The sequence below is a fragment of the Lathyrus oleraceus genome, chromosome 3 (genome assembly GCF_024323335.1).
Source record: "Lathyrus oleraceus cultivar Zhongwan6 chromosome 3, CAAS_Psat_ZW6_1.0, whole genome shotgun sequence".
NCBI classification, from domain to species: Eukaryota; Viridiplantae; Streptophyta; class Magnoliopsida; order Fabales; family Fabaceae; genus Lathyrus; species Lathyrus oleraceus.
Genome location: NC_066581.1, coordinates 104,497,348 through 104,641,526, shown reverse-complemented (window position 1 = coordinate 104,641,526; position 144,179 = coordinate 104,497,348). Strand labels below are relative to the sequence as shown.

At 36.7% G+C, this 144,179-nt stretch overlaps 2 pseudogenes; both read left to right on the top strand.

Moving 5' to 3' along the window:
• The first annotated feature begins 40,878 nt into the window (after positions 1-40,878).
• LOC127129921 (8-amino-7-oxononanoate synthase-like) lies at positions 40,879-86,786 on the top strand (annotated as a pseudogene).
• Positions 86,787-97,528: 10,742 nt separating this feature from the next.
• LOC127129920 (8-amino-7-oxononanoate synthase-like) lies at positions 97,529-98,296 on the top strand (annotated as a pseudogene).
• The last annotated feature ends 45,883 nt before the right edge of the window (positions 98,297-144,179 follow it).

Genomic DNA, 144,179 nt, shown 5'->3' with positions numbered 1-144,179 from the left:
TTTGCATGTCAAGACTGCAACTCCTTAGTACAAAATTTGAAAACTTGAGTTTGAAAAAGGATGAAACCATTGTTAATTTTAATGTTTGTCTCTATGACATAACTAATATATCTTTAGCTCTTGGTTAAAAATATCAGAAGGGAAGTTGGCTAGAAAAATTCTCAGATCTCTTCCAAAGAGGTTTGATAAAAAAAGTTATATCCATTAAAGAAGCACGAGATATTAGCACTATCAAAGTGGATGAGCTAATCAGATCATTACTCACTTTTGAAATGACAATCAATGACAAATCACAGAATAGTAACAAAAGTGTCACATTCAAAGCTGACATTGAAGATGATGGTGAATAATTAAATTATGATAGTAATGGTAACCTAACTAAATCTATTGTACTACTGGAAGAAAGATTTGGTAAGGTCATGAGAAGACTTAAAAAGAGATCAGGGAATAATGTCACAACCAATGTCAAAGATAATCTACCTCTCAATAGCAAATGTTTCAATCCTCAACACAAATGTAGAGATGGAGATAAACCTAACAAAGGAAATGGAATCTAATGTCATGAATGCGAGGTTTTTGGCTCACATTTAGGCGGAATGTACCAACTTTCTTAGGAAACAAAAGAAGGGATACATAACCACATTATTCGATGTGAAATCAAAAGATGACAGTGAAAGAGAAAAGGACAACAATGTGGTTTCCTTCACAGTTCATGTATGATCCAATTCAACTATGCATGATGATTGGGAGTTAAGTGGTGAAGATCTCTCTAATGATGATATTGATTAAGCCTATAAATTATCGTATCTTAAGTGGAAATAAGAATGCATATCTGGTGAGAAACAAAGAGTAAATATTAATGTCCTGCTTCTAGACAAAGAAAATCTTGATACCACTATCTCCGAGTTAAAGGAAGAAGTTAACCACTTGAACTTCAAACTTAAGGGCATGACCAAATCTGTTTGTATGTTGAAGTCTAGTTCTAAAACCCTTGATGAAATTCTATAGGTCAACAAGACCGCTAGAGATATGAAAGGAATTGGGTTCGACTATAGCTTCGTGAATGCAAAATCTAAGTTCGTTCCACATATAAAAAATCAAAGTACATTATGTAAAACTGTATGTCACAACATTCTATTCGACATTGTCAGCAACACACTAATGCCTACAACAGAGCTCCATGAGTCTGTCAGTATTATGGCCAACAAGACCAGACTATCATTATTAGCAATGTCCCATCAGGAACACTTTAAAATATGATCCTAATCAACAAGTATGGAAAGCAAAAGAAGAAACTACAACTCACATTACCCACACTTCCTTAAGAGCTTCTTCTCATGAAGAATGATATTTTAATAATGGTTGCTCCATACACATGATTGGAGAAAATAGTTACTTAAAAGAGCTACAACCTTACTCCAATAGCTATGTAAATTTCGACGACGGAGCTAAAGGAAAAATCACTGGAAATGGAAAGTTAGATTACCCAGGCCTTTCTAGTCTGGATGGTGTCCTCCTTGTTCAAGGTCTCACTACAAATCTCATCAATGCCAGCCACAGTGTGATCAAGAATTATTTGTCAATTTCAAACATTATGAATGTACATTCACATAACAAAGTTATAGAGAAAATAATGAAAGGTACCAAATCATCAAAAAAATTGCTATATGTGGTGTTACAATTAAAGGATTAACCTCAAGCTTGTATTATCTATAAGGTAGATGAAACCAAACGGTGGCACAAGAAACTTTGCCATTTAAATCTTAGAATTATGTCGTAGATTATCTCTGAAGAGGCCATCCTTGGTGTTCCTAATCTCAAGATTGAAATTTATGGTGACTGTCAGATAGGTAAACAAGCCAAGATGTTACAAAAGAAGCTACAACATCTTACTACCTCCAGATTTCTCCAGCTACTACACATGGATCTCACGGGACCCATGTAAGTAAAAAGCGTAAGTGGAAGAAGATATGTCTTTATGTGTGTTGATGGCATATCAAGGTACACTTGGGTTGACTTCCTTCGAGAAAAATCTGATACTTTTATAACCTTTGAGATCCTATTTCAATGGTTACAACGTGAGAAAGGGAAAGAAATTGGCAATATTAGTCGAATTAGTAATGATCATGGAAGAGAATTTGAGAACTATAGTTTCTTTGAATTTGGTTCTTCTAAAGATATATGTCATGAGTTTTCATCCCCATCACGCCTCATCAAAATAGGTTTGTTGAATGTAAGAATTAAACACTTCAAGAAATGGCTAGAGATATGCTTCATGCCTAAAATCTTCCCTATTACTTTTGGGAAGAAGCCATGAACACTGCATGCAACATTCACAACCTTGTGACTATTCAACTAGGAACCAAAGCTACTCACTATAACTATTGAAAGGAAGAAATCCAAGTGTCAAGTACTTTCATGTTTTTGGAAGCAAATGTTACATACAGTTTGATCAAGAGAAAAGATGCAAGCTGGATCTAAAAAGTGATGAATGAATCTTCTTAGGATAATCTACAAATAGTAGGGTATAACGAGTATTCAATAATAGGACAAGGTCCATGATGGATTGTATTAATGTTATTATTGATAACATTCAACACGGTGATGTATGCGAAGACGAAGAGGAGGAATCTATTGCTCCTTAGCAGAATGCCACTCCAAATGTCCCTGACAAAGGTACCGACCTCATTCTGAGGCCTAAAGATGAAAACTGAAAAGATGTAGAGGATAATGTTCCTGTAAAAAAAGGATTATCCACAAGAATTCAGAAGTATTATCCAATAGAAAATGTGATTGATGATCTAAACGAAGGAGTCATCACCATATCTAAGGAAGTGATTTCTAACATGTGTTTTATCTCTAAAATTGAACCCAATAATTAAAGGAAGCCCTCAAGGATGAATATTGGGTAAATGCCATGCAAGAAGAACTTGGTTAATATGAAAGAAACAAAGTTTAGGAGTTGGTACCTAGACTCAGCTCTACCAACATCGTTAGAACCTAGTGGATCTACAAAAACAAGTCAGACGGAAATGGTAATGTCACAAGAAACAAGGATTGTTTAATGGCTCAAGGGTACACTCAAATAGAGGGGATATATTTTGATGAATCCTTTTCTCCTGTTGCTGGTTTGGAAGCTATAAGATTTTACTTGGAATACCTTATCTTCTTAAATTTAAGTTGTATCAAATAAATGTTAAAACCAACTTGTTGAATGGATTTCTGAATGAAGAAGTTTATGTTGAAAAACCTAAAAGGATTGTTCATCCTAGTTCACCGGATCATGTTTATAAGCTAAATAAGGCATCCTATGGATTTAAACAAGCTCTAAGAACTTGGTATGAATGTATCACCAAATTTCTCACTAATAATGGCTATGTGAGGGAAGGAATTGACAAAACTCTGTTTGTTAAGAAAGAAGAAGGAAAACTCATGATAGATCAAACTTATGTGGATGATATTGTGTTTGGAGGGAAGTCAAGAAAGATGGAAGAACATTTTGTACAACAAATGCAATATGAGTTCGAAATGAATTTTGTGGTAAGGTTACATACTTTCTTGGTTTCCAAGGAAGATAAATTGGTAATCAATATACATGGTGTGAAAATGAAAGATGTTGTTATTAGGGGGAAGGAATGTGGTCATGCAGAAGGTCCTCCCTCCATTGAACAATTAAAGGAGGTACAAAATAAGAAATTGTAGAAGATTAGTGGTCGCGCTCCATTAAACACGACTAACCTAATAGTAAAAGGAGGAGAAAATGTCACAACGACTCTGAAAGACACCAAGGATGTTAGTGATAATGACTTTGACAATATAAATAAAACCCTAGAAACCATGAATGTGTGTGATAACCCTTATAGTGAGAATAATACTGATAAGATTGTGAGTGAAAAACTTGTTCAAGGAAAACATGTTCAAGAGAATTATGGTCTAGAGAAATTTGTCGATGTTCCTATTCTTGATATTAATACTGAAAACATCCTAAATGATAATGTGTCTGAAGATGATAAATCTATTTAAAAGGAACATGAGGCTAGTATGGATGATGGAAATAAGGATGTCACCAACAATGTTAATGACATTCCCCAAACAAAAGAGGATAAGTTAGAAGATATCGACTCTGAAGAAATTAATGATGAAGAAGTCAGTGTTGATACAAGTCTAGAGGAAGGTGAAAAGGGTACATAAGAGATTGAATGAGATACCTAAATGGATGAAATTAAGGCTATCAAAGAAGGTTTTCGTCAATATGTATGGAAATAAGATAAATACAGTGTTGGTGTAGACAAGTAAGTTGAGGTTACCTTTCGAGATGTTCCTACAAATATCATTGACAATCTGAAGGACATGTAGGAGCCTGAACCTCTAACCCAAAATGATGTTGAGCAAAATACTTCTAAAATCAATGAAAATCACTCATTTGATGAAGTCCATAATAATGTCAATGACAAGAGCATTGGCAATATTGATGATGATGTTCCTACTATTAATGATAGTGAAACCATAACTAAATCTACCGAGAAACCCAAGAAGAACCCAACCAAAAAGTCAACCACATAAATCAAGAAGATAAAAAATCCTAAGAAGAAGGAGGATGTTACAAAGAAGAAGTTTAAAGGAAAGAAAGTTGTTGTTGAAAAGTCTGCTATTAAAAAGAAGTTTATACTAAAAAGGAAGAAGGTTTCAAAGGTAGAAGTTGTAGAGGATGATGTTAATAACAACTCGGATGACATGTTGGTTCCTCTGAACAAGAAAAGTAAGAAGGTTATGGGAGGTAAAAAATTGTTTGATAATGTTCTTGTTGTACCCTTTGACAATGTTTCATTACACTATGAAGAAATTGTGTTGACATGGAAATATGTATACCATAGAAGAATTTCCCCTAAGAGAGAGCTATCAAAGGAATCATTTAAGTGTTATGATATCATGGAGATGTTAGAAGATGCACAGGTCAAGAAGATTGTGTTTGACATTGGTCCTTTTTATCCTAACCTAGTTAAAGAATTCATAGTGAATCTGCTAATAGGATTCAACGATGCAGGGAGTAGCAAGTTCATGAAGGCTCATGTGAGAGGTCACTATTTTGGGTTCTCCCCATGCATTATAAATGACTATCTGGGAAAAGGTAAAATCATAATTGTTGATTGCATATATTCCATATTTGAAGACTATAGCGTAAATGATAACTAGGAGTGTTCGTGAGGAATAGTGATGCCCCTAATTTATTTAATTGTTTTTATTTAATTATAGAATTTTATGAATTATTTGATAATTTACTTATGTGATATTGTTGTGTTTTTGGATGTTTTATGATGTTTTAGAGTATTCGAGTGTATTTTATAATTTAATAATTATTAAAATATTTGGTTGAACAGTAGATTTTATTTAATTATTTAAAATAACGATAATAATTATTTGAGTTTTATAGTAATAATTATTTAATTATTTAAATATAGGGTCACACTTTATGTTAAAAATATATTTTCCTTTTAAAATTAAGTAAATATATTTTTTTAAATATTAAAGGTGTGACGCTTAAATAATTATTTAATTTAAGATTTATTTTATTTTATTTATCAATTAAATAAATATTTCATTTGGGTTTAAATATTTGGGAATTAAACTTAACGTTGGATTAAACATAATATATATATCGTAATAAGAGTGTGAGAGTTTGGTCAAAATTGAGGTTTGAGGCATATCGCTAAATGATGCATCTAAGGCTAGGGAAACCACACTTTGGGAGCGATCCTAAGGCAGCGATTTGGTGAAGGAGGAACATCAAAACATTGAAAGCTCGATCGATAAGGTAGGGGGATATTGCTTATTATATGGTGAGTTTTAGGTAATAGAATTATGAGGGTTACCTTACCCTCTCATCAGCACCATGTTATTATTATTTTTATCCTTGTGAATGTATCAAATCAAAATACAAGTATTTTATTACGCTGATTTGCTCTGACCATATGGGGTTTGACCTAACCCCTTTGGTCACATATTATATGATTTTGTATGAATAATATGTTTTATATTGAAATTTTGGTTTTGCGAGTCGATCGTTGTTACGATTTGTGCCCGAATGGGATAATCCCATTTGGTTACTTTGGTGATCGATATGATTTTTGATTATCGATCCAAAAATCATATCGATCACTAAAAGTGACCAAATGGAATTATCCCATTTGGGCACAGATTGTAACAACGATCGACTCCCAAAACCAAAATTTCAATATAAAACATATTATTCATATAAAATCATACAATATGTGACCAAAGGGGTTGGACCAAACCCCATATGGTCAGAGCAAATCAGCTCAATTTGTATTTTGATTCGATACATTCACAAAGATAAAAATAACAATAACATGGCGTTGATGAGAGGGTAAGGGAACCCTCGTCATCTTGTTACCTAAAATCCACCTATAGTAAGCAATCTCCCCCTACCTTATGGATTTAGCTTTCAAGATCTTGATGTACATCCCTCACCAAATCGCTGCATCAGGATCGCTCCCAAAATGGTCTCCCTAGCCTCAGATGCGTCGTTTAGCGATATGCCTCAAACCTTAATTTTGATCCAACTCTCACACTCTCATTACGATATATATTATGATGTTTAATCAAACGTTAAGTTTAATTCCCAAATATTTAATCTCAAACGAAATATTTATTTAACTGATAAATAAAATAAAATAAATCTTAAATTAAATAATTATTCAATTAAGCTTCACACCTTTAATATTTAAAAAAATAATTATTTGATTTTATAAGGAAAATATATTTTTAACATAAGGTATCACCCTATATTTAAATAATTATTACTATAAAACTCAAATAGTTATTAACATTATTTTAAATAATTAAATAATATCTACCGCTCAACCAAATATTTTAATAATTATTAAATTATTAAATTATTAAAATACAATCGAATACTCAAAAACATCATAAAACATCCAAAAACACACCAATATTACATAAATAAATTACCAAATAATTCAAAAAATACTATAATTAAATAAAAACAATTAAATAAATTAGGGGCGTTACATGAATGGCCTCCTAAGGGTCTTCTTTTTGCATCAAATTTAAATCAGAAAGTAAGATATCCTCAGCAAAATAGGAGTGGCCAACTGGGAGCCTACCAACCATGGTTTATGTATCACCTCATCTCTTTCTAGTTTACTATATCATATATGTATAAGAGTTGCGTTTGATTTTGAAGAATATGTTTTTGAGAAAATTTTAAAACAAGTTAAATTGTTTGCTATAAAGTTGCCTATTTCCTTTCCATCTTTGATCACTAGTATTCTTGTAAAACAAAAACTAGATATTTTGAGTATCGAAGACATTGTTGGAGTTCCTTATAGCCCCTTAGGTTTTAGTTACAAATTATTTGTTGGGTAACTTGTCCCGGACATTATGCCCCTTCAAGTAGAATCAGTTCTGGAAACCATAATTGATTCTATTCGAGAGCAATCAAACATGTCAAAATCAATTGTACATACTTATAATCAATTATAAGTGCTCCAACTGTGAAGCCAAAAACACACTTAAATGTTTAGCTATTAGTGTGTAATCGATTAAAAATTGATGTTATCCCAACATAAGTGAGGAAAAAGTACTTTAGACAATTGGCTTATGTTGTTAGATATGGTTGACAACATTTTATAGGCAACATGTGAAGCATGATGTTCTACCAAGATGTGCGACATTATGTCTGTATGTGAGCTAGACACTTCAGTAAGAGAAAAACATGTTAAGCATAATGTCCTTCATTTTGTGAGACATCATGTCTCACCCTAGGTTATTTTGCACACAAGATAACTTGAGTAATTCTTGCACCTTTAAGGATTTGTTTACTTTTATATTTAATCAGGGTTTTATCTTTTGTGCACTTTTTGGAACAAAGAAGTTTTGCTCATAATAGCTTTTAGTAATGTTAAATTTGAAATATTCCGATTTGTTCAAGATTTAATCAATCAAAGATTTTCAATCAACATAATTGAAGATTGGTTGTTTGCGCCTTTGGGAAGTTCAACCACGTGTAAGACCAAAAGTCTAACAAGCTTTTGAAGTTGAACCTTTATGGCTATTTAAGAAAGCATTCTCAATTGTTAAAACTCAGACCTGACATAACTAAGTTATCATGTTTATTTGTTTTAAGTCTTGTGTTTTGTTTTGTGTAATACTCTATTCTTACATCTTACTTCTAAGTTAGGCATTGCACTTACACATTGCTACAACATTATGTTTGACACCGTGTTATCCAAAGAACCAAATTTCAATTAGCATCAGAGCATACAACCTGTTCTGGTAGCTTGAGCTCTAGGGTTTCTATATATTCTGTTCAAAATGGACAATCCTAAAGAAGGAGAATCTGTAAATAAGCCACCTATTATAGATCGCACAAACTATGATTAATAGAAAGTTCGCATGGTTGATTTTCTCAAGTCTATGGATAATAAAACTTGAAAAGTAGCCATAAAAGGATGGACACCTCCAAAACTTTTAACTTAAGATGGCACAAAATCCTTGAAGCCTGAGAGTGACTGATCAAAAGTAGAAGATGAAAAATCTAATGGAAACTATGGTGCTCTCAAGCCCTTCGTAATGGAGTTAAAAAATTTGTTCAGGCTTATTAATACTTACTTGAGCACGAAAGATGCTTGGGAAACTCTCCAACTTACACATGAAATCACCTCAAAAGTTCGCATGTCAAGACTGCATCTCCTTAGTACAAAATTTGAAAATTTGATGTTGAAAAAGGATGAAACCATTGTTGATTTTAATGTTTGTCTCCATGACATAACTAATATCTCTTTATCTCTTAGTGAAAATATCATATGGAAAGTTGGCTAGAAAAATTCTCAGATCTCTTCCAAAGAGGTTTGATAAAAAAGTTATAGCCGTTAAATAAGCACAATATATTAGCACTATCAAAGATGAGATAACCAAAATATTACTCACTTTTGAAATGGCAATCAATGACTAATCAGAGAATAGTAACAAAAGTGTCACATTCAAAGCTGACATTGAAGACGATGGTGAACAACTAAAATAAGATACTAATGGTAACCTAACTAAATCTATTGTACTAATGGAAAAAAGATTTAGTAAGGTCATGAGAAGACTTTAAAAAGAGATTAATATATAATGTCACAACAATGTCAAAGACAATCTACCTCTCAAGAGCAAAGGTTTCAATCCTCAACACAAATGTAGATAATGAGATAAACCGAACAAAGGCAAGGGAATCTAATGTCATGAATGTGAGAGCTTTGGCACATATTTAGGCGGAGTGTACCAACTTCCTTAGGAAATAAAAGAAGGAATACATAACCACATTATCCAATGAGGAATCAAAATATGATAGTGAAAGCGAAAAGGCCAACAATGTGGTTGCCTTCACAGTTCATGTAAGATCCAAGTCAACTATGCATGATGATTGGGAGTCAAGTGATGAAGATCTATCTGATGATGATATTGATTAAGCCTACAAGTTATTGTATCTTAAGTGGAAATAAGAATATATATATATGGTGAGAAACAAAGAGTAAATATTAATGTCCTTCTTCAAGACAAAGAAAATCTTGATACCACTATATCCGAGTTAAAGGAAGAAGTTAACCACTTAAACTTCAAGCTTAAAGGCATGACCGAATCTACTTGTATGCTGAATTTTGGTTCTAAAACCCTTGATGAAATTCTAAGGTTCAACAAGACCGCTAGAGATATGAAAGGAATTGGGTTTGCCTATAGCTTCGTGAATGCAAAATATAAGTTCGTTCCACCTGTCGAAAATCTGAGTTCATTATGTCAAACTGTATGTCACAACATTCTATTCGACATTGTCACACACACACTAATTCCTACAACAGAGCTCCATGAGTGTGTCAGTATTATGGCTAACAAGGCCATGTAAGACATTTTTGTACACAAATTATATGGTAGACCATACTATAATTATTAGCAATGTCCCATCAGGAACACTTTAAGATATGGTCGTAATCAACAAGTATGGAAAGCAAAAGAAGTAACTGCAACTCACATTTCCCACACTTCCTTAATAGCTTCTTCTCATGAATGGTATTTTGATAATAGTTGCTCCATACACATGATTGGAGAAAATAACTACTTAAAAAAGCTACAACCTTACTCCAATAGCTATGTAAATTCCAATGACGGAGCTAAAGGAAAAATCAATGGAAATGGAATGTTGGATTACCCATGCCTTTCTAGTCTGAATGGTGTCCTCCTTGTTAAAGATCTCATTGTAAATCTCATCAACATCAGCCAACAGTGTAATCAAGAATTATTTGTCAATTTCAAACATTCTGAGTGTAAAGTCATTAACAAAGTTATAGAGAAACTAATGAAAGGTATCAGATCATCAGAAAATTGCTATATGTGGTGTTACAATTATAGGATTAACCTCAAGCTTGTATTATCTCTAAGGTAGATGAAACCAAACTGTGGCACAATAAACTTCACCATTTAAATCTCATAAGTATGACGAAGATTGTCTCTGAAAAGGCCATCCTTGGTGTTCCTAATCTCAAGATTGAAAAATGGAAGATTTGTGGAGACTGTCAGATAGGTAAACAGGCCAAGATGTTACACAAGAAGCTACAACATCTTACTACAACTACTACACATGGATCTCATGGGACCCATGCAAGTAAAAAGTGTAGGTGGAAAAAGGTATGTCTTTATGCATGTTGATGACATCTCAAGGTACACTTGGGTTGACTTCCTTCGGGAAAAATATGATACTTTCATAACTTTTGAAATCCTATTTCAACGGTTACAATGTGAGAAAGGGAAATAAATTGGCAAGATTATTCGAATTTCTAATGATCATGGAATAAAATTTGAGAACTCTAGTTTCTTTAAATTTGGTTCTTCTAAAGGTATATCTCATGAGTTTTCATCCCCAACACGCCTCAGAAAAATAGGGTTGTTAAATGTAAGAACCAAAAACTTCAACAAATGGCTAGAGACATGCTTTATGCCCAAAATCTTTCCTATTACTTTTGGGAAGAACCCATGAACACTACATGCAACATTCACAACCTTGTGACTATTCAACTAGGAACCAAAACTACTCACTATGAACTATCGAAAGGAAGAAATCCAAGTTTCAAGTGCTTTCATGTTTTTGGAAGAAAATGTTACATCCTGTTTGATCGAGAGCAAAGACGCAAGTTGGATCCGAAAAGTGTTGAATGAATCTTCTTCAGATAATCTACAAATAGTAGGGAATAACAAGTATCCAATAATAGGACAAGGTCCATGATAAAGTGTATAAATGTTATTGTTTATGACATTCAACACGACGATGTCTACAAAGACGGATAAAAGGAATATATTGCTCCTGAGCAGAATGCCACACCAAATGTCCCTGACAAAGGTACCAACCTCATTATGACACCTAAATATGAAAACTCAAAAGATGTAGAGGATAATGTTACTGTAAACAAAGGATCATCCTCAAGAAATCATAAGTATTATCCAATAGAAAATGTGATTGAGGATCTAAATAAAGGATTCATCACCATATCTAAGGGACCGATTGCTAACATGTGTTTTATCTCCAAAATTGAACCCAATAATGTCAACGAAGCCCTCAAGGATGAATACTGAAAAAATGCCATGCAAGAAAAACTTGGTCAATATGAAAGAAACAAATTTTGGGAGTTGGTCCCTAGACTAAGCTCTACCAACATTGTTAGAACCAAGTGGATCTATAAAAATAAGTCAGATGGAAATGGTAATGTCATAAGAAACAAGGATTGTTTAGTGGCACAAGGGTACTTCAAATAGAGGGGATATATTTTGATTAATCCTTTGCTCATGTTGCTGTCTTGGAAGCTATAAGATTATTACTTGGAATAACATGTCTTATTAAATTCAAGTTGTATCAAATGAATGTTAAAGTCAACTTGTTGAATGTCTAAATGAAGAGGTTTATGTTGAACAACCTAAAGGGATAATTCATCCTAGTTCATCATATCATGTTCACAAGCTAAATAAGGCACCCTGTGGGTTTAAACAAGCTCCAAGAACTTGGTATGAACGTATCACCCAATTTCTCACTAGTAATGGCTATATGAGAGAAGGAATTGAAAAAACCCTATTTGTCAAGAAAGAAGAAGGAAAACTCATGATAGCTCAAACCTATGTGGATGATATTGTGTTTGGAGGTATATCAAGCAAGATGGAAGAACATTTTGTCCAACAAATGCAATCTGAGTTTGAAACGAGTTTTGTGGTAAGGTTACATACTTTCTTGGTTTCCAAAGAAGATAAATCAGTAGTCAATATGCATGGTGTGAAAATGAAAAGTATTGTTATTAGGGGGAAGTAAGATGGTCATGTTGGAGGTCCTCCTTCCATTGAACAACTAAAGGAGGTACAAAAGAAGAAATTGTAGAAGATTAGTGATCACACTTCATTAAACACGACTGACCTAATAGTAAAAGGAGGAAAAAATGCCACAACTACTCTAAAAGACACCAAAGATGTTAGAGATAATGACTTTGACAATAATATAAAAGCCCTATAAACCATGAATGAGTGTGATAACCTTTCTAGCGAGAATAATATTGATAAGATTGTGATTGAAAACCTGTTCAAGGGAAACCTTGTCTAGAGAAATTTGTCGATGTTCCTGTTCTTGATATTGATACTGAAAACATCCTAAATGATAATGTGTTTGAAGATGATAAATCTAGTGAAGAGGAACGTGAGTCTAGTATGTATGATGGAAATAAGGGTGTCACCAACAATGTTAATGACATTCCCAAAAAAAGAGAGGATAAGTTAGAAGATATCGATTATGAAGAAATTAATGATGAAGAAGTCAGTGCCGATGCAAGTCAAGAGGATGGTGAAAAAGGTACATAAGAGATTGAAGAAGATACCTAAATGGATGAAATAGAGGCTATCAAAGAAGGTCTTAGTCAATACGGAAATAAGATAAACACAATGTTTATGTAGACAAGTAAGCTGGGATTACCTCTGGATATGTTTCTACAAATATCATTGACAATCTGAAGGACATGTTGGAGCCTGAACCTCCAACCCAAAATGATGTTGAGCAAGATACTTATAAAATCAATGAAAATAACGCATTTGATGAAGTCCATAATGATGTCAATGACAAGAAGAACTCACACAACTAAATCTGATGAGAAACCCAAGAAGAACCCAACTAAAAAGTCAACCACACAAATCAAGAAGAGAAAAATCCTAAGAAGAAAGAGGATGTTACAAAAAAGAAGTTTAAATGAAAGAAATTGTTGTTATACTAAAAAGGAAGAAAGTTTCAGAGGTAGAAGTTGTAGAGGAAGATGTTAATAACAACTCAGATGACATGTTGGTTCCTCTGAACAAGAAAAGTAAGAAGGTCATGGGAGGTAAAAAATTGTCTGATAATGTTTTTGTTGTACCCTTTGACAATGTTCCATTACACTATGAAGAAACTCTGTTGACATGGAAATATGTGTACCATAAGATAATTTCCCCTAAGAGAGAGCTATCAAAGGATGTGTTTAAGTGTTATTAGATCATGGAGTTGTTAGAAGATGCATAGGTCAAGAAGATTATGTCTAACATTGGTCATTTTTATCCTAACCTGGTTAAAGAATTCATAGTGAATCTGCCAATAGGATTCAATGATGCAAGGAGTAGCAATTTCAGGAAGGTTCATGTGAGAGGTCACTACTTTGGTTTCTCCCCGTGCATCATCAATGACTATTTGGGAAGAGGTAAAATCATAACCGTTGATTGCATTCCATATTTGAAGATTATAGCATAGAAGATAACTATGAATGTCCATGATGAATAGCCTGCTAAGGGTCTTCTTTTTGCACCAAAATTAATTCTGAAGTATGATATCCTTAGCAAAATAGGAGTGTCCAACTGGGCGCCTAGCAACCATGGTTGATGTATCACCCAATCTCTTTCTAGTTTAGTCTATCAGATAGGTATAAGAGTTGCATTTGATTTTGGTGAGTATGTTTTTGAGAAAATTTTAAAACAAGTTAAATCATTTTCTGTAAAGTTTTCTATTTCCTTTCCATCTTTGATCGCTAGTATTCTTGTAAAACAAAAACTATATATTTTGATTGCTGAAGACATTATTGGAGTTCCTTATAGCCCCCTAGGTTTTAGTTACAGATTTTTTGTTGGGTAACTTGTCCCAGACATTATGCTCCTCAGCCATCCAAAATTTGGTGAAGAAGATTTTACAACTGGTATCAACCTGCCTGAGGTCCCTCGCGTATCAAGAGCTGTAATAGGACATGTGTTGAATGAGCTTATGCAGGTCTCAAAGATTGTTCAAGAAATAATTGCTACTTTAATAATAAGGAAGAGTAAGGTTGATAGCCTGATTCAAATAATGAAACCCAATTTTTTTATGGCTCCCACCTCTTAAGTTGTAGGTCAAAATGCTAAAAAGGTTGTTGGGACATCAGGTGAAGATGAAGAATAAGTTAATGGTGAAGATGGTGAACGCATTGGTGAAGAGGTGAAGCTTGAATCAGTCTCTGATGGTGACTCACAATAATAACTTGTTGAATGATTAAGTTTTTACTGATTGTTGATTAATTGTTGTGTAAGGTAACTGTTTAGAAGTATTCCAAGTTTTCTTTTTCTATCCATGTGTAGGTCTTTTGTTTCTGATGATATGATTTTCCTTAATGGGCTGGATAATAGTTCCTTTACCCTCTGTTGGGTTGGTTCTTTTGTTTTTTTTCTTGGTACTTTTTCCCTTTCTGGGCTAGATTTTTCTTTAACATCCCTTGTCCATTTTATGGAAAATAGGGGAAGAGGAAATGCAAGTTCTATTTCTCTTAAGTTGCACTTATATGATGTTTTGAGATCTTCTATTTTCTATCAAGCATATGAAGATGATGTGGTCTTTTGAAAATGTTGTCTTAGTTAACATGTTGCTTGGTTAGTTTATTTGCTCCCTAATAGTTTGATAATCATGTCCTAAAGAATGTCTGTAAGATTGTGTCTGGCATCTTGCATGTTGTATTTACCTAAAGATTGGCCAAAGAGAGAGTTTGTTATTACAAATGGTTGGAAACATTTTATAGGCAAGATGTCATAGAAAGATGTTAAATTTGAAATATTTTGATTTGTTCAAGATTTAATAAATTAAAGATTTTTAATCAACATAACTGAAGTTTGGTTGCTTGCACATTTGGGAAGTTCAACCACGATCAAGACCGAAACCCTAACGGGCTTTTGAAGTTGGACCTTTGTTGCTATTTAAGGAAGCATTCTCCATTGTGAATACTCAAACCTGTCATAACTAAGTTGGTGTGTTTATTTAATTTGAGTCTTGTGTTTTGTTTTGTGTAATACTTTATTCATGCATTGTAACACCCACATATAATATATGTCTAGAATACATATTATACATAGTGTAATACTGGTACTGGAATACATAAGCGCCTAGCGGCAATAATGTACATATTACATGCCCAAAAGAAAACACTACATGGAACAAAATATACACAAAGGTGCCCAAACTAAAACGAGGAACTAGATCATTGTAGAATGGTCTCAAAAATATCTACACAGCGGAGAAGCCATCTAAAATATCAGGTAAGCAAGACATCATTTTATCTTGTCCTTACCCTTCGCCTGATCGGAACTACCTGAAAAATAATCAATAACATGGGGTGAGATGATAATCCTAATGGGTTCCCTATCTTATGGGTCCACTCTGTAACACCCCGATGAAATTAAGATAATTGTTTAAATTAAGTTAATATTTTATTTATTAATTTAATTAAATAATTAGAAAAATTATTGGATTATTAATATTATTATTGGGATAATATTATTGGGTTTTATTATTTGAGTATATAAGTTGGAATAATAAAAAGTCCTAATTTTTGGAAAAGGGTTTTCACGTGAAAAAGGAACAGAGAAGCGGCTGAAAGTGGAAAAAGGCAAAGAGGCAGAGCAAGAGAAGAGGAAAAGCTTGAAGCTAACGGAAGTGCCGGATTAACTCAGGTAAGGGGGGTTTATCATCGATTAACGGGTATTATGGGATAGTATGTGATGGGTAGTGAGAAACCATTGAAATTGCCTCTGATTGAATGATATATGTGATGAACTTGTGACTTATCGATGAACGAATTTGGGTGATGATTGATGAGAAATTCGTAGGAATTAGAGGTAGAAAGGTTAATAATTTGCGAAATCGAAAATGTATGATTCGTGTTAGATGTTATGCGTAGTATTATGTGAAATTTGGACTGTGGAAGGGTAAATTGGATAGATCCCGTAGCAGAGAAAGCCATTGCAGATCTGAGAGTTCTGGTTTCTGGTCATACGCGTATGGCACTAGGCAATACGCGTATGAGATGGCTGGTACGCGTATGGCACTAGGCAATACGCGTATGGATGAGGAAGATGATGTTTTGAACGTGTTTTGGTCTCTGTTGGTACGCGTATGGGAATGTGATACGCGTAGCATACGCGTATGGGCGTGGGCATTACGCGTATGGATTTGGTCAGGCGTGGGCAATACGCGTATGGGCATAGGCAATACGCGTATGGGCAGAATTGTGATTTTTCTGTGCCGTTGTTGTGCAGTTTTTGGTTGTTTAGGCTGAGCGATGTACTTAGCTGATGTATGATGTAGCAGGGATCATTTCCCATTGTTTTGAGTGGTATAGGTATTAGTAGAGTGTGCTAATACTGTATTTGCTTATGTGGCAGGATGTGATATGCTTTCGTGATAAAATGTATTAATGATGTGTGATGATAAGCATGACGCCGTGAATGTATCAGTTATGTATGCATTGTGAATAGACTGTTTTATGGCTTAGAATGTGGGCTTATGTCTATTCTTGAATTGTTGCTGTTGTTGTTGCATTGCTAGGTGATTAGCATGCATATTCTAGCCTTTGGGGCTGTAGCTAATTCCCATGGTGAGGAATTAGTGAGTGAATCATTATAGATTTGTTGTTGATGTTTGCATGCTAGATGATTAGTGTGCATAGTCTAGCCTTCGGGGCTGTAGCTAATTCCCATGGTGAGGAATTAGTGAGTGAGTCATTAGATCTCAAATGAGTGGGACTAGTGAGCTTAGTAGCCGTATCTGGATTTGATCGGTGAGCTTGAACTGTATGTTCAAGAATAGTCGGTACCGCATGTGTGGAGTCTCATTTCATAATGAATGTATGGCATATAATATGAATGGATGTATTCCAGTATTATATGTGTGTTATGTGTTGTGTTGTTGATGTTGAGTATGGTTGAGATTATACATATGCTATATGTTACTGTTGAATATGATGTTTGAACGGATATTGCCGTTGCTGAGTGCGTAGTCTGATTAGGGTGAATTGATGTGTTATTTACTTAGCATTACATGTTGTTCTATAATGCTTATTATATTGATTGAGGAACTCACCCTTACATCTATTTTTCAGGTAACGAGCAGTGAGTTGAGTAGAAGCTAGTGCTATGGAGTCTAGTGTCGTCCTTAGTGGGTCATGCTCTGGTAGATGTAACATCGGGAGGGAATGTTTGATTATGTTTTAATTTAGTTGTTGATTCAACTTTACATGTAATGTAGTACATGATTTGAATGTCGATTTTTTGTACCCGCTGCGAATTATGCAAAAGAGTCTTATTTTGATTTAATAAATGAGCATGACAGGATATTTTGATAATTGTTGTGAAATGATTGTGTGACACCCTTCGGGGCATAATTACTCTGATTGATATGTTATTATTTTAATTAAATATTTTGGGGTATTTAGAAGGGTGTTACATTAGTGGTATCAGAGCATAGTCGGTCGAGTCGAGTCGTAATTATTCTGTTTCCCCTGTACGGTATAGGTGTTGTGTAACCTATCAGTACTCATTGTTTTAGTTTGTTTGGGTTTTCAGAATAGAGATGGCTGGAAGAGGTAGAGATGATGCTGCAATTGCTGAGGCTCTGGGTATGCTAGCTGGAGTACTTGGAGGAAATCCGAATGTTGTGGGAATGGGAGCTGCTCGTCAACTGAGTGAGTTCCAGAAGAACAATCCTCCAATGTTTAAGGGAGCATACGATCCAGATGGCGCTCAAAAGTGGTTGAAGGAGATCGAGAGAATCTTCCGAGTAACTGAGTGTGCCGATAACCAGAAGGTCAGGTTCGGTACGCATATGCTGTCAGAAGAAGCAGATGATTGGTGGGTTGCTACCCGCACTGAGTTGGAATCTGCTGGAAATGCTGAGATCACTTGGGCTGTGTTCAGAGAGAGATTTCTGAGGAAGTACTTTCCAGAGGATGTCAGAGGAAAGAAAGAAATAGAATTCTTGGAATTGAAGCAGGGTAACCGGTCTGTTACTGAGTATGCTGCTAAGTTCACAGAGCTGTCAAAGTATTATACTCCCTATAGTGAGGCTACTGGGGAATTTTCCAAATGTGTGAAGTTTGAGAACGGGTTGCGTCCCGAGATCAAGCAGGCGATTGGATATCAGCGGATCAGGGTGTTTTCTGATTTGGTTGACTGTTGCAGGATTTTCGAACAGGATTCCAAGGCTAGAGCAGAGAGCTATCAGCAAAGGGTTGATAGGAAAGGTAAGAATCAGATTGATCGTGGAAAACCGTATGCAGCTGGCAAAGGTTTCCAGCGGCAGAGTGGGATGAAGAGGCCTAGTGGGGGAGACTCTAGTGCCCCTGTTAAGTGTTATAGATGTGGTCGGGCTGGACATCGTGTTCATGAGTGTACCAGTGCTGAGATGAAGTGTTTCAAGCGTGGAAGAGGTGGTCATTTGGCTGCAGAGTGTCGGTTGAAGACGGTGACTTGTTTCAACTGTGGAGAAGTGGGTCATATCAGTCCACAGTGTCCTAAGCCGAAGAAAGAGAATCAGTCAGGAGGCAAAGTCTTTGCTTTATCGGGTTCTGAGACTTCTGCAGATGATCGTTTGATCCGAGGTACGTGTTATATTAATGGCTTTCCTCTTGTAGCTATTATTGACACAGGTGCTACTCATTCCTTTATATCTTTGGATTGTGCTGTGAAACTTAAGTTAGAGACATCTAAGATGCTTGGAAGTATGGTGATTGATACTCCTGCGAAGGGTTCAGTGACTACTACTTCAGTTTGTTTGAGTTGTCCTTTAAGTATTTTTGGTAGAGACTTTGGGATAGACCTTGTGTGTCTTCCACTAGTGCAGATTGATGTTATCCTGGGTATGAATTGGTTGGTGTTTAACCGAGTTTCTATCAACTGTTTTGATAAGACTGTGATATTCCCTGAGATTGAAGAAGGAAAGGATTTGTTTCTATCAGCGAGGCAGGTGAATGAGGAAGTAGCAGATGGGGCAGAGTTGTTTATGCTGTTAGCGACTTTGGAAGCTAAAGATAAACTGGTGATTTGTGATCTAGCTGTGGTGTGTGATTTTCCTGATGTGTTTCCTGAAGAAGTGAATGAATTGCCGCCAGAGCGTGAAGTTGAGTTCTCGATTGATTTGGTACCTGGTACTAGACCGATATCGATGGCTCCGTACCGTATGTCTGCTGTTGAGTTAGCTGAATTGAAGAGTCAGCTGGAAGATCTGTTGGATAAGAAATTTATTCGTCCGAGTGTGTCACCGTGGGGTGCACCAGTGTTGTTGGTTAAGAAGAAAGAAGGTACTATGAGGTTGTGTGTGGACTACAGGCAACTGAACAAGGCAACTGAACAAAGTGACGATCAAGAATCGGTATCCTTTGCCGAGGATTGATGACTTGATGGATCAATTGGTTGGTGCGAGTGTGTTCAGCAAAATAGATTTGAGATCTGGGTATCATCAGATACGTGTGAAAACTGAAGATATTCAGAAGACTGCTTTCAGAACAAGGTATGGACATTATGAGTATTCTGTAATGCCTTTTGGTGTGACTAATGCGCCTGGAGTATTTATGGAGTATATGAATAGGATTTTCCATCCGTACCTAGACAAGTTTGTGGTAGTGTTTATTGATGACATTTTGGTGTATTCGAAATCTGAAGAAGAGCATGCTGAGCATTTGAGAGTGGTTTTGGGAATTCTACGAGAAAAGAAGTTATTTGCTAAACTGTCTAAATGTGAATTTTGGTTAGAAGAGGTTAGTTTTCTTGGTCATGTGATCTCAAGAGGTGGTGTTGCTGTTGATCCTTCTAAGATAGAAGCGGTGTCTAAGTGGGAAGCTCCGAAGTCAGTTTCTGAGATAAGAAGTTTTCTTGGACTTGCAGGTTATTATAGGAAGTTCATTGAGGGATTTTCTAAGTTGGCGTTACCGTTGACAATGTCTAGAAAGGGGCAAGCGTTTGTTTGGGATTCAAAATGTGAAGAAGGTTTCCAAGAGTTAAAGAAAAGGTTGACTACTGCTCCTATTCTGATATTACCGAGTTCGTCGGAATCATTTGAGGTTTACTGTGATGCTTCATTGTTGGGTTTGGGTGGTGTGTTGATGCAGAATAAGCAGGTTATAGCTTATGCTTCGAGACAGCTAAGGGTTCATGAGAGGAACTATCCGACGCACGATTTAGAGTTGGCAGCTGTGGTGTTTGTTCTGAAGTTGTGGAGGCACTATTTGTATGGGTCAAGATTTGAGGTTTTCAGTGACCATAAGAGTTTAAAGTATTTGTTTGATCAGAAAGAGCTGAATATGAGACAGAGGAGATGGTTAGAATTTCTGAAGGATTATGACTTTGGTTTGAATTACCATCCGGGTAAAGCAAATGTAGTGGTTGATGCATTGAGTAGGAAATCATTGCATATGTCTATGTTAATGGTTAAAGAATTGGATTTAATTGAGCAGTTTAGAGATTTGAGTTTGGTGTGTGAAAGTACTCACAATAGTGTTAAATTGGGAATGTTGAAGTTAACGAGTAATATTTTGGAAGAGATCAGAGAGGGTCAAAAATCCGATATGCTTTTGGTTGATAAGTTGACTCTAGTGAATCAAGGTCAAGGTGGTGAATTCAGAGTTGATGAGAATGGTGTTTATATTTGGTAATCGGGTGTGTATTCCGGATGTTACTGAGCTTAAGAAGAGTATTGTTGAAGAAGGACATCGTAGTGGTTTGAGTATTCATCCTGGAGATACGAAGATGTATCATGATTTGAAAAAGTTATTTTGGTGGCCGGGAATGAAGAAAGAAATTGCGAGTTTTGTTTATTCCTGTTTGACTTGTCAGAAGTCAAAGATTGAGCATCAGAAGCCGTCTGGGCTAATGCAACCGTTGGCTATTCCAGAGTGGAAGTGGGATAGTATCAGTATGGATTTTGTTTCTGGTTTGCCGAGGACAAGTAAGAATTTTGAGGCTATATGGGTAATTGTTGATAGATTGACGAAGTCGGCTCATTTCATTCCGATCAGAATGGATTATCCGTTAGAGAGATTAGCCGAGTTGTATATTGAAAAGATTGTAAGTTTGCATGGTATTCCGTCTAGTATTGTTTCGGATAGAGATCCTAGATATACATCGAAGTTCTGGGAAGGTTTGCAGAGGGCTTTGGGAACTAAGCTGAGATTGAGTTCTGCATATCATCCGCAGACTGATGGTCAGACTGAGAGGACGATTCAGTCATTAGAGGATCTTCTGAGAGCTTGTGTTCTGGAGAAGGGAGGTGCTTGGGATTGTTATTTGCCTTTGATTGAGTTCACCTACAACAATAGTTTTCATTCGAGCATTGGTATGGCACCGTTTGAAGCTTTGTATGGTAGGAGATGTCGGACACCGTTATGTTGGTATGAGTCCGGTGAGAGTGCTGTGGTTGGACCGGAGATTGTTCAACAAACTACAGAAAAGATTAAGATGATTCAGGAGAAAATGAGAATTGCTCAGAGTCGTCAGAAGAGTTATCATGATAAGAGGAGGAAGTCACTTGAGTTCCAAGAGGGAGATCATGTGTTTCTTCGTGTTACTCCGATCACTGGTGTTGGTCGAGCTTTGAAGTCGAAGAAGTTGACACCTCGATTTATTGGTCCTTATCAGATTTTGGAGAGGATAGGAGAGGTAGCCTATCGTATCGCTTTACCGCCATCGCTTGCGAATTTGCATGAGGTTTTTCATGTGTCTCAGTTGAGGAGGTACATTCATGATCCGTCGCATGTAGTCCAAATAGATGATGTACAGGTGAGAGATAACCTGACTGTGGAAACATCACCTATGAGGATCGAGGATCGAGAATTGAAGCAGTTGCGGGGTAAAGAGATTGCCTTGGTGAAGGTAGCTTGGGGAGGACCAGCAGGTGGCAATGTGACTTGGGAACTTGAGAGCCAGATGAAGGAGTCTTATCCTGAGTTGTTCGCTTAAGGTATGTTTTCGAGGACGAAAACTCTTTTAGTGGGGGAGAGTTGTAACACCCCGATGAAATTAAGATAATTGTTTAAATTAAGTTAATATTTTATTTATTAATTTAATTAAATAATTAGAAAAATTATTGGATTATTAATATTATTATTGGGATAATATTATTGGGTTTTATTATTTGAGTATATAAGTTGGAATAATAAAAAGTCCTAATTTTTGGAAAAGGGTTTTCACGTGAAAAAGGAACAGAGAAGCGGCTGAAAGTGGAAAAAGGCAAAGAGGCAGAGCAAGAGAAGAGGAAAAGCTTGAAGCTAACGGAAGTGCCGGATTAACTCAGGTAAGGGGGGTTTATCATCGATTAACGGGTATTATGGGATAGTATGTGATGGGTAGTGAGAAACCATTGAAATTGCCTCTGATTGAATGATATATGTGATGAACTTGTGACTTATCGATGAACGAATTTGGGTGATGATTGATGAGAAATTCGTAGGAATTAGAGGTAGAAAGGTTAATAATTTGCGAAATCGAAAATGTATGATTCGTGTTAGATGTTATGCGTAGTATTATGTGAAATTTGGACTGTGGAAGGGTAAATTGGATAGATCCCGTAGCAGAGAAAGCCATTGCAGATCTGAGAGTTCTGGTTTCTGGTCATACGCGTATGGCACTAGGCAATACGCGTATGAGATGGCTGGTACGCGTATGGCACTAGGCAATACGCGTATGGATGAGGAAGATGATGTTTTGAACGTGTTTTGGTCTCTGTTGGTACGCGTATGGGAATGTGATACGCGTAGCATACGCGTATGGGCGTGGGCATTACGCGTATGGATTTGGTCAGGCGTGGGCAATACGCGTATGGGCATAGGCAATACGCGTATGGGCAGAATTGTGATTTTTCTGTGCCGTTGTTGTGCAGTTTTTGGTTGTTTAGGCTGAGCGATGTACTTAGCTGATGTATGATGTAGCAGGGATCATTTCCCGTTGTTTTGAGTGGTATAGGTATTAGTAGAGTGTGCTAATACTGTATTTGCTTATGTGGCAGGATGTGATATGCTTTCGTGATAAAATGTATTAATGATGTGTGATGATAAGCATGACGCCGTGAATGTATCAGTTATGTATGCATTGTGAATAGACTGTTTTATGGCTTAGAATGTGGGCTTATGTCTATTCTTGAATTGTTGCTGTTGTTGTTGCATTGCTAGGTGATTAGCATGCATATTCTAGCCTTTGGGGCTGTAGCTAATTCCCATGGTGAGGAATTAGTGAGTGAATCATTATAGATTTGTTGTTGATGTTTGCATGCTAGATGATTAGTGTGCATAGTCTAGCCTTCGGGGCTGTAGCTAATTCCCATGGTGAGGAATTAGTGAGTGAGTCATTAGATCTCAAATGAGTGGGACTAGTGAGCTTAGTAGCCGTATCTGGATTTGATCGGTGAGCTTGAACTGTATGTTCAAGAATAGTCGGTACCGCATGTGTGGAGTCTCATTTCATAATGAATGTATGGCATATAATATGAATGGATGTATTCCAGTATTATATGTGTGTTATGTGTTGTGTTGTTGATGTTGAGTATGGTTGAGATTATACATATGCTATATGTTACTGTTGAATATGATGTTTGAACGGATATTGCCGTTGCTGAGTGCGTAGTCTGATTAGGGTGAATTGATGTGTTATTTACTTAGCATTACATGTTGTTCTATAATGCTTATTATATTGATTGAGGAACTCACCCTTACATCTATTTTTCAGGTAACGAGCAGTGAGTTGAGTAGAAGCTAGTGCTATGGAGTCTAGTGTCGTCCTTAGTGGGTCATGCTCTGGTAGATGTAACATCGGGAGGGAATGTTTGATTATGTTTTAATTTAGTTGTTGATTCAACTTTACATGTAATGTAGTACATGATTTGAATGTCGATTTTTGTACCCGCTGCGAATTATGCAAAAGAGTCTTATTTTGATTTAATAAATGAGCATGACAGGATATTTTGATAATTGTTGTGAAATGATTGTGTGACACCCTTCGGGGCATAATTACTCTGATTGATATGTTATTATTTTAATTAAATATTTTGGGGTATTTAGAAGGGTGTTACATTAGTGGTATCAGAGCATAGTCGGTCGAGTCGAGTCGTAATTATTCTGTTTCCCCTGTACGGTATAGGTGTTGTGTAACCTATCAGTACTCATTGTTTTAGTTTGTTTGGGTTTTCAGAATAGAGATGGCTGGAAGAGGTAGAGATGATGCTGCAATTGCTGAGGCTCTGGGTATGCTAGCTGGAGTACTTGGAGGAAATCCGAATGTTGTGGGAATGGGAGCTGCTCGTCAACTGAGTGAGTTCCAGAAGAACAATCCTCCAATGTTTAAGGGAGCATACGATCCAGATGGCGCTCAAAAGTGGTTGAAGGAGATCGAGAGAATCTTCCGAGTAACTGAGTGTGCCGATAACCAGAAGGTCAGGTTCGGTACGCATATGCTGTCAGAAGAAGCAGATGATTGGTGGGTTGCTACCCGCACTGAGTTGGAATCTGCTGGAAATGCTGAGATCACTTGGGCTGTGTTCAGAGAGAGATTTCTGAGGAAGTACTTTCCAGAGGATGTCAGAGGAAAGAAAGAAATAGAATTCTTGGAATTGAAGCAGGGTAACCGGTCTGTTACTGAGTATGCTGCTAAGTTCACAGAGCTGTCAAAGTATTATACTCCCTATAGTGAGGCTACTGGGGAATTTTCCAAATGTGTGAAGTTTGAGAACGGGTTGCGTCCCGAGATCAAGCAGGCGATTGGATATCAGCGGATCAGGGTGTTTTCTGATTTGGTTGACTGTTGCAGGATTTTCGAACAGGATTCCAAGGCTAGAGCAGAGAGCTATCAGCAAAGGGTTGATAGGAAAGGTAAGAATCAGATTGATCGTGGAAAACCGTATGCAGCTGGCAAAGGTTTCCAACGGCAGAGTGGGATGAAGAGGCCTAGTGGGGGAGACTCTAGTGCCCCTGTTAAGTGTTATAGATGTGGTCGGGCTGGACATCGTGTTCATGAGTGTACCAGTGCTGAGATGAAGTGTTTCAAGTGTGGAAGAGGTGGTCATTTGGCTGCAGAGTGTCGGTTGAAGACGGTGACTTGTTTCAACTGTGGAGAAGTGGGTCATATCAGTCCACAGTGTCCTAAGCCGAAGAAAGAGAATCAGTCAGGAGGCAAAGTCTTTGCTTTATCGGGTTCTGAGACTTCTGCAGATGATCGTTTGATCCGAGGTACGTGTTATATTAATGGCTTTCCTCTTGTAGCTATTATTGACACAGGTGCTACTCATTCCTTTATATCTTTGGATTGTGCTGTGAAACTTAAGTTAGAGACATCTAAGATGCTTGGAAGTATGGTGATTGATACTCCTGCGAAGGGTTCAGTGACTACTACTTCAGTTTGTTTGAGTTGTCCTTTAAGTATTTTTGGTAGAGACTTTGGGATAGACCTTGTGTGTCTTCCACTAGTGCAGATTGATGTTATCCTGGGTATGAATTGGTTGGTGTTTAACCGAGTTTCTATCAACTGTTTTGATAAGACTGTGATATTCCCTGAGATTGAAGAAGGAAAGGATTTGTTTCTATCAGCGAGGCAGGTGAATGAGGAAGTAGCAGATGGGGCAGAGTTGTTTATGCTGTTAGCGACTTTGGAAGCTAAAGATAAACTGGTGATTTGTGATCTAGCTGTGGTGTGTGATTTTCCTGATGTGTTTCCTGAAGAAGTGAATGAATTGCCGCCAGAGCGTGAAGTTGAGTTCTCGATTGATTTGGTACCTGGTACTAGACCGATATCGATGGCTCCGTACCGTATGTCTGCTGTTGAGTTAGCTGAATTGAAGAGTCAGCTGGAAGATCTGTTGGATAAGAAATTTATTCGTCCGAGTGTGTCACCGTGGGGTGCACCAGTGTTGTTGGTTAAGAAGAAAGAAGGTACTATGAGGTTGTGTGTGGACTACAGGCAACTGAACAAGGCAACTGAACAAAGTGACGATCAAGAATCGGTATCCTTTGCCGAGGATTGATGACTTGATGGATCAATTGGTTGGTGCGAGTGTGTTCAGCAAAATAGATTTGAGATCTGGGTATCATCAGATACGTGTGAAAACTGAAGATATTCAGAAGACTGCTTTCAGAACAAGGTATGGACATTATGAGTATTCTGTAATGCCTTTTGGTGTGACTAATGCGCCTGGAGTATTTATGGAGTATATGAATAGGATTTTCCATCCGTACCTAGACAAGTTTGTGGTAGTGTTTATTGATGACATTTTGGTGTATTCGAAATCTGAAGAAGAGCATGCTGAGCATTTGAGAGTGGTTTTGGGAATTCTACGAGAAAAGAAGTTATTTGCTAAACTGTCTAAATGTGAATTTTGGTTAGAAGAGGTTAGTTTTCTTGGTCATGTGATCTCAAGAGGTGGTGTTGCTGTTGATCCTTCTAAGATAGAAGCGGTGTCTAAGTGGGAAGCTCCGAAGTCAGTTTCTGAGATAAGAAGTTTTCTTGGACTTGCAGGTTATTATAGGAAGTTCATTGAGGGATTTTCTAAGTTGGCGTTACCGTTGACAATGTCTAGAAAGGGGCAAGCGTTTGTTTGGGATTCAAAATGTGAAGAAGGTTTCCAAGAGTTAAAGAAAAGGTTGACTACTGCTCCTATTCTGATATTACCGAGTTCGTCGGAATCATTTGAGGTTTACTGTGATGCTTCATTGTTGGGTTTGGGTGGTGTGTTGATGCAGAATAAGCAGGTTATAGCTTATGCTTCGAGACAGCTAAGGGTTCATGAGAGGAACTATCCGACGCACGATTTAGAGTTGGCAGCTGTGGTGTTTGTTCTGAAGTTGTGGAGGCACTATTTGTATGGGTCAAGATTTGAGGTTTTCAGTGACCATAAGAGTTTAAAGTATTTGTTTGATCAGAAAGAGCTGAATATGAGACAGAGGAGATGGTTAGAATTTCTGAAGGATTATGACTTTGGTTTGAATTACCATCCGGGTAAAGCAAATGTAGTGGCTGATGCATTGAGTAGGAAATCATTGCATATGTCTATGTTAATGGTTAAAGAATTGGATTTAATTGAGCAGTTTAGAGATTTGAGTTTGGTGTGTGAAAGTACTCACAATAGTGTTAAATTGGGAATGTTGAAGTTAACGAGTAATATTTTGGAAGAGATCAGAGAGGGTCAAAAATCCGATATGCTTTTGGTTGATAAGTTGACTCTAGTGAATCAAGGTCAAGGTGGTGAATTCAGAGTTGATGAGAATGGTGTTTTGAGATTTGGTAATCGGGTGTGTATTCCGGATGTTACTGAGCTTAAGAAGAGCATTCTTGAAGAAGGACATCGTAGTGGTTTGAGTATTCATCCTGGAGCTACGAAGATGTATCATGATTTGAAAAAGTTATTTTGGTGGCCGGGAATGAAGAAAGAAATTGCGAGTTTTGTTTATTCCTGTTTGACTTGTCAGAAGTCAAAGATTGAGCATCAGAAGCCGTCTGGGCTAATGCAACCGTTGGCTATTCCAGAGTGGAAGTGGGATAGTATCAGTATGGATTTTGTTTCTGGTTTGCCGAGGACAAGTAAGAATTTTGAGGCTATATGGGTAATTGTTGATAGATTGACGAAGTCGGCTCATTTCATTCCGATCAGAATGGATTATCCGTTAGAGAGATTAGCCGAGTTGTATATTGAAAAGATTGTAAGTTTGCATGGTATTCCGTCTAGTATTGTTTCGGACAGAGATCCTAGATTTACATCGAAGTTCTGGGAAGGTTTGCAGAGGGCTTTGGGAACTAAGCTGAGATTGAGTTCTGCATATCATCCGCAGACTGATGGTCAGACTGAGAGGACGATTCAGTCATTAGAGGATCTTCTGAGAGCTTGTGTTCTGGAGAAGGGAGGTGCTTGGGATTGTTATTTGCCTTTGATTGAGTTCACCTACAACAATAGTTTTCATTCGAGCATTGGTATGGCACCGTTTGAAGCTTTGTATGGTAGGAGATGTCGGACACCGTTATGTTGGTATGAGTCCGGTGAGAGTGCTGTGGTTGGACCGGAGATTGTTCAACAAACTACAGAAAAGATTAAGATGATTCAGGAGAAAATGAGAATTGCTCAGAGTCGTCAGAAGAGTTATCATGATAAGAGGAGGAAGTCACTTGAGTTCCAAGAGGGAGATCATGTGTTTCTTCGTGTTACTCCGATCACTGGTGTTGGTCGAGCTTTGAAGTCGAAGAAGTTGACACCTCGATTTATTGGTCCTTATCAGATTTTGGAGAGGATAGGAGAGGTAGCCTATCGTATCGCTTTACCGCCATCGCTTGCGAATTTGCATGAGGTTTTTCATGTGTCTCAGTTGAGGAGGTACATTCATGATCCGTCGCATGTAGTCCAAATAGATGATGTACAGGTGAGAGATAACCTGACTGTGGAAACATCACCTATGAGGATCGAGGATCGAGAATTGAAGCAGTTGCGGGGTAAAGAGATTGCCTTGGTGAAGGTAGCTTGGGGAGGACCAGCAGGTGGCAATGTGACTTGGGAACTTGAGAGCCAGATGAAGGAGTCTTATCCTGAGTTGTTCGCTTAAGGTATGTTTTCAAGGACGAAAACTCTTTTAGTGGGGGAGAGTTGTAACACCCCGATGAAATTAAGATAATTGTTTAAATTAAGTTAATATTTTATTTATTAATTTAATTAAATAATTAGAAAAATTATTGGATTATTAATATTATTATTGGGATAATATTATTGGGTTTTATTATTTGAGTATATAAGTTGGAATAATAAAAAGTCCTAATTTTTGGAAAAGGGTTTTCACGTGAAAAAGGAACAGAGAAGCGGCTGAAAGTGGAAAAAGGCAAAGAGGCAGAGCAAGAGAAGAGGAAAAGCTTGAAGCTAACGAAAGTGCCGGATTAACTCAGGTAAGGGGGGTTTATCATCGATTAACGGGTATTATGGGATAGTATGTGATGGGTAGTGAGAAACCATTGAAATTGCCTCTGATTGAATGATATATGTGATGAACTTGTGACTTATCGATGAACGAATTTGGGTGATGATTGATGAGAAATTCGTAGGAATTAGAGGTAGAAAGGTTAATAATTTGCGAAATCGAAAATGTATGATTCGTGTTAGATGTTATGCGTAGTATTATGTGAAATTTGGACTGTGGAAGGGTAAATTGGATAGATCCCGTAGCAGAGAAAGCCATTGCAGATCTGAGAGTTCTGGTTTCTGGTCATACGCGTATGGCACTAGGCAATACGCGTATGAGATGGCTGGTACGCGTATGGCACTAGGCAATACGCGTATGGATGAGGAAGATGATGTTTTGAACGTGTTTTGGTCTCTGTTGGTACGCGTATGGGAATGTGATACGCGTAGCATACGCGTATGGGCGTGGGCATTACGCGTATGGATTTGGTCAGGCGTGGGCAATACGCGTATGGGCATAGGCAATACGCGTATGGGCAGAATTGTGATTTTTCTGTGCCGTTGTTGTGCAGTTTTTGGTTGTTTAGGCTGAGCGATGTACTTAGCTGATGTATGATGTAGCAGGGATCATTTCCCGTTGTTTTGAGTGGTATAGGTATTAGTAGAGTGTGCTAATACTGTATTTGCTTATGTGGCAGGATGTGATATGCTTTCGTGATAAAATGTATTAATGATGTGTGATGATAAGCATGACGCCGTGAATGTATCAGTTATGTATGCATTGTGAATAGACTGTTTTATGGCTTAGAATGTGGGCTTATGTCTATTCTTGAATTGTTGCTGTTGTTGTTGCATTGCTAGGTGATTAGCATGCATATTCTAGCCTTTGGGGCTGTAGCTAATTCCCATGGTGAGGAATTAGTGAGTGAATCATTATAGATTTGTTGTTGATGTTTGCATGCTAGATGATTAGTGTGCATAGTCTAGCCTTCGGGGCTGTAGCTAATTCCCATGGTGAGGAATTAGTGAGTGAGTCATTAGATCTCAAATGAGTGGGACTAGTGAGCTTAGTAGCCGTATCTGGATTTGATCGGTGAGCTTGAACTGTATGTTCAAGAATAGTCGGTACCGCATGTGTGGAGTCTCATTTCATAATGAATGTATGGCATATAATATGAATGGATGTATTCCAGTATTATATGTGTGTTATGTGTTGTGTTGTTGATGTTGAGTATGGTTGAGATTATACATATGCTATATGTTACTGTTGAATATGATGTTTGAACGGATATTGCCGTTGCTGAGTGCGTAGTCTGATTAGGGTGAATTGATGTGTTATTTACTTAGCATTACATGTTGTTCTATAATGCTTATTATATTGATTGAGGAACTCACCCTTACATCTATTTTTCAGGTAACGAGCAGTGAGTTGAGTAGAAGCTAGTGCTATGGAGTCTAGTGTCGTCCTTAGTGGGTCATGCTCTGGTAGATGTAACATCGGGAGGGAATGTTTGATTATGTTTTAATTTAGTTGTTGATTCAACTTTACATGTAATGTAGTACATGATTTGAATGTCGATTTTTTGTACCCGCTGCGAATTATGCAAAAGAGTCTTATTTTGATTTAATAAATGAGCATGACAGGATATTTTGATAATTGTTGTGAAATGATTGTGTGACACCCTTCGGGGCATAATTACTCTGATTGATATGTTATTATTTTAATTAAATATTTTGGGGTATTTAGAAGGGTGTTACACACTCGGCTCTATAGGGGTTTCTAATCAATATCCAACTTAAGTCAACAAGGGAAAGAAGACTTAATTGATGGGGGAAAAGTCTCGAATGTATGGCAACATGCTCATGAGTTCTCACAACTCAAAATAAATCACTATTCAGATTCACGAAATATCAATCCCTAAATGGACCTACGTCTAGGGAAAGCTCAGTTCATCCATGCTCGTATGATTCGACTTTCGCAGTGGATATCGGGTCCTCTATGAGTTCCAAACTCAATCCAAGCGACCGTCACCCATATGGGACTCTAACCCACTTAGGGTATCTTTCACCGTATGGGCCTCTAACCCACTTTGGTGTCCACCTATCCCCCATGTCCGCCATGGTTGGGGCTCAAACCCAATTGAGACACGAATCATTGGAGTCACATCCCATTACTTACTCATCTAAGCATCTCAAATAGGGATGTACACCATCAAGGGTAAAACATTCTGAATACGTGATCAATTCCATAAGACATAACTAGATTCGTCAATCACTGGTGACTTCATTCACCGATATACAAGCAATAACCATGCATGTTCCATATAAAGCGTCTCACTCTCAACTATGGAAACCATTCATTTGCGACCTTCACATAAGCATCGTACAAATAAATGTCGCTTTCTAATATTATCTAAGTTATAAGTCTAATTTATGGCCTAAGAATGATCACTAGGTTAACTCACTAGATTCAACATGCAATTCTCACATTCAACATTGATCCAATACAAGTATAACATAACAAGTGATTAATAGTTGATGAAATGCATTTAGAAACATTATAGAAATGAAATTTGAAGTTTTAGGCATGAGCCAATCGATTGGTTGGGGAAGCCCAATCGATTGATTTACCTCACATTTATGTTTTTCAAAGAATGCAGAGGATCAATCGATTGATCCTGAGTGTCAATCGATTGGCAGTTGAATAATTTCCAGTTTTCAAAGTCAGTAAGTTTGTGCAATCGATTGGAGCCCACTGTCAATCGATTGGCCCTGCAAAAATTTCATTTTCTTCAAAATAGAAAGATAATACAATCGATTGTTATTAAGGACCAATCGATTGGTCCCAAACATTTTCCACTTTTCCATACTCAGAAACTCCATTCAATCGATTGGTCTGGAAAGGACTCCAGAACCAATCGATTGGTCCCTGCATAAAACACAGTTTCTTCTGCATAACAACATAGTTTTCAACCTGCATAATATTGTTTCATCTCTAACAACCAATCTCTTGACATAATCATAAAAACACATCAACAACACTTTCAAAGCAATAACCACGTCATTATATCACAAGAATCCAACAAATACAGGAACACACATAGAAGCATCATCAATGAAGATTCACATGATTCATGGAGAAACTCATTACAATATCATTTATATTACTATCAATTCCATGATTTATCAACCCTAACTTCTAAATCTAGAGTTCTACCTAGAACCCACCTTAGAAAGTGGAAGAGGAGGTTGAAGAAGATGGTGAGATGAGATGGTGGTGAAGTGACGATGATGGATTCCAAGCTTTTCCTCCTCCTTCTTCTCTCAACTACCTTGCTTCCTCTTCTCTCCACTAGCCTTTCTGATACATTAAGAAAATGGAGTGGTACAAGGTTGGTAGGTATTGGATAGAAACATGTGGCCATCATTTGCCACTAGAAATGTGTGGTAAGAAAAGATTACTAGTAGTAACAAATATCCCAAGTGATACTACACTTTTAATATTTGTTCTACTAGAACAATTGACCCATTATTAGTGTTACCAAAATGTATCAATTAATAAAAATATCATTCTCAATCAATATTAATTAAGTCAATCTGAATTCACTATTTACTCTATTTATCTCCACTGATAACTTTTAGAGCACATATGAACTCAATTGATCTCAATTAATAGGAATTTTGAGTGTTTAAGGAAATACAGGATATTACACGCGTCTTACTTATAAGTTATGAGAATAGAGTATTTGAGTTGTAATATTGTTCCACCATTCATAATCTTTTGTAATTGTCTAAACACTTGGGAGATTCTTTGAGTGAAAGTGAGAGAGGTCTCAGATTCAGGGGGGAGTACGTCCTGAATCAAAGTTTAGGGGTAGTATTAGGAAAATAGGCATTGAACTAGGAGAGTTCAAATCAGACCAATCTTTACTTCTCACTACAAAGAATGAATTTAATTTCATTGGGCTAATACCCGATAGACGCATGTGAATTTGTAGCGAACTGCGTTATCGATTCATGTGTTATTTTACTCTTTACATTTATTATGTTTGTTGCACATTACACTTGTCATACACATTATTACAATATTGTGTATGAAATCGTGTTGTCCAGAGAACAATTCAGCTTAGAAGCATGACACCCAACCGTGGTGTGATCGGGTGATCAATTATTGATCCAAAATGACATTGAAATAATCTAAACTATTAATATGTGTCATGGCTCGAGTCTCGTAGAATATAAGATTTTAATATTATCTCTTTTTAATAAAATCGTAAAATACAAATATTTATTACAGCGAAATGTTATACATTTAAACATATGAGAGTGTAATTAATTATTTATTTTAAAATATTTATTTAATTTTTTTCAAGTTATTCATAAACATCAACAAACTATTTATATTAATATATAAAAAACTTTTTTTATCATGACAATATTTTCAAACGCTGACTTGAAGTAATTTTTGACATTGCAATATATAGTTGCCCATAAGAAAAAACATACCGTAGAAGGTTTACTCAAACATAATACCAAAATACTTTATTTTATATAGCTGAAGTATGATAATCACATGTTGGGATGACTCATGACTATTCAAAAATTGTTGCATTTTAATGACAAAATCATCTCATAAAATACAATGGATTCTATTTCCCCTAATAACATATAAATGAGGTCATTTAATAATTATGTTGTAAAGATTAATCAACATCTCTTTAACAAATATTATCAAATAAATAAACTTAATGTTAACCTTCAAGTGTGACATCCATAACTTAGCATATTTTCTCATTTTCCGGTTTCCTTCGTAATGTCTTTTTCGAAAATATGACCTATGACAAATGAGTTTTAGTTAAAACAAAAATTTCTAAAATAAACTATAATTGTAATAAACTATAACTGTAATCATCTAATTTTAATAAGATCTAAAATCTTACCAAGTAACTGAACCTCCCAAGTGCATAACAAAATATCATGAAGAAAAAACATTTTGTTCACACTTGCATGCATTTTTCCACACTAAATAGAGAAAAAAACATTGAGATTAGTTTAAATCAATTTGACAATCTCATGAAATTAATAGAATCAGAAAATGCTATCCTGAAATTAATAAAATAGGTTACATTTTTTAATTGCTCATATTTTTGTGTGGTTTCATTGCTCAAATAATCTTTTTGTCAAGCAAAATCATATGAAGATTTAGTTTAAATATTTATTTTTAAAATGTTATTTTAGCTATTTTAGCATTTTACTAATTTTCTTTTGGATATCAATATTTTAAAAAATTACTTAGTTTGAAATATATTTCAAGTAGCTTTTTATAAAAATAATTTTTGAGATACAACTTTTTTGAAAAATTACGATTTTCGAGTAGGTTTTGATCTTCAATAATGTATGTTTATGTTATAAGATGTCAAAATTAATCTTGAAAAAAATGAATTTAAAAAAATTTGTAATATTTTAAAAAACAATTTTATAAACATCATTCTTAAAAATGTAAAGAAAAAATCTATTTTTTTAAAGTTAAAACAAATAGACCCTATGTTGTGTTCAATGTTCTTTATTTAAATGATTTTGGATTGAAACTAAATAGCAAAATATTAAATTTACGTCGCCACTTCAACATAGACATAATATTCACTACGCTGTAGGCTCTATTTATTAGGTCAGTAACAGCTCTGTCATGATATGTATAGCGACATTAAATTCACATCGCAACCTCAACGATTAAAACATTAACGACAAGATATTCATGACGTTGTAGGCTCTATATATTAGTTAACACATTACTTATTTGTTTCTAAAAAAAATAAACCTCACTTCTTTTTACCCTTACATTCCTCCACCATTTTCTTCTTCCTCCTAGTTTTTTCTCCCCACAACCATTTTTCCTTCATAAAAAACCAAAGCATCCATTCTCAATTGGATCTCCAACAATAATGTATTTCCCCACAGTTGGATCTCTCAACCGTGGGCGTTATCCAAATTTCTACCCGGGGCATTAGCTTAAGGGGAAAAGGAAAGCGCTTTTATGACACCTTTCATTATCATGTACAATCAACCATGGTGAATCCCTTTTATCAAACAAGGTGATAGATACTTTTTCTAAGATACATGATATCTTGCTACAAAGCCCTCGTCAATTCTTTTGGACTAAATCTTAGTTATATCTCTCTCTCACACACACACATATGACTCACCTTTAAAGGATCCTTTCTCGAATAAAATGCTCTTTGGAAAGCTCATCTATCTAACTAACATTAGGCCCGATACCTCATATGTTGTACATCATTTGTGTTCGTTTGTGTTAAAGTCTCTTCTTCCACATTATCAAATTGTTAATAGAGTTTTAAGATATCTCAAAATTTTCCTTGCAAACAATATTTTGTCTCTCTAGTTTTAATGACTTAAAATTGTATGGACTTGTTGATTCTGATTGGACCAAATGCCTTGATCCAAGAAAAACTTTTAAGTATTGTGTCATACTTGGTTTCTCCCTCATTTGTTGGAATTCAAAGAAAATAATAATGTATCTAAGTCATCTAGTGAAGTAAAATACTAAGGATTGTCTTCCTCTATTTGTTGGGGAGATCGAGGAGACTGAAAAAACAACGAGAATAATTCTCCAAGATTACAAGAGAGGAACCATCTGCATTTCCATCCAAAACTTCAAGGATTATCTCTCTATAAATCTAATATTTCACTCATTCATAGGATATGTGAGTCTTAATCACTCACACTTACACCCAACCAACTTTTTCACAAGTATGAGTTTTCACATCTTATAATCGGATCCAACGCCCTCTCCCCCACCAAGCTGAACCCGGACTCTAATACCACTTTTTTGGGAGATTGGAGGCAAGAGAAACAACATGATCAATTCTCTAGGACCACAAGAGAGGTAGACACCACATCCCCATCAAAAACTGTAAAACATTCTTTATACAAGTAATCTCTCTTTTAAATTCAACATTTCATTCATTCATAAATAATGTAGAACTTAATCACTCATACTTACATATAACACTATGATGGTTGAAATACCTTCTCTAAAATCTCAAGATTCCTTTTGTTCAATCAACTTCAGTTTATTGTGATGGAAAATGTGTAATCTACCTTGCTCATAATCACATTTCATGAAAGAAGCAAGGACATTGAGTTGGATTTGGATGTGATAAAAGAGATGATCCGATCATACTCATTCATCTACTTCCAGTTTCTACAAGTTATCAATTATAGCTGATGTGTGTAATAAGCCTTTTCATTCTCTTGAACTTTCATCTATATTTTCTAAGTTGAGACTCACACTATCCACTATCGATCTATTCAATTCAATTCATTTTTAATTTATTCTGTACATATAACCAAAGGCCACTATCGATCTATTCAATTCATTCTTAAGACAAGAGTAAACTACTTATTTTAGAGTGTCAGTGCATATCTATTAAACCCTTTTGACATATTTAAACATATAGAAGGATGATTCAGAAACACGAAATTTTAATTATATATGTTTTTTAGACCACTTTATAATTATATCTTGGTCCCGGCTTAAGACAAGAGTAGGTGGTGGTAAGGTGTATTTCGTTTGTTGATGATGCACTTGTGCTATTGATTTGAATACATTTCAGAAATGTTACTTTCTGATTTTTCAAAAGATGATTTGGCTCTGTGAGGTTTTATAGTCCAGTGGTCTAGTTGAAAAAATATAAAACGAGTTAATTTAGTCGTCATCGAGATTTTAAAAAGATGCAATTGGATATAGAGTGCAAATTGTGTTTAAACACTTAAAGTTTGATGGCAAAACATCAATTTTAGTAACAATGATTGAAGCTTCATTACTGGTAGCTCTTTTGTGAGCTAAAAAAATTAAAATATATTTAATGAAATGCAAACAAGATAAATTAATTATTGGAGGAGTACATGGAGAAAAGAAAGGGTTTTGTGGTATAGCTTATGTTATCAACATGCATGTTTTGTCTAGCTTTGGAATATAATTAAAGAAACTTCTTGCAGGGTTAGTTTTAGTGGAGGTAACACGATTAAGCAATGGAATAATCGATAGCACAGAACAGAGAAAAAATCATTTTTTTTGTTATATCGTTAATATTGTTGTTACATCATTATAAGGAAATTTGTCATCCATTAATTAACTGTTTTCATAGACAAAACCCTCTTTAGTAAGAATGTAGCGTGAAAGAAAATATTTTTGAGACTAATGAGCTCAGATTGACTTAATTAATATTATTTGAGATTGAAGTTTCATCAATTGATATAAAAAGGGACATTTTGGTAACATTAATAATGAGTCAGTTACTCTAGTAGAACAAATATTAAGTATAATATCACTTTAGATATTTGTTACTACCATTGTTATTTTTCTAACCACACAATTCTATTATCCAATTGTGACCACATGTTTCCAACCACACAACTTATACCAACTTTCCATATCAAAATTTCAAGGTATCAGTAAAATAGAAAAAGAGGAAAGGAAGCATAGTGGAGAAAGAAGGAAACTTGCGGAGAGAAGAAGAAGAAACTTGAAGCAACATTCTAAGTTTGAAATCATCATCTATCTTCATCATCTCATGTCAACATCTTTCATCAAACTCTTCATCTCATTAATAAGGTAGGTTATAGTTAGAAACTTGTGATTTTAGGAATTAGGGTTTGTTGAATCATAGGATAGTTAGAGAAATCCATGATAGTATGATAAATTCTTTCTCTCGATCATGAAAATTGCCATTAAGAATTATTCTTCCGTGTTCTTTATGTGTTATGGTGTTCTTGTGATTTAACGTTGTTGATTATTGTTATAATAATGAATATTTGTGTTATACCATGTGAAATTTATAGCCATTTGATGGTTGCGGTTAGATAAGATTAGGCTTGGTTAGGAATGGAAAGAAACATATTAAAACATGTATTTTTCACAAAACTCACTGTGACAATCAATTGCCACTGTCTTACAAACGATCGCACCTTCACAAACTGCTGGAAAAAACCCAGAAAATCAGACAATGCAACCGATTGCACTTTTATGACATTCAATTATTTCCCTCAAAATAGGAAATAGGGGATTCTGGACATTGATGCAATCGATTATGGTCTTTGTGCAATCGATTTTATCCTTTGGTTTTTGCAAAAGTCATGTTTTCTAATGTTCCTAAGCCATCCTAAGGATCATGTAACTTATCATATGATGTGTGGGCATGAAATTATTATTGAATCAACTATATTTCATATATGATAGCATGATGAATATGTTATGACTTAATTATTGTATGAATGTGATAATATGATTGGAAATTAATAATGATTGGTGTGGAAACCCTAAATGCAAACTAATTGAATGAATTAGGAAGATAATTAAGATATGACGAATAACATTAGACAATGACATTTATTCGATATGATACCTAGATGAGTATCATGGATGAATGATTGCCATAATTGAGAGTGAGATAACTTGTATGGAACATGTGTTGTTGTCTGATTAAGGAGAATGTGATCACTTGGTGATTGTCGAATACAATCATGTTGTGTTTTTATCTAGTCATGTAGTCTGAAGTAACCCTTGATTATCTCATCCCAAGTCATGATAGTTATATAGAGTAATATTGGGATGAATGCACCGATACTTCGCATCAACCAAATGGGTTAGAGTCCTACATGTTCAACCAAATGGGTTAGAGTCCCATATGTTCAACCAAATGGGCTAGAGTCCCATAGAAGAATTTGAAATACTCAAGAAAGTCGAAGTATATTACAAGGATCCGTGATCTGAGTCGATAACCCTAGACGTAAGGCATGTCGGGGAGAGATAGCTTGGTATGGTTTCCTATTAGTGATTATTTGAGTAGATGAACTCAAGAGGCAAATTTCCATACATTGCGAGTTTTATGTACTCAAGTCTTTTCCCTCCTGGGACTTGAGTTAGGTTTTTGATTAGAACCTTTGAGAGCCAAGTGGACCCATAAGATAGGGAATCCACTGGGATTATTAACTCACCCCGTATTTATTGATTATTTTTCAGGTAGTTCCGAGTAGGTGAAGGGTAATGACAAGATAACTTGATGTCCTTGCTTGCTTGATGTTTTAGATAGATTTTCTACTGTGTAGATATGTCTTTTGAGATTATTCTATAATGATCTAGTTTCTAGTTTTATTTTGGGCAAACTTGTATATATTGTGTCATAGTTGTAGTTTCATTTTGGGCATGTAATATGTAGAATGTTTCCACTAGGAACTTATGTATTTCACTACGAATATTACAATGATGTATAATATGTATTTCTAGACATGTATTATATATGGGTGTTACAATTGGTATTAGAGCAGGTTGAATCCTCGACCTAGCCATGAAACATTATGAGTTAATCTTTTTGCTTGTATTCTCATCATTGTTCTTAATGTCATATTTATAGCATTGATCATGATCAACTTAATTCTATTTTTATGAAGTTTAGGATCATGGATGACAAACACAGAGGTCGTGGTAGGCCCAAAACCTAGAATTCAGATTCATAACTAGCAAGTGGTAGTGAAGGTGTTCAGTGGCCTCAATTTGTGCAACAAATGCGGCAACAACAAAACCAATTCATGCAGCAGATGATGTAACAATTGAAAGGTGGTATTCACGCTCAATTGGTTCCACAAGAAGATGCAGGTGGTAGTTTCCTGGATTTATTTCGTATGAACCCTCATGAGTTTCATGGAGAATTAGATCATGTGAAGGCTCATGAGTGGGTGACCAGCATAGAAAATATTTTTCAGATTGTGCATTGTAGTGAGGAGAATAAGATTGTGTTTGCTTCTCACATGATGAGGGGTCATGCTATTAGATGGTGGGAGAGTGTTTCGACTCTTATGACTAATCAAGGAGTACCAAGGTATTAAGAGCATTTTAAGACTACTTTTTTTGGACAAGTATTTTCCTAGCACTTTGAGGACTCAGAAAGTGTTTGAATTTCACAACTTAGACATGGTACTATGTCAGTGGTTGTGTATGCTGACAAGTTTGAAGACATGTATGCTTACTCTAGACAAACTGCTTATGCACCAGATGAGAAGTGGATGATTGATTAGTTTCTTTTTGGTTTAAGGGGTGAAATCTCTCATAGTGTGTCTCAGAGGGAATTCACTACTTATGCTGAATTACTAAGGAAATGTTATGTAGCTGAGAATAGTTTGAAGAAAGTTCAAGAGAAAAGGGATCAAAATAGCATTGGTCAGAAGGACCGGGGAAGACCAAGTCATCAGTTTAGGCATAGACCTCAATCTTTCAAGGGAAACAAGTGCAGAATGTAAGACCTCCTTCTCCTCCTGTTTGCTATAGGTGTAATAAGAATCATTATGGAAGTTGTGCCGTCGGAGGAATGATATGTTATCAGTGTCAACGAGTGGGTCATATGACTAGGGGTTATCCTTAGAATAAAACTCAAATGCAAGGAAAGTGTACCAGTTGGGTTTATACTTTGGATGCAAAGAATGCTAAGGGTAACAATGTGTTGATTGTTGGTACGTGTCACGTAAATGATCATCCTTATTTTTTATTGTTTTATTATGGAACACCTCACTATTTTGTATCGATTCAACGTATGGAGCGTCTTGGTTTGAAAGAAATTCATTTGTCTCATCCTATGGTGGAGACTACCTCCATGGATACTGTTGTAGAGACACCGTTGATTTGTGAAGATTATTCTCTACCGGTGAATGGTAGAGTTTTCTAGATTGATCTTATATGTTTACCACTTAAGAAGATTGATGTGGTTTTGGGGATGGATTGGATTTCTTCCAATTCAGTATTTGTTGGGTGTGACGAGAAATTAATTATCATTCCATCTTGTGAAGCTACTCCAAAGGATATATTGACTACTATTTTAAAAGGTACGGTTGGCATGGTTAATCTCTTATTTGAAAAGGAAAAGTATGTTCTCTTGGTTTTCACCAAGGAACCAAGTGACTATTTGAAGGTTGCACAAATTCCTATAGTTTGTGAATTTCCAGAAGTTTTCCCCGAGGATGTCACTTCTCTCCCTCCAGAAATGGAAATGGAATTCTCTATTGATCTGGTATCTGGGATGGCCCCAGTATCCATTTCTCTGTATCGTATGGCACCACTCGACTTGAGATAATTAAAGAATCAATTGGAAGAGTTGTTAACCAAGCATTTCATTCGACCTAGTGTTTCTCCATGGGGAGCTCTAGTGTTACTAGTAAAGAAAAAGGAGGGTCATATGCGTTTTGGTATTGATTATTGTCAGTTGAACAAAGTCACCATTAAGAACAAGTATCCTCTACCAAGGATAGAAGATTTGTTAGATCAATTGAAAGGAGTCTGTGTGTTCTCGAAGATTGATTTGCAGTCGGGCTATCATCAGATCATAGTGAAAAGTTCAGATGTACCCAAGACCGCATTTAGAACCTGATATGGCCATTATAAATTTCTTGTGATTCCATTTGGTGTGGCGAATGCTCTTGCTATTTTCATGGATTATATAAATCGGAAATTCCAACCTTACTTGGACCAGATTGTGGTGTTCTTTATTGACGACATTCTTATTTATTCTCGTACTCCACAAGAGCACGATGATCATCTAAGGATTGTTATATCTGTACTGCAAGAGAAACGATTTTTTCCAAGTTGAGTAAGTGTGAATTTTGGATGACTGAAGTCGGGTTTCTTGGTCATGTCATATCACAAGGAGTAGAAGCAGTGGATCCATCTAAAGTTGAAGTAGTTATTAATTGGGAAAGACTGAAGAATGCTTCCGAAGTCAGAAGTTTCTTAGGATTGGCAAGTCATTACCAAAGATTCATTAAGGGATTTTCTCAATTGACTTTACCAATGACTAGACTTACCCGAAAGGATATTTATTTTAGTTAGGATTCAAAGTGTGAACATAGTTTCATGATTTTGAAGGAATGATTGACAATTGCTCCTGTTTTAATTATTCATGATCCCAGTAAACCTTATGAAGTATTTTGTGATGCCTCTAAGAAGGGATTAGGAGGAGTGTTAATGCAAGGTGGTCAGGTAGTAGCATATGCCTCTCGTCAGTTGAAAACTCATGAAGAGAATTATCCAACTAATGATCTTGAATTAACAACTATTGTTTTTACCTTGAAGGTGTGGCATCACTACTTGTACGAAGTGAATTTTGAAATGTTTAGTGATCATAAGAGTGAAATATTTATTTGATCAGAAGGAGTTGAACATGTGACAAATGAGATGGATGGAATACTTGAATGATTTTGATTTTGAATGAAAGCATCATCCCGATAAAGTGAATAAAGTTTTAGATGCATTGAGTTAGAAAAAGATGCATAAAGCTGAGTTGATGATGTTAGAGTATGCATTGCTGGAAAGGTTTTGAGATCTTAACCTTTAATTTGATTGGACTCATAATGGTGTGATAATGGAAAATTTGAATGTTACTTCCAATCTAAGAGTAGAAATCCAACAAGGGAAAATGGTAAATGAGAAGTTGCAAGAAATGTTAATTCAATTGGGTTCACTCAAGCTACCGATGGAGTGGTTCTTTTTAACCAAAGAATTTGTGTTCCGAATGATACCGAGTTGAAAAGAAATGTTTTGGAAGAGGCTCATAAAGGTGCATTTACCATACATCCAAGTTCATCAAAGATGTAAAAAGACTTGAAGAAGGACTATTGGTGGTCTGGAATGAAAAATGATATTGTAGAGTATAAGTCTGGATGTGTAGTGTGCCAATAAATAAAGATTGAACATCAAAAGACAGGTGGTTTATTGTGACCCTTAGAGATTCCAGTATGGAAATGGGATAGTATTTTAAAGGATTTTGTAGTTGGGTTACCTCTTACGCAAGGTGGTTATGATTCTATATGGGTAATTATAGATCGGTTAACTAAGTCTGCACATTTCCTAGCTCTGAAAACTCTTACAAGGCAAGTCACCTAACCCAGTTGTTTATTTAAGAGATTGTGAGATTACATCGTGTCCCCACTAGTATTGTATCAGATAGAGATCCAAAATTTACTTCAATATTTTGGATAGCTTTTTAGCAGGCCATGGGATCAAAGTTGTGTTTGAGTACTGTCGCATCTCGAAAAATACGATTCCTCGCGATGGTCGCAGAAAAATTTATGTTCGAACAGAGTCGCCACTGAACTTTATTTATCCCAATGAAGGGATAGGGAAATGTCGATAAAACCTTTAGAAAATGGAATAGTGGTCGTCGCAACCATATTCGGGTTCGGGAGTGGATTACGTAAGGGGAAGGTATTAGCGCCCCTTACGTCCGTTGTACTCAACGGGAACCTTTTAGTTCTAATTTGTATTTCGTGTGTTAATTTATGTTTGTTTGTTATCTTCGGGTAATTAGAGTATTGAAAAGAGATGGATGGGAACCTCAGAAAGGGAAAGAGGAGGTTTTTTATTAGTGTGCTCGCGAAGATACAGTAATCTCCTGCCTACGTATCCTTAAATAAGGAAATCAGAGCATTCGTAGTTCGGGGAACTACGGTTGGTTGGTGTCTTTTAATGAACGACTGCTTAGATCGCATCCTAAAGGCTAAACGTTGGCTTGTCTACTCTCGGCGGAGGCTTAAGCATTGGTTTGTTATGCGCATTAGAAAGGATTAAATAGTGTTCTTTTTGAAAAGAGTTTCAGTCGCACGGGGGTGAAAAATTGAGTTGATATGGTGGATGTTTTGATTGGTTGAGATGTTTTTGGTTGGATGACGATTACTTGAATAGTCGAGTAAGACAACTCGTATCCTAACAGTCGGGAAAGGGAGTAGAAGACTCTAGACCACTTTCTTTTTCATCCTTAATTATAGAAAGGATTTGATAATAATTAAAGTATTTTGAACGGATGACGAATACTCGGATAATCGAGTAAGACAACTCGTATCCTAATAATCGGAAAAGGGAATAGAAGACTCTAGACCACTTTCTGTTTCATCTGAATATTTATGAAAATAAGGTTGTATATGGTTGATGTTTTTAGAATAAACGACAAGTACTTGAATGACTGAGTAAGACAACTCATATCCAAGTATTTGAGAGGAGGAATTGAAAACTCAAGACCATCTCCCTTTTCGTACAGTTTGTTATGAAAATGATTTGATTAAGTTGCATGTTTGTAAAAAATGACAATTGTTCGACTGACCGAGTAAGAGAACTCGTATTCAAACAATTGAAGAATGAAATTGAAAACTCAAAGTCAACTCCCTTTTCATTTAGCTTATTGTGAAAACATTTCGATTTAATCGGGTTTGGAAGTTTGTAGAGGAACGATAATTATTTGACTGACCAAGTAAGAGAACTTGTATTCAAATAGTCGAGGAGAAAAATTGAAGACTCAAAGTTATCTCTCTTTTGGTTTCTTGTTATAAAAGGATTTGATTTATTTGTACTTAAATGAATTAGAAATGACGACCATTTGACTAACCGAGTAAGAAAACTCGTATTCAAATAATCGAGGAAAGGAGTTGAAAACTCAAAACCATCCCCCTTTTCATTTTCAAATGAAGTGTCGTTTAGATGTGATTAAGTATTTTAATTTAACTTTCGATGTCGGATCGAGGTTTTAAAAATTGCATTCTTGTGAATGAATTGAATTTATTTAGTGAACGGTCCATTTAATCGATTAATTAAAACCGAGTAGGTCTCATTGTAAGAAAGCCCAAGAGTAAGCCATGTGAGGTTGATGACGATGCTTTTACAAGCGATCGACTTACATAGGTGTTTTGAAAAACGGGCTCGACTTTGAATCGAGAAGTTCTATTTGTTTTAAAAATTGGTTTGAATTGATGGCATGGGAATTATAATCTTTTTGTATTTTTAAGTCTTTATTATTTTTAGATTCATTTTAAGATGAGATGAAGAATGTACAATGATATAGCATAAAGCGAAGTAAAGTAAATACACAAAAATAAATAAATATTAGAAGCGGGATTTAAAAGAGTTAGATGTTAATTGCAGTAATTAAAAATTAGAGTTAATCGTTAAATGTTAGGTGTTAATAGAAATCAACATGGAATAATCAAGAGAATTGCAATAAAATATTAAATCTAAAACAAATAACTAAAGTTTAAACAGTTAATAAAAGTATCATTAAATTAAAACTCAAAACAATATTAAACTATCAAAAATCTCAATTCTAAACTATTATCCAAAATATTAATTTTAAAATATTAATAAAAATTAAATTCTAAAATCATTCTAAATTAAACTAAAATTCTAAAACAATTCTAAATCACCTTATAATTCTAATTAATTTACAATCATTTCTAAAAAAGAAAACTAATTAAATTCTAAAATATTAACAAAGATTAAATTTTAAAATCATTCTAAATTAAATTAAAAATTCTAAAATAATTCTAAATCAACTTATAATTCTAATTAATCTACAATTATTTCTAAAGAAAAGGATATAATTAAATTCTAAAATATTTTCAAAGATTAAATTCTAAAACCATTCTAAATTATATTAAAAAATCTAAAATAATTCCAAATCACCTTATAATTATAATTAATCTACAGTTATTTCTAAATAAAAAATTATCTAATTAAATTCTAAAATATTAACAAAGATTAAATTCTAAAATCATTCTAAATTAAACTAAAATTCTAAAATAAATCTAAATCACAATAGAATTCTAATTAATCTACAATTATTTCTAAACTAAATTATCTAATTAAATTCTAAAATATTAACAAAGATTAAATTCTAAAATCATTCTAAATTAAACTAAAATTCTAAAATAAATCTAAATCACAATAAAATTCAAATTAATCTACAATTATTTCTAAACTAAATTTAATATTTCCAATATTTCTAAATCCAACTCTTCAAAAAAATTATAACCTAAATCTAAAAAAATTCTAATGAACCTAAATTCCTAATTATTTCTAATATTTCTAATACTATTTCTAATCCTAAAATTGTTTCTAACTAATCCTAATCATAACTAATTTAATCTAATTAATACCTAATCATCTAATTAAGCTAAGTAACCTATATTAACTAAATTTAATCAACTAGTAACCAAAAACAAAGGAATAAGCCCAAAGAAATTGAGAATGAGCTCAACAAAGGATATCAGAGTCCATTCGGATGGGGTGCAGTAACATAGAGGGAGTGTACACGCAGGCCAAAATTGCTTGGGCCAAAGGCCCAAGTCTCACCAACATAATTAGGTTTTTACAACAGAAACTTCAGATCGTACCTTCAAAAATTTCTCAGAATGAGCGATTGTAATTGTGAGACCTCACAGACCAACTGAAGCCGCCATGGAGGTTGCGCCGGTGAGGAGCGATTGAAGGTCGATTGTGGCCGGCGAAGAAACTGTGGTTTTGTGAGGGTGCTCGTTGGAGGTAGAAAATGAGGGTGTGAAGCGTGTGGGTTCACGGTCGAAGGAGGAGAAGAGGTGCGCGTTTGGAAGGATTCGTTGGAAGGAGAAGAAGATGAAGCTGAGTTTGATGCGTCCCGTCTCCAGATAAGCCTCTTTCTTCTGTTTCGTTTTTTTTTAGGGTTTTGAAAAAAACTTTGATGCGTTTATGTTATGTTTGCTGTTGTGTTTTTAGTTTCTTTTGAAAAATCTCTTACTGTGATATGTATCTCTTGCTGTGTTTTCTATTGTTGTTTTGGTTTCTGTTTTTCGAGAAGGTCTCTTACTGTGTTGTGTCTCTTTGGAGTTAACAGAGAAAAAACTTTGAAAATTTCTTCTGGATTTTATAAAACGTGTTACTGTTAATTAGTTTTGTGGTTTATATACATGAATGTTGGTTTCTGTGAGATAACTTGTTGGATCCTATTTCCAGATTTTGTGGGATGATTAATCTATGGATTTAAAGTTGTTTATTTGGATAATGCAGTGTGTTTCTGAGCGCTTCCTTTGATTCATTGTGTAACATATTAATCTGCTCTTTCTATTAATTATTTTCCAGATTTTTAAGTGCTTATTTGATAAGCTGTTTTTTAATTTTGAATTGGTTTTGCAGGTGAAGTGATGTTGATGCTGATTGATTGAAAAAGGGTGGCTGTTATTCAACAGGTTTTGGAAAAGTTCTGAAGAGTTGGTTTTGAATTGGGAACTTCCAAAAGAGCTTTTGGAAGAGTCTGTGAAATTTGCTTCAAACTACTGTGTTTACAGCTTATTCTAATTTTTTTAATAAAATTATTTCTGATGTAACATGGACTTTTGGATTATGAACTTAGGGATTGCTTGCAACATGTACAAACTTAATTTGGAATTTCTTTTTTTGGACAGTTATGTAATTGTTTTGGATTATTAGAAATTTTTGGATTAGTTAGGATATATTAACCGTAAGAAAAATTGGGTTAGCCGTGTAACACTTTGGATCATTTGCAAAATTTACATAATTTTAATTTAAGTTTTTTTTGTTATTTATGTGGATACTTTTGAGTTATTATGTAACATTTGGATTAAATTTTAATTATGTAATTATCTTTTAAGCTTTTCAAAATTTAACTCAATATTTATTTATACTAATCAATTTCAACTTTTAAAAAACAACAAATTTCCAACTTAAGTATAATGACTTAATTTTAAAAAATAACAAATTTCTAACTTAAGTAAAAGAGATTAATTACTATACACTGTCAGTGTAAAAAGTTTTACACCGTCGATTCATCACCATCATTCGTTTGTATTATTTTATAGATTTTTAAAATAAAAGTCAAACTTCTTTTAATGACTTAATTTTCAAAAACAAATTTCTAATTTAAGTATAATGACTTAATTTAAAAAATAAATTTCTAATTTAAGTATAATGACTTAATTTAAAAAACAAATTTCTAATTTAAGTATAATGACTTAATTAAAAAAACAAATTTCTAATTTAAGTATAATGACTTAATTTAAAAAAAAAACAAATTTTTAATTTAAGTATAATGACTTAATTTAAAAAATAAATTTCTAATTTAAGTATAATGACTTAATTTAAAAAAAAAACAAATTTCTAATTTAAGTATAATGACTTAATTTAAAAAACAAATTTCTAATTTAAGTATAATGACTTAATTAAAAAAAAACCAAATTTCTAATTTAAGTATAATGACTTAATTTTAAAAACAACACAATTCTATTTTAAATACAAAAATCTAAATATGGGACTTTTAATTTAAAAAAAACACAATTCTATTTTAAATACAAAAAATCTAAATATGGGACTTTTAATTTTAAAAAAACATATACATGTTTCTAAAAAATGCAAATTTAATTTGGGAACCATGAAGAACTTAGAACTTGGTATAAATACTTGGGACGTGTAAATGGACTAGTAAATAGTGATCATAGAAATAATAACATGGCTCTTAATACTTACTAATAAAAAAAATAAATTTTGGATTAGTAATGTAAAAAGATTCAAACCATATTTTAGATTATGGATACACTTATGCAAATAGGCCTTTGAAACAAAGAGATCTCATGGGTAAACCACAAATGGCCGGACAAAATTGGGGTATGACAAGTACATCTAATCATCCTCAAACTGATTGTCAGACTGAGAGGACGATAGAGACCTTGGAAGATATGTTAAGAGCTTGTATGCTTGAAAGTGGAGGAAATTGGAAGGAGCTCTTGCCATTGATTGGGGTTGCATACAACAATAGTTACATTGCAAGTATCAGAATGGCCCATTATGAAGCTTTGTATGTAAGGAAATGCAGAACACCTCTTTGTTGGACGGAAGTTGGTGAAGAAAGGATTTTGGGACCGAAAATTATTCAAGAGACTACGAAAAAGATAAGAATGATTCGAGAAAAGGTAAAGAAATAAGAAGATCGTCAATAGAGTTATGCAGATAATAGAAGGTGGCCATTAGAATTTGAGGAAGGTGACCATGTATTTTTAAAGGTTACTCCAAAATTGAGATCGAAAGGACCGTTTAAATCAAAGAAGCTAATTCCGAGATATGTAGGACCATATTAGATTATAGAGAGGATTGGTGAAGTAACTTACAGATTAGCCTTACCACTTTCATTGTCTGAGATGCATGATGTCTTTCACGTATCTCAACACCGGAAGTTCATTTTTTATTCTCTCCAGCCTATTCTCCCAGATTCAGTGGAAGTAGAAGCAGATCTAACTTTTTATCCTCAACCAAGTCGTATTGTGGGAAGAGAAACTAAGGTGTTTAGAAACAAGGAAATTCCTCTTGTTAAGGTTCAGTGGGATGAATCACATATGGGAGATGCTAATTAGGAGCTTGAGTCCGAGATGCGAGAAGCTTACCCTAATCTTTTCTAGGTAATCTTTAAATTCAAGGATGAATTTTTATTTAAGGGGGAGGGGGATGTAATACCCCGTGTTTCCCTAAATACTCAAATCTATATCAGTTGAGATCAACCGATTTCCTATCTGCTCTGAAAGTTATCAGTTGGGATAAATATAATAAGTAGTAAGCTCAGATTGACTTAATTAATATTATTTGAGACTGACCTTTTATCAATTGGTACAAAAAGGGATATTTTGGTAACATTAATAATGAGTCAGTTACTCTAGTAGAACAAAATATTAAGTATAGTACCACTTGAGATAGTTGTTACTACCATTGTTATTTTTCTAACAATACAATTCTATTATCCAATTGTGACTACATGTTTCCAACCGCACAACTTATACCTACTTTCCACATCAATATTTCAAGGTATCAGTAAAATAGAAAAAGAGGAAAGGAAACATAGTGGAGAAAGAAGTAAACTTGTGTAGAGAAGAAGAAGAAACTTGGAGCAACATTCAAACCTTGAATCATAATCTATCTTTATCATCTCATCTCAGCGTCTTCCATAAAACTCTTCGTCTCACTAACAAGGTGGGTTCTAGTTAGAAACTTGTGATTTTAGGAATTAGGGTTTGTTGAATCATAGGATAGTTAGAGAAATCCATGATAGTATGATAAATGCTTTCTCTTGATCATGAAAATTTCCACAAACAATGATTATCCCATGTTCTTTATGTGTTGTGGTATTCTTGTGATTGAATGTTGTTGATTGTTGTTGGAATGATGAATATTGGTGTGTTATACCATGTGAAATTTGTACCCAATGTGGTTGTTGTTAGATAAGTTTAGGCTTGATTAGGAATGGAAAGAAAGATGTTAAAACATGTACTTTTGACAGAACTCACTGTGACAATCGATTGTCATTGTCTTACAAGCGATTTCACCTTCACAAATTGCTGAAAAAAACCAAAAAATCACACAGTGCAGTCGGTTGCACTGTTATGGAAATCAATTATTTCCCCCAAAAACAAAAACACGGGATTTTGGACATTGATTCAATCGATTATGGTCTTTGTGCAATCGGTTGTATCCTTTGGTTTTTGCAAAAAATCATGTTTTCTAAGGTTCCTAAGCCATCCTAAGGATCATCTAACTTGCCCCATGATGTGTGGGCATGGAATTATCATTGAATGAATTATATTTCATATATGATAGCCTGGTGAATATGTTATGACTTAATTATTGTATGAATGTGATAATATGATTAGAAAATCATAATGATTGGTGAGGAAACCCTAAATTTACACTAATTGAATGAATTAGGAAGATAATTAGGGTATGACGAATAACATTAGACGACGACATTTATTCGATATGATATCTAGGTGAGTATCATGGATGTATGATTGCCATAGTTAAGATTGAGATGCCTTGTATAGAACATGTGTTGTTGTTGTGTGATTAAGGTGAATGTGATCACCTGGTGATTGTCGAATACAATCACAATATGTTTCTATCTAGTCACGTAATCGGAAACAACCCCTGATTGTGTCGTCCCAAGTCATGATACTTATATATAGAGTAAGATTAGGATAAATGCACCCATACTTCGCATAAACCAAATGGGTTAGAGTCCCATATGTTCAACCAAATGGGTTAGAGTCCCATAGAAGAATTTGAAGTACTCAAGAAATTCGATGTATATTACAGGAATCCGTGACCCGACTCGATGACTCTAGACATAGGGTTTTCCGGGGAAAAATGCCTTGGTATGGTTTCCGATTAGTGATTGTTTGTATACTCAAGTCTTTTCCCTCTTGTGACTTGAGTTAGGTTTTTTATTAGAACCTTGTAGAGACGAGTGGATCCATAAGATAGGGAACCCACTGAGATTATTAACTAACCCCATGTTTGTTGATTATTTTTCAAGTAGTTCCAAGTAGGTGAAGGGTAAGGACAATATAGCTTGATGTCCTTGCTTGCTTGATGTTTTGGATGACTTTTCTGCTGTGTATATATCTCTTTTGAGATCATTCTGTAATGATCTAGTTCCTAATTTTATTTTGGGCACCTTTGTATATATTATGACATAGTTGTAGTTTCATTTTGGACATGTAATATGTACAATATTGCCACTAGGCACTTATGTATTTCACTATCAACATTACAGTTATGTATAATATGTATTTCTAGACATATATTATATATGGGTGTTACAAAAGAGAGAGAAGAGAAATATTTCTATTGAGAGAGAGAAAAGCAAGGATTTTTGTGTTTCTTATATTTATTATTAGTAATATTAAAATAAACGTGGGTAACGAATTATTAGAGGTGAATTGCAAAAAATTTAGTGGTATAAAATGTTTTAGCGTCTGTCATATGAAACGTTAAGTGATTTTATTTTTTATAATTTTATTAGTTTAATTTCAGCGTCCTCTAAAGCAGATACTAAGATTAATATAATTTTAAAAATTAAAATTAAATGTATAAATTTGTTAGCGACAACTTATATGATGTAAAGTCGACGCAAGCAGCGTCGAAGTCGGGGCCGACACTAATAATTTGTAGCTAAAACTCATTTTTTTTTGTAGTGAAAAAATAAAAAGAATTTAACTGACAACCGCGTATTACGTAGGTCTTATTCTAGTTTAATAAACAATTTACATGCAATATCAAAAACTAAAAATTGAGAGCTGGTTCAATTAGTTTGCTTATATTAGGATTCAACTTATGTCCATGAGAATATACGTTGACATCCAAAATTAAACTTTCTTGAACAAATGGAATGTAGGAAAGTTGCATAAGTTACATAACAAAATTTCACTTAAATAGTTACATTTATGGAGGCTAATTCCATATAGTATATCCACTGCAAGAAAAGAAGTGTCCAGCAATTTGATTTAATGACATAAAATTCACAGGCTACAAAGGAATATTGCTACGTAAAAGCACGCCACTAAATATTTAAAATAATAAATAATAAACGCCCGATTTTTACATGGGGGAATTTTAAAATTTCCAAACAAAAGTCATTGTAACGTGCATATCGTGTCGCTAATCAAATGTCAAAAATTAAAAAAGAATTAGTGAAAAAAGTTTATCAATTGAATTGATTGGGCTGTCATTTTTAATGTTACGTCATTGTTTCCACATCGCTAAGACTTTATCATTCTAACACATGTCATGACAGGTATAACAACATGAAATTCACGTCGCAACCTAAACGGTTAAAATAATAACGACATGATATTCACTACACTGTAGACTCTATTTAGTAGGCCTGTTACAACTTTGTCATGGAAATTATAACGACATTAAATTCACGTCGCAACCTCAATGGTTAAAACATTAACGACGTGATATTCATAACATTTAGGCTCTATTTATTAGTTCAACTACGGCGCTTTCCCATATGTTACTTATTTGTTTCTAAAAAAAATAAACATCACTTCTTCTTACCCCTACACGATTTCCCTCCACCGCTTTCTTCTTCCTTTTAGTTTTTTCTCTCCTCTACCAGTTTTCCTCCACCAAATACCAATGCATCCATTCTCATTTTCCTCCACTCCACTATTTTTTTGTAAAGCTCAATCTTATTTGTCTTTCATTCAAAGGTATTATTTTTTAATTTTGTTAAGGTTAAACTCTACTTTTGATTTTGCTATTATTTGATTTTTCTTTTATTTGTTGACTAAGACTCAAGAAGTTGATCAAAACCTAACAAATTCTATTAATTGATTAAAACTTCTCTATTTTTATTTGATTTCTTCAATAAAAGATATGTATTATATTTGATTTACATATTTAAATATATATTGAATTGTGTGTTGTTTGATATCTTTGGTATATGTTGTCTATATATTACTGTATTTTAGTAAAAATAAAACATATATATAGGTTTAATAATATTTTATTTCTAAAATCCGAAAATATTAATTTTTATATATATTTAAAATCAGAATAAACAATATATACTATTTGTTTAAATTAATTTTTACATTTTTTTAAATCTGAAAATATTCATTTATATATATATATATATATATATATATATATATATATATATATATATATATATATATATATATATATATATATATATATATATATATATATATATATATATATATATATATAATATATATATATATATATATATATATATATATATATATATATATATATATATATATATATATATATATATATATATATATTTAAAATCAAAATAAACAATATATACTATTTGTTTAAATTAATTTATATATATATATATATATATATATATATATATATATATATATATATATATATATATATATATATTATATTTTGACATTTTTAAATATATAAAATGATGGATTCCGAAACACCTAATTTTAATTAGATATGTTTTTTAGACCACTTTATAAATATATCTTGGTCCTGCATTAAGACAAGAGTAGGTGGTGCTAAGGTGTATTTCTTTGCATTTGTGCTATTGAATGCATAAAGCTATGTTTTGCTAATTTGCCTACCGTTCAGTCCTTTGTATATGAGTTTGTTTTGTACTCTTTTGATGGCAAAGTTTGATGATAAAACATCAATTTTAAAAACATTAATTGAAGCTTCGCTATTGGTAGCTCTTTTGTGAGTTAAAAAAATTAAAATATATTTTAATGAAATGCAAAGAAGATAAATTTATTATTGGAGGAGTACATAGAAAAAAGAAAGGGATTAGTGGTGTAGCTGATGTTATCAACACGCATGTTTTGTGCTAGCTTTGGAATATAATTAAAGAAACTTCTTGCAGGGTTAATTTTAGTGGAGGTAACACGATTAAGCAATAGAAAATCGACAGAGAAAAATCATTTATTTTTCTTGTTATATCGTTATTACTGTTGTTACATCATTATAACGAAGATTTTCAACCATTAATTCATCTGTTTTCATAGACAAAACCCTCTTTAGTATGAATGTAGCATGAAAGAAGTATTTTTATAGGTTTTTTTAAAAAAAAAAAACTATTTTATAAAAGAAAAAAAAAGATAATTACAGGTGCAGGGACTGAACCTTGCCTAGAAAAACGAAAAAGAAGAAAAGAAAAAAAAATCAAAAAACTAAGTTATAAACAAGAATTAGTTATAACCTCCCCGGAGTAACTGAGAATCCTCCAAGAATTCTATCAATGTGATCTTCCAATTATGGTTTTAAATTGCGGTCCGCAACTGTAATTGCGGTCACAATATTACTGATGCGGTAGTCACCACATCTGCATCAGACCGCAATGCGGTGTGATTTGAAATCACGCGTTCTACTACATTAGAATTCGCATCAAACAATTTAATCAATGTTTTTTCACACATTTTCATCGTAATTCAAAGTTTGAGAACCCAAAATCTCAATTTACATCTCATTTGTAATGTAAATGATTAACATCAAGAATTTTTCAATGGTGTATTTCACATATCTTTCAATAAACATTCACGTCACAATGGCCGCAATACGCATTGCAGCAACCGCAATGGCCGCAATCGCAACACACGCAACCGCAATTTAAAACCATGCTCCCAATATCGCCCCTTGTGCAGATAAACCATTTCGGCTCGAGCCATCGGTATTATTTTTCATCATCATTCAAGAAGGCTTCCTCCATAACACTTGAATGATTTTCGTGAGTTAATTTGTTGTGAAATGATATTTGCAGGTATTGAAAAAAAATTAGGAATTAGCTTAAGTTATTAGTTGATGTTCAGTAAAAATGCGGAGTTGCTAATCTGAATTCTTATTAGATGTTGATGCTAAGTGAAGGTCTGAGTTGCTCGATATCAATTGCCTGTTGTTGTACTGTTGTTATTATTGTTGCTCGAGTTCACTTGATGCATAGTTGTTTGTTGATTGTGATGGTATTAAGTGAAAAAAAATTGTTGTTGCTATGTTACATGTCTAGCTCGATGGTTTGATTGGTCTGCTTATGTAAATGAGGACTGTTGTGTTATGTATGTTGCAGGTGAATGGTTGCTGCAGATTTTGCCTTGCTCATGTTGGTGTAGGCTTGGCAGGTTGTGGCTATTGGTTGCCTTGAACATGCTGCGGGATTGTTGGTTCGACTGCTAGGTTGGTGCAATGGTTTGGCTTGTTATGGTATGTGGTATGACTTGACACGACCTAAATGCATCATGGTTGTGGAATGCAAAGGCCATGTAGATGCTTGAGGATTCTATCATAGGGATGGTGATGGTTGTCAATGCAAACTCAGGATAAACACATAGCCCTCCATCCATTCTTTCCTTTTATTTCCATGTAAATGATATGTATGTGATGTATCAGGATTGTAAAATGATTCATGTAATGCAATGCTTATGTATTTACTTATGTGGTGTACTTGTAATGAAAACTCAGTTGTGATTCAAGTTCAAAACAATGTGATGTAATTCAAGCTTGTGACTCAAAATCAAATCAAATTTTACTTTTATTGGTATGAAATGTATGGAATGTTTGTATGAGATGAGTGGAATGGATACCAATTGGTTTGTTGACGTTGACCAAAAAGTCAATAGTTAACTAAAAGTCAACTTATGCAAAAATGTAATTTTCTTTATAATTTTCCAGTGCAATTTATATGGTCAATGTAATCCAATGAATGGAGTGTGTTCCTTAGTCAAATGTTCTAATGAAAAAATTGGATTAAAATGAAGTCAGGTGATCCCTTTTTTACCATGAAACAAATGACTTAGATACCTTCTAAAACAAGTTGAATGAAACGAATGTAATGGAAAACATAGGATCAATGGAATGTCTTGACCAAATAGACAATTAAATTGAATCAATGGGACTAGAAATGAATGAACCTTGGCACATTAATAAGACAATGAGTATGTCATAGGAATGAAATGAGACTTGGATCAGATGATGACCATGCAATCAATGAATGGAATGTGAATGGAACATTAATGCAATCACATCTTAGACCAATCATATGACACCATGAACTAAGGTTTAGATAGGTCAAATATCAAAGTGGCAAGCAATAACTAAGAGCCTCAAACCAAGTGAATAATCAACACAAGTAATCCACCAATGCCATGAACCAAACTAGGGTTTCCACCCCCTCAAAGCAAGCCACAAGGTTCACAAACCTCAAGATCAAGAGTTAGGGTTTGGTATGGAATAAACACCAAGATGCAACATCCGGGGCCTTAAGAACCTATCAACTAGGGTTTTGCACCTTGATCACCATGATGGGCTCTCCTCATCACAAATCCTAGGGCTTGATCCTTGGGCAAACAATAGGATTTTGTTAGGTAAAATCAACCTCAAACCTTTGAATATATGATGATGTTAGAATATTAGATGATATGGATGTTCATGAATGCAGATCAACCTCAAAACAAAAGGTTAGATAAAAATGAAAGGGGAGGGTAAATTTTGGGGTATGACAAAATCATGACTTAATTTAATATTCTCGCAGATTTCTGGAATACTATCTAATATCATTGAAAGTCTCTTAGTGTTATCTAGTTGTGGTGGTGTCAATATTGTCCTGGTGGGCGGAACAACTTTCTTTCGTGCTTGTACCACCTATAACTTTATCATGAATGTAAAATTGAGAATTTTAAATTATTTGGTTGAGTAGACCCAATGAATTCAATTTCCACATCATAAAAACAACAAAAATGCAATACAAAAATTAAAAATACGCTAACGATAATAACAACAACATACAACACAATTTTTTTAACTTATACTTATACCTCAAGCACATCGCGAATGCACTTATCGTACATCTTCTCAATTTATTCCTCATTTGAATTCTTTCTCTCCTCCTCGACCAACCTATCTCGCTTCTCTTGCTCCTTCTGGACACTCTCTCGCACCTGTTGAATTAAATTCTCATTCTCCTCCTGAATTCACTTCTCCCTTACCTCCTCTACTTTTACAACAACTATCTCTTCAATGTATCTCATATGGTTTACTTTTCTAGATGATTTAGATGGTCCAAAATGTGAATTGAAGCCAATGCCTCTTCCAAGACCACAGACACCCCCAAGATGCTCCTCGGTTCCAATCGCTTCAACCAAGATGTCACGACGATCTTGTGGAACGAAATGGCAGATTTGGATTGCTCAACCAGTACATCCTACAACACATATAAAATTCCATCTTTACCAAATTGATTTAACTAAAATAAATATTGTTAAAAAAAGTATCTACATACAATCTTTTCAATCATTTCGTGTGTAGGCTCTGATGTGAACTCATCGTCTTTTGTTTGACGTGCTCATGACGTGATGGTGGAGATGGAGTGCGATCAAGGCTTATAAAATCTCTCAAACTATGATAAATAATATTTTTTATGAAGAAGCTTTCACCTAGAACATGCCAAAGATCGAGCGTATAAGTCCTGAGAGTGAAATGTTTGACTTTTTTTTATAAAAAAAACAACATTTTCCTCGGTTTTATAAAAAATCGAGGTAATATAGCTATAAGTGAGCTCCAAATTTTCTCCCTAAAAAAACTAAGAAACCTATTACCTCGGTGTTTTTGAAAATCGAGGGAATATAGCTTATAAGGGAACACACTTCGAATCCATGTAATTGCATTTAAGGGAATACACTTCAAATCCATGTAACTATGCATTTAAGGGAACATCCCTTTTTTTATTAGTTAATTTTTTTTTCTTGTTAATTGATAATTCTCAATTTTTTTGTTATCAATAAAAACGAATAGGCAATAATATGAAAGGAAATATTTCATTAATTAAAAACAGGATAACAAATAACTATTTCACATATTTAAAATTTCGACTCCACTCAACTCCAATAGTATCACTATTAACTATCTCTAACTGAGAGAAAAGTTCAGAAAGAACTCTTTCATATGGTATGAGGAAATTCATTTCCTTGCTAGAGATGATTATCATTTCCTTTAAGAAGTTAAAAATAGCAAGAGGAAGATTAACTCTGATGTTCTTGGTAAGGAATAAAAAGAGATGTTTGTCATTCCAAGTAAGTGTTTCTAGTTGTTTTTGTCTTGGACAAAGATTTGACACTAGAAGTTGATATAAAACTTTTCCAATTAGTAGTAGAGTAGCATGACTATTGAGATTATCGTATTTGGCATAAATTAGGCGTAAGTGATATGAGTAGACTTTTTTGAATCTATAATGTTCAACACAATAACCTTCCTCATCACAGTTTATTGTCTTAGCAATAAGAGATTGAGTAATTGTGATAGGAGAGTCATTGACATAGGACTGTGTTAAGTCAACATCATAACCAGATGGCCCAATGGAGGCATTTAACCAAAACTCTTTGACGAGATTAATATATATGGATCCATAAAGAATGTCAAAGTAACCATTCAACTTTTGTTTGTGAATAGTTTTCCTTAGATCAAAACCTTTGTCTTTCAAATCATCAAAATCAACAAATTTTTCATTGATAACGAACAAAAGATTTTCATCTAAGGTTGTTGAAGACATTTTTGAAGAAAAGAAAAGACTTTGAAACTAGGTTTAAAAACACAAAGAGTTGGAAATGAGACGTTGAAACTAGGAATAATATTTAAATAAAGTGGACAATAGGTAGTGAAACAATCAAAGAAGATCAAACGCCTCCTTGAAAATCCAAAAGATATGTTACGTTTTTTAATATGGATGATCATTGTTATTCCAGTGATATGATTCCAATGCGCGTCATGATTTATTTATTTTTAGAAATAGAAACCACATATTACATCGATTTTTAACAAAACCTAAGGGACAATAAACTTATCATCTTGGTTATTCAAAATATCCGAGGGGAAAAAAATTTAGGAACCTTTTTTTTATTATTATAATTCTTTTTTGTTAACCAAATGATATATCATGTCGGTTTCCTTAATAACCGGAGGATAAGATAATCAGATTTTACTATAAAAGCAATCGTTAAACAAATTTTACCCTAATCCTAACTTATATCTAGCCGCTCCAAACTCGAACACATCTTTCCTTTGGGATCCATCTCACAAAATGGTGTAGATGTTATTGTTGTTGTTGTATTTAGAAGCTTGAAAAAGTTCACTATGATGGATTGCAAGTGCAGAAAAATATTTTTTCAATGTTGGAACACATAATTCCTTTAGAAGCTGAATGCACTCAATGGTTGAAACAAACAACTCCTAGAAATTGGGTGCGTGCAATATTTGGAAAATATAACTTCTTACACCAAAATTCTTCTTTTGTTGTATTATTGTTTTTTAATATTATGTGTAAACAATGTAATTTTTTATATACAAAAAATCATGTTCACCTAGGTTTTTAACAAAACGATGGGATAACTTAGCGTTATAATTTTAGATATTGATCAACGTCCTTAAACAAATATTTGTCGTCCATTTCATGATTATCAACGCTCAAGACATTACTATTAGTGATCCGCGTGAAACCTAATTTTTTTTCATTATAAAGGTCTTCTGATATCTATAATTGATAAAGAAATAACATGAAGCGCTTGAAACTATCTACCTCCTTCACTTTAATTTTTGTCATTAAAAATTCTCTATGATGGATTTTAAGTGTAGAAATTCATTTTGGTTCAAGGTTGGTTTATTAAATATTAATTTGAGCAGAAAATCATTTATTTTTCTAAACCTTTTTTTCTAACCCTTTTTTTTATTTTATATCAGAAACAAATAACTGCAAGGTGAAACATTTGATCTTGCCCAACTATAAAGGAGTCGAAGATCCAACATATGATCTTCAAGGATAAATTAATTTTTAATTTAATATTTTGTGTAAACAATGTAATATTCTGGGTTAATATTGTAGTTTGTAAATAATTTATTTATTTATTTTATGTGTAAATAATGTAATAAATTTCAATTTAAAAAATAATACCCCTCGTTTTTATTGTAAATTAAGATATATGAGACACTAGTTTTGTAAATAATAAAAAAGCAGATGTTAGGGTTCAAAACAATGTGCAAATTAATTTACCCCCTCGGTGTTTAAAAAGTCCAGATGATAAGGCGTTACTTTTCATGACGTCCTTCGTTACCTTGGTATTGCAGTTGAGGTAAAATGAATTTCGCATCCAACGTTAAAAGCACTTCTTGTAGTAGTGTCGGCTCTAATTTCCTATGTTTTCTTTTTTCTTTAATCATCTTCTTTTCAAGTTTTTCATATCCTTCATGAGACAAACTATGTGAATAGATATTTCTAGATATATTATCCTTTTATTTTTTGTTCTTAGCCAAGAAGTCAGAAGTTGTGTGAGACTTTACAAATTTCTCCCAAAAATCATGATCAATAAGTAAATACATCAATTATGGAGGCTTAGGTTTATCACTTGAATGATTAATATAATAAAAAATGAGTTGTGTCTTAAAACTTCTCCAACGCTCACCAGCATATATGCAATTTCTTTTTCACCATGTTTTATGCTAGCTTTGAAATATAATTAAACAAACTTCTTGCAGTGTTAATTTTAGTGGAGGTAACACGATTAAACACAGAAAAAAAATCATTTCTTTTTCTTGTTATATCGTTATCACTGCTGTTACATCATTATAAGGAAATTTTTCATCCATTAATTCATCTGTTTTAGTAGACAAAATCCTCTTTAGTATGAATGTAGCATGAAAGAAGATATTTTTATAGGTTTTTTTAATGCAAAAATAGTATTTTATAAAAGAAAAGATAATTACAAGTGGAGGAACTGAACCTGACCCAGAAAAACGAAAAGAAGAAAAGAAAATTAAAAATCCAAAAAACTAAGTTATAAACAAGAAAGAAACAGACAAAGAAGCCATATTTACCCAAACATCAAGAAAATCCAAATGCCAACCGTGAAGCTCTAGAATCATAATTTTCACAATGAATTTTTTTTTAAACAACTTGATGGATTCTATATGCGCCTAGAAAACATCACAAATTATTTTAGAATCACCAAACATTCTATATATCAAGACATATTTTTGATCATCCCATAATTTCAACACTTCCATCATTTTAATTCTCAAACACTTCCACATATTTATGACACACATTATAAACTTTCTTAATAAGATTCACAATGTCAAGCCTAATTCTTTTTAAATTCATAAGAATATTTTTAGAAAGAATCATGTTAAATGTCATCTCAAGATCAAGTTCTTTCTCTTCAACATTCAAAGGACTGACATCTGACATTTTAACTTTATATCTAAGTCATGCATAAGACTCAAAACCTTGGTATGTAAGTAGTATCAACGTAATTGAAATGGAAATTCACATTTTCTCAATTTGGTATCACCGTGTTTTAATTTTCTATTTGTTTCTTTATATACATCACATATTTTACAATCTTGCACAACATATTGTTTTCTGCCATTAGAACCAAAATCAAACATCTTGATAACAATGGTAAGATCTCACTTAACAACTTTACTAAGCACAAAATTGTTAGGTTATGAGAAGGAGCATTAACATTAGGCTAAAAATAATACACAAGGGAGAGAGCAACAAAATATTCACCTACAATCTTAAGATGATAGGTGTGTGGATTCTCCCACCTATAAATGCTTAAGTCACCACATTTATAACTAATGTGAGACTCCAACTCACACTTGAATACATTTCCCCTCAAGTGTGAGTCCACAATGCTCTCCCTCAAGTGTGACTCCAACTCACACGTGTACCGCCGTTAGAACCTCTTCGTAGATATTTCGATATAAGTAAGACGGTCTCTTTATTCGAACCAAAGGCTCATGATACCATTTGTTAGGTCATGAGGAAGAGCATCAACATTGGGCTAAGAGCAACACACAAGTGAGAGAGACACCACATATTCACCCAAAACCTTAAGGTGATAAGTGTGTGGGTTTGTTGAAATATTAAACTTGATTTGGGCTTAACCTTATTATTTGATTTTTGGGCTTAGTTTATTTTGGATAATGTTTCTAAAAAATTCTTGTAGTATTTGGAGTATCTAGATATTTCTTAGGGTTGTAATATTTTCTAGAATACTCTTTGAATGTCTAGAGTTGAGAACTCTCTATAATTAATGTGTCTCGAGTTCTCCTTAGAATATTATAAATAGAGATGTAATCCTACACTTCTGCATCAAGCAAAAATACAAATTTCTCTCTTCCATAAATAATTCTTCTACCTATCAAGTTTCTATTCAAGCCTCTAATATTCTCACACACTTCCACATAATTATGACACACATAATTATGATACACATTATAAAATTTCTTAATAATATTCACAATGTCAAGTCTATTTCTTTTAAAATTCATGAGAATATTTTTGGAGAGAATATGTTAAATGTCATCTCAAGAATAAGTTTTTTCTCTTCAACAAAAGACTAACAACTGAATACCATTTTAATTTTATATCTAAGTCATTGTGTACTCCATACACAGTAGTAAAACTCAAAACCTTGGTATGTAAGAAGTATCAACGTAATGGAAATGGAAATTCACATTTTTTCAATTAGTGTCACCGTATTTCAACTTCTATTTGTTTCTTTATATATATCACATCTTTAACGATCTTGCACAATAAATTGTTTTCGGCCATTAGAACCAAAATCAAACATCTTGATAACAATGGCAACACCTCACTTAACAACTTTACCAAGCACAAAACAAACAATTTCACCTCATGAAATAAATTTTTTTAGTCCTGAAATATTTCTCAACATCAATTTCCTCAACAAATGGATTGGAAAGAACTGGTTCAGCAACATCTGATTTAGCAACACCAAATTCCTCAACATCCGGTTTAGAAATATACACTCTGGCATTCACTTACTTGACAACATTTGGTGATATCATAATTGAAACTATCAAATATAATGAAAAAGGCTTATACAACATTTGGTGATATCATGGCGTGACGGTGGAGATAGAGTGCGATCAAGGCTTATAGAATCTCCAAGCTCTGATTCCTTTTGTTTTCTTTTTTCTTCAATCATCACTACTATAAATAACGCTTTTAACATCGCATGAGAAAGAGATGTAACCTCGGTTACTGAAGCGACATAACGAAGGGAGACATGAAAAGATGTCACTTAACACCCAGGTTAATGAAAAACCGAGGGGTAAAGTTATCTGATCATGAGTTTGAACCCCATCTCTGCATTTTTATTATTTACAAAGTTGAATGGCGCGCCCAACATAAAATCTCGATTTTGTTTAAAAACCTAGGTAATAACCCTATATTATTACGTCGAATTTTTTTAAAAGTTTTTTTTCCTTCATATTTTCGTTTGTACCTGAATTATAGAACCATATCACAGAATACAAGATGATGTTTTGTAGATTTTTGAAACAGAAACATTGTATCTGCATTACATAACCATATCACAGAAGATCAATGGTTTACACCAAATGTAAAGCCAAAATTGGACAAACCGTATAATTTTACAACATAACAAAATCAAATGATTAACCAACAAAAAACAATTACCAAAATGGAAAGTCTTGTAGGTTGTCCAAAAGTTATATGCTAAGATTTGTCACCCGTTGTTAAACACCTATAATTTGAACAACAATTTAAACCAATTAAGATAATCAACAACATTAAATCTTTAGTAAAAGGAATAAAAAAGAGTAAAATGAATAATTATAAATTATTAAATGATATATATGAAGGTGGCAAGAAACACAAGAAAGAGGGGTTTGAATTGAGTTTCTAAAAAACAAAAAGCTTTTTCAAAACTAACTCAATCAAACAAAAACACAAACAGGAAAAAATAACAAGGTTATTTTTATACTAGTTCGCTGTTAACGAAGCTATCTTCAGTCCATCCTACCGAGGTGATTTTGCCTTCTCAAGAAGGACTTAATCCATCATAAGTAAAACCTGATTACAGACACCACAAAGACAAACCGTCCTTGTCTTCTTGAGTCTATATGACTAAAATCTAGTCACTCAAGGAAACCACTCACACATATTTGAGATTTATAAGTTGTGTTTACAAAGAATGCTTCTAAGAAAGTAGATTAACACAAGTTAATACAATGAATATTTCTCACACAGTAACGAGCAAAAACTCTTGCGTGTTTAAAAAACTATATACATAAATAATATGATTTCAGCAAGAGTGTGTGTAATAGCGTAATTATGAGCACAATGAATTAACAGCTCCTTCCAATCTTTAAGTATCCTTTATATAGCCATATAATAGAATCGTTATAGGGTAGAATAGGAATACTGAATTGAAGTTGTCTCTTTCATAACAGTTTGCATGTGGGAGGAAAAATCGTACAATAGTACTATCCTTAGCCCATAAAATCAGGGTAGTAGAGGAAATGGTTATCTTGTACTGTGTACTATTTTCTTGACACAAAACCTTTTGATCATATCTTCTAATCTTCAGAGGCTTTTGATGAAATGATGTTGAAGCATGCTTATAAGAATTAAGAGAAGTTAACATAATCTTCAGAACCTTGGTCTTCAGAGTCTTGACACAGTTCCTCAGAACCTGGTTCAGAGTCTTCAGATCTTGTTCTTCATAATCTTCAGAACTTGAGCGCATAATCTTGAAGAAACAATGCATTGTTATCATCAAAACTAAAGGCCAGATGCAGAACCAAATCTTGTTCTAACAATAAAAAATTTACTTACTAACTTTCTCATATTCCCTCTTTATGATCATGAAGAATAACATGTACATCATCTGAATCATTTTCTTCAGATGATTGACGTACATGTGTTGCGAAACAATGGGCCTCGTAGTTAAAATCTTGATTTTCATTAGGAAGATATTTTCCATGAAGTACAATTGACCATCTAGTGGTAGAAGGATCAGTGACATAAAAAACTTGTTTCGCTTGGGTTGCAATGATGAATGGTTTGTTCTTATAAGTTGCCTTTCAAAGATTAACCTGTGTGAATCCTAAATCATCAGGTTCAACACCAGTGTTACTGTAAATCCACTTTCACTTAAATAAAGGCACTTTGAAAGAAACATAATAAATATCCATAATCTCTCCAGTGAACCCAAACTACGCTCTAGTTCTAGTACAAGATTGTTATCTTTGGCACTCGAGAAGTACATGAATTCAGCTTCAACCATAACCACAATATTTTGCATGGTACTAAGAACATCCTTTGATTTTGTATAGAATGAATATATAGTAATGCCGCATGCACTCCAAGTAATTATATTAAACTTAGGCATACGTGACAACCATTTAATTGTCTCTGATGCACAAGTACTCTCTTTAGAAACACATTTATTAACCCAAGTTATGAAAATTTTGTTATGCTCTTGTAGCGGGGTATTTGTTACCTTTAGATTTATTGACTAAATCAAAAGTAAATCATACAATTCGAGTCGCTACCGCACTTCTATTTATCCAAAGGAAAGGTTAGAAAGCGAACAAAAACCGAGAAGTTTTATCAAATCAAAAACTAATAAAAAGGTCAGAGATCTGGGTAAGGGGGTTGGTTATGCAATGGGAAGGTTTTAAGCACCCAAAACATCCTTGGTACTCTAAGGGATCCCTTTTTACAAATGTTGTATGGTAGGTTGGTATTTGTGGAAAAAAATTGTGCAAAACATGATTGGGGAGATGAGAGGAGAATATACAAATTATTTACAATTTTGTGTTTGAATGGATAAACTCATTGCCTACGTACCATCTTAAAAAGGTAGGATCAAAACCTCGTAGTTCAGGGTAAAAATCTCAAAATAAATTGGTGAATTGATTGGTCAAAAGCCTTAAGGTCTTTTGTTATTAAAGAGAGAAAACTCAATCCAAAACCACAAATCCACCATGTGAGGAGAGCTTCAACATGCTAGTGAGGGGTTAACCCTGTAATAAGCATGGAAGAGTTATGATCCAACACTAAGGATACAAGTGAGTATTATATCAACCTCTATGATAACTCAAACCTAATAGCTAATGTTTATGAAAAGCTTTAATATAAATGGTCATTGGAACCATAAAAACAATTGAGTGAGTTGTATTTACAAATGAAAAGTATTCACAAAATAAAGTCCAAGTTGACTTAAGATTCAATTCAAAATAAGTGTTATGAAAAGAGTTTGAAAAATCAAAGGCATAGTGCCTAGGTTTCTAATGTTGAAAACAATGTTAATGTTTGAACAAAAAGTTTGGCTTGGGTTAGAGTGGAGAGAAGAAGAGAAGGGATAGGTCCTAAACATGCAAAGATGAGGGAAGAGAAATAAAACCACTTGGAGTTCCCTTCTTGAGATCATAAAGATGATCCAAGTTGCTCATTTCCTTTGGATTTAGTAAGCAATAAGCAATTAACTCAAGCAATCAAGCAAGTATTCAATCAAGCTCCTAGGAATCTTCCAATTGGCTTTTGTATCTCTTATCTTGGATGTCCATGACAATGGCTATTCTAATTGGCTCAAGTTTAGGATCCCTATCACACAAGAACACACAAATCAAAAAGTTCCACAATGAAATAAAAGAATGGACAAGAGTGAGTTTAGAGTTAGGGTCCTTTCAATGTCATCTTCAAGATTAAGCATTCTAAAGGCATGAGGCCTAGTTGCTCTTCAACATGTTTAGCATTCTAAAGGCATGAGGCCTAGTTGCTCTTGAAACTCCATTTAGCATAGGTAAGGTCCTAAATCTAAGTCCTTTCTCCATTTGCATTGGGTTCACACAAACAAAAAAACAAAACAAACACAAGGCAATAGTATATACACAATAATGTGCTCAAGTGAGCAAAAGGCAAATTGCATAAGCATAAACATGAGCTCAAGTGAGCAAAGGGAAAAGACAAATGAATTAATGAGCAAGAAATTAAATTGCATTAAAGTAAATTGCAAGAATTAAATGCTTAAATTAAAAGTTAGTGGTTAGTAGTTAGTGTTAGTGTGTCATAAGGCAATTTAGCGCTATGTTAAGCAATCGTAAGTGGACTAATGTAGTAGTCACACCTATCTGAGACCGGTCAATAAAACTATAGGCAACTAACACAAGTTAGAGACCATGACTAGTAAGACAAGCTCCTACAACTTGCCATGCCAAAAGAAAAGAAGAATGACCTTGTATGGATTTAGGTTTTTTGCTTGACCAAGAAGCAACCTATCCTTAATGCAAAGCAATTCACCTTATCTTTGATCAAGATGAATTTGATTTGGATCAAAGAAGGTTAAGCCTCTCATATGTCAAGGCTAACCACCAATCATTAACTCATTGGTCAAAAAGAAAAAAGAAGAAGAAGAAGATGGAAATGGAATGTACATAATTGAAGTTCAAATGACATAAGAAAAACACATTGACCAAATATAAATGGAATCAACATCAATCAATGGTAAACAGAAGTGAGATGAAGCTTAGAAGTCAAGAAATAACAAAAATATTTTTGGTATTTTTTTGGAATTAAAATAATACTTGAAATAAAATGAACAAATAAAGGTCAAACTTTAAATCCAATTCAAATCAACTTAGAAAAGTCCAATTGGATCATCATAAGTCTAACATGGTCAAACAAGGTTTGACAAAAAATTTCGTCATTTTTTGAAAACAGAAACTAATTTTAAACAATTAAAAATGAAGAAAAATAACATAATTGGACTAAAATCTCAAATAAATCTCAAATCAATTAAGAAATTGATGAGAATATTTTTCATAGATCCATCATCATCCAAAGATGTTAAGAAAATATTTTTGGAATTTTTGAATATTGAAAAGTATTTTAAATGAATTAAAAATAACCAGAAAAGAAATAATTCACAGAAAATATTAAATGGAATCACAGAAATAATTAAAAATCATTTTTAGAAACTAGAATTTAAGAGAAAATTTTTGTAATTGGTCCCATATTTTTGTGATTCCAAATAAAGAAGTTATGAATTTTTAAAATAAAATGGAATAAAAGAAAATTAAATGGAAATTCAGAAAATAGCAAAAATCCACAGCGCTTGGATCCCACTTCATTAATTGACGTGGCTGATCACAAGGCTGGGAAACGCGCGCGCATGATGGACCTTGGGCAACAGCGAAACATATTGCATTAAATGAAGTCAGCCAAACCAAGAGCCAAGATTAAAACGTGAACCACTCATCCAATGGCTGAGGTTCAAACGCGTGGGGACGGTGGTGTACACCACCGTCTTCTCCGGCGAGAAGGCCAGTTCCGGCCACCTGTTGCAGGTTTTCACCGTCTTCTCCGGTGGTATACATCATTAGAAAACTGGGGTGATGTACATCACCCCTGTAACCTCAATTTCCACTCAAGATCCCTATAGAGAAAGAAATCTAAGATGGAAAAATGAGGTGTTCAATCTGAACTTGTTCAATTCACAAAATTAAAAGCACAAATCAATTGCCTCTCACATGAGGACTTCAGAGGTACCAACCAAACCAAGCAATGCACTATAATAAGGGAGATTCGAAGGAAAATAGTTGGAGAATCAACCTTTGAAGTGCAGCTTTTCAGTGCTTGATCCAATCCAAATCTTCAATGCAGCTTGATCTTGAAGTAACAAGGAAGCAAGGCTAAGGAATTGTAAGTCAAAGATCAACCAATGAAGTTGAAATTTGAGCTTGAAAATTGAGAGAAAAATTAGAATTCCTTTAATGGAGGGTTGGGGATTCAGTTGTGCAGAGCTTCAGGCGCCTTTAGGTTGAAGTTTGAAGTGAGCCAAGCATTCTATTTATAGCTAAGGTTGATGCAAGCAAGGAGAAAACTCGTGTGTGCATGAGCTTGGGTCCTCCATGCATGGGCCTGTACACGCGCATGTGAGGCCCAAAACCACTTGCAATTGAGTGTTGAACACAATTGAATGAAGTTTGGACATGCATTTGGCCAGGCAATGTAGTATGCAAGAAGATTTCACATGTTATGCATAATTGAACCTAAAACTTCACCTCTTCGAAAATGCCATTTGCAAAATTGAAACATAGGCATGTGGGTAATGGTTGGAAATGTCTTGACACTAGGAACACATGTTATGTAGAACAAAAATCCATTTGGAGTTGGGAAAATATTGAGAACTGGCCATGAAGTTCAATGTACAAAACATGTATTTGAGAAATTTTGCCAAAATGGACCAACTTCAAGCCCTTCTGTTTCAATGATTCAAGCCTAAAATAACAAAACCTTCTACATCAAAGTTGTAGATATTTTTAAGGCAATCAATTTGGACTTAAATTTTGCATCATTTGGAGTTTTTATGAGAAAGTTATGGGCACTTGAAGTTAGAATTTTTCACATTTCAATGACTTTGGTCCAAAGTGACCTATAATGTTTTGTATTATCACATGTGTTTCTTTTAGGATTATGAAATTTTGTCCAACATAACAATTTAATTAGACATCTTAAACTTTCCAATTCACTTGGTCCCACCTTAAAATCATAAAAAATGAAGGAGTTAGGTCCTTGAGAAGTTGACCCAAAATTAGGGTTTCAGTCAAAATGACCAATAATGTTTTGAAATGAATGATGACCTTCCAAGTTTCAAATGGATTTTTGATGAACATGAAAGTTGTTCATATGGTTCTAAGAACATTTTTTCTCTTGGTATCGTCTTCATTTGACAAACACATCAAAAGTTAGGTCTAAGTGGATTTCAAAATAGTCAGATGATTTGACTGATCAACTTCTCAAAGCCAAACTTCAAATCTTGATGAATAAATGATTTAGGACATTCACATGGGCTCATATATGCATAGAATGATGAATGAAAGAACTTACCTTGATTGAATTTGATCATAGGTTGAGGTTGCTTCATGAGCAAGGCACAGTCAATGCATAGTTGAATTAGGGTTTCCTTGGGAAACAATCCTCAAACCCTTTGGTTTATCTTGATCAAATTGACAAATTGAGATACTTGGGAGGCATATATGATGATTTAGAGCTTTGGGAACCATTGTCATGCTTGCTTTCAACTTCATCTGGCCACATCAATGAGTATAGGGGCCTCCTAGGAGCCTTGAATCACATGACTGCTTAAACTTCAAAACAAACAAAGTTAGTGACATATTTTTATGCTTTTGGTTAGTAAACAAAATAAGAAAAGCAATAATATACAACTGAATTAGACATCTTAAACTTTCCAATGTGATAATGTTTTGTATTATCACATGTGTTTCTTTTAGGATTATGAAATTTTGTCCAACATAACAATTGAATTAGGCATCTTAAACTTTCCAATTCACTTGGTACCACCTCAAAATCATAAAAAATGAAGGAGTTAGGTCCTTGAGAAGTTGACCCAAAATTAGGGTTTCAGTCAAAATGACCTATAATGTTTTGAAATGAATGATGACCTTCCAAGTTTCAAATGGATTTTTGATGAACATGAAAGTTGTTCATATGGTTCTAAGAACATTTTTTCTCTTGGTATCATCTTCATTTGACAAACACATCAAAAGTTAGGTCTCAGTGGATTTCAAAATAGTCAGATGATATGACTAATCAACTTCTCAAAGCCAAACTTCAAATCTTGATGAATAAATGATTGAGGACATTCACATGGGCTCATATATGCATAGAATGATGAATGAAAGAACTTCCCTTGATTGTATTTGATCATAGGTTGAGGTTGCTTCATGAGCAAGGCACAGTCAATGCACAATTGAATTAGGGTTTCCTTGGGAAACAATCCTCAAACCCTTTGGTTTATCTTGATCAAATTGACAAATTGAGATACTTGGGAGGCATATATAATGATTTAGAGCTTTGGGAACCATTGTCATGCTTGCTTTCAACTTCATCTGGCCACATCAATGAGTATAGGGGCCTCCTAGGAGCCTTGAATCACATGACTGCTTAAACTTCAAAACAAACAAAGTTAGTGACATATTTTTGTGTTTTTGGTTAGTAAACAAAATAAGAAAAGCAATAATATACAATTCAAGCATGCTTGGTGATCTCAAACCAACTCACACAAGTCCCAACCCTAGGGTTAAGGAGCCAAGATGCTATGATCATTGAGGCAATGCAATGTGCAATGATATGGTGCCATGAGGGATCTTAGGGTCAAAATTAGGGTCTTACAGATGCCCCTATTTAAGGTCATTCTAGCCGGAGATATGAAGGTTAAAATCTTCGTCTCGACGAGGTAGAATGGGCTTAAATAATAACAAAGAGACGAATTTTGGTCCCTAAGAGACCTCATGATGCAAATGTATGTATGAAAAAGTTAATACTCTATGGGGATATATGTCCATAAAGGAAAAAAGAAATCAGGAGAAACTGAAAATCCATATGAGTAATACACCCATAAATGGGACTGAGCCTCTGGGGAGTTTATTGGGGAATAAAGGGGATAGAATGCGTGAGCAGGTCATGACTTAAAATTTGCTGGGAGACACGAAGGGATTCCATGAAAATAAATCAATGGAAAGACTCGAGCTGACGCAAAGATGCATGTATTGGGGAATATGCCAATACAACAAACTATCCACAAGGGATACTTCGAATAACAATCCGGACTCAGGCTGGGAATGTCCACAAAGGACTCAGTTGAGGAAACAACAAATGAGGTATTACCGGTTACTGGGTAATAAGCTCAAAGAGACATGTGATCAAAACACCGGTATAAGGGTGAGAGAACAACACGCTCAGGAAGAAAGAATATCTAAGACCGGTATAAGGGTGAGAGATATCAATCATCCAAAAATATCTGGGGAAGACCTAAAAAGGTACGTTTCAACTCAGAAAAATCTGACTCCACAGGGGACAAAAAGTCATAATAGGGAGCATAAGGAAGGAAACACCAAGGATACCGGTTAATTGGCATATAATAGGTGACCAACCAGGTGTGAATTGGGGAATATTTCCAAGACACTCATCATCCGAAAGGAGGGCAGGAAAAGCGAACTCGATTACAGGATGGTGTAAGACCCTAATTTTGTCCCTAAGATCCCTCATGGCATCATAACATTGCATTTGCATTGCCTAAAGGATCATAAGCATCTTGGTTCCCTTTGCCCTTGGGTGGGATCTCTTGTGAGTGGTTTGAGATCACCAAGCATGCTTGAATTGTATATCATTGCTTTTCTTATTTTGTTCACTAACCAAAAGCACAAAAATATGTCACTAACATCTTTTGTTTGTAGCTTGAGTAATCACAAGGTCAGGAGCTTCAAGGAAATCACTTATGCAATGGTAAGGTCAAGAGAAGATGATAGCAAGCATGGTAATGGTTCCCAAAGCTCTCATCCATCAAATATGCCTCCCCAGAATCTCAATTCATCATTTTGATCAAAGCAAGTCAAAGGGTTTGAGGTTTGTGCCCCAAGGAAACCCTAATTCATCTATGCACCACAATGCCTTGCTCTTGAAGCAACCTCAGCCCATGATCAAATACAATCAAGGGAAGTCCTCTAATTCATCATTTCATGCATATTTGAACTTATTTGAGTATCCTCAATCATCAATTCATCAAGGTATGAGTCATGGACTTGAGAAGTTGATCAGTCAATTCATCTGACTATTTTGAAATGCACTGAGACCTAACTTTTTATGTGTTGGTCAAAGGGAGATGGTTCCAAAAGAAACAATACTCTTAAGGACAGTATGAACAACTTTCATGTTCATCAAAAATTGATTTGAAGCTTGGAAGGCCATCTCCCATTCCAATACATTATAGGTCATTTTGACTGAAACCCTATTTATGGGTCAACTTCCCAAGGACATAACTCATTCATTTTTTATGATTTTGAGGTGGGATCAAATGAATTGGAAAGCTTAAGATGTCTAATTCAAAGGTTATGTTGAACAAAATTTCAAAATCTCAAAGAAAATACATGTGATAATGCAAGACATTATCGGTCCTTTTGGACCAAATGCATTGAAAGGTAAAAAAAGTCCAACTTCAAGTGCTCATAACTCTTTCATCAAAAATCCAAATGATGCAAAATTTAAGTCCATTTTGACTGACTTGAAGAGATATACAACTTTTATGTTGGAGAAGTTTTCATTTGAGGCTTGCATCATCAAAACAGAAGGGCTTGAACATTGGCCAAATTTAGAAACTTTGCCTTGACATGTTTTGCACACTACACTCTAAACTTAAAATTCACTAATTTCCACACCTCAATTGGTTTTTTGCCCAACATAACAATTGTTCCTTACATCAAAACCTTTCCAACCATTACTCACCTGATCGTGCTTGGGCTTGGCAAATGATATTTTCGAAGAGGAAAAGCTTTTGGTTCAATTATGCATAACACTTCAAAATTCCATGCACAAGCATTTGCCATTCAAATTACACGTCCATTTCATCTTGGTTTGATTTCAGATTGCATTTGGCTTTGGTTTTGGGCTTTGTGCATGATCATGCAAGCCCAAGCAAGGATTATCCAAATTCATGCACACGGCTTTGATCACATTCTCCTTGCCATTTCCTCTATAAATAGAGACCCTATTCCATTCAAAATACACACCTGATTCAACCTGAATTGCTGCAGAAATCAAAACCCAACCTCTCACCAAAGAAGCAATTTCATTTTTCTCAAATTTTTCAGATCCAAAATTCAACTACATCTGGTTGAATCTTTGGATCTAAAGCTTCTAGACCTCCATCATTTAGTTCATTGATCTTCTGTTTTGGCAAAGCAAGCAAGGAATCGAGCTCAAGCTTCCAGAATTCAAGCTTATTCTTCAACTGGTATTTGCTTCGAATCTCTCATTTCTTTGATCTATTTGCCTGGCCAAAGTGTTTTCTGAAGTCCTCACTTGAGAGGCAAGCTAGTGGTAGCTTCAATTTCATTTTTCTTTGATCTGCATTTTCCATACCTGAATCTTCCACCTCAGATTTCTCAACCTATAGGAATCTTGAGTGTGATTCAAGGTTATAGGGGTGATGTACATCACCCCAGCTTCATTTTGGTATAAGGATCGTGTCCTTTGGTTGCCTTTTGAATCTCTGCAATTTTGGCTGGAAAACGCATGCTCACCGGAGAAGAAGATGGCTCCGGTGGCCGTCTCTCTCCAGTTTGAATCTGAGCCTTTGGATTGAGTTGTCCAGATCTAATCCTGGCCTTTGTTTCTTATGACTTGTTTTAATGCTGCGTGTGGTTCAGTTGACCAAGGCGTATGGTGGGAGCGTGCCTTAGGAGCGTGTGATCTGCCAGCTCAATTAATGAGCTCAGATCTAACGCTCCTTGTTTTTTGCATTTTTTATTTTCTGATTTTTATTTTCTTTAATTCCTTTTATTTCAAAAAATCATATCTCTCTCATTTTAAATCCAAAAATTATGGGACCAATTGCATTGGTCTCCAAATAAATTCTAGTTTCTGATTCTGATTTTTAATATTTTTTATTTCATCATTTGATATTTTTTGTGAATTTTCTCTTTTCTAGTTATTTTTAATTCATTTTAAATAGTTTTTGATATTCAAAAAATACAAAAATATTTTCCTAACCTATTTGAATGATGATGGATCTATGAAAAATATTCTCATCAATTTTTTAATTGATTTGAGATTTATTTGAGATTTTAGTTCAATTAGGTTACTTTTATTCATTTTTAATTGGTTAAAAATAGTTTCTGACTTTTAAAAATGCTGAAAATTTTTGTCAAACTTTGTTTGACCTTGTTGAACTTGGGATAAATTACTTGGACCTTTCAAGGTTGACTTGAAGTGATTTTGAAGTTTGACCTTTCCATTATTTTTAATTCAAGTTTATTTTAATATTGAAAATGCCAAAAATATTTTGCTTATTGTTTGATCTCCAATCTTCATCTCATTTCTGATTTCTTATTGTTTGACTTTGACTTCCAATGTCATTTGGTCAATACATATGGATTGGTACATCTTATTTCATCTCATGCATTTTTGATCTTTCCATTTCTTTATCCATTCTCCATCTCCTTTTTTTTTTTTTTCTTTTTGATCAATGAGTTGAAGGTTGATAAGTTAGCATTGATTAGGGAGACTTAATCTTCCTTGATCCAAATCTAATTCATCTTGATCAATTGATCAAGTGAATGGCTTTGCATTAAGGATATGTTGTTTTCTAAATCATGCAAAAGGCTTAAACCAATACAAGATCAATTCTCTTCTCCTTTTTTGCATGGCAAGTTGTTGGAACTTGGTTCACTAATCAAGACTTCTAACTTGTGTTGTTGCCTACATTATTATTGACCTGCCTCAGATAGTTGTGACTTCTACATAAGTCCAATTACGATTGCTTAACATAGCGCTAAATTTGCCTTATGGCACACTAATTACTAACACTAACAATTGACCACTAACTTTTAATTCAAGTCATTTAATTCTTGCTCTTTACATTTATGCAATTTACTATTCTTGTACATATTATCCATTTGCTTTTCTATTTGCTCACTTGAGCACATGTTTATGTTAATGCAATTTGCCTTTTGCTCACTTGAGCTCATAATTGTGTATATATTATTGTGCTTGTGTTTTGATTTGATTGTTGAGAACCAAATGCAAAGAAGTGGACTTAGATTCTAGGACATTCCCTATGCAAAGGGTGGAGAAGTGGACTTAGATTCTAGGATATTCCTTATGGAAAATTGGAGTAAAAGGACCTTAATGATGAATATGGACCAAATCTCTAAACTCACTCTTGTCCATTCTTGATTTGTTTCATAAACCTTTTGATGTGTGTGTTCTTGTGCTAGGGGTTCCCACTTGAGCTTAATTGGAAGACCATTGCCATGTTCATCCAAAGTGAAAGATACAAGATATTGAGGATCTCTTAAGAGGCTTGTTTGATGATTGCTTATGCTTTATGTGATTTCTTATTCCAAAGGATGGGAGCTACTTGGATCATCAATATGATCTCAAGAGAGGGACTCCATTGTGGTTTTAATTCTTCACCCCTCATCTTTTTGCTTTACTTAGGACCTTAGCCATTCTTCTTCTTCTCTCCACTCTAACCCAAGCCAAAACTCTTGTGCAAACATTTAACCATTGTTTTCAAACATTAGAAACCTAAGCCTTATGCTTTTGATTTTCAAACCTCCTTTTCATAATACTTATTTTGAATTGAATCTTTAAGTCAACTTTGACCATTTTTGTATATACTTCCAATTGGTAACTATAACCCACTCAAATGTCTTTTGTGGTTCCAATGACCACTTTCTTAATCAAAATGTTCCATAACCTTTAGCTATTTGGTTTGAGTTATCTTGGTGGTAGATGTAATACTCACCTATATCCTTAGTGATGGACAATGAGTCTTCTATGCTTATTATAGGGTTAACCCCTCACTAGCATGTTGAAGTTATCCTCACATGGTGGATTTGTGGTTTGGTTGAGTTTTCTCCCTTAGATAACAAAAGACCTTAAGGCATTTGGACCAATCAATTCACCAACTTGTTTTTTTGAGTTTTTTATCCCGAACTACGAGGTTTTGATCCTAATCTTTTATAAGATGGTACGTAGGCAATGGGTTTATCCATCCAAACACAAAATGTAAATAAACTTGTATATTCTCTTCTCATCTCTTCAATCATGTTTGCACAAATAAATTTTTCACAAAACAACCACCTTGCAACAATTATGAAAAAGGTTCCCTAGGAGTACCTAGGATGTTTTGGGTGCCTAACACCTTCCCATTGCATAACCAACCCCCTTACCCAGATCTCTATTTCTCTTTTACTAGTTTTTTGTTAAAAAACTTTTAGGTTTTTGTTCGCTTTCTAACCATTCCTTTGGATAAATAGAAGTGCGGTGGCGATTCGAATTGTATGATTTACCTTGGATTTAGTCAATATCTCTAATGGTAACGAATACCTCGCTACAGAAAAGTGGCGACTCTGCTGGGGACGATTTGTCTAGTGGGTTTTGCCTACTTTTCATACTTGTTGTATTGTATTGTCTTATGACATATTTTTGTGCAATTTGGGATTACTGTATTGTATGTAATGATTAAATTGCTTGATATTAATTCCGTGTATACTTGGTGATCCTTGTGAGATGAGTTCTATACCCGGACTCGAGTGCACTTAGGATAGGAGAATGGCGTAGTCTTGTCGACTTGTGTGGAGTTATTCCTTAGCAAGTTGACTTGCAAGTCCATTCACTTGGTGGAGGTCATGTTGGGATCAATAATGTCACACAAGTAAGTTGTGGTTAGACATTACTCTTTCCAATATAGACCTTAGAAGCCAAGGACCTTAGTTTACCAAGCCCATCTTGGCCTATTCTTAGGATGTAGTGCGAAAGTCGTTCAAGTGTAAGATTTGATACGATTGTTACGCGATACTACACTCATAAGAGTCTCTCTTGAGAATATTTTTTGGAATACGAGTAGCCGTCTCTCCGATAATATCCGAAAGATGGGATGATGACTATGGGGACCTCTTGTAGAACATGTTTGGCAGGTTTAAACCCTAGTACACTCCCTTTGGGTGGTTCTTAACCGAGACTCCATGCTCGTGACTTGCAACAAACCCTTGATTCATGGTTGATCCGTTCATGTATCCTTAATATCAATGGAACTTAGGTGTTGATAAGGTGTAAACCTTAATCCACCAAAATGGATGATTTATATTAAGGGTGATATGATCCATCCCATGACCTTTGTTTGGTGTGCTTTGCTTGATCCTTGAGTGTGATTGTTGCATTCATGCATTCATGCACCCATTTGCATCCATATCATTAATAATGAAGAAAATTTTCAAGGAACTTAAGGGGTTTATTTGCAAATTTTCAGACATGGAAAGACAAAGAAGGAATACAAAGAAGTACAGTTTCAGACAACCAGATTTGAAAGAGTTAAGGAATCTGACATCCTATGTACTAGATCCTTTGGGTTTCAAGGCTCGTTTTGGGAAGCTTATTTCTCTTCTGACTACTCAGGTGGACGAAGGGTTGATGAATGTATTGATGCAGTTTTATGATCCCTTGTACCGTTGTTTCACGTTTCCGGATTTCCAGCTTTTGCCTACACTTGAGGAGTATGCCTACCTTGTGGGTATACCTATCCTAGACCAGGTACCGTTCAGTGGCTTAGAGAGTATTCCTGCTTCTCAAGAGATAGCAGACATGTTGCACATAGATGAATCTCTGGTTCGTGCTCATATGACTACCAAAGGTGGAATTCAAGGTCTCCCTTCTAAGTTCTTCATTGCTCAAGCTACTGCGTATGGGAAGGCCATGAGTGAGGATGCCTTTGAGGCCCTATTTGTACTTCTCATATATGGATTGGTATTGTTCCCCAACATCGACAAGTTTGTGGATGTGAATGCTATTAGGATTTTCTCTACTCTTAATCCCGTTCCGACTCTGTTGGGTGATACCTATTTCTCTTTGCATATGAGGAATGCAAAGGGTGGTGGTGCCATTGTGTGATGTTTGCCTTTGTTGTATAAGTGGTTTATTTCTCACTTACCGCAGACGGTCGCCTTCAAGGAGAACAAGGGATGTCTACGGTGGTCCACGAGACTTATGTCTCTCACTAATGATGATATCTCTTGGTACAACCGTGTGTATAATGGTGTGCAGATTATCGACTCTTGTGGTGAATTCTCCAATGTACCTCTTCTTGGTACATGTGGTGGGATTAACTACAACCCTATTTTGGCACATCGTCAGCTTGGGTTCCCCCTAAAGGATAAACCCAATAACATTCTGTTAGAGGGAGTGTTCTTTCAGGAGGGTAAAGATCCCCAAGGCTTGAAGGGCAGAATGGTCCGCGCCTGGCGCAAGATTCATAGGAAAGGAAGGAAGGAGTTGGGTCCTAAGAATTGTGTTGCTATGGAGTCGTACACTGCTTGTGTTAGGAAGAGAGCGTCTGAGTATCTCATGCCTTACGAGTATCCGAGACCTACACCTTTGGTTATGGCTGGGCCTTCAACCCTCCCTAACCAAGGAGTAGAGGAGTTGAGAGACGAAGACCGATCACGTGCTTGGATCCGTGAAAGAGAAGAGTTGCTTCAGTAGATCAAGGAGAAGGATGCTTTGATAGAGTTCCTCAAGCATTAGGTTATTGATGATCTTGATGATGCATGGACTTCTTTACTTCCTCAGTCTTCCAAGTTTTGGAAAAGGAAGTACGACCGACTCGCCAAGGAGAAGGCAGATATGGAGGCAGCCTACGAGAGAGAGGTGAAGAGGCTTCGTGCATCCTACCTTCCTGTGTCCCGTGCTTTGGATGATTGTTTCTAGGGATCCATAGGATGATTATTTTCCTTTTCTCTTGTATATGATTGACAATGTTGTACTTCTTTTCCTCGATATTATTTGATGAGATATTTCCATATGTGATAAATGTTTAATATTTCCAAAAATTTGCAAATAGAACCCTAAAAGTTCCTTTGAAAATAAAAGAAAAATCATATGCACGAGCATTACATGCATCATGTGCACAAGCAGGTTTTGTTCCCGGCTTCTTGTCCTACGGTCTAACTCTGTATTCTTCATTTATTTTGAAGACAAGCTGACTCACCGGTACTACACCAGAGCCAACATTTCAAGACTGATGGATCATTTGGAACAAGAGAACCGCGAGCTGAAAGAGGAAGTGACCAGATTAAGTGCCTTGATGGAATCATTCTTGGCTGCTCAGAGTCAGTCTTCTCCGACACCTTCAACTCCTCCCCAGAGGACAGTCATCTCTGAGATTGTCTCCTCGACTGTGCCCGCAGCCAGTGCACACTTTACTCCAACGGCCATGCCATCCGGATTCCCGTGGGGGATGCCTCCCAATTTCATGCCTGAGGGTCCTACTCCCACCTTTGCTTCTATGCCGGCATCTAGCCCAGTCCTTGTTGTTCCTCCTCCAGTCGTGCATACTATGCCCAGGGTAGACGACACCATCTATCACTCTGAGCCGTCGGAGGGCCCAGATGTTTATGAGAAGATGGACGCTATGAATGATCAATTTCTTAAGCTTCGCAAGGAATTGAAAACTCTCAGAGGAAAGGATCTTTTCGGCAAGTCCGCTGCCGAACTCTGCTTGGTTCCTAACGTGAAGATCCCTGTAAAATTCAAGGTCCCTGACTTTGAAAAATGCAAGGGAAATACCTGTCCTCTCAGCCACCTGGTCATGTACGCCAGGAAGATGTCAACTCAGACCGACAACGACCAATTGCTCATCCATTACTTTCAGGACAGTCTGTCCGGTGCCGCTCTACGTTGGTACATGGGTTTAGACAGTGCGAACATCCGATCCTTCAACGATCTTGGCGAGGCCTTCGTCAAGCAGTACAAGTACAATGTGGATATGGCTCCCGATAGGGATCAATTGAGAGCCATGTCCCAGAAGGACAAGGAAACGTTCAAAGAATACGCCCAGAGATGGCGAGAGTTAGCAGCACAGATCGTGCCTCCGTTGGAAGAGAAAGAGATGACCAAGATCTTTTTGAAGACCTTAAGTTCTTTTTATTATGAGCGGATGATTGCTAGCGCTCCTTCTGACTTCACCGAGATGGTGAATATGGGGATGCGTCTAGAAAAAGGGGTTAGAGAAGGACGTCTGACCAGAGAAGAAGGCTCTTCTGCCAAACGTTATGGGGCGTTTGCAAAGAAGAAAGATGGAGAGGCACATGTTGTGACTTCCCATGTGAAACCAAGAAGACCCTCTGTGAGGAGGAAGACTGTGCGTCCCGCCGGTAACCCGCACCAGGTGGCTCATATAGCACCTGTTTTCAGAGATAATCAGCAATACCAAAAACATAACAACAATCAGCAACCACATCCGCAATATCAACAACAACAGCACCATCCGCAGCAGCAGGCCTACCAGCCTCGAAATAGTAATCAAACCAGCACGAGTTACGAGAGGAAAAGGGTCACCTTGGATCCTATTCTGATGACGTATGCAGAGTTGTATCCCTCTTTGATAGAGAGGAAGTTGATTACTCCGAGAGACCCACCGGCTATACCTGCTAACCCCCAGTGGTGGTATAAGCCTGAATTACACTGTGTTTACCATTTCGGTGCTCCCGGTCACGACGTGGAGAATTGTTACCCTTTGAAGACCAAGGTTCAAGATCTTGTGAGGTGTGGCATTCTGTGTTTCGAGGATGTAGGTCCTAATGTGAAGAAGAACCCATTGCTTGAGCATGGGAAATCTGTCAACATGGTCCAGGGCTACCCTGGCAAGTACAAAGTCAAATATGTCAGTCATATTCGACAATCGCTGGTCGAGATGCATCGTTTGCTATGTGAGTATAGTCATTATGAGCATGACCACGATAGATGCCGAGTTTGTTCTGTCAATCAAAGAGGTTGTCGCCAGGTGCGCAAAGATGTTCAGGAAATGCTGGATGAAGGAGTTATTGAAATCCTTCAAAACATAAATGTTGATGAAGATGCTGACGAAGTCAACGTAATTTCTCCAGTGTTTCTGATCCCCGAGCCCGTTATTATCAAGTATGATAGTAGCAAGCGGAAGGTTTCTCCTGCCTTGACCATCAAGCCAGCCGGACCAGTACCGTACTCTTCTGAAAAGGCGGTTCCCTATCGCTACAATGCTGTTGCGGTAGAAAATAGGAAATAAGTGTCCTTACCATCTTCCTCTGTTGTTAACATTGCGGATGTTAGCGGTCTGACCCGCAGCGGTCGTGTATTTTCAGCACCCTCAAAGCCCCAAGCTAATGCTGATTCTGTTGAATGCCCGATTGGGAATGCTGTGAGCACCCCGAATCCGACACTTGTTGTTAAGCCCTCTTCTACATTGAGAACTCCTGCTTCTGTTGGCCCAAGCGGCAATGTGAAAGAAGACTGTGATGAGATGCTGAGACTCATCAAAAGAAGCGAGTACAATGTTGTAGACCAGCTTCTACAGACGCCATCCAAAATATATGTGCTATCACTGTTTTTAAATTCAGAACCACACCGAGAGGCTCTGCAGAAGGTTTTGGATGTGGCATATGTGGATCACGATGTCACGATAGAACAATTCGATAGCATTGTTGCAAACATTACTGCTTGTAACAACTTGAGTTTTTGTGACTCTGATCTCCCCGAGGAGGGAAGAGACCACAACTTGGCATTACATATATCTATGGGTTGCAAAGACAACGCCATGTCCAATGTGCTGGTGGACACTGGGTCATCATTAAACGTATTGCCAAAATCCACTCTCTCGAAACTGTCATATCAAGGGCCTCCCATGGGGCAGAGTGGAGTAGTTGTGAAGGCTTTCGATGGGTCTCGCAAAACTGTGATTGGGGAAGTTGATCTCCCAGTCAAAATCGGACCAAATGATTTCCAAATTACCTTCCAGGTTATGGACATTCACCCATCGTATAGCTGTCTCCTAGGTAGACCATGGATTCACGAGGCAGGCGCCGTGACATCCACCCTACACCAGAAATTGAAATTTGTGAAGAATAAGAAGCTGGTAGTGGTAGGGGGAGAAAAGGCTCTCCTGGTTAGCCATTTGTCTTCCTTCTCATATATAGATGCTGAGGATGAAGTTGGAACTCCTTTCCAAGCTTTATCTATTGTTGAACCTATTAAGGAGAAAACTCCTTCATTTGCTTCCTACAAAGATGCAAAGCTGGCCATTGAGCGAGGTGCAACTGCTGGCTTAGGAAAAATGATTGAGTTAGAAGACAACAAGTCTCGGGCTGGCATCGATTATTCTTCTGGAGTTTCTAATTCGCAAGGGTTGTTCAAGAGTGGAGGGTTCATCCACACCAGTCAGAGCGAGGAAGCTGCTGCCATTCTGGAAGAGGACGAAGAGGATTCTGGCAATTTCGTCATCCCTAGGGGAATCTGCAATAATTGGGTCGCTGTGGATATTCCAAGAGTTATCCGTAAGTCGAAGTAATGTTCATTTGTGTTTAAAAACCCTCCTCCCATGCCAAAAGGAGGAGTGATGACATTATTGGCGCATAAATGCAATGATATTTTCATTCAATAGATTCATGTTAAATGTTTGTTTTTCCAATTATTTTCCCTTTTCGCTTTTGCATGAAATTGGTGATCACATAAAACCCATAAAAATAAGAATAAAATCAATCTTTTCATCTGCATAATAATTTGCCTTGTTTGAGTTCTAAAGCATTTCCTATCCAAAATCATTATGCAGGTTGATCAAACCCATTGAACATAATGACCCAACACCATCTCCCAACTTTGAATTCCCTGTATTTGAGGCGGAAGAAGATGATGTTGAAGAGATTCCTGATGAGATTACCCGTCTACTTGAGCATGAGGAGAAGATCATTCAGCCGCATCTTGAGAATCTAGAAACAGTCAACTTGGGGTCTGAAGATTGGGTGCGAGAAGTGAAGATTGGGGCATTCCTGGAAGGGTCTGTTAAGAAGGATTTGATTGATTTTCTACGAGAATATGTCGACGTCTTCGCATGGTCATATGAAGACATGCCAGGTCTAGATACTGATATCGTGCAACATTTCCTACCTTTGAAACCTGAGTGTGTGCGTGTGAAGCAGAAACTCAGAAGAACTCATCCTGATATGGCAGTGAAGATCAAAGAGGAGGTTCAGAAGCAAATTGATGCGGGGTTTCTGGTGACTTCTACATATCCTCAATGGGTGGCCAATATTGTGCCCGTACCCAAGAAAGATGGAAAAGTCCGGATATGTGTGGACTATAGAGACTTGAATAAAGCTATTCCGAAAGATGATTTCCCTCTACCACATATTGATATGTTGGTAGATAACACAGCTAAATTCAATGTCTTCTCATTTATGGACGGATTTTTCGGATATAATCAGATCAAAATGGCACCCGAGGATATGGAGAAGACAACATTCATCACACCTTGGGGAACATTCTGTTATCGAGTGATGCTCTTCTGTTTGAAGAACGCCGGAGCCACGTATCAACGGGCTATGACCACCTTGTTTCATGATATGATGCACAAGGAGATTTAGGTGTATGTTGATGATATGATTGCTAAGTCAAGAACGGAAGTTGAACATGTAGAGCACTTGTTGAAGCTTTTTCAGCGTTTGAGGAAGTACAAGTTTCGTCTGAATCCCAACAAGTGTACATTTGGAGTCCATTCCGGTAAGTTATTGGGTTTTATTGTCAGTGAAAGAGGTATTGAGGTTGATCCTGCAAAGGTCAAAGCAATATAAGAGATGCCTGCGCCCAAAACTGAGAAGCAAGTCAGAGGTTTTCTTGGCCGCTTGAATTACATTTCCAGATTCATATCCCACATGACTGCCACATGTGCGCCGATATTCAAGCTCCTCCGGAAAGATCAGTCCCATGGTTGGACCGAGGATTGCCAAAAAGCTTTTGACAGTATTAAAGAGTATCTGTCCGAACCTCTGATTCTGTCTCCGCCTGTGGAAGGGAGACCTTTGATTATGTACTTAACAGTTCTTGAAGACTCAATGGGTTGTGTCCTTGGTCAGCAAGACGAATCAGGAAAGAAAGAATATGCCATTTACTACCTGAGCAAGAAGTTCACTGATTGTGAGTCTCGATACTCAATGCTTGAGAAGACATGCTGTGCTTTGGCTTGGGCTGCTAAGCGCTTACGCCAGTATATGATAAATCATACGACTTGGTTGATATCCAAAATGGATCCAATCAAGTATATCTTCGAGAAGCCTGCTTTAACAGGGAGGATTTCCCGTTGGCAGATGTTTCTATCTGAGTACGATATTGAGTATCGAGCTCAGAAGGCTATTAAAGGTAGTATCTTGGCTGACCACTTGGCACATCAGCCGATCGAGGATTATCAGTCAGTTTAGTATGATTTTCCGGATGAGGAGATTCTGTATTTGAAAATGAAAGATTGCGATGAGCCTACACTCGATGAAGGGCCAGAGCCTGATTCCAGATGGAGTATGGTGTTTGATGGCGCTGTAAATCAGTATGGAAATGGTATTGGGGCAGTGATTATTACTCCTCAGGGCACACATATTCCTTTTACAGCAAGGCTAACTTTCAAATGCACGAATAATATGGCTGAGTATGAGGCCTGTATTATGGGTTTAGAGTAATGCATTGATCTAAGGATCAAGCATCTCGATGTTTATGGTGATTCGGCCCTCGTTGTTAATCAGATTAAAGGTGAATGGGAGACGAATCAGCCTATCCTCATTCCATATAGGGATTATGTGAGGAGGATTTCAACGTTCTTTACTAAGGTTGACTTCCATCATATTCCTCGAGATGAGAATCGGATGGCAGACGCTCTTGCTACACTTGCTTCGATGATTGTGGTTAAACTTTGGAATGAAGTCCCCAATATCACTGTGATGCGCTTGGACAGACCAGCTCATGTGTTTGCAGTAGAAGAGGTGAAAGATGATAAACCATGGTATTATGACATCAAATGTTTCCTTCAGAACCAGGTTTACCCGCCTGGGGCATCTGTGAAAGATAGGAAGATTTTGAGGAGATTATCAGGAAGTTTCTACCTCAATGGAAATGTGCTTTATAAGAGAAATTTTGACATGGTGCTGCTTGTCATACCCCGATTTTGACCCTGAATTTTTTTATTTTTATTTGGCACTTGGCCTAAAATTCATTTGCATACATTCATTTCCAAATCCATTTTGTTTACTGATAGACATTGGTCATTATCTAGCTTCAAGATTCATGTTTAAATTCATCAATTCATTCCCATTCAAATCATGTTCATATGAGACCGTTCAAGGCAGCTACATTTCCAAACCATAAACCATCCCCATTCCAATATGGCCTTGATGACAGCAATAAGAAGTATTGGTTCTCTCTTAGCTGGGAATAGCATACTTTCAGAAGATGAAAAGATTGTCATATTTTCTGATGCATTAAACCATGCATCAATAATTGATGGTATTCGTCTCGCGGGTCGGCAAAAAGGTGTAAGAGTATACATATATAGACATTGTGATATGTACCACCTCAATATGCTCCTATCCCATTGCGGTATGAAGAGGAAAATTGTGGTAACTGACAGCTTGTTTAGCATGGATGGAGACTTTGCACCAATGGTTGAATTTGCAAAACTTCGCAAGAAGTATGGCTTTTTACTAGTCATCGATGATGCTCACGGGACGTTTGTTTGTGGCAAATGGCGGTGGTATTGATGAGGAGTTCAACTGTGAGAAGGATGTGGACATATGCATTGGTACCCTAAGTAAAGCCGCCGGCTGCCATGAAAGATTTTCATTTGCTTACGGGAATCCCTGTTACAAGTCACATTGGGAATCCCTGTTACAAGTCACATTATTTCCCTAATAGTTGGCAGTAAAGACAAAGCACTGCAAGCAAGCCGGCATTTACTACAAGCTGGCTTCCACGTGAATGTGATCAAACCACCTACTGTGCGCTTTGTTTCTCGGATGTTTCATGGAAGTATATGCTGGGATATTTTACAAAAAAGGTGGAGTCCAATTTATGATGTGGCTGCTATAATTACTTCAATCCAGTCATTGATGTGGCTGCTAGAACATCCCAACTGGAAAATAAACAGAAATTGAACCTAGAGCATATCAAAGAAAGTGTTGGGCGCAATTGGCATAATCACTTCTGCCAACCATTTGTTCCCACATTACAGCAAACAAGAAAACTCAGGAAATAGATGTGCATATGTACATGGAAATGAAGAACTTAATTCATGTGTCACAAGTTTCAACACCAACGTTATATTTCTCTAACAATAATAATACAAATTTGAGATATCCACCACCAGATCTATCTTTTGATTGCAACAACATTGCATCTGGTGGGGCAAATAAAAAAAAAGAGAACAAATAACATAATTGCAGGTCATTCACACAGGCCCTTTTCATCTATCTATCTCGACAATGTTAGGCAGGACTTGTGGCCTTGATAAGAACACTGCTCTTCATTATGCTGCTTCAGTATGGGTTGAAAATGATGTTGATGCCCAAGATTCTGTCACAGAATTCTCGGAAAACATGGCCTGTAGAGGATTTAGTACCAATCCATCATTTGACTGCAACTGTTGCCAAGGAACCAGAAACTGGAGAGTTTTGTATTGAGGCTGGTGCTTTGATGCTTGCTGACAATGACATTTGCTGCATTGATGAATTTGACAAGATGGACATAAGAGATCAGATTGCAATTCACGAGGCAATGGAACAACAAACTATCAGTATCACTAAAGCAAGAATACAAGCAACACTCAATGCTCGTACCTCCATTCTTGCTGCTGCCAACCCCGCTGGAGGACGGTATGATAAGTCTAAGTCGCTGAAGTACAAAGTGGCTCTCCCTCCTGCTAAAGCTGGACAAGAAAAGAGCAGATATGGTTTTGTTGCATTGTGCTGATAAATCATGTGTAATGAAGGCATTGAAGAACACAGAGAAGCATGAGATTGATGGCCAAATTTTGGAATGCTCACTCGCTAAGCCACAGATGCCGACTGCAAATGACAACGAACAAAGCGGAAAAGCCAAAACCTGCAAACCTGTAATGATTAGAAAATCGGTTAATAATTCACATAACAACAAAAAATTCTAAAAGCCAGGAAGTATCAACTGAATTACTCAATAATATTGGTGTCATTCAGTTTGAAAGTGGAGAATTTGAGCTTGCTAAACAAACTTTTAAGGAAGCTCTTAATGATGGAATTTGGCTTTCCTTCTTTAGCAAGGCGAATAAGTCTTCCATTGATGCTGCTACTTCTACTCTTCAGTCCAAGGACATGCAATTATTTCACGACCTTGAAAGTAACGGTCATCTTGTTCAAGTACCCGGACTACATTGATGCGAATCTGAGGCTATGCTGCTACTGCAAAGGCTCGGAACAACATTTTATCGAGCATTGAACCGGTTAATGATGCCCTGAAAGTGAATGACAAGAGTCCAAATGCATTATCTATGCTGTTTGAGCTGGAATTGAAAAATGACGAGTGGGTGAAGGCAAAAGAAACTCTCCAGGCAACTAGCGATGCCACTGATAGGAAAGATTCATATGTTACACTTTCACTAAGAAAACCAGAATTACTTTGCTGCAGTTTGCAATAAAAAGAGAAATCCAAAGCTAGAAGCGACTCATTTGGAAAAGGACAAAGATGGTTACCGGAAGTGGTTGGCTGGTGACTTGGCCTCAGGAGCACGAATCTAAACCGTAGCCACCGGTGTTCATCGCTGAAGCATCAACCGCCTGCATTTCCGACCAAGTCAAGCTATCTGCAACCAGTACACCTTGAACCTCAACCTGCATCATCAAACCAATGCTCAATTTCACTGCAGTAAAGCACGAAATAATTACCAAGCAGTAAATTCCGAAATTTCCCAATTTGGGATTTGAGACAAGTCAGAGGAAGAAAGTAGGTAGGTTCACATTACCTTTCCGGAAGATAGCATCGAAGAGGACAAACTTGCTTCTGAGCATGAAAAGCATTGCTGAGAGCTTTCTCTTTTGAGCCAATTACACTTCCAAAACCCTAAAGCTGTGAATATAAAAAGGAAGCGAATCAGGGACGAAAAACCGAGTAAGGAGGCGGAATCAAAAAACTTGCAAACAAACAAAGAACCCTAATCCTAAAATTAAGGCAAAATCAAAGCGAAACCAAATTCTTTTTGAAGAGGCGAAGGGAGAAGATTCGACCCTTACCTGGTTCGTCGCCACCGCCGAAGGTGAGCCCTTTTTGTCCTAGCCATTGGATTCTTGCATCGTTTCAGAGAGATTGAGTGAGATGTGAGCGATTGGAGATGGAATGGTTGCGCCTGAGAAAGAGAGACGCGATTAGGAGAGATTGCGAGAGAGAGTCTCGTCTGAGAGAGGTGTGAGATAGGAGTTTTGGAGAACAAAAGTTTGGGAGGAGGACGATTGAGTTCTGGGAATCCCATCTGCGTTCTCACTTTTTCTTTTATTTTGTTTTTTTATTTACTATTTGTTCTTTCCAAAACAGACTGTTAAATCCTATTTTTAAGTGACCTTTAGTTCCCCTTTGTTGGTCATTAATTTTGGTTTATGGGTACTTAGTAACGTATTTATGGTTATCTTTACCGATTACGTATTCCCAATGAAAACCCAACAGCCATGCGGCTGGGTTTAACTACCAGTAGACCAATAGTCTTCTTTTTTATTTTAGTTTTTATTTTAATCCTTTTTTTAATTTATTTTAGTTTATATATTTAGGTTAGTCTTAAAATAACAGTTAGTTGTTAAGTGGCCTGGTGGAGAGGAGTGGTATTTAAGTCTTAGGTGGAGTGAGTTCGATACTCATACGTAGCTTTTTTTCATTTTTTTTAGTATTTCATTTTTCTTTAGTATTTTTAGTATCTCATTTTCTTTTAGCTTTTATCTTTTATTATTTTATTGTCTTTTAGTATTTTGTTTCTTGTAATATCTTTTTATGTCCATGCTTCTTTATTAATTTCATCATACATTCAAAACCATTTTAAAATTATAAAAATCATATTTTTCTCGATTTAATATCGAGTCCTTTTTCAAACCCTTGTAAGTCGATTGCTTTTTTAAGCATCGCCGCCAACCTCACATAGCTTACTCTTGGGCTTTCTTACAATGAGCCGGTTCTCTTGCACTTACACTCATGCATTATTTATTGGGACCCGATTTTATTTATTTCATGATTTTTTAATCCCCATTTGACAAATGTACCCCACTCCCCCAATGTGTAATATTTTTGTACTTTTTATTTCTTTATTTGTTTGGTTGTTTAATTAGCTACTAACACAAGAATAAAATCAACAAATTTCAAAAATACAAAAATATGACTCGATCCAACGTCGAGTATTTTTCTCAATAAACAAATCAACTCATTTCTCCCTCCTATTCCATCCCATTCCAAAACTTCATCAAATGCTTGATCCAACGTCAAGCCATTTTCATAATAAAAACCCAAAAAATATTAATCCATATTCAAGACCTTTCAATAAGGGTGGAAATGGAACATGGTGTATACCATGCACTCCTGAGGTTAAGATTCGAGACGTATGCCTCGCCAATCTTAACTCTCGCCATCGTCTAAAATTGTCAATGTGGTTTCGTCAAACCTTTTTCTCAATCAAATCTAAGATACTTAAATCTTATTTAAGACTCTTTCAATAAAGGTGGAAATGGAACATGGTGTATACCATGCACTCCTGAGGTTAAGATTCGAGACGTATGCCTCGCCAATCTCAACTCTCGCCATCGTCTAAAAATTGTTAATGCGGTTTCGTCAAACCCTTTCTCAATCAAATTCTAAAATACCTAATCTTTATTAAACATCTTTGCAAATAAGATGGAAATGGAACATGGTGTATACCGTGCACTCCTGAGGCTAGGATTCGAGATGTATATCTCGCTCATCCAAGTTCTCGCCATCACTCAAAATACATCCAACCAATAAAACTCTTTCTCGCCGCCGTGCGATTAATCAAAAACCTTTTTCATAAACGAAAGATATATTGTCTTAAGAGATACGAAACAATGTTTCGGCCACGATTGTTGAGTAGAGATAAATGACGCTTTTCCGAATGTAGATTTATAAATCCGTTCGATGTGTGGTATGCGTCCACTCCTCATCTGTTTTGGGTAAAACAATGTTTTCGTCGATTAATACAATATAGCTTTCGCTAAAATCGACCAACAAACAAACATTTTTCTACCCAGAACTACGTAAGCCTTGATTTCTCTTTTGAGATACGTAGGAGCAGGATTTTTAAATCTTGTCAGGCCCACTAATAAAAAACTTAGGTTTAGTCCTTCGTCAAAAATCCAAAAAACATTCTCTTCTCATCCTTTCTTTCTTTCCCGCCTAATAAACTGAAAAGCCTAACATTTCAAACTAACACTAACGCACACAACTGACCTAATGGTTCCCGTTGAGTACAACGGACGTGAGGGGTGCTAATACCTTCCCCTCACGTAATCGACTCCCGAACCCTGATATTGGTTGCGATGACCATATCTTATCCTTTCTTTGTCGTGGGTTTTATCGATATTTCCCCTTTCCTTTTTAGGAATAAATAAAGTTCGGTGGCGACTCTGTTCAGTCTATCATTGCGAGCGTGCGATTGCGCTTCGCTTTGAAGTCGTATCCCCATTTTTCGAGGTGCGACAGATGGCGACTCTGCTGGGGACTGTCTATATCATTAAGCGAGTCAAGCCTAGTTAGGACGTTTGTGTGCCTTTGTTTGTTTAATTTTATGGCTTTTCCCTTATTTATTGCTTTTAATATCTTTATTGTTATATTGATATATGTTGTATATTGGTTCTATTGCGATTGTTGGTACTTGGGTATCCGATTGCAAACCATGTGGGAAAGACTCTACACCCGAGTCTAGAGTGAAAAAACATAAGATAGGACGATGGTTGAGTAGTACGGACTCCCGAGGTGAATACTTCGTAAGGGTCGGTACGAGAACCTCACTTAGAGTAGATTCTTTTGCAAATGTTGTCGCCCGAGGCGTATGCCTCGTAAGCGCCGATGTTTCAAAGGGGTCCATGACTCTAAGGACCTTTTAGAACATTAAACCTTTGGCCAACTAGAAATGATGGTTGCGTAGTACGGACTCGCGAGGTGTATACTTCGTAAGAGTCGGTACGAGAACCTCACCCAGAATAGATTCCCTTGATGGAGTTGACGACCGGGAAGTATTTCCTGTAAGCGTCAAACATTCTTGTGAATCAATGACTCTGGGAATCCTTTGTAACAAAACCTTAGATCTTACCCGGTGAGAACCTATTCTTGGAAAACAATCAGATTTATCAGTACCTCGGACTTTTGAACCCGTGTATTGAAGAAAAAACACAAATATGCATGGCTTGCATTGCATTCATTCATTGCATTTGCATCGCATCATAATGCATGTCATTCTCCAGACAAATTACCAAAAAAAAACTCATCCATCTTTTGTCCGTGAAGCAAAGTGATTCTCAACACGCGTTTAGAACAAAGAACCATGTCTCAGGAGATGATGGACGAGCTAAGGAAAGGCCAAGAAGCACTGAAGGGGGAACTCAATCTTTTGAAGAGCCAAATGAGATGGGTCTTGGAAACGGTGCAAGTCTTGTTGGGAAGAGAGGGTCACCCAATATACGCTGCTGCAACAAAGAGAGCTACTACGCCACATCCATCTGGTGTTACCCCAGGTCAAGGGAAATTCTATGTGGCAACTCCTCATTTACCAATATATAGACCTCCCTCAAGACGTCATCAGCAACATCCTCTGGCCATTCCTCCTCAAAATCACCGAAGTCAGGTTCAAAACAAAAATCAGAATCAGAGCAAGAAGAACCAGGATCACAATGACTCGATTCCGGTACCATATAGCAAGCTCTACCCGCTACTGATCCAGAATGCTTTGGTGACCCCTCGAGCTCTCACGCCTGTGTCACCATACCTGCCATGGTACAATCCAAATGCAACATGTGAATTCCATAAAGGGGCATTGGGACATGACCTAGATTCTTGCTTAGCGCTGAAAGCCTTGGTGCGAGGACTGATTAACAAGAAGAGCTTAGTCTTTGAAGAAGATCACCCGAAGATCAAGTGCGAATACCATACTGGAACAATGGGGCACTCCATCGAGGAATGCAAGAGTTTTAAGCTCAAGCTGCAAGGATTGATTGACATAGGGTCACTAACACTCAAGGAAGAAGGCTCAGGTACATATGCCTTGATTTCTGAGCCAGGTAATGAGAAAGGGAAAGGACCCTTGAGACCCCTCAAGATTTTGTACCACAAGTAAGATGTCAGGGATGTGGCTAATGAGCTATCATTGTTTCCTGGTAAGAGCATTGAGATACCGTCTTGGATTTCCAATGTCGCGACCCTAACCAATGAAAGAAAAGGAGAAGTGAGTAGTGGATCCAAGAGAGTTGCGTGCAACGATGAGATTGAAGGAAAAGAATTTGAAGATCATCCTGCCAATGTCAAAAAGCTTGTTGATCCCAACCTTCAAGTGGCTGAAAATGAGCAGTTAGCAATGCCCAAAGTGTTGTACCAGCAACCACCACCTTCTGGTCTTCATTACCAACGATCCTGGTTTTCTCCTCATCCAAATCAACAAGCCCAAGGCCCGAAATATCAAAATCAACATAGGTTTCAAAATGGCTTGGGAAGAAGAAATGATCCTCGACATCCAGTCTTCATGACATATAGCCAACTCCTACAACCTCTGATTCAAAACTCGTTGGTGGTTCCCGAGTCTCTTAAGCCGGTTCCACAACCTTACCCACCCGGGTATAACCCAAATGAGAAATGTGGATATCATGCCGGATCCGAAGGGCACTCAACTGAAGACTGTGACGCTTTCAAAGCCAAAGTACAGCAGCTGATTGACAACAGGTACATAGCCTTTCAAGAAGGAAGCTTGGTGGTAAATGTTAACCCATCGATCGGATAAGTGCGAAGATCTCGAAGGGGTGTCCCCCTAAGTTCATGGATCAAGATTGAAGAAGTCATTCCCCAAAGCTGGCAATCATTTGGCTGTTTCCGCATTTCTTTTGTAGTTGCCTTGCATGTTGACTCTTATTTGCTTTTAAGCATTGTTGTTTTCTTTGAATTGGTAAGATTAATGAAATGTTTATGCATCTTTTGAATTGATCCATTCGTATTCACTCGTTTTTCATTTATGTTAAAAAACAAAAATTCTCCTCTCATTCACTTTTGTTTATCAAACTGTTGTGTTAACAAAGATTGGAGGGAGGATGATGAAAACGAAACACCTGAAATTGTTGTGGTATGCTTTTGAGTAAAACCTTGTCGATGATGTAAGGCATTGTTTCAAATCCCCAAACACTGGAGTGATAAGGAGTTAATCCCTAGACAACCACTTTGAGCCTAGAAGTTGGTGTTTATTTCGGATCTAAAACCCTTAATCTTAACCTGGGGAAGGGTAGTTGTGTTCAGATATTTTGATCATGTATCCGATCTTTCAAAAAAATTGTCCATATGAACACCCTCCAATTAGGTTCAACCACATGTCATCCTTCGTGCACATGTTGAAGTGTCGAAGAAGTTGAGAAAAGATGAAATTAGTGTTGGTTGATCCTCATCCACCAATAATGTGGCAGTCGCACGCATAAAAAAAAAAGGATAGAAAAAAGCCCACTAGGTCAATACCACAAGATGACTTAGGCAAAAGTTAGGGCATCCCGATGGACCAAAAGCTTCAAAGAAGCGGTCCAGGCAAAATTAGGGATAAAGAAAATCAATCAAAAGAGGTCATTAAATCCTCGACAAAAAAAAATATGGTGACTGCCATTTCAAGAAAATTCGTCTTGAATCCTCATCACACCTTCGAACCCTCTTGGAAGTCGAATGCGTGTATTGAATTAACTGAACGTAGGAACTGGAGATCATCAAGAAGAAGGGGTGGGTAAAAATAAATTTTGAGCCTTATATCCTTTTGTTTCAAAAAAAAACCGTGAACCAGACCACGTTACAACCCTTAAAAGACCTAATTGAGGCAGGGTTTATTTTGAAAGCATACTATAACAAGGTCGTGTTAACTTGACTCCAAACGATTTTTGTTAATCATGTGATGGCACCAACTTGCATACTGTGAATGACTTGATCACCATTGTGTTCTTATCAACGACTCGTTCACTGTATTTCACCCGTTCATATCAATAAATTTTGATTTCAAATTTTTGCATAAGCATTGAATTAAAATTACCATTTTTGAATGAACAATCTTATTTGCGAGTCAACACTTAGCATCAAAGAAATGCCAAATACAGTTGAGGAACTTGATGGAGTGAAAGAAGTCTAGGCTGGGGCAAATCACTTTGAGCATCAGTTAATTCGAGCTAATCACCCTAAGGGTCATCTAGCCAAGAGTAATCTGCTTCAAGAATCAGACCGGGGCAAGCCACCTCAGAGCTCAGTAAGTCCAATCACTCCATGGTTCAGTTAACCAAGAGTAATTTGCTTCAAGACTTAGACTGGGGCAAACCACCTCAGAGCTCGGTAGGTCCAACTATCCAAAGGACAGTCAATCAAGAGTCTACCATTCCAGCATTTGGTTAGTCAAGATCAGACTACTGCAAGTTACAAACACTTGGGGCAAGCCATCTCGAGGTAGTCTCATGGAAAGTTGTTTCCAAACCCACTTTCAAGGTGAACATTTCCAAAGACCCAACAAACTGGGGCAAGATGAGCCACAGAGGGGCAGAACCTCTTTCTTCGTGCTTTCAAACTGCTCAAACAAATTCTGCCATATGTCAACAACTATTGAGTTTAAGATGAGTGCCCAAAAATTATGCTAGCACGATTCATTAATCCTCCAAAAGGATCCATTGGCTAAGTTGTGGCTACCAAACTGAATAGAATCCTCCTTTGACAACATCTATCATAAAATATTTGGTTGAGTTCTCGGTGTTGAGGAATCATGAGCTTCCATAAAAAGCCTTTACCAACTCCCAGTCCACTCAGGTGTCAGCATTCTCATAGCATGATCATTCATATATCATGCATAAAAGAATACAAATCATGCATGGCCGAAATGTACTTCGTGCTCATTTTGCATTGACCCAGGTCTTGTTGTCGATCCTAGATCCTTTGACCTCTAATTCCAGCTTGTCTTTGGTATCCTTAAACCAACATCCGGTTTTCGCAGTCATTTTCAAGTCCAATTGTTGTTGGCAAAATCCGTTAAAAGTTGGTTGTAGTCCATTGCTTACGGTCAAAGTCCAATTGTTGTTATTCCGGAGTCCGGTCATGCTTGAACCTACTCTGAAGATTCTTTGTTCAATCCTATTCAGGTCATGTACGAACCTGTCATTGAACCTTTTTATTCCGGGGTCCGGTCATGCTTGAACCTACTCTGAAGATTCTTTGTTCAATCCTATTCAGGTCATGTACGAACCTGTTGTTGAACCTTTTTATTCCGGGGTCCGGTCATGCTTGAACCTGCTCTGAAGATTCTTTGTTCAATACCATTCAGGTCATGTACGAACCTGTCATTGAACCTTTTTATTCCGGGGTCCGTTCATGCTTGAACCTACTCTGAAGATTCTTTGTTCAATCCTATTCAGGTCATGTACGAACCTGTCATTGAACCTTTTTATTCCGGGGTCCGGTCATGCTTGAACCTACTCTGAAGATTCTTTGTTCAATCCTATTCAGGTCATGTACGAACCTGTCATTGAACCTTTTTATTCCGGGGTCCGGTCATGCTTGAACCTACTCTGAAGATTCTTTGTTCAATCCTATTCAGGTCATGTACGAACCTGTCATTGAACCTTTTTATTCCGGGGTCCGGTCATGCTTGAACCTACTCTGAAGATTCTTTGTTCAATCCTATTCAGGTCATGTACGAACCTGTCATTGAACCTTTTTATTCCGGGGTCCGTTCATGCTTGAACCTACTCTGAAGATTCTTTGTTCAATCCTATTCAGGTCATGTACGAACCTGTCATTGAACCTTTTTATTCCGGGGTCCGGTCATGCTTGAACCTACTCTGAAGATTCTTTGTTCAATCCTATTCAGGTCATGTATGAACCTGTTTGTTGAACCCCTATTCCGGTATCAGGTCATACATGAACCTGTTCTGAAGAGTTTTCTCCTTGATTATCCCCCAGCGTTGTCAGGTCATACATGAACCTGTTGTAGCATCTTTTCCTTTATTCGGGTTTAGTAAGTCATGTGTGAACTTACCACCGAAATCCCTTGTATTCTAAGTATCGATTATCAAATCTCACTTTGGATACTCCCCAGTGTGTGTTTGACTCTCCAGCAGGACTGTTTTCCCAACAAGTTTGTTTCTTACCATTTGTCTGTCTCCCTGTGGATCATCAGTATTCCCCACAGTTTGGTCTGTCTAATAGCGTCTCCTGTCAAGGGTCCATCATATCCCTAGCAGATAAAATTACAAAAAAAGAATCATACATCCATGCATATCCATGCATATCATGGCATATCATATCATATCACATCATATCATGGGGATTCAGGATCAAAATCCGGGTCTTCTCAGTATTTAATCATCTCCCACTATGATGATATGAAGAGTGTCTTGCTTCATATTCTCTAGTTGAAGACGCTTAAATAGGGGCAACTGTCATACCCCGATTTTGACCCTGAATTTTTTTATTTTTATTTGGCACTTGGCCTAAAATTCATTTGCATACATTCATTTCCAAATCCATTTTGTTTACTGATAGACATTGGTCATTATCTAGCTTCAAGATTCATGTTTAAATTCATCAATTCATTCCCATTCAAATCATGTTCATATGAGACCGTTCAAGGCAGCTACATTTCCAAACCATAAACCATCCCCATTCCAATATGGCCTTGATGACAGCAATAAGAAGTATTGGTTCTCTCTTAGCTGGGAATAGCATACTTTCAGAAGATGAAAAGATTGTCATATTTTCTGATGCATTAAACCATGCATCAATAATTGATGGTATTCGTCTCGCGGGTCGGCAAAAAGGTGTAAGAGTATACATATATAGACATTGTGATATGTACCACCTCAATATGCTCCTATCCCATTGCGGTATGAAGAGGAAAATTGTGGTAACTGACAGCTTGTTTAGCATGGATGGAGACTTTGCACCAATGGTTGAATTTGCAAAACTTCGCAAGAAGTATGGCTTTTTACTAGTCATCGATGATGCTCACGGGACGTTTGTTTGTGGCAAATGGCGGTGGTATTGATGAGGAGTTCAACTGTGAGAAGGATGTGGACATATGCATTGGTACCCTAAGTAAAGCCGCCGGCTGCCATGAAAGATTTTCATTTGCTTACGGGAATCCCTGTTACAAGTCACATTGGGAATCCCTGTTACAAGTCACATTATTTCCCTAATAGTTGGCAGTAAAGACAAAGCACTGCAAGCAAGCCGGCATTTACTACAAGCTGGCTTCCACGTGAATGTGATCAAACCACCTACTGTGCGCTTTGTTTCTCGGATGTTTCATGGAAGTATATGCTGGGATATTTTACAAAAAAGGTGGAGTCCAATTTATGATGTGGCTGCTATAATTACTTCAATCCAGTCATTGATGTGGCTGCTAGAACATCCCAACTGGAAAATAAACAGAAATTGAACCTAGAGCATATCAAAGAAAGTGTTGGGCGCAATTGGCATAATCACTTCTGCCAACCATTTGTTCCCACATTACAGCAAACAAGAAAACTCAGGAAATAGATGTGCATATGTACATGGAAATGAAGAACTTAATTCATGTGTCACAAGTTTCAACACCAACGTTATATTTCTCTAACAATAATAATACAAATTTGAGATATCCACCACCAGATCTATCTTTTGATTGCAACAACATTGCATCTGGTGGGGCAAATAAAAAAAAGAGAACAAATAACATAATTGCAGGTCATGCACACAGGCCCTTTTCATCTATCTATCTCGACAATGTTAGGCAGGACTTGTGGCCTTGATAAGAACACTGCTCTTCATTATGCTGCTTCAGTATGGGTTGAAAATGATGTTGATGCCCAAGATTCTGTCACAGAATTCTCGGAAAACATGGCCTGTAGAGGATTTAGTACCAATCCATCATTTGACTGCAACTGTTGCCAAGGAACCAGAAACTGGAGAGTTTTGTATTGAGGCTGGTGCTTTGATGCTTGCTGACAATGACATTTGCTGCATTGATGAATTTGACAAGATGGACATAAGAGATCAGATTGCAATTCACGAGGCAATGGAACAACAAACTATCAGTATCACTAAAGCAAGAATACAAGCAACACTCAATGCTCGTACCTCCATTCTTGCTGCTGCCAACCCCGCTGGAGGACGGTATGATAAGTCTAAGTCGCTGAAGTACAAAGTGGCTCTCCCTCCTGCTAAAGCTGGACAAGAAAAGAGCAGATATGGTTTTGTTGCATTGTGCTGATAAATCATGTGTAATGAAGGCATTGAAGAACACAGAGAAGCATGAGATTGATGGCCAAATTTTGGAATGCTCACTCGCTAAGCCACAGATGCCGACTGCAAATGACAACGAACAAAGCGGAAAAGCCAAAACCTGCAAACCTGTAATGATTAGAAAATCGGTTAATAATTCACATAACAACAAAAAATTCTAAAAGCCAGGAAGTATCAACTGAATTACTCAATAATATTGGTGTCATTCAGTTTGAAAGTGGAGAATTTGAGCTTGCTAAACAAACTTTTAAGGAAGCTCTTAATGATGGAATTTGGCTTTCCTTCTTTAGCAAGGCGAATAAGTCTTCCATTGATGCTGCTACTTCTACTCTTCAGTCCAAGGACATGCAATTATTTCACGACCTTGAAAGTAACGGTCATCTTGTTCAAGTACCCGGACTACATTGATGCGAATCTGAGGCTATGCTGCTACTGCAAAGGCTCGGAACAACATTTTATCGAGCATTGAACCGGTTAATGATGCCCTGAAAGTGAATGACAAGAGTCCAAATGCATTATCTATGCTGTTTGAGCTGGAATTGAAAAATGACGAGTGGGTGAAGGCAAAAGAAACTCTCCAGGCAACTAGCGATGCCACTGATAGGAAAGATTCATATGTTACACTTTCACTAAGAAAACCAGAATTACTTTGCTGCAGTTTGCAATAAAAAGAGAAATCCAAAGCTAGAAGCGACTCATTTGGAAAAGGACAAAGATGGTTACCGGAAGTGGTTGGCTGGTGACTTGGCCTCAGGAGCACGAATCTAAACCGTAGCCACCGGTGTTCATCGCTGAAGCATCAACCGCCTGCATTTCCGACCAAGTCAAGCTATCTGCAACCAGTACACCTTGAACCTCAACCTGCATCATCAAACCAATGCTCAATTTCACTGCAGTAAAGCACGAAATAATTACCAAGCAGTAAATTCCGAAATTTCCCAATTTGGGATTTGAGACAAGTCAGAGGAAGAAAGTAGGTAGGTTCACATTACCTTTCCGGAAGATAGCATCGAAGAGGACAAACTTGCTTCTGAGCATGAAAAGCATTGCTGAGAGCTTTCTCTTTTGAGCCAATTACACTTCCAAAACCCTAAAGCTGTGAATATAAAAAGGAAGCGAATCAGGGACGAAAAACCGAGTAAGGAGGCGGAATCGAAAAACTTGCAAACAAACAAAGAACCCTAATCCTAAAATTAAGGCAAAATCAAAGCGAAACCAAATTCTTTTTGAAGAGGCGAAGGGAGAAGATTCGACCCTTACCTGGTTCGTCGCCACCGCCGAAGGTGAGCCCTTTTTGTCCTAGCCATTGGATTCTTGCATCGTTTCAGAGAGATTGAGTGAGATGTGAGCGATTGGAGATGGAATGGTTGCGCCTGAGAAAGAGAGACGCGATTAGGAGAGATTGCGAGAGAGAGTCTCGTCTGAGAGAGGTGTGAGATAGGAGTTTTGGAGAGCAAAAGTTTGGGAGGAGGACGATTGAGTTCTGGGAATCCCATCTGCGTTCTCACTTTTTCTTTTATTTTGTTTTTTTTATTTACTATTTGTTCTTTCCAAAACAGACTGTTAAATCCTATTTTTAAGTGACCTTTAGTTCCCCTTTGTTGGTCATTAATTTTGGTTTATGGGTACTTAGTAACGTATTTATGGTTATCTTTACCGATTACGTATTCCCAATGAAAACCCAACAGCCATGCGGCTGGGTTTAACTACCAGTAGACCAATAGTCTTCTTTTTTATTTTAGTTTTTATTTTAATCCTTTTTTTAATTTATTTTAGTTTATATATTTAGGTTAGTCTTAAAATAACAGTTAGTTGTTAAGTGGCCTGGTGGAGAGGAGTGGTATTTAAGTCTTAGGTGGAGTGAGTTCGATACTCATACGTAGCTTTTTTTCATTTTTTTAGTATTTCATTTTTCTTTAGTATTTTTAGTATCTCATTTTCTTTTAGCTTTTATCTTTTATTATTTTATTGTCTTTTAGTATTTTGTTTCTTGTAATATCTTTTTATGTCCATGCTTCTTTATTAATTTCATCATACATTCAAAACCATTTTAAAATTATAAAAATCATATTTTTCTCGATTTAATATCGAGTCCTTTTTCAAACCCTTGTAAGTCGATTGCTTTTTTAAGCATCGCCGCCAACCTCACATAGCTTACTCTTGGGCTTTCTTACAATGAGCCGGTTCTCTTGCACTTACACTCATGCATTATTTATTGGGACCCGATTTTATTTATTTCATGATTTTTTAATCCCCATTTGACAAATGTACCCCACTCCCCCAATGTGTAATATTTTTGTACTTTTTATTTCTTTATTTGTTTGGTTGTTTAATTAGCTACTAACACAAGAATAAAATCAACAAATTTCAAAAATACAAAAATATGACTCGATCCAACGTCGAGTATTTTTCTCAATAAACAAATCAACTCATTTCTCCCTCCTATTCCATCCCATTCCAAAACTTCATCAAATGCTTGATCCAACGTCAAGCCATTTTCATAATAAAAACCCAAAAAATATTAATCCATATTCAAGACCTTTCAATAAGGGTGGAAATGGAACATGGTGTATACCATGCACTCCTTAGGTTAAGATTCGAGACGTATGCCTCGCCAATCTTAACTCTCGCCATCGTCTAAAATTGTCAATGTGGTTTCGTCAAACCTTTTTCTCAATCAAATCTAAGATACTTAAATCTTATTTAAGACTCTTTCAATAAAGGTGGAAATGGAACATGGTGTATACCATGCACTCCTGAGGTTAAGATTCGAGACGTATGCCTCGCCAATCTCAACTCTCGCCATCGTCTAAAAATTGTTAATGCGGTTTCGTCAAACCCTTTCTCAATCAAATTCTAAAATACCTAATCTTTATTAAACATCTTTGCAAATAAGATGGAAATGGAACATGGTGTATACCGTGCACTCCTGAGGCTAGGATTCGAGATGTATATCTCGCTCATCCAAGTTCTCGCCATCACTCAAAATACATCCAACCAATAAAACTCTTTCTCGCCGCCGTGCGATTAATCAAAAACCTTTTTCATAAACGAAAGATATATTGTCTTAAGAGATACGAAACAATGTTTCGGCCACGATTGTTGAGTAGAGATAAATGACGCTTTTCCGAATGTAGATTTATAAATCCGTTCGATGTGTGGTATGCGTCCACTCCTCATCTGTTTTGGGTAAAACAATGTTTTCGTCGATTAATACAATATAGCTTTCGCTAAAATCGACCAACAAACAAACATTTTTCTACCCAGAACTACGTAAGCCTTGATTTCTCTTTTGAGATACGTAGGAGCAGGATTTTTAAATCTTGTCAGGCCCACTAATAAAAAACTTAGGTTTAGTCCTTCGTCAAAAATCCAAAAAACATTCTCTTCTCATCCTTTCTTTCTTTCCCGCCTAATAAACTGAAAAGCCTAACATTTCAAACTAACACTAACGCACACAACTGACCTAATGGTTCCCGTTGAGTACAACGGACGTGAGGGGTGCTAATACCTTCCCCTCACGTAATCGACTCCCGAACCCTGATATTGGTTGCGATGACCATATCTTATCCTTTCTTTGTCGTGGGTTTTATCGATATTTCCCCTTTCCTTTTTAGGAATAAATAAAGTTCGGTGGCGACTCTGTTCAGTCTATCATTGCGAGCGTGCGATTGCGCTTCGCTTTGAAGTCGTATCCCCATTTTTCGAGGTGCGACACTGCTCAGATGCGTGGATAGACACGAAGCAGACCTGTTGATGACTGAGGTCCACGAGGGTTCATTTGGTACTCATTCCAATGGACATGCCATGGCTAGAAAGATGTTGAGAGCAGGCTACTATTGGCTGACAATGGAGTCTGACTGCTGCAAATATGTGAAGAAATGTCATAAGTGTCAGATTTATGCGGATAAGATCCATATTCCCCCGACACTTCTGAATGTGATCTCATCACCTTGGCCTTTCTCCATGTGGGGAATTGACATGATTGGCATGATAGAGCCAAAAGCGTCTAATGGACACAGATTTATTCTCGTAGCAATTGATTACTTCACCAAGTGGGTTGAAGCGGCATCATATGCAAATGTAACCAGGCAGGTGGTCGTGAAGTTTATCAAGAATCAACTCATATGCCGTTATGGTGTGCCAGATAAGATCATTACTGATAATGGATCTAATTTGAACAACAAAATGATGAAAGAGCTATGTAGTGAGTTCAAGATCGCGCATCATAATTCTTCTCCTTATCGACCCAAGATGAATGGGGCTGTTGAAGCTGCTAATAAAAATGTCAAGAAAATTATCCAGAAGATGGTTGTCACGTACAAAGATTGGCACGAGATATTGCCATTTGCTTTACATGGATATCTGTTGAATGTAATTTTAAGTGTCGGGTTTTTGTTATCATCTCCACAGGGATTGTGAGATATCACCGCCTTTCGACAGTTGTTTTAATTCTTAGCTTAAGGTAACAATGGGGTTTTGGTATTTGTCACGGTATCTTGCATAAAAGTGTAATAAAATGCGGTAAAAGTTTTGGTTTGAATATTTGAGAAATATTGCCAAAGTTAGGGTTCGACGATCACTTTGCATGTATATGTTCGATCAACAAAAGTTATAAACTCCTTTAGATGATAAACTATTTCACAAAGTCCTCCCAATGTGTTTATCTCTAACACACATTGTGAGTTTTCCCATTTTAATCCATTGTTTATCTCTAACACAATCTATCAAAATGACAACTTTTTGGTTCAACCTTATGGTGAACAAAATCATTCATTACTATCTCTAGCTAACAAACAAGATTGGATGAAAACCTAGGTTAAGAGTTGGTAAACATCTCTCGATCATAAACCAACACAAAGAGTTTTCAATAAAAACAAAGTTTTCACCATATATTCACCATTAAAGAGTTTACAAATGAAGATCCTTACATTTACACACAAAGCTAATGATCATCTACATCTAACCTTGACAAAATGAAGGACTTAGCTACTCATTTTCATGGTAGCTTGTTCAACAAGTTTCGGAAGAAGGTTGATCAACATCCGAGTCGAATAATCGAGATTGGATGGGAATCCACCTTCTTTTTGTGAAAGATTGTTAAGAGATGAAGAGAAATGGTTTCTAGGTCACAAAAGATCCTTAGAGCAATGCTGGAAAATATCTAAAAAAGTACAAAAGTATGGAAAGTAAGGTATGGCTCCAAAAAGTAGCCCTTGCTACTTATAGAGCTGCTACTGAGTTGTCATGCTCGCTAGGCGAGCAGAACGGCTCGCCTAGCGAGCCCCTAAATGAGGCACCTGAGGCACCTGCGCCCAGAGAAACAACCATTGCCAGACTGTCATGTTCGCAGAGCGAACAAAACCTTCGCTAGGCGAAGGTCACGCTTCAACCTTCGCTCCAGCGAGCTTGAGAGGTTTTGCTACTGGAATGCTCGCTGGGAGCTCGCTAAAGGCTCGCCTAGCGAGTGAGTGCTGGCTGCGCTTTTCACCAAGTCTGGACGTGTTCGCCACACACCTCGCTGGAAGCTCTCCTGGCGAGTGTGGTGATGTTTGCCACTGTAAAATACTGGAGCTTTTCGCTGGGCTCTCGCTGGACGCTCGCCTAGCGAGTCCTTCGCCACAGCCCTCGCCTAGCGAGCAAGCTGATGAATGCTTGTTTTATTTGATCCCTTTGCCAAATTTCTTGTGTCTTCATTTTCTATTATTTCATGCCTACTTCCTGCACAATAACACATAAATCAAAGGTACCAAGATCGTTTATCATTGTATTGCATTTCATCTAAAACAAAGGTGGTTTCGAACACTTTAGCAAGGAAATGGAGTGAAAGATACCCATATTTGATAGCTCAAATAAGCACTTTTGGGTATCTAACAATATCGCACATCTGTCCGCACTTCAACGGGGGCAACCCCTTTCTCTCTTGTTTATGGCATGGAGGTTGTGCTCCCAGTAGAGGTGGAGATCCCATCAATGAGAGTCTTGATGGAGGCCAAGTTAACTGATGCTGAATGGGTCCAGAGTCGTTATGACCAGCTGAATTTGATAGAAGAGAAGAGATTGACTGCCATGTGCCATGGTCAGTTATATCAACAAAGAATGAAGAAAGTCTTTGATAAGAAGGTCAAGCCTCGTATGTTTCGAGAAGGTGACCTTGTGCTCAAGAAAGTCTTGTCATTCGCGCCCGATTCCAGGGGCAAGTGGACTCCAAACTATGAAGGTCCATATGTTGTTAAGAGAGCCTTTTTAGGCGGTGCTTTGATACTTTCAACTATGGATGGGGAAAATTTCACCCGTCCCGTGAATTCAGATGCAGTCAAGAAATACTTCGCCTAAAATAAAAACAGAATAGCTCGCTAAGTTGAAAACCCGAAAGGGCGGCTTAGGCAAAAATGAGCGTCTCGGTGGATTGAAAACCCGAAAGGGCGGTCCAGGCAAAAGTTAGAGACATGAAGAATGAATATAGGTATCCCGCTAGATTGAGCACCTCATCCTGGGGCAATCTAGGCAAAAATTAGGGATTTGGCAAGTAACTGCATCTTGACAAGTCTTTGTTCTACAACTGTCATCCGTTAGAGATTCTTGTTCATTCGTCATCAACCGAAGCTTCAATGTAGCCCTTTTCCAATATATATCACCAATTTCAAATTTGTAAAGATCTATGGAGTCTTGCCATTTGCGGACTACCATTCTATCAAATAAATTTGAGCCTTTTATCCAATTATTTGCACTCTTATTGGTTTCTATTCAACAAATGTTTTGCATGTTTTAATTGAGAAAATGTCACTGCTTTGAATAATCGAGTTTTTCATAGAATGTTTTTAAACAAAGTGAACATTCACAATGACGAAAGGATACTTAGGAGATTCTCAGTGCTCTCCCAAGGATGGTATGATCTCCAACAGGGTAAGACATTAGTTCGTATTCCTGGCATGACCGTATCTTCTTCCTCCGGAGCCTTTTGTGGTTTATCCTATTGAGTGGAATGCTTGTTGAGATGGTCACCACTCTCCCCTTCAGCGGAGTAGCAACCTTTCCTCCTCAGCAAATGTGATCTCCTTGGTGGGTACGGTACTTGGTGGTTGATCCCCAGACTCCCTTTACATCCTCGGATAGATTCCCCAGTGGAGTTGTTTATGCGGCAGATTTTATCGGTGCAATAAACTCCTGTCCCCAGCTGGAATGACTGATGATTCATCCCCGACAGAGTTTTTGTTGCTTCTTGGTTTCTCTCGCCTTCGTCACATTGGATACTCTCCGTGGAATCTGGCTTTCTCTCTTGAGATGTAGTACCGGATGTTTGTGTGCTTATTTCTTTGAAGCTGTTTGTGTTAGAAATGTCTGTTTGTCAGCATTCATCATACATAAACCACGCATGTGCGCATATAATTTTCAAACATTCGGATATTCATATTGCATTCTTTGCCATATATCTTTGTTTGTTATTCTCTGCTAGTTGGTAGTACATTCCCCAAGCAGATGTCGGCGTCTGATCCCTCAATATAGAGTTAGCCCATTAAGCAGAAAGTATTTATCTTTCCTTCCGCATTCTCCACTGAGTTATATCCTCGTGCACGATGGTTGTTTTCGCTCCCTCCCAACACATATGTTGGGATGTGTTCCCCTATTGAGTTATACCCTCACTAGGACGAGTCTTGATTCAGTTTGCCTCTTTGGTTTGATCCTAAATTGGCCTCTTGTGACTGTTTCATGTGTTTCCCCGCGGTATAAATGAATAATTACTCAGTAATCGGTAATTATTCATCTTATCCTCGGCGGAGTCCGTGGTTTTCTACCCTTATACCAGTAGTTGTAAACCCTATTTTCTCCCCTTTGTAGAGTTAACCTTTTGTTCATCCTAATTGATGACGGTTACTCTTCCATGGTTTTCTACCCAGTATCCGGTAGATGTAATCCCCTCCTTGACGGTTATCATTATCCAATATTCGGTGTTGATATTCCCTCATTTTCTTGGATAATTGCTCTGATTAGGCAGTTTATCCCCAACAAGTCATCTTTTGAACCGATTGTCAGTAGTGTGGGTTGCTCCCCTTGAATGGTCATCATTATATACCTAGTTATGGTATCCCGATGCTTTTCTATCTCGGTCAATTTATCCTTTATTAACCCAGTAACCGGTTGTGGATAATCTTCCATGCGAGTATATTGTCTACGTTCTGACGGTAATAGACAATATATCTCATGCACTCTTTGGTTGAAGTCTTTTGCTCTTCCCCAGTCGAGTAAGATTCGTATCCCTGTTTTGGAATCGAATGTCCATCCCATAATTGAGTTTGCTTTTTTGCCCTCTTTTCGGATGATGAGTGTTTCGGGAATATTCCCCAATTCACGCTTTGGTTGGTCACCTATTATATGCCCAGTAGCCGGCATCCCTGGTGTTTCCTTCCTTCTGCTCCCTATTATGACTTTTTGTCCCCTGTGGAGTCAGATTTTCCTGAGTTGAAATATACCTTTTTAGGTCTTCCTCAGATGATTTGGTTGATTGATATCTCTCACCCTTATACCGGTCTCAGATATTCAGTCTTCCCGAGCATGTTGTTTTCTCACCCTCATACCGGTGTTCAGATCACACGTCTCTTTTTGAGCCTATTACCCAGTAACCGGTAATACCTCATCCCGTTGTTTCCTCAGATAAGTCCTGTTTGGTAATTCCCCAGCGAAGTCCCTTAGTGGATTTTCCCCCCATCTGAGTCCGGATTTTTATCCGAAGTATCCGTTGCAGATAATTTTTGCTGTATTGGCATATTCCCCAGTACATGCATCTTCGAGTCAGCTCGAGTCCTTCCATGGATTTGTTTCATGGATTCTCTCCATGTCTCGGCAAGTTTTTAAGTTGTGACCTGCTCACGCGTTTTCTTCCCTTTTTACTCCCCCAGAGTCTCTGTCTCCCTAGTGAGTGTATTAATCCTGTGGATTTTTAGTTTCTCTGGATTTCTTTTTCTTTTATGGACGCCTATCCCCACAGAGTTTTACCATTTGCATGCATACATCTACATCATGAGGTCTCTTAGGGACCAAAATTCGTCTCTTTGTTATTATTTAAGCCCTTTCTACCCCGTCGAGACGAAGATTTTAACCTTCACTTCTCCGGCTAGAATGACCTTAAATAGGGGCATCTGTAAGACCCTAATTTTGTCCCTAAGATCCCTCATGGCATCATAACATTGCATTTGCATTGCCTTAAGGATCATAAGCATCTTGGTTCCCTTTGCCCTTGGGTGGGATCTCTTATGAGTGGTTTGAGATCACCAAGCATGCTTGAATTGTATATCATTGCTTTTCTTATTTTGTTCACTAACCAAAAGCACAAAAATATGTCACTAACATCTTTTGTTTGTAGCTTGAGCAATCACAAGGTCAAGAGCTTCAAGGAAATCACTTATGCAATGGTAAGGTCAAGAGAAGATGATAGCAAGCATGGTAATGGTTCCCAAAGCTCTCATCCATCAAATATGCCTCCCTAGCATCTCAATTCATCATTTTGATCAAAGCAAGTCAAAGGGTTTGAGGTCTGTGCCCCAAGGAAACCCTAATTCATCTGTGCACCACAATGCCTTGCTCTTGAAGCAACCTCAGCCCATGATCAAATACAATCAAGGGAAGTCCTCTAATTCATAATTTCATGCATATTTGAACTTATTTGAGTATCCTCAATCATCAATTCATCAAGGTATGAGTCATGGATTTGAGAAGTTGATCAGTCAATTCATCTAACTATTTTGAAATGCACTAAGACCTAACTTTTTATGTGTTAGTCAAAGGGAGATGGTTCCAAACGCAAAAATTCTCTTAAGGACAATATGAACAACTTTCATGTTCATAAAAAATTGATTTGAAGCTTGGAAGGCCATCTCCCATTCCAATACATTATAGGTCATTTTGACTGAAACCCTAATTATGGGTCAACTTCCCAAGGACATAACGCATTCAATTTTTATGATTTTGAGGTGGGATCAAATGAATTGGAAAGCTTAAGATGTCTACTTCAAATGTTATGTTGAACCAAATTTCAAAATCTCAAAGGAAATACATGTGATAATGCAAGACATTATAGGTCCTTTTGGACCAAATGCATTGAAAGGTAAAAAAGTCCAACTTCAAGTGCTCATAACTCTTTCATCAAAAATTCAAATGATGCAAAATTTAAGTCCATTTTGATTGACTTTAAGAGATCTACAACTTTGATGTTTGAGATGTTTTCATTTGAGGCTTACATCATCAAACCAGAAGGGCTTGAACATTGGCCAAATTTCAAAACTTTGCCTTGACATGTTTTGCACACTACACTTTAAACTCAAAATTCACTAATTTCCACACCTCAATTGGTTTTTTGCCCAACATAACAATTGTTCCTTACATCAAAACCTTTCCAACCATTACTCACATGATCATGCTTGGGCTTGGCAAGTGATATTTTCGAAGAGGAAAAGCTTTTGGTTCAATTATGAATAACACTTCAAAATTCCATGCACAAGCATTTGCCATTCAAATTACACGTACATTTCATCTTGGTTTGATTTCAGATTGCATTTGGCTTTGGTTTTGGGCTTTGTGCATGATCACGCAAGCCCATGCAAGGATTATCCAAATTCATGCACACGACTTTGATCACATTCTCCTTGCCATTTCCTCTATAAATAGAGACCCTATTCCATTCAAAATACACACCTGATTCAACCTGAATTGCTGCAGAAATCAAAACCCAACTTCTCACCAAAGAAGCAATTTCATTTTTCTCAAATTTTTCAGATCCAAAATTCAACTACATCTGATTGAATCTTTGGATCTAAAGCTTCTAGACCTCCATCATTTAGTTCATTGATCTTCTATTTTGACAAAGCAAGCAAGGAATCGAGCTCAAGCTTCTAGAATTCAAGCTTATTCTTCAACTGGTATTTGCTTCGAATCTCTCATTTCTTTGATCTATTTGCCTGGCCAAAGTGTTTTCTGAAGTCCTCACTTGAGAGGCAAGCTAGTGGTAGCTTCAATTTCGTTTTTCTTTGATCTGCATTTTCCATACCTGAATCTTCCACCTCAGATTTCTCAACCTATAGGAATCTTGAGTGTGATTCAAGGTTATAGGGGTGATGTACATCACCCCAGCTTCATTTTGGTATAAGGATCGTGTCCTTTGGTTGCCTTTTGAATCTCTGCAATTTTGGCCAGAAAACGCATGCTCATCGGAGAAGAAGGTGGCTCCGGTGGCCGTCTCTCTCCAGTTTGAATCTGAGCCATTGGATTGAGTTGTCCAGATCTAATCCTGGCCTTTGTTTCTTATGACTTGTTTTAATGCTGCGTGTGGTTCAGTTGACCAAGGCGTATGGTGGGAGCACGCCTTAGGAGCGTGTGATCCGCCAGCTCAATTAATGAGCTCAAATCTAACACTCCTTGTTTTTTGCATTTTTTATTTTCTGATTTTTATTTTCTTTAATTCCTTTTATTTCAAAAAATCATCTCTCTCTCATTTTAAATCCAAAAATTATGGGACCAATTGCATTGGTCTCCAAATAAATTCTAGTTTCTGATTCTGATTTTTAATATTTTTTATTTCATAATTTGATATTTTTTGTGAATTTTCTCTTTTCTAGTTATTTTTAATTCATTTTAAATAGTTTTTGATATTCAAAAAATACAAAAATATTTTCCTAACCTATTTGAATGATGATGGATCTATGAAAAATATTCTCATCAATTTTTTAATTGATTTGAGGTTTATTTGAGATTTTAGTTCAATTAGGTTATTTTTATTCATTTTTAATTGGTTAAAAATAGTTTCTGACTTTTAGAAATGCTGAAATTTTTTGTCAAACTTTGTTTGACCTTGTTGAACTTGGGATAAATTACTTGGACCTTTCAAGGTTGACTTGAAGTGATTTTGAAGTTTGACCTTTCCATTATTTTTAATTCAAGTTTATTTTAATATTGAAAATGCCAAAAATATTTTGCTTATTGTTTGATCTCCAATCTTCATCTCATTTCTGATTTCTTATTGTTTGACTTTGACTTCCAATGTCATTTGATCAATACATATGGATTGGTACATCTTATTTCATCTCATGCATTTTTTATCTTTCCATTTCTTTATCCATTCTCCATCTCCTTCTTCTTCTTTTTTTTTCTTTTTGATCAATGAGTTAAAGGTTGATAAGTTAGCATTGATTAGAGAGACTTAATCTTCCTTGATCCAAATCTAATTCATCTTGATCAATTGATCAAGTGAATGACTTTGCATTAAGGATAGGTTATTTTCTAAATCATGCAAAAGGCTTAAACCAATACAAGATCAATTCTCTTCTCCTTTTTGGCATGGCAAGTTGTTGGAACTTGGTTCACTAATCAAGACTTCTAACTTATGTTGTTGCCTACATTATTATTGACCTGCCTCAGATAGTTGTGACTTCTACATAAGTCCAATTACGATTGCTTAACATAGCGCTAAATTTGCCTTATGGCACACTAATTACTAACACTAACAATTGACCACTAACTTTTTATTCAAGTCATTTAATTCTTGCTCTTTACATTTAAGCAATTTACTATTCTTGTACATATTATCCATTTGCTTTTCTATTTGCTCACTTGAGCACATGTTTATGTTAATGCAATTTGCCTTTTGCTTACTTGAGCACATAATTGTGTATATATTATTGTGCTTGTGTTTTGATTTGATTGTTGAGAACCAAATGCAAAGAAGTGGACTTAGATTCTAGGACATTCCCTATGCAAAGGGTGGAGAAGTGGACTTAGATTCTAGGACATTCCTTATGCAAAATTGGAGTAAAAGGACCTTAATGATGAATATGGACCAAATCTCTAAACTCACTCTTGTCCATTCTTGATTTGTTTCATAAACCTTTTGATGTGTGTGTTCTTGTGCTAGGGGTTCCCACTTGAGCTTAATTGGAAGACCATTGCCATGTTCATCCAAAGTGAAAGATACAAGATATTGAGGATCTCTTAAGAGGCTTGTTTGATGATTGCTTATGCTTTGTGTGATTGCTTATTCCAAAGGATGGGAGCTACTTGGATCATCAATATGATATCAAGAGAGGGACTCCATTGTGGTTTTAATTCTTCATCCCTCATCTTTTTGCTTTACTTAGGACCTTAGCCATTCTTCTTCTTCTCTTCACTCTAACCTAAGCCAAAATTCTTGTGCAAACATTTAACCATTGTTTTCAAACATTAGAAACCTAAGCCTTATGCTTTTGATTTTCAAACCTCCTTTTCATAATACTTATTTTGAATTGAATCTTTAAGTCAAATTTGACCATTTTTGTATATACTTCCAATTGGTAACTATAACCCACTCAAATGTCTTTTGTGGTTCCAATGGCCACTTTCTTAATCAAAATGTTCCATAACCTTTAGCTATTTGGTTTGAGTTATCTTGGTGGTAGATGTAATACTCACCTATATCCTTAGTGATGGACAATGAGTCTTCCATGCTTATTATAGGGTTAACCCCTCACTAGCATGTTGAAGTTATCCTCACATGGTGGATTTGTGGTTTGGTTGAGTTTTCTCCCTTAGATAACAAAAGACCTTAAGGCTTTTGGACCAATCAATTCACCAACTTGTTTTTTTGAGTTTTTTATCCCGAACTACGAGGTTTTGATCCTAATCTCTTATAAGATGGTACGTAGGCAATGGGTTTATCCATCCAAACACAAAATGTAAATAAACTTATATATTATCTTCTCATCTCTTCAATCATGTTTTCACAAATAAATTTTTCACAAAACAACCACCTTGCAACAAGTATGAAAAATGTTCCCTAGGAGTACCTAGGATGTTTTGGGTGCCTAACACCTTCCCATTGCATAACCAACCCCCTTACCCAGATCTCTGTTTCTCTTTTACTAGTTTTTTGTTAAAAAACTTTTAGGTTTTTGTTCGCTTTCTAACCATTCCTTTGGATAAATAGAAGTGCGGTGGAGACTCGACTTGTATGATTTACCTTGGATTTAGTCAATATCTCTAATGGTAACGAATACCCCGCTACAGATGGACATTCGATTCCATAAGGAAATACGAATCTTGCTCAACTGGGGAAGGAACAAAGGCTTCGACTGAAGAGCGCATGAGATATATTATCTATTACCGTCGGAACATAGATAACATACTCGCATGGAAGATTATCCACAACCGCTTACTGGGTTAATAAAGGATAAATCGACCGAAAAGAAAGGACATCGGGATACCGGTTACAGGGTATAAAATGATGACCAATCCAGGGGAGAAACAATCATTACCAAACAAGGGTAGATGAAAGATGACTCGCTGGGGATAAATTGCTTGATCAGAGTAATTATCCAAGAGATATATCACCGTTTACTGGGTGGTATACTCAAAACAAAATGAAGGAATATCAATGCCGAATATTGGATAAGGATAACCAACAACGAGGGGATTACATCTACCGGTTACTGGGTAGAAAACCACAGAAGAAAGTACCCGTCATCGGTTAGGATGAACAAAATCAAGGGTTAACTCTGCAAATGGGACAAAGTGGGGTTTACAACTACCGGCTACTGGGTAGAAAACCACAAAAATAGGACTTACAACTACCGGTTACTGGGTAGAAGGCCACAACAATCCGCTGGGGGGAGAATGAACAATTACTGTTTACTGAGCAATTGATCATCTGAACCACAGGGAAGTGCAGGGGAAATAACAGGAAAGGAGTCAGTCTAGGAACAAACTAGAGAGACGCAATGAAGCAAGACTCAACCCAATGAGGATATAACTCAGGGGAGTAATTCCATCCCAATACATATTTAGGGAGGAAACAGAAACAAAAATCATCCACGAGGACATAACTCAGTGGGGATGTGAAGCAAAGATAAACACTTTCTGCCTACAGGGCTGACTCTATATTGAGAGATCGGACACAAACATCTGCTTGGGGAAATATGTATCACCAAATAGCAGGAAATAACAAACAAAGATATATGGCAAAGAATGCAACATGAATATCTGAATGTCGTAATTATGCATGTATATGCGTGGTTTATGTATGATTATTGCTGACAAACAGACATATCTAACACAAACAGGTCCAAGAATCAATGGACAGACATCCGATACAACATCTGAACAGAGAAAGCCAAGCCCACAGGAGAAATCCAATCTGGTGGGGGAAACAAATACCAGGAAACCAATCACCACTGAGGATCAAGACTACTGCTAGGGGACCAAGCAGAGTTGCCGGGGACAAAGACCACTGCTAAGGGAACAAGCAGGATCACCAGGGATCATAGACCGCTGTTGGGAATAAGCAAAGGATCACAACCGCCAAAGCTGGGGATCTTCCAGCAGTACGCAAAGACATGGATAAGATCCGTCATAGAAGAAATCTACTGGGGATATTATCAGGGGGTGATGTGGAATTCTATGGGGAACAACCACCAAACAGAAGCACATCCAAACAACAGTCACTTCTAAACACGAAAGAAATGTCTCTGCCGCGGAGACAGCGCCAAACACTCCGCTGGGGAAGAAGACAACACGTTCTCCTTAGAGTTCCAAAGTCAAACTAGGATCAGATAGAGCCTTAACTAGGGAAGCTATTCAGCTAAGACTAGGGGGCTCAACATGGATAAGATTCACCGTAGAGGTAACTCTACTGGGGAAAAACCAAGGAAAGATATGAAACTCTGTGGGGAATAACCACCAAACAAAAGTTCTAATAACCATCACAATTTCCTCATATTGCTGGAGAAACAGTCTCTGCCGAGGAGAAGAGAAACACCGCTCCACCGGGGATACAAAATATTCTCATCACCCACTCTGCTAGGAGGAAGCTATAGGCGATCAGCTGGAGATAAATTGTTGATGACCAAACTGGGGAAGTCTAATGTGAGCAACCTTGCTGAGGATTAACGGTAGGCAAACCTGCTGGAGATCAATGTATGCGAATCTGTCGGGGATAAGCTACAAACCAACTTGTTGAAAATTCCACTCATGCTGGGATATCTTGCTCACTCTACGGGAGATTTCCAATCTTAATGAGGGAAAACCAACTTCCTCGAAGAAGATAGCATGTTAATTTATCAATCTATAAGGGATTTTAGGTCAATCCACACAAGGGATGACAACCATATAATTGATAAAACACAGATGCTAGCTCCAGACTCACTAGGGGGCTAGAAGACTGGGACCAAACTCCAGACTCTCTGGGGATTTTGGTGGTGTATTACATTTCTCCGCGCTCACTGAAGAGACAAACCTGAAAGATGATGAAGAGGATAACAGATATGCTAGGAATATGAACAAATGTCTTACCCTTTTGGAGATCATACTATCCTTGGGAGAGCACTGAAGATGTTCCAATTATCCTTTCAGTCATTGTGAATGTTCACTTTGTTTAAAAATAGTTTATAAAATCTTATTTGTTTAAAACAATGATATTTATCAATTAAAACATGCAAACATTTGTTAAACAGAAACAAATAAGAGTGCGAAGAATTGGATAAAGGCTCAAATTTATTTGATGGAATGGTAGTCTGCAAATGGCAAGGCTCCATGGATCTTTACAAATTTGAAATTGGTGATATATATTGGAAAAAGGCTACATTGAACATAATGACCATTTCTCCATCAACTCTAACTCCAATGTATTTGAAGCTTCAGTTGACGATGACTGAGCGAGAATTCTTTGACAGAAGATGGTTTGAAAAACAAAGTCTTGTCAGGATGCAGTTACTTGCCAAAACCCTAATTTTTGCCTAGATTTCCCCAGGGTGAGGTACTCAATCTAGCGGGAGATATATTCATTTTTTATGTCTCTAACTTTTTCCTGGATCGCCCTTTCGGGTTTTCAATCCACTGAGACACTCATTTTTGCCTAAGCCTCCCTTTCGGGTTTTCAACTTAGCGAGCTATTCTGTTTTTATTTTTTAGGCGAAGTATTTCTTGACTGCATCTGAATTCACAAGACGAGTGAAATCCTCCCCATCCATAGTTGTAAGTATCAAAGCACCTCCTGAAAAGGCTCTCTTAATAACATATGGACCTTCATAGTTTGGAGTCCACTTGCCCCTGGAATCGGGCGCAAAAGACAAGAATTTCTTGAGCACAAGGTCACCTTCTCGGAACACACGGGGATTGACCTTCTTATCAAAGGCTTTCTTCATCCTCTGCTGATATAACTGACCATGACACATGGCAGTCAATCTCTTCTATTCAATTAAATTTAGTTGGTCATAACGACTCTGAACCTATTCAGCCTCAGTCAACTTGGCTTCCATTAAGACTCTCATTGATGGGATCTCAACCTCCACGGGGAGCACAGCCTCCATGCCATATACAAGGGAGAAAGGGGTTGCCCCTGTTGAAGTGCGGACAGATGTACGATATCCATGCAAAACAAATGGCAGCATCTCATGCCAATCTTTGTACGTGACAACCATCTTCTAGATAATCTTCTTGATGTTCTTATTAGCAGCTTCAACAGCTCCATTCATCTTGGGTCTATAAGGAGAAGAATTATGATGTGCAATCTTGAACTCGCTACACAGCTCTTTCATCATCTTGTTGTTCAAGTTAGATCCATTATCAGTAATGATCTTATCTGGCACACCATAACGGCATATGAGTTGATTCTTGATAAACTTCACAACCACCTGCCTGGTCACATTTGCATACGATGCAGCTTCAACCCACTTGGTGAAGTAATCAATTGCTACGAGAATAAATCTGTGACCGTTGGACGCTTTTGGCTCTATCATGTCAATTCCCCACATAGAGAAAGGCCACGATGATGAAATCACATTCAGAAGTGTCGGGGGAATATGAATCTTATCCGCATAAATCTGACACTTGTGGCATTTCTTCACATACTTGCAGCAGTCAGACTCCATTGTCAGCCAATAGTAGCCTGCTCTCAACATCTTCTTTGCCATGGCATGTCTGTAACACCCTTCTAAAATACCCCAAATATGTAATTAAAATAACAACAACAAATATCAGAGTAATTATGCACCAAGGGTGTCACACAACATTTAACAACATAATAACTGTCATGCTCATTATTTAATCAAAATAACATTTTTGCACAATTCGCAGCGGATATAAATCAACTCAACCATTCCACAAACATATAACGTATTACATGAAAAATGGTTCAACAACCGACAATAAACAATTAAAACATCCCGTCCCGATGTTACATCTATCAGAGCATGACCCACTACGGTGACTACACTAGACTCCAAGCACTAGCTTCTACTCAACTCATTGCTCGTTACCTGAAAAATAATTGTAAGGGTGAGTTCCTCAATCGATGTAACAAACATTATAAATTATCATGTTATGTTAAGTAATTTAACTCATTAATCACCCAATATCAACACAACTCATATACATACTCAAGATCAATACCACTGATACACATACAACAAACCAACAGAATGCAACTCTAATGAGACTCGACTCGTCATGCATGTGGTACCATTCGGAGTAAAACTCCCAACTTAAAATCATTGCCATTTTAGTGGGCATCAAGGCATAAGCCTTCAACTTTCAACTTAAAATTTTGCCAATCCAGGCCAACGTGGTGTGAGCAAAGCTCCGACTTAATGCATATGAATGTACATGGCATACACGACTTTAAACTGTCAACAACATAATAATAATATCAACACAACAACGTTTTCAACAAAAATCAACTTATAATCAACTTTGGCTCATCAAGCCTCCAACTCAGTATTTTCAACAACTTTAACACAACTGATCAACATATTTGGATCAACATTTCATAACATAAACCCAACAAAATTATTCCTCACAATCAACTAAAATAGGCCAATCACCAATTACGTTCACAACATTAAAATAACAATTTTTCTAATTTCCAACAGTGTTAACCGGTTAACGCCCTGGGTTAACCGGTTAACGCAGGACAAAAATACATTTTCTGGCAAAACGCAACAGTGTTAACCGGTTAACGCCCTGGGTTAACCGGTTAACGCAGGCAAAACAACACATTTCCACAAAATATAACAGTGTTAACCGGTTAACGCCCTGGGTTAACCGGTTAACGCAGACAAAACAGCAGTTCCTGCGCTAACACAAGGCAGAATGCAGAGTTTCCGCATTTTCCGCCGTTGGAGGACTTCCGGACCTCCGATTCAATTTCCGTAAAAAGCTACACGTTCGGGGAAACACGACTCACACAATTACGGACTCAATTACAGCTTAAACTCAGTTTATTCATCACAATCTTTCAGCATTCAACAATCCCAATTAGGGTCAATTCAACGGTTTCTCACTACCCATGACATGTTAATCTATAATACCCATTAAGCGACGATAAACCCCCCTTACCTGAGATAATCCGGCAATCTCTAAGCTTCAAGCTTTTCCGTTCTTCAACCTCTGCTTTTTCTCCACTTTTCGCCTTTCAGCCGCTTCTCTGTTTCACGTGAAAACTCTTTACCAAAAATGAATGACCCTTTTTCTCTTATTCCAACTTATATATTTTCCACTAATTATTATTCCAAATAATAATAATAATAATAATAATAATCCAATAATTCAATTTATTTAATTAAATTATTAAATATATTATTAACTTAATTAAATAATCCTCTTATTTAATTCGGGGTGTTACAACTCTCCCCTACTAAAAGAGTTTTCGTCCTCGAAAACATACCTCAAGCAAATAACTCTGGATAAGACTCCTTCATCCGACTCTCAAGTTCCCATGTCATGCTTTCGCCCGCAGCTCCCAACCAAACGACTTTAACCAACCCAATCTCTTTTCCTCGAAGAGTCTTTGTTTCACGATCTTCAACTCGCACAGGCTTTGTCTCTACTGTTAAATTATCTCGCACTTGCACATCATCCATACTAACCACATGAGACGGATCTGAGATATACTTCCGAAGCTGCGACACATGGAATACATCATGCAAATTCGAAAGATTAGGTGGTAACGCCATCCGATAAGCAACTCTTCCAACCCGTTCTAAGATTTGATACGGACCAATGAAGCGAGGAGTGAGCTTTTTAGACTTCAAAGCCCTCCCAACTCCGGTCACAGGCGTGACTCTCAAAAACACATGGTCACCAGCTTGAAATTCTAAATCCTTCTTCCACTTGTCATGGTAACTCTTCTGCCTACTCTGAGAAGCTTTCATCTTCTCCCGGATAAACTTCACTTTCTCGGTAGTTTCTCGAACTAACTCTGGTCCAAGTACTACACTCTCACCAGATTTGTGCCAACACAACGGAGTTCTACATCTACGACCATATAATGCTTCAAAAGGTGCCATTCCGATACTAGAATGGTAACTATTATTGTATGTGAACTCGATCAATGGAAGATAAGTGTCCCACGAACCTCCTTGTTCAAGAACACAAGCCCTCAGTAAATCTTCCAATGACTGAATGGTTCTCTCAGTTTGGCCATCAGTTTGAGGATGATATGCCGAACTCAACCTCAACTTAGATCCCAACGAATCTTGCAGACTTTTCCAAAATCCCGATGTAAACCTCGGATCTCTGTCCGACACAATACACAGAGGAACACCATGCAACTTTACAACTACTCGGATGTAAATCTCTGCCAACTTCGCAATTGGGTAAGTGATGTTAATAGGTATGAAGTGAGCCGACTTCGTGAGCCTATCAACGATCACCCAAATCGAATCATGCCCTCGTAAGGTAGCAGGCAGCCCCGTTACAAAGTCCATAGAAATGCTATCCCATTTCCATTCTGGAACTTCCAACGGTTGCATCAACCCAGCAGGCTTCTGATGCTCAATCTTCGACTTCTGACAAGTTAAGCACGCATACACAAAACGAGCCACATCTTCTTTCATTCCGGGCCACCAAAATAATTTCTTTAAATCCTGATACATTTTAGTAGCTCCTGGATGAATACTCAAGCTGCTTCTATGACCCTCCTCTAGAATACTTCTCTTCAAAATTGCGTCGTCAGGAATACAAATTCTTTCCCCTAATTTCAACACACCTCTCGCATCAACCGTAAAGTCACTTTTCTCTGATTGACCACAACGATTAAGGATATCTACTAATTTCACATCCAATTTCTGTGCCTCTCGGATACTATCCATAAAATCATTATTAATCTTTAGCATTCCTAGCATCACACTCTGCGGTGTTACTTCGCAAACCAAACTCATATCCCGAAATTGCTCAATTAATTCCAACTCCTTAATCATCATTGCTGACACATGCAAGGTCTTCCTACTTAAAGCATCGGCCACAACATTTGCTTTTCCTGGATGATAATTCAAACCGAAATCATAATCCTTAAGCAATTCGAACCACCTACGTTGTCTCATGTTCAGCTCTTTCTGATCAAATAGATACTTTAAACTTTTATGATCGCTGAAAACTTCGAATCTGGAACCATAAAGGTAATGCCTCCAAAGTTTTAGCGCAAACACTACAGCAGCAAGTTCAAGATCATGCGTAGGATAGTTCTTTTCATGAATTCTCAACTGTCGCGACGCATAAGCAATTACTTTATTATTTTGCATGAGCACACCTCCCAAACCCATCAACGAAGCATCACAGTAAATTATAAACGGTTCCCCCGGATTTGGCAAAGTCAAAACCGGCGCCGACGTCAACCTCCTCTTTAATTCATTAAAACTCTCTTCGCACTGAACATCCCACACGAAAGCTTTACCTTTGCAAGTTAATTTAGTCAACGGAAGTGCTAACTTAGAAAATCCTTCAATAAATCTTCTATAATATCCAGCTAATCCCAAAAAGCTTCTAATCTCGGTAACCGACTTAGGAGTTTCCCATTGCAATACAGCTTCTACCTTGGAAGGATCTACAGCAATACCCTTTCCTGAAATTACATGGCCGAGAAAACTGACTTCTCTTAACCAAAACTCACACTTGGACAACTTCGCATACAATTTCTTATCTTTCAAAACCTCCAATACTAATCTCAAATGTTCCTGGTGCTCTCCTTCGGACTTAGAGTAAATCAAAATATCATCAATAAATACTACCACAAAATGATCCAGATAAGTATGGAAAATACGATTCATGTATTCCATAAATACTCCCGGCGCATTAGTCACACCGAAAGGCATCACAGAATACTCATAATGTCCATACCGAGTTCTGAACGCTGTCTTCTGGATGTCTTCATCTTTCACTCTGATCTGATGATAGCCCGATCTCAAATCAATTTTACTGAACACACAAGCACCCACTAATTGGTCCATCAAATCATCTATCCTCGGTAGTGGATACTTATTCTTGATCGTTACTTTATTCAATTGTCTATAATCAATACAAAGCCTCATACTACCCTCTTTCTTCTTTACTAGCAACACTGGAGCTCCCTCTTTCATCAATTTTCGCAATTCTCTGAAAGGTAATAAGTCAACTCCTTCCTCTTCAGGAGTGGAAAACCTCACCGACTTATGATGACAATTTATATGAACATAATTATACTCTAACCAGTTCATACCAAGAATTACATCCATCCCATCCAACTGCAAACATACTAAATCAACATAGAAATCTTTATCGAAGATCGACAAAGGACATTTTAAACATACCAAAGAAGTAGTTACTGATCCCTTAGCTGGGGTCTCAACAATCAATTCACCATCCAAAGCGGACAATTTTAAACCCAGTCTTCGAGCACAGTTAGCAGAAATAAAACAGTGGGTAGCACCGGTATCAATAATAGTAATTAAAGGAGTACCATATATGAAACATGTACCTCGGATAAGTCTGTCCTCACAGGAGGTTTGAGTTCCGGTCAATGCGAACACCTTCCCAGTCTGAGATTTCTTTGGCTTCTGACACTGACTTCCAATATGCCCTTCTTCGCCACAATTAAAACAAATCATTTCCTTGTGCTTGCAATCAGCCATTGCATGACCAGTCTTACCACAGCGAAAACACCTCTTTACTTCAGCAGTGCATACATTACTCTTATGACCAGCCTGACCACATTTGAAGCAAACTATACCAGCAGGAGCACCTCCCCTACTAGTCCTCTGAGCCGGAGCAGCTCCTTGTTTCCCTTTTCCCACTGGGGCATCATACGGCTTGCCACGATTTTGATGTTGCTTGCCCCTGCGGTCACTGACAATCTTGTAATGAGCATTATTGTCTTCTTCAAATATCCTGCAGCTATCAACCAATTCAGTAAAAATGCGTATCTTCTGATACCCAACAGCTTTCTTAATCTCAGAGCGCAGTCCATTTTCAAACTTGATGCACTTTGAAAATTCAGCACCAGCACTAGTGTAATGAGGATAAAATTTGGACAACTCCACAAATCTCGCAGCATAATCAGTGACAGACATGTTTCCTTGCTTCAGCTCAAGGAACTCAATTTCCTTCTTACCACGGACATCTTCCGGATAATACTTTCTCATGAATTCCCTACGGAATACATCCCAAGTAATGACTTCACCTGCCACGGTCAACCTCTCGTGAGTCTCTAGCCACCAGTCATCAGCTTCGACTGCTAGCATGTGAGTACCATACCGAACCTTCTGAGCTGGAGTGCAATCCATAACACGGAAGATTCTCTCAATCTCTTTCAACCATCCCAAGGCTGCATCTGGATCATGCTTCCCTTTAAACACCGGCGGATTCTCTCTCTGAAAAGTCGCCAAGCTACGTGATCCAGCATCACCACCAGCATTTGGCAAGTTCTGCACAGCTTGTGCCATCGCTTGCATTGCGGCAGCCATTGCAGCGTCATTCCTTCCAGCCATTTCAACTTATCACTACAACACAACTTAAAAGTTAGACTAGTAACAATTACACAATTGTTAGACAGTAACGACACGACAACTGGCCGGACGGAGCGACCTGCTCTGATACCACTAATGTAACACCCTTCTAAAATACCCCAAATATGTAATTAAAATAACAACAACAAATATCAGAGTAATTATGCACCAAGGGTGTCACACAACATTTAACAACATAATAACTGTCATGCTCATTATTTAATCAAAATAACATTTTTGCACAATTCGCAGCGGATATAAATCAACTCAACCATTCCACAAACATATAACGTATTACATGAAAAATGGTTCAACAACCGACAATAAACAATTAAAACATCCCGTCCCGATGTTACATCTATCAGAGCATGACCCACTACGGTGACTACACTAGACTCCAAGCACTAGCTTCTACTCAACTCATTGCTCGTTACCTGAAAAATAATTGTAAGGGTGAGTTCCTCAATCGATGTAACAAACATTATAAATTATCATGTTATGTTAAGTAATTTAACTCATTAATCACCCAATATCAACACAACTCATATACATACTCAAGATCAATACCACTGATACACATACAACAAACCAACAGAATGCAACTCTAATGAGACTCGACTCGTCATGCATGTGGTACCATTCGGAGTAAAACTCCCAACTTAAAATCATTGCCATTTTAGTGGGCATCAAGGCATAAGCCTTCAACTTTCAACTTAAAATTTTGCCAATCCAGGCCAACGTGGTGTGAGCAAAGCTCCGACTTAATGCATATGAATGTACATGGCATACACGACTTTAAACTGTCAACAACATAATAATAATATCAACACAACAACGTTTTCAACAAAAATCAACTTATAATCAACTTTGGCTCATCAAGCCTCCAACTCAGTATTTTCAACAACTTTAACACAACTGATCAACATATTTGGATCAACATTTCATAACATAAACCCAACAAAATTATTCCTCACAATCAACTAAAATAGGCCAATCACCAATTACGTTCACAACATTAAAATAACAATTTTTCTAATTTCCAACAGTGTTAACCGGTTAACGCCCTGGGTTAACCAGTTAACGCAGGACAAAAATACATTTTCTGGCAAAACGCAACAGTGTTAACCGGTTAACGCCCTGGGTTAACCGGTTAACGCAGGCAAAACAACACATTTCCACAAAATATAACAGTGTTAACCGGTTAACGCCCTGGGTTAACCGGTTAACGCAGACAAAACAGCAGTTCCTGCGCTAACACAAGGCAGAATGCAGAGTTTCCGCATTTTCCGCCGTTGGAGGACTTCCGGACCTCCGATTCAATTTCCGTAAAAAGCTACACGTTCGGGGAAACACGACTCACACAATTACGGACTCAATTACAGCTTAAACTCAGTTTATTCATCACAATCTTTCAGCATTCAACAATCCCAATTAGGGTCAATTCAACGGTTTCTCACTACCCATGACATGTTAATCTATAATACCCATTAAGCGACGATAAACCCCCCTTACCTGAGATAATCCGGCAATCTCTAAGCTTCAAGCTTTTCCGTTCTTCAACCTCTGCTTTTTCTCCACTTTTCGCCTTTCAGCCGCTTCTCTGTTTCACGTGAAAACTCTTTACCAAAAATGAATGACCCTTTTTCTCTTATTCCAACTTATATATTTTCCACTAATTATTATTCCAAATAATAATAATAATAATAATAATAATCCAATAATTCAATTTATTTAATTAAATTATTAAATATATTATTAACTTAATTAAATAATCCTCTTATTTAATTCGGGGTGTTACAATGTCCATTGGAATGAGTACCAAATGAACCCTCATGGACTTCATTCATCAACAAGTCTGCTTCGTGTCTATCCACGCATCTAAGCAAGACCATGTCGAAGTTCCTCTTGTAAAGCACATCACCATTGAGGTAGAAACTGCCAGATAATCTCCTCAAAGTCTTCTTATCTTTAACAGATGCCCCAAGCGGGTAAACCTGACTCTGAAGAAAACATTTGATGTCATAATACCATGGCTTATCATCTTTCACTTCCTCAACTGCAAATACATGAGCTGGTCTATCCAAGCGCATCACAGTGATATTGGGGACTTCATTCCAGAATTTCACCACAATCATCGAAGCAAGTGTAGCAAGAGCATCTGCCATCCGATTCTCATCTCGAGGAATATGATGGAAGTCAACCTCAGTTAAGAACGTTGAAATCATCCTCGCAAAATGTCTATATGGGATGAGGCCAGGCTGATTCGTTTCCCATTCACCCTTGATCTGATTAACAACAAGGGCCGAATCACCATAAACATCAAGATGCTTGATCGTAAGATCAATACATTCTTCCAAACCCATAATACAGGCCTCATACTCAACCATATTATTCGTGTATTTGAAAGTTAGCCTTGCTGTAAAAGGAAAATGTGTGCCTTGACGAGTAATAATCACTGCCCCAATATCATTTCCATATTGATTTACAGCGCCATCAAACACCATGCTCCAATGGGAACCAGGGTCTGGCCCTTCATCGAGCGTAGGCTCATCGTAATCTTTCATTTTCAAATACAGAATCTCCTCATCAGGGAAGTCGTACTGAACTGACTGATAATCCTCAATTGGTTGATGTGCCAAGTGGTCAGCCAAAATACTACCTTTAATAGCCTTCTGAGCTCGATACTCAATATCATACTCAGACAACGGCATCTGCCAACGGGCAATCCTCCCCGTTAAAGCAGGCTTCTTAAAGATATACTTGATTGGATCCATTTTGGATATCAACCATGTCGTATGGTTCAACATATACTGGCGTAAGCGCTTAGCAGCCCAAGCCAAAGCACAACATGTTTTTTCAAGCATTGAGTATCGAGACTCACAATCCGTGAACTTATTACTCAGATAGTATATAGCATATTCTTTCTTCCCTGATTCATCTTGCTGACCCAATACACAACCCATAGAGTCTTCAAGAACAGTCAAATACATAATCAAGGGTCTCCCTTCCACAGGCGGAGACAAAATCGGAGGCTCGGACAGATACTCTTTAATACTATCAAAGGCCTTTTGGAAATCCTCGGTCCAATCATGACGCTGATCTTTCCGGAGGAGCTTGAATATTTGCGCACATGTGGCAGTCATGTGGGATATAAATCTGGAAATATAATTCAAGCGGCCAAGAAAACCTCAAACTTGCTTCTCAGTTTTGGGCGCAGGCATCTCTTGTATTGCTTTGACCTTGGCAGGATAAACCTCAATACCTCTCTCACTGACAATAAAGCCCAATAACTTGCCGGAACGAACTCCAAATGTACACTTGTTCGGATTCAGACGGAGTTTGTACTTCCTCAAACGCTAAAAAAGCTTCAACAAGTGCTCTACATGTTCAACTTCCGTTCTCGACTTTGCAATCATATCATCAACATACACCTCAATCTCCTTGTGCATCATATCATGAAACAAGGTAGTCATAGCGCGTTGATGCGTGGCTCCGGTGTTCTTCAAACCGAAGGGCATCACTCGATAACAGAATGTTTCCCAAGGTGTGATGAATGTTGTCTTCTCCATATCCTCGGGTGCCATTTTAATATGGTTATATCCGGAAAATCCGTCCATAAATGAGAAGACATTGAATTTAGTTGTATTATCTACCAACATATCAATATGTGGTAGATGAAAATCATCTTTCGGACTAGCTTTATTCAAGTCTCTATAGTCCACACACATTCGGACTTTTCCATCTTTCTTAGGCACGGGCACAATATTGGCCACCCATCGAGGATATGTAGAAGTCACCAGAAACCCCACATCAATTTGCTTCTGAACTTCTTCTTTAATCTTCACTGCCATATCAGGATGAGTTCTTCTGAGCTTTTGCTTTACAGGCACACACTTAAGCTTCAAAGGCAGGAAATGTTGCACGATATCAGTATCCAGACTAGGCATGTCTTCATATGACCAGGCAAAGACGTCGACATATTTTCGTAGCAACTCAATCAACCCCTTCTTCACAGACTCTTCCAGGAGTGCCCCAATCTTCACTTCGCGAACACAATCTTCAGACCCCAAGTTGACTGTTTCCAGATTCTCGAGATGTGGCTGAATGATCTTCTCTCTGTGCTCAAGCAGACGGGTAATCTCATCAGGAATCTCTTCAACATCATCTTCTTTGGCCTCAAATACAGGGAACTCAAAGTTGGGAGATGGTGTTGGATCATTATGTTCCTCTGCATCATCCTCCACTATAGCAGCAACCTCTTGGTCTTCAACCGTGTGGATGAAACCACTACAATAAAACAAATCGTGCTTGTTGAAAGTGCCTGAAGAGTACCCTATGCCAACCCGGGATTTATTGTCTTCTAGCTTAATCATTTGTCCTAAAACAGTAGTTGCGCCATGCTCAATGGCCAATATTGCATCATTGTAGGATGCAAATGAAGAAGTTCCTTTCTTAGAAGGATCAACAATAGACAAGGCTTGGAACGGAGTCCCAACCTCATCCTCAGCATCAATGTAAGAAAAGGAAGACAGATGACTTACCAAGAGAGCCTTCTCTCCCCATACCACCACCAACTTCTTGTTCTTTACGAACTTTAACTTTTGGTGTAGGGTGGATGTCACGGCGCCTGCCTCGTGAATCCATGGTTTGCCTAACAAACAGCTACATGATGGGTGGATATCCATGACCTGAAAAGTGATATGGAAATCACTAGGTCCTATCTTGATTGGGAGTTCAACCTCACCAATCACTGTCTTTCTGGATCCATCAAAAGCTTTGACTACCACTCCACTCTGCCTCATGGGAGGCCCCTGGTAAGAAAGTTTCGCCATAGTGGATTTTGGCAACACATTCAACGATGATCCTGTGTCTACCAGCACATTGGACAAGGCATCATCCTTGCAGTTCATAGAGATGTGTAGTGCCAAATTGTGGTCTTTTCCCTCCTCGGGAAGATCAGCATCGCAGAAGCTCAAGTTGTTACAAGCAGTAATGTTTGCAACAATGCTATCAAACTGTTCTATTGTGACATCATGATCCACATATGCCACGTCCAACACCCTCTACAAAGCTTCGCGGTGTGGTTCGGAGTTCATCAACAAAGACATCACAGATATCTTTGAAGGCGTTTGTAGCAGCTGGTCTACAACATTATACTCGCTCCTCTTTATGAGCCTCATCATCTCATCACAGTCCTCTCTCAATGTGCCATTCTGGCCAGCAGGGACAGGAGCTCTAACAGTAGCGGCAGGTCTGTCAACAGCAAGTGCCGGATTCAGAGAAGAAGAAGAATTCCCCACATGATGGGTAGCACTATCAGCAGCATCAGTTCTTCTGGTGTCAACCTGGGGTCTCGGCGGCGCCGAGAAAACACGACCACTACGGGTCAAACCACTGACATCAGAGATACTGGTCACAGACGTGGAGGGAAAAGGCACCTCCTTCCCATCTTCTAATGCAACTGCATTATATCGATAGGGAACAGCCTTGTCTGAAGAGTATGGAACAGGGCCAGCTGGCTTGATAATGAGAGTAGGAGAGGCCTTCTGCTTGCTGCCATCATATCTGATGACAACAGGCTCAGGTATTCTGAACACAAGGGATATAACATTAACTTCGTCCTCATCACGATTCTGAAGTATCTCGATCACACCCTGATCTAGCATTTCTTGGATGTCTTTCTTGACTTGACGACATCCTCTCTCGTTGACAGTGCATACACGACAGTTGTCGTGGTCATGCTCATAGTGATTGTATCCACATAACAGTCTATGCATCTCGACCAAAGATTGTCTGATATGGCTGACATATCTGACCTTGTATTTACCAAGGCAACCCTGAACCATATTAACAACAAATTTCCCATGCTCGGGCAATGGGTTCTTCTTGACATTAGGACCTACGTCCTCGAAAAACAAGATACCGCTTCTAACAAGGTCTTGAACCTTGGTCTTGAGAGGGTAACAGTTCTCCACATCATGTCCGGGAGCATCGGAATGATAAACACAGTGAAGCTCGGGCTTATACCACCACTGAGGGTTGGTTGGTATAACAGGTGGGTCACGTGGAGTAATCAGCTTCCTTTCAATCAGTGAAGGATATAGCTCTGCATAAGTCATTGAAATAGGATCAAAAGTGACCCTCTTCCTATCATAGCTAGTGCTGGTTTGATTGTTGTTTCGAGGCTGGTAGGCCTGCTGTTGCGGACGATGTTGTTGCTGTTGATATTGTTCATGTTGTTGTTGCTGGTTCTGATGCTGATAATGTTAGTTCTCTCTGAAAGCAGGTGCTATATGAGCCACCTGGTGCTAGGTATTGGCGGGACGCACAGTCTTCCTCTTCACAGAGGGTCTTCTTTGTTTGACATTGGAGGACACAACATGTGCCTCTCCATCTTTCTTCTTGGCAAACGCCCCATAACGTTTGGCAGAAGAGCCTTCTTCTCTGGTCAGGCGCCCTTCCCTGACTCCTTCTTCTAATCGCATCCTCATGTTCACCATCTCGGTGAAATCAGAGGGAGCACTAGCGATCATCCGCTCGTAGTAGAAAGAGCTTAAAGTATTGAGAAAGATCTTCGTCATTTCCTTTTCTTCGAGCGGAGGCACAATTTGTGCAACCAATTCTCGCCACCTCTGGGCGTACTCCTTGAATGTTTCTTTCTCCTTCTGGGACATAGCCCTCAGTTGGTCCCTATTGGGAGCCATATCAACGTTGTACTTGTACTGCTTGACGAAGGCTTCGCCAAGGTCGTTGAAGGAGCGAATATTCACACTATCCAAACCCATGTACCATCTCAAAGCGGCACCGGACAGGCTGTCCTGGAAGTAGTGGATGAGGAGTTGATCGTTGTCAGTTTGAGTTGACATCTTGCGTGCGTACATCACAAGATGGCTGAGCGGGCAAGTGTTTCCTTTGTACTTTTCAAAGTCAGGCACTTTGAACTTGATAGGAATCTTGACGTTCGGCACAAGGCACAACTCAGCAGCAGATTTGCCGAAGAGGTCCTTCCCTCTGAGAGTTTTAAGTTCCTTGCGCAACTCAAGGAATTGATCATTCATAGCGTCCATTTTCTCCTACACATCTGGGCCCTCAGACGGCTCAGAGTGATAAATGGTATCGTCAACTCTCGGTAAAGTATGCACAACTGGAGGTGGCGCAGCGAGGACCGGGCTAGATGCCGGCAGAGAAGCAAATATAGGGGAGAGACCCTCTGGAACAAAATTAGTGGGCATCCCCCAGGGAAACCTGGATGGCATAGCAGACGGAGCAAAATGAGCACTGGCAGCGGGCACGGTAGAGGAAGCAACCTCTGAAATGACCGTCCTCTGGGGAGGAGTTGAAGGCATTGTAGAAGACTGGCTTTGGGCGGCCAAGAATGACTCCATCAGGGCAGTCAATCTTGCCACTTCCTCCTTGAGTTCTTTGTTTTCTTGCTCGAGGTGATCCATTAGCTTTGATGAGTTGGCTCTGGTATAGTACCGGTGCGTTAGCTTGTCTTCAAAATAAATGAAGAACACAGAGTTAGATCACTGATCAAGAAGCCTGGAACAAAACCTGCTTGTGCATATGATGCATGCAATGCTTGTGCATATGATTTTATTTTTAATCAGAGGAACTTTTAGAGATTCATTTGCAAATATTTGAAAATATTAATCATTTAGACATATATGGAATAATCATATCAATAATATCTGGAAAAAAATTTACACCAAAGAAGTACAGTCTTGGTAACCAAATACAATACAAGAGAGAAGGAAAATAACATCCCATGGAACCCTAGAAGCAATCGTCCAAAGCTCTCGAGACCAGAAGATAAGTTGCACGAAGCCTCTTCACCTCTCTCTCATAGACTGCCTCCATATCTGCCTTCTCCTTGGCGAGCCGATCATACTTCCTCTTCCAAAACCTGGAAGACTGAGGAAAAAGAGAAGTCACCACATCATCTGGCTCGTCGATAATCTGATGCTCCAGAAACTCTATCAACGCATCCTTATCTCTAAGCTGCTGAAGTAGCTCCTCTCGCTCACGAACCTAAGCACGCGAACGGTCTTCATCTCTCAACTCCTCTACTCCTTGGTTAGGGAGGGTTGAAGGCCCAACCATAACCATAGGTGTAGGTCTCGGGTAGTCATAGGGCATACGGTACTCAGAAGCTCTCCTCCTCACCCACGAGGTATAGGGTTCCAAAGCAATACAATTCTTCGGACCAAGCTCTTTCCTTCCCTTCCTATGAATCTTGCGCCAAGCGCGGACCATCCTTCCCTTCAAGTTTTGGGGATCTTTACCCTCTTGAAAGAACACACCTTCTAACAAAATGTTATTAGGTTTGTCCTTTAAGGGGAACCCAAGCTAACGATGTGCCAAAACAGGGTTGTAGTTAATCTTACCACTTGTACCAAGAAGAGGTACATTGGAGAATTCACCACAAGAGTCAATAATCTGCACACCATCATAGACCAAAAGATATCATCATTAGTGAGAGACATAAGTCTCGTAGACCACCGTAGACATCCTTTGTTCTCCTTGAAGGCGAGCATCTGTGGCAAGTGTGAAATAAACCACTTGTACAACAGAGGCAAACAACACACAATGGTACCCCCACCCTTTGCATTCCTCATATGCAAAGAGAAATAAGTGTCACCCAACAGAGTAGGAACGAGATTAAGAGTACAGAAAATCCTAATGGCGTTCACATCCACAAAATTATCGATGTTGGGGAATAACACTAGCCCATAGATGAGAAGTACAAATATGGCTTCAAAGGCGTCCTCACTCATGGCCTTCCCAAACATAGTAGCTTGAGCAATGAGGAAATCATATGGGAGACCCTGAATTCCACCTTTGGTAGTCATATGAGCACCAACAATAGATTCATCTATATGCAACAGATCAACAATCTCTTGGGAAGAAGGAACTCTCTCCAAGCCATAGAACGACAACTGATCTAGAATAGGTATACCCACAAGATAGGCATACTCCTCAAGCGTAGGCAAAAGCTGGAAATCCAGAAAAGTGAAGCAACGGTACAAGGGATCATAGAACTGCACCAACACACTCATCAGACCTTCATCCACCTGAGTAGCAAGAATAGACAGAAGCTTCCCATGGCGAGCTTTGAACTCCAAGGGGTCTAATACATAGGATGTCAAACTCCTTAACTCTTTCAAGTCGGGTTGTCTGAAACTGTACTTCTTCGTTTCCTTCTTTGCTTATCCATGTCTGAAAATTTGCAAATAGACCTCTTAAGTTCCTTGAAAAATTTCTCATTGTTGATGATATGGATGTGTATGAATGCATGAATGCATGGATGCAACAATCACACTCAAGGATCAAGCAAATCACACCACACAAATGTCACGGGATGGATCAAGTTATCCTTAATATCAATCATCCATTTTGGTGGATTATGGTTTACACCTTATCAACACCCAAGTTCCATTGATATTAAGGATATACGAGAACAGATCAACCGCTAATCAAGGGTTTGTTGCAAGTCACGAGCATGGAGTCTCGGTTAAGAACCACCCAAAGGGATTGTACTATGGTTAACCCTGACAATCATGTTCTACAAGAGGTTCCCATAGTCATCATCCCATCTTTCGGATATTATCGGATAAACGACTACTCGTATTCCAAAAATATTCTCAAGAGAGACTCTTATGAGTGTAGTATCGCGTAACAATCGTATCAAATCTTACACTTGAACGATCTTCGCACTACGTCCTAAAATAGGCCGAGATGGGCTAGGTAATCTTAGGTCCTTGGCTTCTAAGGCATATATTGGAAAGAGTAATGCCTAACCACGACTACTCGTGTGACATTATTGATCCCAACATAACCTCCACTAAGTAAATGGGCTTGCAAGTCAACTTGCTAAGGAATAACTCCACACAAGTCAACAAGACTATGTCATTCTCCTATCATAAGTGCACTCGAGTTCGGGTATAGAACTCATCTCACAAGAGACCACCAAGCACACAAGCAATTGATAAATATCAAGCAATTCATACATTACAAACAATACAATCATCTCAAATTTGCACAAAAATATGTCACAAATAATATAAACATACAATACAACAAAGGTAAAAATTAGGCAAAACCCACTAGGAAAATGTCTCCCCAGCAGAGTCGCCACTTTTCTGTAGCGAGGTATTCGTTACCTTTAGACTTATTGACTAAATCAAAAGTAAATCATACAATTTGAGTCGCCATCGCACTTCTATTTATCCAAAGGAAAGGTTAGAAAGCGAACAAAAAGCGAGAAGTTTTATCAAATCAAAAACTAATAAAAAGGTCAGAGATCCGGGTAAGGGGGTTGGTTATGCAATGGGAAGGTTTTAAGCACCCAGAACATCCTTGGTACTCTAAGGGAGCCCTTTTTACAAATGTTGTATGGTAGGTTGGTATTTGTGGAAAAAATTTGTGCAAAACATGATTGGGGAGATGGGAGGAGAATATACAAATTATTTACAATTTTGTGTTTGAATGGATAAACCCATTGCCTACGTACCATCTTAAAAAGGTAGGATCAAAACCTCGTAGTTCGGGGTAAAAATCTCAAAATAAATTGGTGAATTGATTGGTCAAAAGCCTTAAGGTCTTTTGTTATTAAAGGGAGAAAACTCAACCCAAAACCACAAATCCACCATGTGAGGAGAGCTTCAACATGCTAGTGAGGGGTTAACCCTATAATAAGCATGGAAGACTTATGATCCAACACTAAGGATACAGGTGAGTATTATATCAACCTCTATGATAACTCAAACCTAATAGCTAATGTTTATAAAAAGCTTTAACACAAATGGTCATTGGAACCATAAAAACAATTGAGTGAGTTGTATTTACAAATGAAAAGTATTCACAAAATAAAGTCCAAGTTGACTTAAGATTCAATTCAAAATAAGTGTTATGAAAAGAGTTTGAAAAATCAAAGGCATAGTGCCTAGGTTTCTAATTTTGAAAACAATGTTAATGTTTGCACAAAAAGTTTGGCTTGGGTTAGAGTGGAGAGAAGAAGAGAAGGGCTAGGTCCTAAACATGCAAAGAAGAGGGAAGAGAAATAAAACCACTTGGATTTCCCTTCTTGAGATCATAAAGATGATCCAAGTTGCTCATTTCCTTTGGATTTAGTAAGCAATAAGCAATTAACTCAAGCAATCAAGCAAGTATTCAATAAAGCTCCTAGGAATCTTCCAATTGGCTTTTGTATCTCTTATCTTGGATGTCCATGACAATGGCTCTTATAATTGGCTCAAGTTTAGGATCCCTATCACACAAGAACACATAAATCAAAAAGTTCCATAATTCAATAAAAGAATGGACAAGAGTGAGTTTAAAGTTAGGGTCCTTTCAATGTCATCTTCAAGATTAAGCATTCTAAAGGCATGAGGCAAATTGCATAAGCATAAACATGAGCTCAACTGAGCAAAAGGCAAAGACAAATGAATTAAATGCTTACATTAAAAGTTAGTGATTAGTAGTTAGTGTTAGTGTGCCATAAGGCAATTTAGCGCTATGTTAAGCAATCGTAAGTGGACTAATGTAGTAGTCACACCTATCTGAGGCCGATCAATAAAACTATAGGCAACTAACACAAGTTAGAGACCATGACTAATAAGCCAATCTCCTACAACTTGCCATGCCAAAAGAAAAGAAGAATGACCTTGTATGGATTTAGGTTTTTTGCTTGACCAAGAAGCAACCTATCCTTAATGCAAAGAAATTCACTTGATCTTTGATCAAGATGAATTTGATTTGGATCATAGAAGGTTAAGCCTCTCATATGTCAAGGCTAACCACCAATCATTAACTCATTGGTCAAAAAGAAAAAAGAAGAAGAAGAAGATGGAAATGGAATGTACATAATTGAAATTCAAATGACATAAGCAAAACACATTGACCAAATATGAATGGAATCAACATCAATCAATGGTAAACAGAAGTGAGATGAACAAAAATATTTTTGGTATTTTTTTGGAATTAAAATAATACCTGAAATAAAATGAACAAATAAAGGTCAAACTTCAAATCCAATTCAAATCAACTTAGAAAAGTCCAATTGGATCATCATAAGTCTAACATGGTCAAACAAGGTTTGACAAAAAATTTCATCATTTTTTGAAAACAGAAACTAATTTTAAACAATTAAAAATGAAGAAAAATAACATAATTGGACTAAAATCTCAAATAAATTAAGAAATTGATGAGAATATTTTTCATAGATCCATCATCATCCAAAGATGTTAAGAAAATATTTTTGGAATTTTTGAATATTGAAAAGTATTTTAAATGAATTAAAAATAACCAGAAAAGAAATAATTCACAAAAAATATTAAATGGAATCACAAATAATTAAAAATCATTTTTAGAAACTAGAATTTAAGAGAATTTTTTTGCAATTGGTCTCATATTTTTGTGGTTCCAAATAAAGAAGTTGTGAATTTTTAAAATAAAATGGAATAAAAGAAAATTAAATGGAAATTCAGAAAATAGCAAAAATCCACAGCGCTTGGATCCCACTTCATTAATTGACGTGGCTGATCACAAGGCAGGGAAACGCGCGCGCATGATGGACCTTGGTCAACATCGAAACATATTGTATTAAATGAAGTCAGCCAAACCAAGAGCCAAGATTAAAACGTGAACCACTCATCCAATGGCTGAGGTTCAAAGGCGGGGGGACGGTGGTGTACACCACCGTCTTCTCCGGCGAGAAGGCCAGTTCCGGCCACCTATTGCAGGTTTTCAAACCTCAACAGAAACACGCGATCTATACATCATTAGAAAGCTGGGGTGATGTACATCACCCCTGTAACCTCAATTTCCACTCAAGATCCCTATAGAGAAAGAAATCTGAGATGGAAAAATGAGGTGTTCAATCTGAACTTGTTCAATTCACAAAATTAAAAGCACAAATCAATTGCCTCTCACATGAGGACTTCAGAGGTACCAACCAAACCAAGCAATGCACTATAATAAGGGAGATTCGAAGGAAAACAGTTGGAGAATTAACCTTTGAAGTGCAGCTTTTTAGTGCTTGATCCAATCCAAATCTTCAATGCAGCTTGATCTTGAAGTAACAAGGAAGCAAGGCTAAGGAATTATAAGTCAAAGATCAACCAATGAAGTTGAAATTTGAGCTTGAAAAATTGAGAGAAAAATCAGAATTCCTTTAATTGAGGGTTGGGGATTCAGTTGTGCAGAGCTTCAGACGCCTTTAGGTTGAAGTTTGAAGTGAGCCAAGCATTCTATTTATAGCCAAGGTTGATGCAAGCAAGGAGAAAACTCGTGTGTGCATGAGCTTGGGTCCTCCATGCATGGGCCTGTATAGGCGCATGTGAGGCCCAAAACCACTTGCAATTGAGTGCTGAACACAATTGAATGAAGTTTGGACGTGCATTTGGCCAGGCAATGTCGTATGCAAGAAGATTTCACATGTTATGCATAATTGAACCTAAAACTTCACCTCTTCGAAAATGCCATTTGCAAAATTGAAACATAGGCATGTGGGTAATGGTTGGAAAGGTCTTGACATGAGGAACACATGTTATGTTGAACAAAAATCCATTTGGAGTTGGGAAAATATTGAAAACTGGCCATGAAGTTCAATGTACAAAACATGTATTTGAGAAATTTTGCCAAAATGGACCAACTTCAAGCCCTTCGTTTTCATTGATGCAAGCCTCAAATGACAAAAACTTAAACATCAAAGTTGTATATCGTTTTAAGAAAATAAATTTAGACTTAAATTTTGCATCATTTGGAGTTTTGATGAGAAAGTTATGGGCACTTGAAGTTGGACTTTTTCACATTTCAATGACTTTGGTCCAAAGTGACCTATAATGTTTTGTATTATCACATGTGTTTAGTTTAGGATTATGAAATTTTGTACAACATAACAATTGAAGTAGACATCTTAAACTTTCCAATTCACTTGGTCCCACCTCAAAATCATAAAAAATGAAGGAGTTAGGTCCTTGAGAAGTTGACTCAAAATTAGGGTTCCAGTCAAAATGACCTATAATGTTTTGAAATGAATGATGACCTTCCAAGTTTCAAATGGATTTTTGATGAACATGAAAGTTGCTCATATGGTTCTTAATAACATATTTTCTCTTGGGATAATCTTCATTTGACATACACATCAAAAGTTAGGTCTAAGTGGATTTCAAAATAGTCAGATGATTTAACTGATCAACTTCTCAAAGCCAAACTTCAAATCTTGATGAATAAATGATTGAGGATATTAACATGGGCTCATACATGCATAAAATGATGAATTAAATAACTTCCCTTGATTGTATTTGATCATAGGTTGAGGTTGCTTCATGAGCAAGGCACAATCAATGCACAGTTGAATTAGGGTTTCCTTAGGAAACAATCCTCAAACCCTTTGGTTTATCTTGATAAAATTGACAAATTGAGATAATTGGGAGGCATATATGATGATTGAGAGCTTTGGGAACCATTTTCATGTTTGCTTTCAACTTCATCTGGCCACATCAATGAGTATAGGGGCCTCCTAGGAGCCTTGAATCACATGACTGCTTAAGCTTCAAAACAAACAAAGTTAGTGACATATTTTTGTGCTTTTGGTTAGTAAAAAAGATAAGAAAAGCAATAATATACAATTCAAGCATGCTTGGTGATCTCAAACCAACTCACACAAGTTCCAACCCTAGGGTTAAGGAGCCAAGATGCTATGATCCTTGAGGCAATGCAATGTGCAATGATATGGTGCCATGAGGGATCTTAGGGTCAAAATTAGGGTCTTACAGCTCTGTCAACAACCATTTTTCATTCATCTGGGGGTATTTTTCCTTTATAAGACTTTTGTGAGCAGTCAAATAAGGTTGAACTTCAGCCAGGTTATTCAATATATATAAATATGCTTGAAGAACTACATCTCAGCTGAACGTTTTAACATTTAAACCTTTATTACCTCTACCAATGTATCTTCCCTCATGACAAGACTCAAGAATTCCTATAGAGCTAGATTCTGATAAATACATTTTACAAAACTCAGTAACTTCTTCTGTGATGTGCCGCTCAACGATCGAACTTTCTACAGGTGATGATTCCTTGTATACCTTTTGAAGATCTTCATGTATCGCTCTACAAGATACATCCACCGTAAATAAACTGGACCACAAATTCTAATCTCCCTTACCAGATGAACAACTAAGTGAACCATAATGTCAAAGAATGATGGAGGGAAAAATATCTTTAATGATAACATCATATATTAGCGCTTCATGCACAACCATGGAGATAAGTTGTAAATCATGAGAAGAACATGTCATGACGTATGATTAGTACTAAAATTACCAAAAGGGATCGTTATGTCGGTGGCAAGTCCAAGCCTAAGGTTCCTCGTTTCTAGTTCAAAATCCGGAAACAAGGAATGACTTTTCTTCCATTGCAATAAATCAGCTACATGGAAAATTTTTCTATCATACAATTTTTCATCTGCATGCAATATAGTATTCTTTTCATCATTTGCATTAGAAAATAATCTCTTGAACCTTTGAATTACTGGTAGGTACCACATCACCTTAGAAGGAACACCCTTTCTAGTTACATTATCATCGTCTTCAACACAATTGACCTTCTTCTTGTAGCGTGAATCCCCACATCTCGGGAACTCGTTCAAGTTTTCATACTCTTTCCTATATAATATGCAATCATTATTACATGCATGTATTTTGACTTAATCCAAACCCATTGGACACAATATATTCTTGGCCTCATAACTACGGTTCGACAACGTGTTACCTTATGGAAGCATTTCTTGCAATAATTCAAGCAATTCAGTGAAACTTTTATCTGTTCACCCACCTCTTACCTTAAGATTAAACAGTCTTAACACAATTGACAATCTTGTAAAACATTTGCATCCCAGATACAACAACTCTTCCATGTCTTTTTGCAAATTATCTATCATATTAGCATTCTTGAAAGTATCTACCCCAATATCACAAATCATGTCTTCTAGAGTATCATTCATAAATTCATCATCGTCTTCAACTGTATGTGACAGAAGTCATTTTTTTTGTCACTTCACATGTCATACTATTTCGTGTAATTTTGAATAATTTCATCAGAACCAAAATGATTGAATATTTCATCCCTTGGATGTTTGTGCATATTTCGGAAAAATTTACAAGGACACCAAAAAATCCCCTTCTTCTTAGGAAGTTTTTTCCCCACAAAATCAAGAAATTGAATCACTTCATTCTCATACTCTTTACTTAATCTATTGACTTTCATTCAACTACGGTCCATAATCACATACAATTTCTGAAAATAAAATAAAAATAGTACACAACCAACAATAACTATCAGAACAACAACAAATACAATAACAACATTATAGTAAATATTATAAGTCTCAAAAACCATAATAACGACAACATAACAACAACCACATACGGCAACAACATCAACGACAAAAAACAACAACAATAATAACAACGACCTACGACTACAACATCAACGGTGGAAACAACAACAACATTAATACAAAATTTGTACATACCGGAAATATGATGAGAGACTCAACATAGAAGATTTCGAGCTTACTTCCTCCTTGGAGAAGAAGGCTGGTGGTTCCGAGTCATGGGAAACTGCTTCGTTCTTTGGAGAAGAACGAGTTCCTTTCATTCGCTAGGGCGTAAAAAGTGAATCTGACAAAACATTATAATTCTGAAAGAATAAAAATTATTTTAGAGTTTTTATCTCGGTTATCTTCAACAACCAAAGGATAATATCCGACGTGAAATATAAAAAAAATAAAGGTGCCTTTTTATTTGTAAACAAAATATAAAATTGCAGGAGCTGAGAATCAAAGTTGAAACACTGAACAATATTTTACGTCAGTTTTCCTAGAAACCCGAGGTGAAAGATAAAGTTTCTTAAAAAATAATATATAGCATGTTCCAAGTCATTTGACATTGGTTTTTCAATAATTAAGGTGAAAGCTTCGTCATGAAATGTAGTATTTGTAGTAGTGCATCTTCTTTTCAAGTTTTTCATATCATTCACGAGACAACCTATGTGAATATATATTTCTAGATCTATTATCATTTCCTTTTTTCTTTTAGCTAAGAATTCAGGAGTGGTGTGAGACTTTACAAATTTCTCCCAAACATCCTGATCAATAAATGAATACATCAATTATGAAGGCTTAGCTTCATCACTTGGATGATTAATATAATCACAAGTTAGTTGTGTCTTAAAGCCCCTCCAACGCTCACCAGCATATGTAAGTAATTCCTTGTGATTATATTAATCATTCAAGTGACTTTAAACACCTCATATGTTTACACAATACAGTTTTTATTAGTACTAAACAAAAAAAAATGATCATATATACTTGTAAAACAAATCATAAAAATTCAAAATAAATACATTGTGGTCGGGTAACGAACACCGTTTTCGTGGGCTTGTTTCACCCTGGAATACATCATAGCACCTATAGTTTTTCCTTTATGCTTTGTATTGACAGAGGTTGTAGCAGATGTTGTATGGGATGTGCTTGTCGAATCGGCCATGACTATCTAAATAAAGAAACATACTAACTAATATCATTTCAGTCATAAACAACACGTAGAAACATACTAACTAACTATATTTCAGTGATCAAATTGGAAAAACAAATGATCAAGAGAAACTAAATCCATTTCAATTATACTAAAGCGATTTCAGTGAAACAAATGCAAGTGAAAAACAACTCATAGAAGATAAATGATCAAAATTGAAAAACAAATGATCAAGGGAAATTAAAGTCATTTCAGTGATACTAAAGTCATTTCAGTGATATAAACCTACTAGTGGAAGAAGAACAAACATGAAAAATAAGAACAAACGTACCTCAAATGTGATGACTTTTGATGTTCGAGTGTTGATGAATATCGCCTATTGTTGGAAGTGTTTTGATAAGAGTGTCGATGAAAATCACCTAGGTTTTTGCAGAGAGAATGCTGATATGAAGTTAGACGTTGATAGGTAAATGAAAAGTTAGAGTCTTGCTCACTGAAGTATTTCATGGAAAAGAGAAGTCACGCCGGTTTTCCAAAAAAACATCTACGTGTAGGTTTTAATTAAAAATAAAAATAAAAAACAAAAAAAAACATCATAAAGCTATATTCTGCGAATACATTTCAAATATCTATCAAGTTGATTTTGTAGAAAAACTGAGGGATTTAAATATATAAAATAAAAATTATAAAGGGCTTTTGAAAAAATTAATTTGAAAAAATTAATGCAAAATATATTATCTCTTAGTTGGATCATGTAATCGAGGTAAATACTAATAAAAAATGTAGAAAAAAAAGATTAACAAGGAATAAAAAGAAGTCGGAAATATGCCAACTGAGAAATACTAAATACACAATTGAAAAAAATAACATAAAATGGAGTAACAGAGAATTGAAGGAGCTCCTTTGTAGCTATATATATATATAATTGAACATGGCGCTCCCAGGATATATCCATTTGATTTTTTATTGTTCGGGGTGAAAGCTTCATCATAAACTATCTTATTTGTAGTAGTGATTCAGACTATATTTTACAATAAAAAAATTCTAAACAGCGGGAGTAGTGTTGTTGTTGTTGTTGTTGTTGTTGTTGTTGTTGTGTGTTATATTTGACCCATGCAAAAGATAAGGATAAAATTGAAAATAAAAATAGATCAAAAAATAAAAATAAAAATGAAAGCATCCATCCAGGATCGTGATGAATAGTCAAGTACTCAATGAAAAAACTCAGAAGTTAGATAGTGATAAAATCTCCTCCTAAGTTAAACTCAAATCCACTACAAGATAATCTTAACAACCAACAGGGAAGATGACCCATGACAGTCTTAGAACGAGTAGCTGATTAACATTGTAGGTTGTGTAATGTTTCTTATATTTTGTTTTTATACAAATGGATGTTTTATGTCTATCATGTCTGCCAAGCTTATCTAATCACCAGGATTTTGTTTTGCACTACATACATCAAATGAATATCATTTTTCACTATCATATCTAAAGTTGCATGTCTCTGATACTTTAAGGGTCATGGTTTTGTTGCTTGTCTTTTAAACTTTTGATTTTAGTTTTGTGTCATTGAGTCTCCTCATCAATTCCACATTTCAGGGTCGAGTTTTAGATTCGTACTTTAGCATGCGTAATTCAAAGTGTTTGATTTTAGCATATGATTGAAATAAATATGTTGAGTTGTTTTGTCAAGAACTATGCTTAAGAATGATTCAAGTCATGACCATTATAGAATCTCAAAAATCCCTTAAAAATTAGTGAAAATATGATTATGCATGTGTGAATTGAATCACACAGTTGGTCAGACTCGAGTCAGACTCACAGTAAGCTCAATGATGCATTTCCAAATATCTTGATTCGTATCAAATGAAAGTTTCAATCGAACCAAATCAGTCTAACTCGAATCATAAAACTTCCTGACTCGAATCACACTGAAATGGAAATCGTCCTAGTAGCTTCTGAAAATCTTATTCTAATCAAAAAATTGTCTGACTCGAATCAAGTGACTCAAATTACACAAATGATTTTCATATAGTTTTTTCTTCTTGATTCAAATCACTTGGTTTTCTGATTCCAATCATAATTCCTGCTTTTTGACTTGAATCATCTACCATTTCTCTCTCATTTTGTGATATATCTCTAGCGAATATAATTATTATTTTCTCTCAAAACCTTCATTATATTTGAAAACATACACTTCCATTTTTTTATTTGAAAACTGATAAAACACTTGTTCTCCCATATTTTCAAAATATTTTTGGATCTTTCAAGAACACTTGCAAACAATTTCTTTCATCTTTTACCTTATTCTTTTTCTACTATTACATCGATCTAAATATCATCTTTAGAGATTTGTGATTGTTAAGAAGATTCGTTTATTTAATTTAATATTTTTTGAAGATTTGGTTAAGATTTACGAGGTTTGTAAGGTGTGTGTTGTTGTGTCTGATTTTGACAATTCTAGTGGAAAAGAAGGAGGTTCTTCTCTCCAGGTTCATCTTGGTATTATTGTGAGGACTGGAAGTCTATAGACAAGGTGAGCGTTCTTCTCAATCTTGGGACAGACAAACACTCAATATACTGATAGAACCGAGTAAAGATCGTTGCAAATTATGAGACTTCGCGTGATGATTTTGTAAAGAGTTCAATTTGTAGAGTGTGTACATGTCAAATATCCACATATAAGATTTTTATATTTTCAGCATTAAATTGGTTATTGTCATTGTACTAAACTCGTGTAACTTTGTCACATATCATAGTGGAAGACCAAAAAATTTCAATGAGAAACCATTGGAGAGTGAGTGGATTAAGTTTAGTAAACACGATAGTTGAACCACTATAAATCTCGGTGTACACCTCTCTCTCTCTCTCTCTCTCTCCTTTTTAACATTGGAGACATCACATGTTAGGTTGGTATTTATTGATTTCTAGAATTGCACGCCATTATGATTTGTTTTGGTAGAGATTTATTCATAAAGCGTAGTTTTGTTAGAATTGGAACATTGATTTTGTCTTGTTAAAGATTAAACTGAAAAACTGTGATTGTAGAATCTAAATAGTATTGATATTGTAAAAGTACACATCTTGTGTAATTTTGACATATATTCAATATAAATTATTGGTTTGTATATTTGGTTGAATTTTTGTTTCAATCTTGATTGTGATGTGAATTGTGTAAGTCATTACGTGTCAATTCCAATATATAGGCATAATTTTTTTATACGCAAAAATATACTTCCGCTATGCAAATCATTTTGTTCTAAAATTCTAATATAAAATTTTTTAAAACTATTTTTCAATGATAGATTTTTTTTTAAAATTTGGAGGTCTATTGACCCCCTTTAGATCATTGAATACTATATATTCTTGCCCAACAATTGGCTTCAAAGCTAGTCTTTAGATCAAGTCTAAGCAACTTAAAAATTTGAGATTATGAGTGAAGAATGTGAAGAAGATGTTTATCATCTATCTTAGTTTAGTTTTGATGAAGACAAAAACTTATCAAAGAAGAAAAAGTTTGGAATCAATAATGCAAAAGCTTATGGATATTGTTGAAGTAAAGAAAATTGATTTTGATGCACTACGCCAAAAACTGGAATAGACAGCGCACCTTAGAGGGCGCTTTCTTAAAGAAGCGCACTCTAAAGTGAAGAGAAAAATAAGGAGGAATAGACAGCGCACTTTAGAGGGCGCTTTTGAAACAAAGCGCCCTCTAAAGTGAAGC